We start from the raw sequence: 126,405 nt of genomic DNA, 5'->3' as shown, positions 1-126,405 counted from the left end.
GTAACACAAACAAAGATCATCAACGCTGATTGTTCTCAGTATTAACACGGTCGGTACATAGTGCTGCTGTTCCAGTGCAAACAAGAGTCTGAGTGACACACCAGCCGGTTTCTGAGGTCAGATTTTAAATGTACATCATGATCTTATTTTCTGTTCAGTCCACATAGTGAGTAAGCAGATGAGCGGCCCTGACCCAGCCTTTTAGAAATGAATGCTTCCTTTAACTAACATCCTCAGATTGAATTAACAAGCACTCGTTTTCAGCTTCAGCAGAGGGAATCCTAATCTCTCTCTGGAAGACATTTTATCCATTCGTTCACTTCATCCAGATGCTGTGTCACCTCAGCATCTGGTGGTGTGCAGAGGGGGACACACTAAAGAAATGTGCGTTAATTTCTGTCATAAAGTTTCAGGAGTTATGGCCAAAATGCAAGATGACAAGGCTGAAGTCAGCCAATAAAAAGCAAGCCTGAGCATGAATCCAAAGCAGAGACCAAAAATGCAAAGAGACATGCAGGGAGTCAAACAAGCAGAAGACAACACAATTCAAGAACACAGCCAACCTGAAGCTTAAATACACAGAGGAGCTAATGAGGGATAGTGGCAACTAGGGCTGCCACAAACGATTATTTTGATAGTCGACTAATAAGATCATCATCCATTGGACGTAAAACGTACAGCTTATTGCACCAGCAGCATCTGCTCTTATATAACTATCATTAGCTTACAGCTTTAAGTGTTTAAGGTATGTGCTAACTAAAAATAAAGACAAGATGATAGTTTATTAAATTTTAATGAAATTTGCAGATTGTTTCGGTGAAGTTTAATAAACTCCTTGCTATGTCTGTGAAGGTTCTCAGTCATCCAGGTCATCGTAGTCAAAGGAGCTTGCAAAGAAAAGCGTCTGGACTTCTTTAAGTTACTTGAAGACGTTTCACCTTCATCCGAGAGGCTTCTTCAGTTCTAAGGTCAAATGGTGGAGAGTCCCAGATATAAACCTGGTGGGAGTTTCCCCCACAGAGGGACAAAAGGACCCCTGATGTTCCTCTAATCGCCTGAGCCAAGGTTTGGAACTGGGTGTGGGTCCCAATCAGCCAGAGTTTCGGATAAGTTCATTGTGAAACCTGGCCCCACCTTATCATGCAAATTCCTGAGGTCAGATGGCCCAGGATGTGAGTGGGCGTTAAGGCGTCTGGGAAGGGATCTCAAAACTGGATTATAGATGGCAGAGAGTTGGTGTTGTAAACCACTGCCTCTGTTCAAAGATGGTCGCTCACAGTGGACATAGATGCTTCTTTCACTCCTCTTTCAAACCATCTGTCCTCTCTGTCCAAAATGTGAACATTGGCATCCTCGAAAGAGTGACCTTTGACCTTTAGATGCAGATGGACAGCTGAGTCTTGAAACTCCTTGCTATCTAAAATATAACAGGACACCGGAGTAAATTCTCGAGCATCTCACACTTCTGATAATCAGTTGTCTGCTTGACGTTTATTCAGCTGTGTAAAAACTATAACTTTAATCTCAGCCAAACAGATTTACTCAGGAACAAATAAAATACTGAAAAAAGCCAAACAATAACATTTTAAGTTATCTAAGTGACTTATATATCATGTTTAACCTGAGTAGCGAAAGACGGCGGTGGGTTTGAAAACGATTTCCCGGGAGTCCGGTGTTCTCACGGCTCTAGTTAGCCTAGCCCCCGGCTAGCTATCGAGCTAGTGGCTAACAGACGTCTCCGAAAACGTCGGAGCGCTTTTGAAAATATGTGGCGTCTTGATAAACTGAGCAGATATTTGAGGTTTACACAGCTACATTCTCGCCTGAAAATATGTTAAACGTTTATTTTGTGACCCAGAAAGAATAATAAGAGTAATATTAAAACTAACTAGCTGCCGCCATTGTTGGAAACTGAGCTGGGCTGCGCTATGAATTCTGGGACACAGCTTCTTCTTCTTCTTCGGGGTTTAACGGCAGCTGGCATCCTTGTACATGCAGTGCTGCCATCTTCTGTTTCAGTCCGTTATTACACTCTTAAATCCTACTACTTATTCCTGCGTCTTTTGGGATCTTACAAAGCTTCAAACGACGCGTCGACTATTAAATCAGTCGTCGACGATTTTGATAGTCGACGTAATCGTGACTAGTCGACTAATCGTGGCAGCCCTAGTGGCAACATAACGGTGGCAGCAAAGGGCCAAGTAGGTCTGGATATCTCTGGAAATGCTGTACTTTGATTTACTCGAGGTATCATTGTCTAATATTTTTCTTAACACCCCCTCAACCCCCCAAAACAAGACCTCCAGCAGCACCAGGCTCAGGGAGGGGCGGCCATCTGCTGCAACTGGTTGGGGAAGAGGGGAGGAAGACATGCTGTAGTGGAGAGCCAGAGATGAAATAACTACTGATTGAATGCAGAGAGGTGTACAACCTCATGATGACTGAGGAAAGGTGACTGAAGAAGAAACAACAAGTGCTGAAGCCGAAACAAAAAGCAAAAATGAAAATGCTTCACAGCCCCGCAGGGTTTAAAGAAGACATTTGCAATATTTACACAGTTGCTCATCTTGTTCTTTCAGAGCCAAACATTTGCTCACAGGATTGTCTGTTTGTTTGATGACTGCAGCTCAGAGCTCGGATAACTTAAAACAAAGAACTGGATGAACAGCACCACCCGCGGGCAGGGAGGAGCAAAAGCACTGCAAATGTAGGTCACGAGTCATACGAGCTTTGTTTTATTGTTGAGTGATCATATTTCTAAATCACACCAATTTAATTTCCTTGAAAGGCCTTTTAAAAAAAATAATATGGTGACTTTGTTGTGACTTATTCATTCTTTTCAAAATACGATTATAAGTGTTTAAAACGACTAATGAATGATTAAGGCTGAATGTACAGTCGGGCCCTCCTCTCATACATTCAGTTTAATATCTGTCCCGTGGTTGTAGTTTGGATCGGACTTTATCCCTGTGATGTTGTGCATTTGCAGTTAGACCTGATGTAACTAGTTGCCTGAAACTGTATCTCAGGCTGTTGTCTCATGGCGTGTCTTTGACGTGCTCATGTTGAAAAATGGTTCTCGTGCATGAAATGCATTAAAATGTGATTAACTTTTTGTAGATTGTGTGACGAGCTGAGATACAGAGCATCATGGCCGAGGAAGGGCAGAAAAGGAGATGAATGAGAGCTTTACAAACTGAAGAACTGATAAGCTGACCTGCTTCTTCACAGCAGGAGTGGTTTTGCATAGATGTCCATTTAACTGTAAAAGCAACTTCTGTAAATGTTATTATTCATTTAAAAATAAGGACATTCAGTGCTTGTATCTGATGTGTAACAGTTTTGTCCTTTATGTTAAATGTTGTGCACCATGTTCGTGATTTACCTGTTTGTTTTTGCCCGTCTCTCTTTTCTCTCTGGTGATACAAAGACCATAAAAGTCAGACTTCGGACTCTCATGATGATCAAATATTAACTGTTGTCAACCATAAAACTATAAAACCTCGAGCATCTCGTACAACCTGCTAACCTGCAGCCTGAAATCAGCACGTATGACTCACACACAAACCTTTCAAAGCTAACTGCATCAAGTATGTTTCTATTGCTTTCTTGTGTAGTTAGTGTTACAAAATATGTTTAATCAGGAAAATTAGCGAATTAAATGTTAAAGAAATACACAGAATAATATTTCTGGTGGTTGCGCTGCGTGGCTCACGATGGTTTCAGTGAAGATTGTGTCATTAGTAGCATGGCAGCGACTCTGGTACACTCCTCCTCTTTAGCTGACTCAGCAGTGAAACTTCTTTATTTGGACGTTTCTGTTCCTCTCCTGTTCCCATCGCCCAGAAACCAGAGAGCACAGCTGTACTGATGAAGTATGTGAAGTATGAACTTCAGTTTAGGGTTCAGTGTGGTAACGGGTTTTAAGAACAGATGAAGTGGCGCAGCTTCACTTCCCTCCACACAATAAAACAACTGGTGGAGGTGTTGTTGAGCATGTGGGGCAGTAACAGCTGCTCGATAACTGACTTCACTCAGTCTCACTTTCTTTATGTCACTTCTTTGTTGAAATTCTTTGACTGGAGTTTTAAATTGGACACAGATCTGTGATTACTGATAATATGAACACTGAATCTGTTAGTCGAGGCTGAAAAAGGGGTGAAAAAATTATTCAGCGATTATTTAAATAAATAAAAATAAATTTAAATATAAAAAATAGTTTTAAATTTATGACATGTATGTAAGGTTTGTGCATCACAGCCATAACTAACAACCATTCATCTCGTTGGATATAATTATAAATGTAATTATAATGATTATGTACTGTAGGGATGCACCGATACCGATACTGGTATCGGTATCGATACCAGTATCGATACCAGTATCGATACCAGAACCAGTATACCGATACTGGTATCGGTATCGGGGCCGATACTGTAAAATGTGTGTGTACTCATACTTGTAAAAGTTCACCGATACCATGAACCGATACCAACTTATTTCATTAATCAGAGGGTGGCTTGTCATTTCTGTTGTAGTTTTTTAGATTGGCCTCTAGGGGGCCAATTATTATTTTATTTATTATTTATTTTATAATTTTTTATATTTTATTATTTATTTTATAATAAGTATTTTGTTTGTTTGTTTACAATATGGACACTCTGCAATAATTTAAAAGTTTAATTTATTCGCAAACCTAATTTGTATTTATTTCCAAAAAGAAGTGTTTATTTATTATTCTGAAAGCTCGAGACAGTGCCAATAGTTCAGTGATATTTTGTAAAATTACAATGTGGAGACTCTGCAATAATTTGACAGAAGTGCTTATTTTTCACTTGAAATTTTTTTGTGGTCATTTTTATTAAGATTTTATTTTTTATCGGCAGAGAATAAAATAAAACCTGTCTTCCAATTCATTGCATTTGTGTGTGTGTGTGTGCGTGTTAGAAGTATCGTTTTTTTGTACTCTGTATCGGCAAGTACTCAGATCCAAGTATCGGTATCGTATCGGTTTGAAAAAATTGGTATCATTGCATCCCTAATGTATTGTATGCAGGAAACACCCTCTCCCATAGAAATGTCAGTATCAGCATCACTCGCTTGCATAATGAAAACAACACCAGCACTGGAATATTTTTGTTGACCAACCCAGAGGTGTGTTTGTGTGTTTTTCTGTTGGGTGTTTGGATTTAGTGAGAAATCTTTCTGCGCCAGAAATCTTCTGAAAGTGCTAATGTGAGACTGGCACATTTAGCCTGTGGCTCCATCACTGATCTGCGGCTGAGCTTTTCTAGCAGGATGATGCTGAATGTTTCCTGTCATTTAGCATTAGCAAACGTCTCCTCTGAGATACCTCAAATTTCACAAAAGGATATTTACTGATATATTTTATCTTGTAGAACTTGTGTTACTAATAAAGCATCAAAACAGAACTCATTAAAAAACAAAGTGACATCCAGATGAGCAAACTGAAAGCACGAGATGCTGGATCATTTCTATATTTCTGTTTCCTGTGGCACGCTCACAGCAGCAGTTTATCAATTAATTTTAAAATATGCTTGTAAAGAACCAGATTACCCTACATGCTAATAAAATAACCTCCAATATTGTAGGCTGTGCAACGTTGCAGTAACTCATCCACAACTTTTGGCATTTTAAAGAAAAAGAAAACAATCGAAAGCTCCAGTAGAAATACCCAGCGTCCTCTGCAGAACACAAACCCTCTCAAAATAATAAAAACCTGTGGATCGTTGTGACTCAGGCGTGGCTGGAGACTCGGCTACATTATCTATCATCGTCATCGATTGGTGTGTGGTCAGGGGGAAACAGAAGGAGTGGCCCTGCAGTTTATGGCCCCTGTTAGAGTAAAGTCCCTGTGCTGGAGCGCCAGCTGTCAGATTAACAGGACGTAACTGAAAGAGCGACACCAGAGCCTCCATCACCTCCAGCCTGTTTCTACCTGAAGGCTTCAGCTCAGAGGACACAGAGTTTCTCCCTTTAATACTCCTGTGAACGTTGCTGTTGTGGTAGCTCGATTTTTTGGGGAGAGTTGCTGTGTTTTTTTTTTAAGTAATTTTTGTGGAAACATCCTGTAATCATGTCGACGGCAGTGGAAGCGGTCGGGTTCATCATGTGCATAATCAGCTGGCTGGTTAACGGTGCGGCGCTGGTTAACGACTACTGGAAGGTTTCTACCGTGTCCGGCAGCGTGATCATCTCTCAGAGGCAGTTTGAAAACTTGTGGCACGCCTGTGCCGAGAACAGCGCGGGAATCGCCGAATGCCGGGACTTTGAATCGATGCTGGCCCTCCCCGGTAAGACCAGACACTCAAGTCCTCCTGTTACTTATCTCGAGCTGAGAGTTGATGTCAGACACTCTGATCAAACCTGATAACAAATTAATGTTAGCATTATATTTGCTTTAAAAAGCAGCATTAGTGTCTATGAAAAGCAGAACCCAGGAAACAGGATGTGCTCAGACCTTTTAGGCCCCACCAGACAAACAGTTTAGTTTCCATCTCATAAAGCTATAAAGGTGCCGTATCTTTGTAAAGCTCTTGTCACTGGTTGTTTAGAAAATAGGCCAGCATGTCGCGTGGCAGCATTTCAGAATTAGTCGTCCAAAGGTTGCTGACGGTTTCACAGACGGATGTTTCCCGCCTGAAGTAAAAATGAAAATAGATACTTATTAAAATGTTTGTTATAAAGTTGCCAAATCTTCAGAAAAATCTTAGCTTGATCAATAAAGGTTATTATTGGATTGTGTTAGGTTGACTTTTCCTCAGTAATTGTTATACAAGGATAGTTTTTGGACGCCATCTTGAGTTTTCTCTGTTGAAACAAAGAAACTTCTCAGAGAAGATAAAAACCCCAAACAAACAGCTCAGTATGTTTCTTCATTCTTTACTTTACTTGGACTTTAATGTAGCAGCAGGTTTATCTCTAAAAGCAGACTGGAGGCTTATTTTTGATGTTTTTTGTATTTTAAACCTCATCAAATCTCTCGACACTTTTTCCTACAGTGATAAAGACGTAACGAGATGCCAGGTTTCCTCCTGCAATTGAGGCTCTAATGAAAAACTCCAGTATAAAAGATTCAAAGTTACAATTTTTGAGAGTTTTGAACTTCTTTAGAAAGCTTAGTGTCATATATTTATATACCTGAAACCAAACTCATCATCATCATCATTACTCGGTATGACTCCTACCAGCTTACCCACCATTGCTCCTGAAACTCCCTGAAGCTCATAAAGAGGTGTGGTAGCTGTTTCTAATGATTAGCAGAGGTCATCAGGTTAATAAATGACTGCACCAGCTGTAAAACACACAGATACACACCTAACGTTACAGCCAGTTCCTCCTTTTCCTTAAACAGTTTAGCTTTTGTGTATTTTTAATAAAAGTTTAATAAAGATGTAAACATGAGTTTTACAGTAACAGGTGGTTACATATTTATATTTATATTTTTACCTTTGCACAGGTAGTTATTTCCCCGTTTGTTTTATATAACATTTAAAATAAAGAGTCATGGGAAGTTAGGACTGGTTTTACTGGGATTTTTCGTTCTTTTTGACATTTAAAGTTTGATTACAGCTCGCCTCACGCTTCTGGTTGCCAGGTCTGAGGTTTTGACTGAAAACATCAACTTTTTTGTCTGCTCTTAGGTCGACTTTGTTTTGCATGAAAACTATGTTCACATATAAAATAAAACAAACAAAAAAACAAGTTTCAGAATAAATGATTTATTGATTCCAACGAGTCTGGATCAGGTTTTGTCACACAGTACAACAGGTAATAACAGGGTGATGAACAGAAAGAACTCAAAGGACAAACCTGTCACTGAAAGAGTTCCCATCAAGCGCTCAGTTTCTTTGTGTTTACACAAAACTGATCTACTTGGTAAATTGCTGCGTGTGTTTTCATGAACAGAGCTGCAGAGGCTCTGTTTCTATGTGAAGTACAGAATTACTCACAAACCCCGAGTAAGTATGTAAATAATAATTAACGACTTCTTTCTGCGTCTGCAGTCCACGTACAGGCCTGTCGTGCCCTGATGATCATCTGTCTGCTGCTCGGCCTCGGCTCCATGATCGTCGCTCTCCTTGGACTCAAGTGCATCAAGATCGGCTCAGCCACTGAACAATCCAAGGCCAAGATCGCCACCATTGGAGGAATCCTGAGCATCCTCGCCGGTAAGTGTGACGGTTCATCTCTGTCACTCCACACGCTGCAAACACTGACACAGAAAACTTTGTCTGAAGTCAAGAAAAGGTTAATTGATTTTCTATTATTAAGACACTCAGTAAAGATTTACTACAAAATACAAAATACTGTCATAAGTTTTAGATATTTTGATATATTTGCATTCAGTGTTTTTCTTTCCAAGCTCAACAGAGTGATTGTGGATTATTATATATTGATGTATTACAGATGTTGGAAGTTGGAAGATCTGCAAGTTTTTTGTTCTTCTTTCTTTTGTTTCAGTGAAGTTTCTTCATTTGTTTACTGAATGAATTTACAGATTTATCAAAGAAATGATTACAAACTTCTGCATGAGCAAAAGTGACATGAAGTGTTTGCACAGTCTGCAAACCTGGAGCATTTCTCTCCGTGTTGTTCTCACACCTGAGCAGATATTTGCAGATTAGTGCTGAATAACACACGAGTTAGATCCTGGAGTTTTACTCAGTAAAACTGGAGCACAGACTTTTTGGATGACCTGTCAGTATAACTAAGTGCACCACGCTATTTATTAGATAATGCATTAAGATAGGGATGCACCGATACCAATACTGGTATCGGGTATCTGGGCCGATACTGTAAAATGTGTGTGTACTCATACTCGTAAAAGTTAACTGATACCATGAACCGATACTAACTTATTTCATTAATCAGAGGGTGGCTTGTCATTTCTGTTGTAGTTTTTTAGATTGGCCACTAGGGGGCCAATTATTATTTTATTTATTATTTATTTTATAATAATTATTTTGTTTGTTTGTTTACAATATGGACACTCTGCAATAATTTAAACATTTATTTTATTCTCAAACCTAATTTGTATTTATTTTATTCCAAACAGAAGTGTTTATTTATTATTCTGAAAGCTCGAGACAGTGCCAATAGTTCAGTGATATTTTGTTAAATTACAATGTGGAGACTCTGCAATAATTTAACAGAAGTGCTTATTTTTCACTTGAAATTTTTTTGTGGTCATTTTTATTAAGATTTTATTTTTTATCGGCAGGGAATATAATAAAACCTGTCTTCCAATTAATTGTATTTGTGTGTGTGTGTGTGTGTGTGGTAGAAGTATCGTTTTTTGTACTCTGTATCGGCAAGTACTCAGATCCAAGTATCGGTTTGAAAAAATTGGTATCGTTGCATCCCTACATTAAGAAAAGGCACCAAAATAAAAAGGATCCTCTTGAGTAACACAGACACGTGGAGGCCCTCATACGATCCCCGTGTAGGGTTAAACCACAAATGTTTTTGCAGCATGAGATGATGTTTTCATGCTTGGTTCTCTCCCAGGATTAAAGCCAAGCTCCTTCCTCTTTTTCCTCTCTTGTGCAGTTAAAGTTTATTGATTCACGTTTGTGTTTTTTATATAACACCAATTAAACGTAGGAACTGTCAGCTTACAGTCGTCCATATGGCAAAGTGAAGAGCCTCCAATAAACTGAGTGTTTATTGAATGTTATATTTGTAGGAAGTGTTGAGTCAGAGGTATAAAAATAATAAAAAGACATTGAAAGTACAAACTAATGCATGCTGTGAGGTGGAAACGAAACAAAGTCAAGTGAAACTTTAGTAAGAACTGGTGATGCGATGCTGTGGGTGCACTCACAGGTGGTGGAAGTGAGGCTGTAATACTTTGCTTGTGTCTGCAGGTCTTTGCTGCATGGTAGCTGCTTCCTGGTACGCAGCCCGAGTGGTTAATGACTTCAACGATCCGTTCTACGGTGGAATGAAGTACGTTCACCACACAGATGCTGAGTTTTGATCTCACGAGAGAGTTAAAAAGAAAAGATGATTGCCTTTAAGGGACAGCTGAGTCCTTTTTAATTCCTCCATTAATAAATTTGTTTTTGATGCTATAAACTAATATGACACAGCTTTAAATGTTAATTTAATCTGATTTTATTTTGTTATATTTGATCTTTTTTGCATTTTAAATGTAAGTAAAACAAATAAATCTGAGCGTTTTCTGCCTGAAACTTAAGTTTAAGCTGTTTGGTGTTTGGTGGCATGGTTCAGTCAGACCTCAGTCACAGAGAAAAACTCTAAATCAGATAGTGAGATGGTCCAGTCGTCTGATAGCTGAGCCACAGTCTTGTTTAGCCTCCCTGTACTCTAAGCAGGTACAGAGGAGCTTTATCAATCCTTAAAAATGGTTCCCGTCCTCTACGGGGTGGATTTCAGCTTCCTCCCTCAGGACGGAGGTTTCTATTTCCGAGATGCAGGACAAAGCGTTATAAAAACAGCTTTGTCCCCGTTGCTGTCACTGAATTAAATAAGAACTGTTTTTGATTCGAAATATTAAAATTACCATATATGTGCCACAGTGAGGTTTATATCTTTAGGTATGTGTGTTTTTAAAGGGAGCCAAATGCTGTCACTTTTTCTGTAAAGCAAACTTACCTTGCCTGTGGGTATAAATAAAGTTACCTTGACCTTAAGCTGAGTCTGTCTGTTAATAATCGTCATTTCATTTCCAGGTTCGAGCTCGGCACCGGCCTCTACATGGGATGGGCTGGAGCCTGTCTGGCCATGCTGGGCGGAGCTTTTCTCTGCTCGGCGTGTAAGAGAGCGTCGGTGAAGAAAGGGTAAACACGCACTCGTTACTTTTTATTGTTGAACTCTTAAATTACATTTTCAGTCTGGGGATGTTGCTGCTTTGAGAATCTGACTTTGTCTTTCTTGTTTTGCAGCGGTTACTATGGAAATGCACCACAGAAGGTGTACACGCCCACAGCCAAATCAGAACCAGACGCCAAAGCTTACGTCTAAATGCAAACGTTGTGCTTTGGATGGTCCCACAATGTCATAACAACACGATCATGCAGTACTGTCTGTATACACCTTACACTCAGACTTCTGTGTTTTTCTGTCATTTTTTCTAACTTGTGTTTGAAAGAAAACTTAAATCTTAAAGAAATCACAAAGATTTACAGATGATATTGATCGATATATCTGTTTGTGATTCTGGAAACCCTGTGTGCAGTTTGTTTTTATCGGAATAAAGTTTGTATTACATAAGAAATTGAGGTGTTGAGCTATTTTTTACAATACTCATATTGAATCCAAATCTTCTGCATGGATGTGGCTTTTCTATACAAACATTCATGTACTGCATATTTATTTGGTATTTTAAAATATTCAGATATGAATCCTGACATCTCACCTCTATAAACAGACTTCCTGAAAATCCTCTGATTTGTCAGTAAATTCACCAGTAATTATAAAAACACAGAGAAAACTGTAAAAATGCAATTAATCTAAACCAGTTGTCATTTTCACGAGATGTTTTGCTTCTGTTTGTGTTCTTTTTTTATTGCTTTCTCGTCTCTTTTGTTGCTGATTTTGCCTTTTGTGCTTCTTAAATGTGATTTTAATCATTTTGAAAGTAAACAATCCTCCAGAAAACAAAAGGAAATGCAGTTAAAGGTGCAATTTGTTTAAAATTGTATATTACTGTTTGAGTTAAATGATGCTTGCAGCAGTGTTACATGGAGCTTTTCCACCAGCTGCTTAATGAAGCCAAACGTGTTTATTAAAGCAGACCCTGTTAATGAGGTTGCCTGTAATGAAGTGTCTATGGACACTAATAAGCAGCTCTAGCAGTTTTTAACACAATAACATCCTGGAGTGCATTAAATTTGGACTTTGGATTGTGTTGTTAAAGTTTTGCAGCTTCTCGTTCTGTTAAAGATCTCCACCGTGACCATATAGTCCGAAGGAATTAAGTCATAAATAAACATTTAAATGGCAGAAAAGTTCCCGTTTTTTTTAATCATCGTCTGTGTGAGTTTGTTTGTTTTCACCGTTGGACTGAACTAAGAAACAACAAGAATTTTTTGTGGATTAATTTTGTGAAACTTTCTCCTTTCCTGTAATTTTACACATTGTTTACATTTTAAATCATGTTCACACACGTCTTTCATTTACTACATGAACATTTATTTATCACAGAGAAAAACTAAAATCCAGCCACATGTTACACTAGACCAGAGGTTCCCAAACTTTTTTTGCTGTGCCCCCCTTTGTTTTACAAGAAAAATGTTCGCTCCTGCCTTCTCGCACGTGCACGCGCGCATGCACACATCCTCTAACCACACGTACCCATATTTTGCTCCATTGCTGTTTCTTTCACACCTCAAACATTTAGTAAACAATTAAGCAAATACAAGTAATCTGCAATAAATTACAGGAAGTAATAAAATAAACTACTAACTCTTTTACGCTGCGTCCGCACCTACACGGGTATTTTTGAAAACGCAGCTGTTTCGTCCACGTAAACGGCGTTTGGAATCACCGAAAACTGAGATTTTTTAAAAACTCAGTTTTTGCGTTTACGTGTGGACGAGGAATACAGAGTTCATCACGCAACGTCAAAGGTATGTAACTTTTTTCACGTCACGCTGTGCGCCACGTTATTGTTTACATGAGATGAATTGCAGAATGGCAGATAGAGACAAAATACTGTTAATCTGACTATCTGCAGGTTTTACACACTTACATATACACATGTAGTTGTTTTTTTCCTGTGTAATAATGTTCAACATTGCTATCAATACATTTTTCAAAAAATGTCTCTCTGTGCAAAATGGGTTTAAAAACATAAACAGCTGTGGGATCCTGTTTGTCCGTGATTTAAACAGCCCAGCGCTGCTCCCGACGCAGGGAGACCAATCCTGCAGGGAGACCTACCTCGGCACTTGTGCAGGTGAAACCAAAGGGAAGATGTGCTTCACCATATTTTCTAGTCTTTGGCTTAGAATGAAGTTGGTTTGGAAACATATTCAGCGATGCTTCATCTCCTGCTTTGAGTTTCTGTGGCCGCCTGTGCTAGCAGTGTCCAAGCGTTTTGTCCCCCCCCCTTTTCATACCGCCCTCCCTGCAATGGCTCTGCACCCCCCCACCCCAGGGGGCGGGCCCCACACTTTGGGAAGGTCTGCACTTGACAATGTTACGTCTTGATGCATGTTCAATCATCCAGGGAATCCTGAGGACTCAGATTATGTGTGTTTGTACTTTTTTCTATTTCTGGTTTTATTGTGTATGTTGATTATTTTGAGTTTCTCTGTTTCAGCTCCTTGTAGCAGTTTGAGACCTGAGCCTTTGTGCCAGAGGCTTAAATCATCAATATACATGTAATTATTATGTATAACTCACTGCATGCAGAAACATTTTGTCTGGGATAACTTCTAAAGTATTTGAAATCTGCATATGAAAGCAAAGTAAGTGTGTATATGCATGTGTCTGTGTGTGTCTGTGTAGGTGTGTGTGTGTGTGTGTGTGTCTGTGTGTGTCTGTGTATGTGTGTGTGTGTGTGTGTGTGTGTGTCTGTGTGTGTCTGTGTATGTGTGTGTGTGTGTGTGTGTGTGTGTATATGTGTCTGTGTATGTGTGTGTGTGTGTGTGTGTGTGTTCACAGGTCTATATATAGGCAGAGTGATGCTGCTGAGCTTTAATCCACTGTTCTGCCTGTCAGCAGGTAAACAGACAGGTGGATTACTGCAGCACTTTCATCATCATTATTACACCGGAGATTACAGCACACACACACACACACACACACACACACACACACACACACACACACACACACACACACAGTCCCTATCAAAAGTCTGAACGTGTTTCCCTTTTTCTTTTAGTTTCACACTCAAATTAACACAAACACAAAGATTTGATTGTGTTACAAAAAGTGGAAAAACTTTGATGAATCTGAACTGAAAAGCACTTTATACACGTTAGTTTGTGATAAAGTAAATAAATGAATGGCCTGTTTTAAAAATGATTTATACCACGTGCTAAACACAGATTTTAGTTTTTGCCTCATTTCTGTCCTCCATAAATCACATGGTTAAAGGAGCATTGGCTTAGTTTAAATGTAAACGTTAACCACTGTCTGCTTATTATATGTCTGATGTCATCAGTCATTTCTGGGTCCGAACACTGAGAGTTAAAAAAGCTCCAATAAAATGTAGGTATAAAAAATAGTGAACAAAATAAGATGCTGACCACCGTGATGCTGAAACTGAGGCTCCTAAATCGAGCCACCTTGGCGGAGTCCATCTTTTAGATACAGTCTATGCTTTTATGCATGGCTTCTTTTTTACTCAGAAAAAAATCAAGCAAAAACAAATATGTACAATTAAACTCCAAAGTAATCAATTAACACTTTTAATAAAGGATGTTTAAAATAATAATAAAGATTATTTTTTATTATCAGTCATTAACTTATTTTGTTAATGCTCACCCTTGTTTTACATCACTTTCAATACCTTCCACTGCATGAACTGAACTGCATAAATACATTTGCCCTGACAGAAATAATTCAGCACCTTAAATGTGTAAAGCTGATGAAAGCTGAAGGGGTTAAGAGAGATAACGTGAGGTAAAACACAGGCTGAAAGCACGTTTTGTTCCCTGCACTCCTCACTCTGTCACGTCTAATCCAGCCTCGTTGTGCTGACTGAGGATAACCAGCTTCAATCCTCTCAGTCAGCTCATTCACGGAAGTCTGTCTCTGTCTGTCTGTCCATCTGTCTGCGCGTGGAGGTTTGTAGGTGAAGAAAGTGGGAGGGAGGTCCTGAGGGCTGGTCAAAGTTCACCGCTGGGTCACCTGATTGGCTGAGAGAAGCTGTGAAGGACAGCGGGCATTTACATATAGAGCCTCGGGGACAGACTCCTGTCTCCTCCTCTGATCCAGCCTCGGCACACCTGCGCACCACAGGTGAGTCCTCTGACACATCCAAGGTGTTCCTGCTTTATATTTACATTTGTAGATCCTGGAGGGTCTTTCAGATTAAACCTGTCAGTACAAAAGGAACTGTTATTAAACTGAGCTGCTAAAGTTTCCTCCAGGAGCTGAAAAGGAGCAAAAGCCTGTGATTCCAACAAAGACAGAGAGAGAGAGACAGAGAGAGCTCTGCTGTGAGAAACTTTAAAGACCAAACCAAAACAACAAAAAGTGACACTTTATTTAATATCCTCAAAATTTCCCCTTGTGGGACTAATAAAGGTATCTTATCTATTTTATCTTAAAACAAAAAAATTCTTCTGCTTCTGTTTTAATTTTCAGTTTCAAACTAAAATAGACACAATTATCTTCAAAGTTCAGGATCAAAGGTTTCATGTTCAAGCTTAGAAATAAATAAAATACATAATTAAAACTCACTTTATCTGATTATTTGGGGGAAGTTTGTCACTTGTTTTTTTGTCACTTAATTTAAGACAAATGTGATTTTCAGGACTCAAATTAAAAAAAGTTTGTCCCTGAGTTTAAAAAGTAAATGTTTATTCTTTATATTGTGGGATAAATAAAACTAAAAATAAATAAAACTAACTGGGCTACACATGTGACATGTTTCATTTCTAAGCAAAAAATGATTTCTGGGACTTCAGACACATTTATGACTGAGCTTAAGAAACTACAGATTTCTCAAATTGTGGATGTTTTTTTTTGTTGTTGATTAGTTTTGATGTCATGAGAAATTATTTTGCATTAAAAATCATCTTATTTCAGTCAGATTTTGGAATACAAATGAGTAACACTGACACGTGCTCTTTATTCAGTTGTTGTTATTATTGGAAGTACAAAGTTTCTTTGTGGATGCAGACTTCCTCACGTCGCCCTGGACCGATTTTGAAGATGTTAGCAGGTGTAGCTTTCACTGAGACGAGGTCACAGACTTCTGAGAAGGTTTTAACAGGATTAACTGAGTTAAGTCTGATCAAACCTCTCGGTTATCTCAGGGTAATTAAATCAGCAAGGAGAAATCGTTTATCCTTGTGAATGGACAAACAAACAAAGAAATAGATAAATAACACATCGTTAGTGAAAATGTGTCTTTTTGTACATATAATTCATCCATCCATCCGTCCATCCGTCCACCCATCCATCCGTCCATCCATCCAACCATCCAACCATCCAACCATCCGTCCATCCATCCATCCATCCGTCCATCAATCCATCCATCCGTCCATCCGTCCATCCTTCCATCCATCCGTCCATCCAACCATCCATCCATCCATCCATCCATCCATCCATCCATCCGTCCATCCATCCATCCGTCCATCCATCCGTCCATCCGTCCATCAATCCATCCATCCGTCCATCCATCCAACCATCCAACCATCCGTCCATCCATCCATCCATCCGTCCATCAATCCATCCATCCGTCCATCCGTCCATCCTTCCATCCATCCGTCCATCCAACCATCCATCCATCCATCCATCCATCCATCCATCCATCCGTCCATCCATCCGTCCATCCGTCCATCAATCCATCCGTCCATCCATCCATCCGTCCATCCATCCATCCATCCGTCCGTCTGTCCATCAATCCATCCGTCCATCCATCCGTCCATCAATCCATCCGTCCATCCGTCCATCAATCCATCCGTCCATCCATCCGAACATCCGTCCATCCATCCATCCATCCGTCCGTCCGTCCATCCATCCATCCGTCCGTCCGTCCGTCCGTCCGTCCGTCCGTCCGTCCGTCAATCCATCCATCCATCCATCCATCCATCCATCCATCAGTCCATCCGTCCGTCCATCCGTCCGTCCGTCCATCCGTCCGTCCATCCACCCGTCCGTCCGTCCATCCATCCGTCCGTCCATCCGTCCGTCCGTCCATCCGTCCGTCCATCCACCCGTCCGTCCGTCCGTCCGTCCGTCCGTCCGTCCGTCCATCCATCCATCCATCCATCCATCCATCCTCTTCTGCTTTCAGTTCAGGGTGATAGGTGGGGTACACCCTGGTGTCTATCGCAGGGCTTGTAAAAGAATAAATATGTACCTGAATGAACTTACAGTCCACATGTACATTGTGACAAACTGACTCATATTTCTCCCTGATTAACTTCCTGTTTTCTTCATCTTTGGTGTCCAAATCTCTCTCCTGGTTACTTTGAATCATCAGCAAAACACGTTTCTAACAGTGTCACAGGAACTACTTACTACTTCTATTTTCAATTAGTGAAAATGTTTCTCACTGGTGATTTTTATGGAAACTGGCTTTTTTTTAGTGAAAGATATAACTGAGGTGTGTTTGTAGACCACACGTGGAGGACAAAGACAATATTTGGTTGGCAAGAAAAGGTTTTACAGATTTTTAGTTCACCATCAACTTGACATTTTGTTATTTTGTTGAGTAAATCAAGAATTAGACAGAATTTATTTTCAAACATTTTGAGTTTTTAGACGTTGCTGTGATGTCGCACGCTTTGTCAGTCAAGTTATTCCTTTCCTTCATTCAGGCACCGCGGACCAGCCTCCTTCAGCCTGAACCAAGATGAGCCCCAAAAATGTGATTTTCAAGAAGGTTTGCAAGGACAAGTCGGTGAGCTGACAAATCCTGGTTGAGTTTTCTCAGTAAAATTAGAACCGTGAGTGTTTTCCCGAAAGGATTTTCCAGACTGACAGTCATGTTTATTCATGACTGTCAGCTGAAATGTTGTCATACAGCTAAACTGCATTCTCTGATATTTATCGATGAAAAGGCTTCTTCTTTTCTTTTTCTTTTGCTTCTTCCTCGTCCTTTTCTTTTCAACTCTGTACATCTACACTTTTGTTTTTGTTTTAGCCACATGACAAAGAGACACATTTACAGAAGCCAGGAACGTCTCATACGCTTGTTTTTGCCATTATAGAATTTCTGTTAAGAGATTTTTCATTTGGGAAACAGGTGGAGGTGAACCTGAATCATTTAAAGGTTGCCTTGTTGCCTCTCTGTGAGATCTATCATCAAAGGTTCTCTGAGCCTTAAACCTGTCTGAATGTGTCGTATTGTCAGTGTTAGGCTCGTCAGGACATTAATCCAAACCACGATGTTGCAATAACCCAACCCTAATAGCTGAGATTCTTAAATCTAACAAAGCAAACAGTTAAAACGAAACTTCAAATGTATAAACAGTAACAAGTCTCAGCTTTGAGGTGAACGATGGAAGTGGCGAGCAAAGAATTCTTTTTATTGGCTGAAGCCTGGAACCAATCATCAGCAACAAAAGACAAGTGATGTCATTTGTATGTAGTCACGGCTTCATGGTTAAATTGTGCCACAGGCCTAAATCTAACTGCCACTGTGGCATCCTACCACCAGCAGTAATATCCTGTGTAATCACACTACACTGACCAGCACAACGAGGACGTCCTGGTGAAGAAACAGGCTGTGGTTGGAGTGGAAATATAACTCTTAATGCTGCTGCTTCTGTGTATAGAAGACATCATTTCCGACGCCCTTCTCTCTCTCCAGCGCTTCAATGAAAGTAACTTTAATTCTGTGAAGCAGCTCAGCTCACTGATCCTCTGAAGGTCGACACGACAACCTGAGCTGATTTATGATGGCTTTATTGCAGCTTCGCTCTGCTGCTGAGTGCTCTGTTTATCGAGCACATGTCTGACCTCAGTACAGTCTGTGCTGAGCTATAACATGAGGCCTTCTCCCACAGGCTGGGAACACCTGGATAACAAAAACATGCCTGTCGGAAATGCTAATGCTAAATGCTAACGCTCAGGTGACACTGCTGGAGAGCGCTTTGTCTTTTATGAATTATTAGAAAAGATATGAATCTGAATAAATAATAACAAAGAATTAATTATTCATTATATGTTAATTTCATATTTTCCGAAATGCTTCCATCGCTTTAGCTTTTGCAGTTTGTCTGTTTCACATCAGTCTGAATATTATTGAGTTTTTAATGTAAACATTTTTTTCTAAATTTCTTTCATTATTTTCATTTTTTAAACAATATTATTGTTCAGTTACTCGAAATAAACAACAACAGAAACAATGAATATGTCATCAGCTGGTCAGTCTCATCACACAGCTTCTGCTGAAAGGCTGAATTCACTTCAGAATTATCAGCTGAAAGTTTCTTGACTGTTTCCTCTGAACTCACCTCTAACTTCTTTCGAGTGTGAGGGAGTCCCTCCAACCAGCCCACGTGTACTTTCTGCATTCGTTTGTTCTTCAGGAGGATCAGATATTAAAAAAAGCTATAAGAATTATAAATCAATCAAACTATATAGAACCAACTAACATTTTGTTTATTAATCTGAATACCCTGAAATTTTATGATTTAGTTGAATATAAAATGGCACAGATAATGTATAAAGCACAAAATAACTTGCTTTGCCCCAGTACTCAGAAGCTGTTTAAAGTCAGAGAGAGTCAATATGACTTAAGGGGAACAGATTTCTTTAAAAAAAACAAGATAAGGACAAATATAAAGCAGAGATGTGTTTCTGTTAGAGGAGTTAACCTGTGGAATAGTTATGACAGTGATTTAAAAAGGTGTAGTTCTTTTTCCTTGTTTAAAAACATGTTTAAAAATAGAGTATTAGAAAAATATATAAATCAAGAATGAAAAGAGCAAAAATAATAATACTGAAACTCTTCATTGTTTTGCTTTGATGTAGTTACTTATCTAAGGTGGAAAGTTTTTTTGTTTGTTTGTTTGGTTTTGCTTTGCTTTGTTTTATTCTTTGCTTCGAGCCCTGTGTACAGGAGCTGCATGCAAAAAGATGTTTTTGTTAAAAGGGTTGGCGTAATAAGCAAATGCTTCAGCCAATACCTTTTGATTAGCCTTGTCTCATGCTTTCTTGCTTTGTGGTAGATCTTTGTTCTGTATTTATTGAGATATTTGAATGCTGATCAATCAAATCAAATCAAATCAATATCAGACCTGTTGTGCTGCCGACTCAGATTTATTAGTTGAGCTATGTCCCACCTGAGCTGCAGGTGTCTGGACTCAGTAGATTGTAGACCTCGGTCATTAAGGAAATTGGAGCAGACAAACTGGACCTCCACAGCCGAAGGAACCAGCTGAGGTGCGTTTAGGTGATGCTTCCTGGATGTGGTGTTTCAAGTCTTTCTTTCCTCCTTCAGGTTGGCGTCTACATGGGGAAAAGAGACTTTGTGGACCGTGTTGATTCTGTGGAACCACTGGGTGAGTCTGTTGTTTAAATTGGGGAGAAACCTCAACATTGCCCGTGATGAAGCGCGGCAGCACTGATGGTGCAGAGCTTTTTGGCTTGTTTGGGTTTTTTGTTCAGTTGAATTTTCTGTGTAATTTACTGAACTCAAAGTTGAGAATAGAAACATGACAGCTGGACTTCTGGTAAATCAAATTAATAATCAAAGTAAATAACCAGCACAAATTACAATAAATGGCATTTATAATGTCCAGCTATATTAGCATATGGATTGAAACTTTATTGCATCTATTTATGTCTTTACGTTGCTGTTTGAATATTTTGATCATCCTTTTACATGAAAGTGTAAATTTGTTTTATTGAAAATCTCATTTTTACCACTTTACTGTTTTTATTACCACTAGATGGCGTCATCCTCGTTGACCCGGAGGCCCTGCAGGGGAGGAAAGGTCTGAACAAAATACCAGAGCTCATTTTATTGGACAGTTTCTTTTGCATATATGTCCATGGCCACAGCCACACTGGATTAAAAGAGTTACATTTAGATTCATTATGTTAGCTACAGTTTCCTGATACTCAGCCTGACGGGTCTTTGAAAAGTTGCTTCTCATTGTTTTTTGGTTAAATATGAAAATAACGAAATCGCTGACTGTTTGAACTCGGATTCAAAGAGATTCCAGTCATACAAATATATAAATATAAAGGAGATTTTTGAACTCTCTTCTGCCCTCTAGTGTTCGTCACGCTGTCGTGCACCTTCCGCTATGGCAGAGATGACATGGATGTGATGGGAATCGCCTTCCGCAGGGAGCTGTACCTGGCCACCCGGCAGGTGTACCCGCCCCTGCAGGACCGCGAGAAGGGTATCCACACCAGAGTCCAGGCCAAGCTCCTGCGCAAGCTGGGAAACAACTCATACCCGTTCTTCTTCGAGGTGACGCTTCAGCGGCACTGCAGACAGGCAGAAACTTCAAATAGAAATAAACTGAAGTCCTGAGTTTAAATCTGCTGAAGAAAGCAGGGAAAAGTCAGAGATGGATGAGATGAAGACAAAAAAATCATTTTAAGCACACAGTGCAACACGGACAGGAACTACAGCCTTAGGAGAAAATCATATAGACATTCAGGTGCATGCATGTTGGGTTAAATTCATGTTTTTGTCAAATCTCAGGTGTGTGGTGAGATTTTGTGGCAGAAAGAATAAGAATAACTGAGACGGCTCGACGTTCTGCTACCTGAGCTGAAAGTTAAGGCCCAGTGTGGTGACATCATCACTGTAACCGTTAAGGACAAGTGACTGGTTCATGGATCACAGACAGACGCTAACATGCTGGCACATAAGAGGAAATGAATGCTTCTGTCTCAGTCTCCATACAGTCCATACGTTTGTTTTTCTTCTTTGTAGTTCCCCGATAACCTGCCGTGCTCAGTGGCCCTCCAGCCAGCACCCAGTGATGTCGGAAAGGTAAGATTCAAACTCACGAGTCAGCAGCAATGACACGAACGCCTCACAGGCTGGTGAAGCATTCTCGTCTCTCCTCTTCTGCAGCAATGTGCTGTGGAGTTTGAGATTAAGGCGTTCAGCGCTGAAAGCCAGGACGCCAAAGTACGCAAACGGTGAGTGTCAGCGGGTCTGATCGGACGGTAGGAGCGGGAACACAGCTGGAAGTGAACGAAATTAGTCTAATGTGGATGCTTTTGTCCTCTTTGGTACAACAGGAGCACAGTGAAGCTGATGCTCAGGAAGGTGCAGTACGCTCCGGAGGGCGAGGGGATGGCGCCCTCTGTCGAGACCACCAGGGACTTCGTCATGTCGGACAAACCGCTGCACGTCAAGGCCAGTTTGGACAAAGAGGTGGGTCCAAAGTCTGAAGCTTCAGTTGAGCAGATACTTCATAGCTTTGGCGTGTTTTTATCATGAAGGGTTTGGCGGGTTTTCATTGTTGGTTTCTGTGATTTTTTCCCTTTTCAACTAGTTTTTGATCAGTTTCAGGGAATAATCCTGACAATGCTCACTTCCTCCGACCCTGTGTCCTGTTTCAGGTTTACTATCACGGTGAGCCCATCAAAGTTACCGTTAGCGTCACAAACAACTCCAGCAAGAACATCAAGAACATCATCCTCTCCGGTAAACGCGACACTTAAGAGCTCATTTTATTTCTCAGAGGTTCATGTTAAACACATAAGAGTTGATGTCTTAAACATCATGTCTTTTTGTGTCTCGTCTTTCCCAGTTGACCAGATTGCCAACGTGGTTTTGTACTCCAGTGACAGCTATGCCAAATGCGTGGATATCGAGGATTCTGGGTAAAAGTCAGGACACACTGAACTCATCATCTTACCTGCATCGTGCAGTTTATCTTTTTCTCCCAAAAAGAAAAACTGACTTCCACACGAGCAGGTTAATCATTAGATATTGAAATATTATTTTTATCCTTTTATCCTTTTTCAGATCTATAAATTTGAACAAAGTGGAGAGAAAATACAGACGCTTCCTTTAATTGTTTGATCTGAACCATTGCAATCCACTTTTAATCAGAATTGATTGTATAGGATCAAATTGTTTATTGTGCTTTTCATCATATTGTTAGACCCCTTTAGGTTCATCGTACCTTCTAGTTCTGATCTTTTAAAGTAAATTAACAGGACTTCTCAGAATTTTGTAACAAATGTAACATTAAAATTTGCTGATATTTTAACTTTTTGATTATTTTGTGTGTTTCCTTTAAAGCTCATCTGTTCTTTCTTGTCAGGGACTCGGTGTCTCCTGGAGCGACGCTGCAGAAAGTCTACACGATGCTGCCTCTGCTGGCAAACAACAGGGAGAGGAGGGGCATTGCTCTGGATGGCAAACTGAAGCACGAAGACACCAACCTGGCCTCCTCGAGCATGTGAGCAGTCACTCAGCTCCAAACGTTGATGCTCAGTTAGAAAAGAAGCTTTCAACCGTTTTTTCCGTTTCAGTGTCAAAGACGGCGTGCTGAAGGAGGTTCTGGGGATCATGGTCTCGTACAGAGTCATGGTGAAGCTCATCGTTGGCGGGTCAGTCTCTCCTCTTCGTGTGTTTGAAATGTGGCTTCATTTCTTTTAGTATCCTGAAATGTTTTTTGCATTTCTTTCTGAGGATGAGATAAAAAGCAGGCAGAAGATGAGCCTATTTGCTTTGATTTTCTTTGATTCGTTGTGGTGCTCACTGCTGCTTAAGAGCTCCAATTTTCTTCATGTTACTCTCATAAACCTGAGCCAACCTGTGACCCGAGTATCCTAAAAATGTGCATAGAGGAATGAAAAGCACTGAAACTGAATGTACTCGTGTTCAAACGTCCTGTCCTTGTTGCCACTGCATGTAAACGTGTTTCTACTTGTTCTGATCTTTGTCTCCAACACGCTCACAGGATGATGGGGTCGAGGTGAGTTCATGTGTCCTTGTTTTCACTCATAGTTACTACGATGTTCAGTTTCTAGGATCAGCAGTATTGCTCAACGTGAGCTGAAGACACTCAGCAAACTGCTGCAGGATGAATCAGACATTAAATGATGAGACAGAAACGTTTGTTGTGGTTTCTCTCTGCAGCGAGGTCGGTCTGGAAGTTCCCTTCAAACTGATGCACGCCAAACCAGATGCAGGTAAAACTGCAAATGTCCTCATGTTTACAGCAGCTGTGCACATCTGTACCACTGCAGGTTCTTTACTTCAAAAGTCAAACCAGATTATTAGATAGACAATATTATATCAGTGTAACACATATGCTTATATTCAGTTTTATATATGTATTAAAATAAATTAAGTTGCAAAAAAAAAACAGTTAAAGAAATGTAAAATTTTCCAGAGTGAGTAACTCAGCATGAAAGAAAAGATTTCCTGAATCCTCAGTGGTTCTCAAAGTGGGAGTTAGCGCCCTCTGCTGGGTCTTAAAAGAACTGCAGTTTATTTTCTGTATCTGTTTTAAGTGAAAACAGATCAAATAATTAGTCAAATCTTTAATGTCAACATTAAAGATTTGACTAAGGTGGCTATCAGGTAACAAAGGGTTTAAATTTAAGGTTTGGTTGGGCCTGAAATCTGAAATCTGAAGTTTAGGAGAGACGCTCAGAGAAACAAAACTGTGTTCATTTTGTTCAAACTTCTTTGTTTGTTTTTTCTTTTTGCTGCCATCAGTGAAGGAGAGGTAAATATGCCAAATAATTTCTGTTTATCTGATCTTGTGTAACTTTGAAACATATTTTCCGTCGACACAGCACTGGTGCGTAATCCACAACACGTCGATAGCTCTGCTGGAAACACTTGCATGAGTACTTACTGCAAGAATATTAACAACTGAAAAAAAATAAAGAATATAAACAATGATTTTATCCCCATGGAAGACACCCTGAATTGTTCTAGTGATTATGCGCTGAGTTGGTTGGAAGAGACTGAAGCAGTGAACATGATCGAGTCAGAGGCAGCAGATTAGTTAAACATCGTCGTGTTTATTGTGCCCGATGTTGCTTTTGTTCCTTTTATCCAGGGACAGGATCGAGTTTCTTCATCAGCATTTTTAAGGGCTTCCTCTCTGCCAGCTCCTGTCCTCATCAGCAGTATCAGCTTCCCTTTGTTTGTTCTTCAGTGTTCGGTGTCTTTGTGTCCTCTTTCCTGCACAGTGTGAGAAATTGCTGAGAGGTCAATCCAGTCTTTTTATTTCCATCTTTTCTTTCACATCAGTCGATCAGATTACCAGAGTTACAGAGCAGATTAAAACCGAAGAAAAGTCCAGCTAAGAAAAAGTTCATCAGATTAGAAACAAAAATGGAAAATAATGAGGACTCCTAGTCGAAGACAGCTAACTAAACGTCCTCTCTGAGAGAATCTTTTCAATCTCATAATGAGGCAGTCACGTCATTTAAGACAAACGGGGCCTCGTTTATCTTCGGTGACGTGATGTTCTGAAGCACGATACGGGCCTCGACACAACGACTTCATTTGGACACGCACCTTTGCTTGACAACGACTTCGGGGCTTCAGTGTCAGACGTAACATCACGCTTGAAAACAAAAAGCTAACACAGCTGGTTGGAGGCTCTGTGTGGCCTCCCTGACACGTTTTCTGGTTTATTCATAGCAGAACATGTGAAGAAACTGAAAATACACCTTAAACTCTGTCAGGATGGCAGTAATCTAATACTTTTTACAGTATGTGGTTGGAGACGGACAAAAAACGCCAAACAAACACTAAAAAGTATTTTGTTTTACTGTTAATGTAAAAAGTGATAGTGATAAAAACATGACGAAAGTTAGAAAGTTGTACCTACCGAAACTGCCAATCACGCCTACCCCCAACAGGGAACCAATCCCCATCCAGAATTACTCCAAAAATAAGAAAGGCAAAATAATAAAAGAGTGCCCGAAGGAAGAACTTAAAAAGCTCAGCTGGACACTCACCTAACTTAACTGGGAAGGTGCATTTCTACTCTTCTCAAAAAGCAACACAACCGTCACACAAAAGCCAAAAAACCCCAAACACCACTAATTTCAAACTCCCTTTTCAGATCCCGGACGAGCCCCCACTTGTTACGTTCCCTTGAGGGGTCTAGGTGGTGAGGGGGAAGTAACAAAAAGTGTCCAGGTCAGGAAAAGGAGTCAAGGAGGCAAAAAGGGTTAAATTAAATAGTTTTATTAAAGTAGCTCAACTAAAAGAGACGAACAAGCCGCTTCACCATTTAAGGAAACAAACACTCAAGCGTTGGTCAATAAAATAAAAAGTAAGTCAAAAGAGAGCAGCTTACTAGCTGCAACCACACTAATGGCACTCTGGCCCAGAGCTCACCTTTCCCTGGGCTTAAATACTTTTAATTACTGATGATGAGTCAGCTGTGTAAAAGGGAAAGGTGGCACCTCAAGCAGAAGAGGTGGTGGGACACGCCCACACAGGCACCTTCAGGAGGAGGCCCTGCTAGGGCCGTAACAACGTTCAAGTTCTCCAAGCTTTTTAACTTTTTTCCTGAAATAATTTCTAACTCTTCTGATTCCCTCAGTGCTGAAGAGATGAAGAATCAGGAAAAATACTGCTAAAAACATCTCTTTCTCCTTTTCAGGATGAATCTCAGCATGTTTCATTATTGTGGATGAATGGGTGACAGCGTAAAGTGGGAGAAAATCTCCTTCACACAGTCTAGTATATGTGACTAGATGGTAAAGACAGTAAAAGTTTACTAAGAGTCGTGCTGATGTGGTCGGAGGTCAGACACATCTGGGCTGTGTCAGTTCAGCTGCAGCACGAGCAGATGTTGTGTAGGCTGTTTGTGGGTCAGACGCCACCTCAATACATCAAAGTGTTGCTCTGTGGATGCTCAGCTGAAGTCTTAGGCTACGTTCACACTGCAGGCGCATCAAATCCGACTTTTTTGCGACCCATATCCCATCACGCTTTGACAGCGTGAACGGCACAAATCCGATATTTTCAAATCCGACCTGGGTCACTTTCGTATGTGGTACTGAATCCGATACATATCTGATGTTTTAGAAAGCGACTGTTTGATGGTCACGTCACATTAAATCCGTCTTTTACGTCACTGAGACAAGACAGACGCTAATTATCAGCGCCGGAGAAGACAAACGAGAAAGCATGGCGGCGTGTTTGCTGGTTCCGACTCCGTGTCCATATAAACCTCTGCACGGAGGCAGCAGCCACTGCTCCAAACAAGGCCATTGTTAAAGTACGGCCTCTCTGTTTTTCCTGTGTCCTTCTTTCTCTAATTAATCTGTCAAACTTCTGTCAGTTACGACTGTGCAGAAATCGACAGACTGCTGCAACAACACCTACTAACTCTGTAGCTGCTATTTTTACCTCTGTAAACAGAGCGCACTGAGTATGACGTCTTCTTTTGCGCATGCGGGCCGCTTTGAGGGCCGTGAACCGTTCACACTAGAGTGTGTTTGCTGTCACATTTTATTTGTAGTGTAATAAACCAGACAAAAATTGAGCATCAGGACCTGCAGCGTGAACGTAGTCTGCAGTTTGTGCTGTCTGGTTTCCCAGCTTTCCATCCTGCTCTGTGTCCCTGCATGTGATAACTGTGGGGCTGATTAAACACTAACTTTCTCTGCAACGCTGCTGCTGTCTGCAGTGAGCAGGAGGAGGAGCTTGTGTTCGAGGAATTCAAGCGCTCCTACCTGAAGGGGATCATCGGCGATGATGACGACGAGGAAGGCAACGTTTCGGGTGGTGACGACATGGCGCCCAAAGAGAAATAGAGGAGAGAGAGCGAAAGAGGGTGAAACAAAGAATGCTGGGAGTTTGAGTTTGTGCTAGAAAAAGATTTAAAGGAGCAGACCTGTGGTTGTGCATGTTTAACCTTCGGGTGTATTTTACATCCCTGCAGGATGTTTTCATCCATCCAGCTCTATTATGCTTCAGCTCCCGAGGAAACAAACATCTGTTATCTTTTGTTCATCAGGTAATAGCTGAAAAAGCAAAAACTGTGACCTAAAGCGAGATAAATGCTGCACAAACCTGCAGGGGTGCAGAATCACAGAGTTATTACCTTTGTAACTGCTTGTAAACACGAGGTTTCAGCCAGATTCAGAAATCAATAAACGTCTAAACCAATAGAGTTTTTCAACACCAGTGGACTCCAGATGTTAACATCAGATCTGAGGACAGAATAAAGACTTGGTGACAAATAATTTGAAGCTAGCATCCTGTTAACATGCAGAACCACAGAAATGATCCTTATATTAAAAAAAAATCCCTTTAACATTATTTAAAGGTTTGTTGTGTAGTGCTTTTTTGGCTCCACTCTTCATGTTCAGTCATTTATGTGTCTTTTGAAAAAAGACAGTTTCTGTTTTAATGAGGCAGAAACTGATTATAAAGGTGTTTCTGACTTTGATGAGTTCAGATTTACTGTAGAGACACTGATGTAGAAGGATCAATTCAATCTGGCCCTCAAATGTTTGTGCGACACTTTTAAATCTGAAAATAAAGCGAATTTATTCATTTCTTTGCTTCTTTGCTCATTTTCTGGTTTAAAGTTCTGAATGGCTGAAATGTGGGCGGGGCCAGAGCCGACAACTGGATCCAGCTGGACGCCTGTTGTGTTACTGAGTCTTTATCTTACAATATAAAGTGCCGCGAGGCAGCTGTTGTTGTGATTTGGTGCGATAAATAATAAAACTAAATTGAATAAAATGTTAAATAGATGAAGGATGTGGAAAAACCCCAACCAATCACAGCAGATGGCCCCGCCCCTCCCTGAGCCTGGTTCTGCTGGAGGTTTCTTCCTGTTAAAAGGGAGTTTTTCCTTCCCACTGTCGCCAAAGTGCTGCTCATAGGGGGTCATATGATTGTTGGGTTTTTCTCTGTATCTATGAAGCGCCTTGAGGCCACTTTTGTTGTGATTTGGCGCTATATAAATAAAATTGAATTGAATTGAATTGAAAATATGGATTCAGTCTCGGTCTTTCTCACAACTGTACAATAAATATTAAAACCTGTTTGTTTGTTAGTGTATTTAATCAATGTGTATTTACCTTCAGATTAATTTAGCTCAATTATTCAGCTTTTGGACTTTTACTTCCTGATTCTTATGTGTGACTAATGTGGCCTTCTTTAAAAAAGTGCTTTAATATTTTTATTCTGCAGTTTCATCATCATCATCGTTATATAGCGCTTAAAAACACACAAGGTTGACCAAAGTGCTGAACAATAGAAACGTAATAGATACCATAAGAATAATAAATACGATAAAATAATAAACATAGCGAAAACAATAAAATATAAGTAAATATAAGTCAGTCAACCACTGAGTCAAAAGCCAGTGAATAAAAATGTGTTTTCAATCTGGATTTAAAAACCTGCCCCTGATGTGAAGATTCAGTTTAATATGAAATTGACCCTGTGCAGCGAGAAAAATGCTAACTTCCTGGTTTGAGACCGGATGTGGGGTTGTACATTTCTTTACTTTGCGGTCAATCGCTACTGCGAAGATATACTCCAAACTCATGTCCAAAACTGGAAAACGGAAAGATGGCGTTAAGTTACAAAGAGAAGGTGGGAACACTCACCACTGTTGTGTCATAAAAAATCTAATGATCAACTTTGACGTTTAAAGAGTTTAGATCGATCAGTTGTTTACATCACTCAACACAAGCAGAACTGCAGCAGAAGACACATCGTCCACATTCAGAAGCACATCTCTGTATAGTGACTGGTCTCATGATTTAAACAGGCAAATGTTCAGCATTCAAACTACAGGTGAAGAATAGTCAAACCAGATGTTTCCCCCGTTATGTCGATATCAGCTAGTCAAGTACACACCTACACAGCATGTTAACAAACCGTGAAAAAAGCCACACAAAAAATGAACGATTGCTGGTAACGGTTTCTATACATTAGTATTTACGAAGGGTATGTTGTGACTTACCTTCAAAATTACAGCGGTCCCTCACTATGACGCGGTTCACCTTTCACCTCGCTGCTAGCAGTGTGACTCTGAAGTGCAGTGCTGTATGTCCACGATGTCCACGAAACGTTTTGCACCGTCAAAAAATAAAATTGGCTACTTGATTTCACCTATCACTGGTTATTTTTAGAACATAACACCCGTGATAAACGAGGGACAGCTGAGAAATATAACATTTGAATCCATTTTCTCTTTTCCCCTGAGGCGTGGGGAAAAAAATATTGACAAGTCGATGAACATCATTACAGATATATTGGGTAAATGCCCGAGACATCTATAGAAATGTAAATCGCCACTTGATTCATTCATTTGATTAACTTGTTTTGGACCGTAAACAGGGTGTGAATAGGACCACCGGAAACAAAGCTCCCCACAGGAGTTCCGCACCGGAAGTAGCATATGCTAACGTGCACATAGTCAATTGTTTTTAAAGCCTTAGAGAAAGAGACTCTTCGTTTATTGTGTCGTTCTCCAAGCCCCTCGATTCCTGCTGAAGACGTGTGTTTGCAGATTCATGTTCTAACAACAAATCCTGGTCATCAAATTGAACTAGTGCAGCTTTAATTATTACACAATAAAACTCAACGTGGACGTTTCACACCCCTGCTGATGCAGTTACACAGGCTCCAAATTAACATTAAAATATTAGAAATTAAAACGCTTCGTAATCTTTGCTCTCAGTGATTTCCTTCCAGCTCAGATCTACATCAGCTCACGCTGTGCACTGGACTCAACAGCATTCAAAACAAAACGTTTGTTATTGTGTGAGGTGAGTCTGAGTGTCATGAAATGCACAGCTAAACAAAATGTTGTATTCTTTTTTTAACAATCCATATTTAACAATCACCTTAAGTGAAAAATTATCATTTTTAATTAGCAGATGAATTTGCATCAAGTGCTGAATCAGAATAAACTGCAGTGTGTTAAAGTTTAGAGCAGCCGGGCTCAATGTCTGGTTTTGCTCTGCACACGAGATTCATTGGCAAGAATGAGCTTCAAATAACTCAAACACAAAGTTTAGGTGAAAGTTTTTAATTTCAAACAAAACCCACGATGCACAGATCGCAACAACCCGAAGCACAAACAGGCGACACGGTGTGGTCGCTGAAACACCTCAGAGAAGGTGAACGATGCTTCAACCTGTTACACGTGCAACACGCTCTGTTTACTGTCTGACTCCAAACACACGTCCAACATTACCTGATGGTGTCGCAGGTTTTACAGATGATACATTTTATAAAGTGGAAGTTTAATGCTGCGAGACATCAGGCAGTGATAGTTTCACAGGTAGATCATTGTACAACCTTTGTTTTAAATCATATAATAAAAAAATAAAACCTTAAAAATAGCGAGAAAAGCCTTTAATCAGTTATTCTACATTCAAAATTAGATTTTCTTCAAAATTTAGAAAACATTAAGAAAATAATGGCACTTGTTCTCACTCTTTATATCTTTTAAAATATTTATGTGTACTGTGGAGCTCTGTGGAGATTATGATTCTTTTACTCGATGAACCTGAAGAGAATTTCACTGATTTTGTGGAGAATTTGCCGGCACATGTCTCGTTGATTTGCCGGCACATGTCTCGTTGCCATGTCTTCAGCCTCAACGTCTCGTTTGCGTCACAGCTCTGTTCCCGCTCCTTCACTGTAAACTTTTAAACCTCCGTCTCAACAGACCTGTGGGTGACGTTATTCCATCACCTGCAGCTGATTCACGTATTTACATTTCTATCAACAATATTAAACCTCTGCTGCTAAATGAGCTTTCTGATAAAAGGGCGCGCTAACAGTTGATTAGTGCATGATCAGATGCTGGCATACAAGCCGAGATGCATTTTCATATGAGTGTTGAATCACAGCCACATTTAAAAGAAGGGTCAGCAGTCACTGGGTGTGACGCAGGATACTTCCTGGACAGGCCTCCAATCTGTCACAAGGAATACATCCTGTCTTTAAACTGTTGCAAGAGGACAGATAACTGAGAGGTTCGTCAAAGCCAGTAAGCACAAATTATTCAAATAGTGATTGAAGATATTTTAGTTGGAACCAGTACTTGAAGCCACATTACCAGTAAAACAGGACTTGATTTTAGGGGGAGTTTATTTTTGTGTCATCTAAGTGTGACATAAGAGACGAGAGATGTTTGCAGTCAGGAGAATGTTTGTTAGACATGTGACTTCCAGGTGAAAACGTTTTTAAATTAGTATTCTGCAACATTGTAACGCTTTTTTATTTCATTTGACTTGTTTTTATTGTCCCAGGAACAGTTGGAATTAAGGTTCATTTAGACAACGTTTGACAATAATTGCCTGAATATGCTAACATGCTAAGAGTTAAACAAATACTTCAAGAAGGATTTTGTGTGTTTATTGTTTGGGTTTGTTTGCTGGCCTTTCCTTTTATGTGATGCCAGCTTCAACAACCAAACAGAATCAGATTTAACCCAAGAAATAAAACCTGATTTCTTTTAATTGAGTAGTAACTACAGTGTGGTACAATGGTCCTACAGTAGAACTTGTATTCAGCATAACTCTGGTAGAAAAACCTATTTTAACAATTGTCATTGCTTCATTGCTAGAATACCCCTCCTTTAAAACGTGCAGTTATAAAATCACTGAGAAGTTGATTGGATGCTTGTTGTGCCTCATCTACAACTGTGCAACTGAAAAGAAACTAAATTGGTGGAGGGGTGGTAGGGTTGGGACCATCCCAGGAGTACTGTCCAGGATGTGGCGTTGGTGGTGGTGGACTCTAGGAAGTTTCTGCCATAGGAAATTCGCAGGTGTCGGGGTGCAGCAGATACCCAGAGAACGTGCTAGTGCTTTCATTATCAGTGTACATGCCATTGGTGGTGGGGTCCTTCACCTGCATCCAAACCTCGTCTCCCATGTCGAGGTGGAGGACGACCGTTTGGCTTGTGGTGGCTGGGATGGTTGCTTCTGTTACTTTAGCTACAGGGTAGTAATTGCGGAACAGGCCGACTTTAAGCGGTTTCACAGCAACTGACAGGTGAAAGGAGAAGACGTAGGTGCCATTGACGGGGGCTGTGTAGATGCCGTTTCGGTTAAAGTGGTGTTGCTGGTTGGTAAGCATGTGTGGGAAAGGAATGGGAAAATTGTGAGCTGGAAATGACTCGTTGATACAGGCGGAGAATGCTGACTGGATGGCTGGAGAGCAGGGCCCAGGTGGCCCCATGAGACCCATATCACCCTGGTTGCCTTTTAACCCCATGGTGCCCTGTATACCCTGGGAACCAGTATCACCCTTGTACCCTTTGTCTCCCTTTTGCCCTGGTTTGCCATCAGCACCATTTGTTCCATTTGTGCACTTGCACACCCCCTGCTCACCTCGATCACCCTTCTCACCATCGCTGCCAGGGTTTCCAGGCAAACCCATGTCACCCCTATCACCTTTTATGCCCTTGGGTCCATCAGAACCGTACACCCCTGGCAGGCCACGGGCTCCAGCTGGTCCAGGGGGTCCTTGGGTACCAGGTGCACCTGGCACACTCTCGCAGGTGGCAGGGCATATACCAGATTCCCCCTGAGGGCCCGATGCACCAGGGGGTCCCATTGATCCTTGGTCCCCTTTGTCCCCTGGAAACAGCCACAGCATACATCACAAATACGATCAAGTTTAACACTTTATTTTACTGAACAGTTTCCAACAGTATTTACTCAGAATCCCCACATTTCTCTCCATCTTCTGTATGTAGACTGATGAAGCTGGCCAGTTTGCCCAGAATCCATCTGGATCTTTCCAGGATGCACTTTGGAATTACAATCTTCCACTCAAATCATGCCTGAACCCAAACCTTACCCACCCTGTACTAATGTTAAATCATTAAACCATCATAAAATCACATTCACACAAAGCACTAACAGGTATTATTTCCTGCTTTAATAATATCCACGTATTACCAATCACGCTTTAAATAGGATGACCTCCATAATGCCATCTAGACCCACCTTTAAATCCTCGATCTCCCTTTGTGCCAGTGAAACCTGTTGCACCTTGCATTCCCTTTTCCCCCATTTCTCCCTTCTGGCCTGTAAACAGAGAAGACAAAGGAAACAAAATATGGTGGGGAGGTGAAAAACCAACAATTCTGAATTTAAGCTTATTAGCTTTTTTGAAAGATACATTTAAAGATGACAACAGGTTAGAGTAACAAAGTTACAGGTTAGAGTAACAAAGTTACAGGTTAGAGTAACAAAAAAGAAACAAAATGAGATTCAGTTCGTGGAGTTTTAAGGTGGATTTCATTCAGTATCGATAGAAAAGTACGTGAGGAGAAGAAGCATAAATTCAATTCACAGGAAGTCAGTGTCTCATTTTCTTCCCCCTTAGTTTCAGCGTTGCTTTGTGTTGCAACTCGGTTTGATTAGTTCAGTGTGGAAAGTAAAAAAAACACTTTTATGTTAAAGACCCTGACGATTGTAAATGTGCTTCTTCACACACCCCTCTGGTGTGTAACGCACCTTTTATCCCCTGAGAGCCTGTAAACCCTCTGGGACCTGGAAACCCCGTCAATCCTCTTCTTCCAGCGCTCCCGGGAGGACCTGATCAAAAGTTAAAGACAGGTTACTTCCAATATAATCAGATTTGAATTTGAATTAAATCACTAAAGAGGAATCATCCTCCAAACCTTGCTGTCTGCCTTGCTTCAAACTTTAAATCCTTGACATTTGTTCAGACATTAATGATTTTCAAGTTTTACATTTTAATTGTTGTTAATCAGGTTACCTGGAAGACCTCGGTCACCGCGGTCTCCTTTGGGTCCTACGGTTCCTTTGCAGTATTTACAGATGCAAAAAAATGGAATCTGGTCGGCGGGCGGGGGTACCGGTGCATTTAGCAGCATGTCACAGATTGTTGTGTCAGGCATGGGTGGAAAAGGTGGGGTACTGCCCCCCCACATCCTGGGCATGTTGGGACCTTCAGAGTTGTTGCCAAAGGGTGGAAATGGGAATCCTGTTGGAGGCATCATAAGAGGCCCTCTGCGTGCCTCGGGTGACAACGATGGGATTCCCTTCTCAGGAGGGGAATCCCATCGGTAGGTGTTGGGATCATATGTGGAGCCTTCCTCTTCACCTTTGTGTGCTCTGGTGTCGTTAGGCATCCACATGGCTGAGCAGAGGGAGGACAAGACAAGCAGTCCGAGCAACCTCGTCAACATCTGGAGAAGGAAGAAGATGAAGAAGAGCCCCGGAGGAAAGAAGTTAACTCAACTCCATCTGAATGTCTGTAACATTTGTCAAATGTCTTTTCTTTTTTGACTCCCCAGCTTGCATAAGATACTTGTTGAAATGATTATTGATGATAGTTACATGATACAGCAAAGGTGATACATGGGCAACTCTGCCCTGGAACATGCAAAAGGCCTCTGCACAAAGAAATCCACGTGTGTGTGATGTATTTGGTACTTAGAGGTCAGAAATGTAAAATGTGTTGGGAATGTAAAGATGCTAAAACAGGACTGATGTGATCACATCTGTCGAGCTCTGTTCTGTGTTCAGTGGATCTCATGTTCAGTAGTAAACAGGCCGTTAAAGTAATTCAGACCCGATGAGATAAAAGTGCACAAAATAGTCTTGTTTTCAAAAAAATATTAAATAAGATTTGCTTCTGAAACTATTTAAACTCGACTGCATTAGATTCGAGCTGCGCTGTTCAAAATGCAAGAAATAAATATTCAAGAAATGGAAAACTCTTTGCAAAAGACTTGATAATGAAGAGAACCAGCTGATGACTAACAGTTTCACAAGTGATGATTTCTGTTTTTAGATCAACTAAATAAAACGATGCTGTTGTAAAAAGGCAGCTATTAGGAGACGTTAACATTCCAGTGTTGGAGTGTTTAGGTACATGCATGTGTCATCAGCACAGAAAAGCTCAGAGACGCTGTGTCTGTGACATTTACACCCCGAGTGGAGACGAGGAGAGCATGAAATCGATCCCAGAGCTGGCCCCTGTGGCGCACCGCACAGATATAAAAGCATTTACTAAATAAGTGTCCTATGTGACAAACGCTAACAAAAAACTGTGGACACTCAACATGATGCCCTCACATCCTGGTCTGTTTCATAAAATCAATTTTAAATAATCATTCAAGTCCGACAACTAAAAACATTAAAATGTTTTAAAAACACAATTTTTACTGTCACATTGTATAAAAAGTTTTCAGTCTGGATGAAACATGCAGTTGAATTTTGAAAGTTTTAGTCTTTTTTTGAAGCATACATTTAAAAAAATAACCTAAATTTCTCTCAGACTTGAAAATAAAATCCTCTGAGATGCTTTGGAGAGACTCACCGCCACATCCGAGCTGTGCTGCATCTTCTGGAGAAGCAGATTTGGGAAGATGAGCTAGCTGGAAGAGGCTTTGATGCATTTATAAGCCTCGGGCAAAACAAAACATCTTTCAGGTTCAGTCTCACCTGCAGACAAAGGCTGGAAACACGGGGAGGAGGGCAGCGACAGCAGGGGTGTCTATTGTGAGGAAGAACTGGGCGTTCTGCCTGCGACATGATACAGAAAGAAGAGATGATTCTGTTTATTGTGCCATCTTTCTCCACCCTCCATTTTCTCTCATCCTTTAAAAAACACATTTAATCTTTCCTTTCCACGCCTCTCGCTGAAGCAATCACACCAGTAGTGACATAAAAAAACGAAACAACATGAAAGACTAAAGGAAATGAGTCCGTTTAGTTTTCTTAGAATCAAACCGTTGATGTGCAACTCATGTTTGAATGAGTGAGGAACAAGTCAGGACCAAACTTGTGTTGTCATATTGATGCAACAGCAGGTGCTTTATCGTTTTCCTGTGACCACCTGGCAGTGGTTTGATCCACTCTTTACCTTTATTAGATTATTGACTAGATTAGTCGTTCATGCTTTGATGTTGCTGGGCAGGCACGCACCTGCAGGTTCAGGTTTATGGCCACTGTTGTTCCTTTGGATTTTATATAATTTTCTATTAGATCCACAAAGGTTTTCTCATTTTTCTGATTTCTCAGAACACCCATCGTCTAGTTTTTGCCACCTCTTTAAAAAACAATCCTGTAAACTTTGCCTGTGATTGTAAACCAAAAGCTGTGTGGCATAAATGAATTATGTATCTATTATTTCTGACTAACCTCTATTTTATCACTAGGTTCAAAAGATTAAGTACAAACAAGTACCGCAGTCGCCACATAATGATGAAGCTGTAATAATTTATTCAGCATGATGTTCAACAATGCAGTAATCTAACACTGAGGAGGCAGCCAGGCTTCACAAAGGGCAGCCTACTTTTTATTAGCACATTTTACTGCACAACAATGATTTTATTCTATGAAACATCTCATGAGACTGTCTCGATACACAATATTAAAAAAACGAATTATACGCCTGGGAAGAAAAACAACCTGTAGCTGAAATTTAAAACTGGCCTAATTTCAAGATGACCCAGTGAACATAAAGTTTAAGCTGCAGGTATTTATTAAGTATTGAGTCTGAACTTTTACTCTCTGTACTTTTTACCACACTCTCATTGTCTCTTTCTTTTTTTTAGCATCAATGTGTGAAGTTCAGATTGCCATGATTTTCACAGTAAAATGCTTTTTATTCTATGCTATTAACACTCAGACACGTCCATCAGGGCAATTTGAGGTTGAGTACTTTGACCACTTAGACATGTGGAAGACAACAGGTCTAATTTAATTTCCTGTTGGTGGAGAACCCTTAAAACATGTGGCTTTTTATTTATTTTTAGTAAAACCAAACTTTTAATTGATTTGCTTTTTTTTTATGGCAGCTTCAAGAGGGCAGTATAGCTGTCAAATGGGGCGCTGCTCCCTGGAACTAGTTATTTTGAAGTAATGTATAAATAAAATACTAGAATTTTGTATATTTAGCACAGTGTTACCGCCAGGCCTGGTGTATCCACCTCAAAGCACCCAAACATTACAGCTCAGCAGAACTGGATTAGTCGAGTTCGCTAAAACTCGCCTAGTTGGGTAAAATTAGCTATAGAGACCAAACCATCTTTAGTAGCCTGTAGCCTGTAAACATGTTTATTTCTGCTCTGAACTGGAGCTTTTTATCATGCGAGTTTACTGGGACTGAGTCACTTTGGAGCCAGCCTCAAGTGGCCACTATAGGAACTGCAGCTTCTGCTTGGCAGTTCTGTACTGGTTTTACTGGGGGTAGGTAAACCTCCAGGGCAGTGGTTCTTAACCTGGGTGCGATCGAACCTATTTTTCGATCGCACCCATCGTGAGATCTCGCAAAACTAACTCGGGATCTCGCAAAACTTTTCTGAGATCTCGCGAAAGTTGAATTCCAACAATGGCGGCAGCAACTTAGTTGTAATATTCTTCTTTCTGGGTCACAAAATACACTTTTAAGATATTTTGAGGCGTGAATGTAGTTGTGTAAACGTCAGATACCTGCTCGGTTTACAAGACATCACAAATTTGCAAAAGAGCTCCGATGTTTTCGGAGATCTGACACCCACTAGCTCGAAGCTAACGGGAGGTCGAGACCTACTACAGCCGGGAGGAACACCGCTCTCCCGGCACATCGTGACTCGACCTCCCAGTCGGCTTCGAGCTGGCGGCCTCCGAAGAATGCGGCTAAAACTTTTGAGAGATCTCGTAAAAGTCCGTCTTAATTTTTTTTCTCCCATGTCCCTTGTGGGGCTCCGTAGAAGAGGGGTTCAGTGAATAAGAAACTGGTGGGGTTCAGCACCTCCAAAAAGGTTAAGAACCACTGCTCCAGGGTTAAACTGGTGTTGCTAAAATCAGAGTCTTTAGTCTTTTGCTAATCTTTCTTTGCTTCTGACAGGATATACTTAAAGTAATAATAGACTTACCATCAAAGATAAACTATGTGCAGTCTGATCATAAAGTAAAGATATACAATGCAGCAGCCAGGTCTCACCAGCGCAGGAAGGCCACACCCACATCACTTTCAAAATCACTTCATTACTAAAATCCGTGGAACCAGAGATGGCTCCTTTATGTCCCGAGGGCAGCTTTTATTCAGGAGAAATAAAATCAGCTGAGGACACTCGAGTAAACCAAGCTGAGGGAATGAGGCTGAGGCACAAAGGAGGATGTGGAGATGAATGGTTAACCTTAATAAGTGTCCTGGTTTCCACAGCAGGCGGTGCTCAGAGACACCGTGGAGGCTGGCCTGGGTTCACGCCTGTAACCGCTCGCTCTCTGGGTGTTTCCGGCAGCTGACAACGAGACCGGCTCTTTACTTCGGAAGCTTTTATGGATTTCTCCTCCGAAAAACAAACACAAAAGCTGTTTTAACTCAGACATGTCAAGTTTTTAGAGGGTCATGTGACAGCTTCTTTCATGGAGTCTCTCATCCACTTATGGTCATTTCTGGCTTTGAGAAAACAAAAATGAACAAAAACTAATGTCAAGGCTGAGGATTCAGAAAAGTGCTCACAAAGTCATCTAATACCAAAATCTTAAAGCTTCTCTTTCACGTACTCTGTCCTGATATATGTTCATTCTTGTGGTTTAATTAAAACAGTGTCAAATACTTGAGTGAATGAATTTATCTATAAATGATGTGAACTGTTTCCTGAGTGAAACATGAGCCCCTAAAACCTTCTGGCTTTGGCTCAAATCATTACAATCAGCTGATTCCTGTTAGGTACCGGCTCTGCTTGGAAACATTTAGGGATGAGACTGTTCTGACCAGAATAAAGTGCTGGACACTGGATCTCCAGGAGATAAATGTCAGTCAGTGCTCCGTCCTCTTTCAGAGACAAAAAAGCTTTTCTTCCTGATGCTTTCTTGTTAGAAACTGTTCTCCTCCTTCTATTTGGATTTTAATATCTTTCCAATCAGAGGATTATTAGTTATGTGATGCCACTCTCTTTATACTCTTTCTGTGCTTGTTCCATAATTTTAATTGACAAAGGTAAAGTCCTGCTTTTCCTGCTAACTAAGACAATATTTGTGTAAAACAGGACTCATGCCTTCTTCCTTGTCTGGGTTTTTCTTAACAATATTCTATGTTAAAAAATATTAAAGATCAATAAAATGTTTTTAAAAATTAAAAATTACATTGAAAATAAACGAATATTACACTGAAATAAAATAGCTGTATGTAAATGTGTTGAGGATGGCCACAAACGTGAGGCAAACCTCACAGTATGTGGTGCTGAATCCGATACATATCTGATGTTTTAGAAAGCGACCGCTGTTTGATGGTCAAGTCGCATTAAATCCGTCTTTTACGTCACTGACGAACGCTTCCTGGCCATCCAGTGAAACTGTTGGGAAGACAACGTTGGAGAAACGTGAACATTTTATTTGTTCTGTATAATCTGCAGATTCTGACAGAAATCTGCAACTATCCTTTGAAGCTCCTCTAAAACAGCAATAAGGATCATTATTAGGTTATCTACATTATTATGTAAATAACAAAATAACTTAAAGCAAAAATTGGGAAACGTGAAGTCCGAAGTCTTTATATTAAGGCCATCAGTCAAACAATACTGTTGGTCTGGGTCTAAACAGAGCGCGTTGTGTGCGACGTCTTCTTTTGCGCATGTGGCCGCTTTGAGCGTTCACACTAGAGTGCGTTTGCTGTCGCATTTTATTTGTAGTGTGAACGAGCAGACAAAAAAATCTGAATTGAGCATTAAGACCTGCAGTGTGAACGTAGCCAAAGTTTAAATGTCTAGCAGCCTGAAGCTGATGCTGAAGTGTAAAACTGCAGCCCAGAATGAGCTCTCCACCCTGTTTGTGCTGTTGGTGACTGTTGGAGCCTCCAGCAGGTCTCCAGCTTTTTGTGTGTGTGACTCAGTGATGTGCTGGTTAGTGCTGCCTGTCGGGACCTTCCTGTGTTCTCTCGTCTCCAAAGACTCAAATGTTGGTTAAGCAGTGATTGCAAATCGGCTGCAGGTGTGAGCGTGTCCTGCCGCTCACGCTGTGGCAGCTGGGAAAGGCTCCCGCCTGGTTACCCATGCATGGTTTCTTCCTGTTAAAGGGGGAAGTTTTACCTTCCCACGTTTTGTGATTTGGTCTTGTATAAATAAAATTGAATTGAAAACCAGATGGTGAACTTTAAAGGAAAGGATACCAGGTTGAAATCCACTTTTTGGGATTTCCTTACCTGGATGATTGAGGATGCATCCAGGAATACTTGGCTGTGGTGTCTCCAGCTGTTTGTGCCCACAACCAAGTATGATGAAGGTTATAACCAACATGTCTGTCTCTCAATGCATCTCACAGACTGAGCTTGCTAGCGTTAGATGATAACGTAGCAACTCCAAACAGCCAACATTAACTTAGCTTTTAGTCATACCAAGATCTAGTCTGGTTCACAGGCTTTGGGCTTTGTTCAGGATCTTTGCAGATATCTTGTAGGCTCATAGGTGTTCATGCTTCCAAAGACAGTGATTTAAATGATGGAGACGTGAAGACTTCATCCACGTCCGTGTTTGAGGTGGATAACCACAGATCTATTGTGTGGTGGGTACACAGTGAAAAGTCCTGCTAGTGTCTGAAGGTTTGTAGCATTTTGTGTGAGTGGGTGGAGGCTAAAGGGGAGGTTTGTGTTGACAGTGTTGGTGGACGGCGATCAGCTGCAGACTGTGGACTCTCAGTAAACACTGGGAGTTAGTTATTAACACGGCAGAAACCGCGAAGCATCGTCTCTGTCCACGGCTTCCATTCTTCACATGTAAGTACCAAAACTCTCCTGAAAGCCTCTCGTTTCTCCGTGACTCTGTTTCATGTCCTGTGAACGTTTTAGGATGTTGTCTCTGAGGCCCTGTTGTTAGCTCACAAGGTCAAAGGTCGTAGAGGTTCACACGGTGATCGTGTCCTGCTGTGCGCCTCTGACTGGAGGCCTCTGTGTTCCCTGCCGATCAATATTGTAGAAATCTTCCACTGAGGGATTTTTTTAACTCACAGTGAGGACTCGTCTGCAGCTCCTCCAGAACTCAACTATTCATACCTTAAATCTGTAAGTGTCATTGTGCTGGATGTTAATGCTAACTGGATAAACACAAGCAGTAAAGACATAACTGTCTGATTTCCTGCAGGAGTGATCGAGGTCATGTCCCGCCTCGCCCTCTGTCTGTGTGTCGGCGTTGCTCTGTGGTCGGCGTCAGTCATCAGTCTGTCAGGTGGGTGTGATCAAAGACGAACGGGATAAGTAAACATCAATACGTCTGTAAAAGAAAGAAGAGACACGGAGGTTAGGTAGCCACAGATGTTATGTTACACGCGTGTCTTGGAGTCTCACTGAATTACATAAACCTGACGGGAAATAATGTGAGAGCTTCACTGTCGGCAGGTCAGCCGTGGAATACGTTTTAGCAACAAAGCGTTCATCTGCCAGGAAAGTGAACCTATTGTGCTTTTACCTGTTCCTCAACTGGGCGCTCATATGAAACATGGACAAAGTTTCAGGTAATGAGGTCAGCGTGCACACCTACCTGATCCTGAGCCAATCAGAAGAAAGCTGGCTCCAGTGGACGGTGACCTTAAAGGGAGCCAAAACAGCTTCACGCAAAACATGAAGTGAGGGGACCCAAAATAAATAATATAGTTTAGAAAGATGAATCACGCAAACTGGTGTAGTCCAAGAATGGATTATAGTGTCAGAATAACTGAAATAATATAATATAATATAATATAATATAATATAATATAATATAATTGTCTCTCCTCTGGGAGATGCTTCAGTCTATCGAACACCTCAGACTGTCCAGATGCTCGCTGATGTCCTGGTCCAGATCTGTCCCTTTGTCGTCTCATTAGGAGCATTTTCCAGGCATGCATACAACACACGGGAATCATGTGAATTACTGAGCACTATTCTGCATTGCTGGAAAGAAATTCCAAAATATTCTACTGGTTTGCCACATCACTCCTTCACTTAGCTTTTTGACATGTCTTTACATTCTGCCATCTCTGGATTGATGATTTCATTCCTAACACATTACCCTGCACATATCAGTTATTTTTTCTATTAAGATCAGATGAGTTTTTAAAGAGTTCCTTTAAATTTCTGAGTGGTTTGAATGAGAGTAAATTCACAGAATCCCAAAGATTTAAGTCCAAATGACAACAAAGTGCTTTCCAAAAACGTGATGTTTGGGGGAAAACAGTTAAAGAAGCCGTTGTCTGAGCGTTGGTCTGCATCACTGCTTCACTCTGTGCTCAGTATTCTCGGACCCGCGACGGGCTCACATGCTGCTTCGCTCTCGTCGGGCGAACTCCTTCCTGGAGGAGCTGAAACCAGGAAACCTGGAGCGAGAATGTATTGAGGAGAAATGCAGCTTTGAAGAGGCCAGAGAGATATTCCAGACCAGAGAAGCTACGGTAAGATGTCTCTTTAACACACTGTAGTTCAAAATAAGCAAAAATATCTGGCTTTTTGATTTATGACTGATGAGAACGTGACACAGTAGTGTCGACTTGACAAATACCCACAGGAGGTGTGTGCGATTGGTGATGTTTGTTTCTGTGTCTTTACAGCTGGAGTTCTGGACAGTTTACTTAGGTAAGTTTGTTCAGTTTGACAGTTAAAAATAATACCATGTATAAATTATTAAATATTATTTTAATATTTCTGATGATTGGAACGTGAATGATGTGTAGACTGAGGAGAATTCAGGACAGCTTCTTCACTTATTTTTTGGGATGGGCTGTGATATGCTTGCCTGATTACCCAAAAGCACAAGATTACAGTACATTTACAACAATGTACTGTCAAATAAGATTTAGCTTCTGTCTTCCTCCCAAAGCGTCACTCAGGCGAGGCTTTTGACATCTTCTTTCTTTGCAGATAGTCATGGGAAAAATACTCATGTTATCTGACTGTATTTCAGATGGGAACCAGTGTGAGTCCAACATGTGCAGTCATGGAGACTGTGTGGATATGCTCCGAGCCTACGCTTGCCGCTGTCACTCTGGATATGAGGGCAAATACTGTGAATATCGTGAGTGTCTTTGGTTACCTAGGAGCATTTCTAAAGTTATATTAAAAAAAAGACTGTACAAAAGTGAAGCAAGGTGTGTTCAATGTAATGAAACTGCATCAAGCAACACATCTTTAATTAAACCTTGAGAATCAGCAAAAAGAATACAAATCACCCACTGCGCACACAAACGAACCTAAGTAACAAAGTATTTACGAGGGTTATTTTTTTGCTAAAACTTGTTACCAGTGTTGGGGAGTAACGGAATACATGTACCGCCGTTACGTATTTAAAATACAAAATATGAGTAACTGTATTTGTTACAGTTACCGTTTAAAAAGGTGGTATTTAGAATACAGTTACTTTGTTGAAATAAATGGATTACACGGCGGTACTTCCCTGTTTCATATTGTGGCGGGTCAGGGCTGTTTGGGTTTTGTTTGACAGCTACGTTCTGTTGTTCCACGCAGCGTTACGGTTGCCATGGTTACAGGGTGACGTTCTCTTTCTGCGTGTTTCCTGGGTGAGAGAGCGCCTGTTGTTGTTGTGCTAAGCTAACAGGCAGAATGCTACAGGTATAGCTCTAAAGAATGTAGCATCATGGGCAGTGTAGTCCGTGCTGCAGGGAGAATGGACTGCCATACACGTTATGTGTCTGTGAGCGAGGGAGGGAGAAAAAGGAAAAGTACGAGCTGTCATCGAGCAGAAACGGGAGCTGGAAGCATGTAAATATAATAATAACCACTGCAGCCAAGAAGAGAGCCTGACGAGCCCAGTTGTAAGTAAGCTATTAAGACTCGACTGTACACCGTGTTCGTGTTTTCCTCCAAAAACAATAAATTCTGTTGGAGCAGCCTTTCAACGCCTCTCTCTGTCTCTGCTAGCAAAGTTGACCCAGACAACAAAGTAAAGCTAGTTTTCAGCTACGAGCCGACACGAACCCGACGTATTAGCCAGAGGTCCCTTTACTACGGTTCGGAGCCGCGGACCTTCAGTAACAGTAATAAATCACAGCAATAGTACATTCATGTAGTTGTAAACAGCATGATAATATATTAAGTAATCCAAAGTATTCAGAATACGTTACTCTCATTGAGTAACGTAACGGAATACGTTACAGAATACATTTTGGGGCATGTAATCTGTAATCTGTAATGGAATACATTTTAAAAGTAACCTTCCCAACACTGCTTGTTAGTGAGACTTTGTCTGGCAGCTGGACGTAGCTGCTGTTTCTTTTACAGGCTGAGTCACATCAATGTAACATTCACTAAAACTTAATGTGAAACCTGAAAAGTTCACGTGTTCCTGTTCCCCATCTCCATCTAGCTATAACAGCCACTAACTGCTCCGTGGATAATGGCGGCTGTGACCACGATTGTACGGAGAGCGGTGACGGCCTGTCGAGGACTTGCAGCTGTGTGAATGGATACAAACCGACTAATGACTCCAGGAAATGTGTTCCCAAAAGTAAGAGCAGTTCTAGTCTGACTTCACTTGCTGGCTGTAAACAAAATGTTTATTAGCAACCAAAAATTAAATTCTCTCATCACTTTATATAGACTTGTTATTCAATAAATCTTTATGTGTTACGATTTTCTGGATAATCCTTTCGATAATGAAGAGCTGACGAGTTGGACAGCACATGCCCTGACATGACTCACACCTACTGGCTAAAGAAGCTAACTGCACTCCTTGAGTAGCTGGAAGCATAAATGAACCACCACATGATTGTTAAGGATTATCATCCAACTACCGACCAATAATATGTCTCATCACCACATGGATGCTCCTGTCAGGCATCATAGGAGCTAGCATGAACAGGCACATGGCTCAGAAACAGTAGAGCTGCAAGACACTGACCTATTAGTAGACAGAGCAGTTGCTCGAGACGATAAGATCAGACGGACCAGCCTGTTGCCTGTTTTGGCTACATGACAGTCATGTACTCAATGTCTCGCACATGGATGCTAGAACAGGACCCTACGAGCCTTCATCAACTTAATGGGGATGTGGTGACACCATCAGACGCTTCAAGCCAGTTGCACAAGTCAAGTCATCAAGTGAAACTCACTGATGCTGGTTTACTTGCTAATGGTAGCTGTGTTTCCATATGAAGCACAGTTAGTAACTGATCTCAGAACAGTGAACGCAGACTAGTGGCAGTTTGCGTCACACACTGCTCATCCACAACAGGCACAAACCACAGACACAAGCTGCTGGCAGGAAAAGAGAGAGATTATTTTATGTTTCTCTTAATATTTTGTAGCTTTAATACAGTGTTTTTACAGGTCATTCATCCTGTGGACAGCTGTTAGCCGGCACATCATACAGCCCACCACCGAAAGGCCTCCGTCCCTGGATGGTGGGGGGGCAGGTGGGCAAGAAAGGGGAGAGTCCATGGCAGGTACTACAAAAAAAACCTACAATACACACTGGGTGTGTCATGCTGGCAACTTTAGCTTGTTAGATTTGTATCCTTACAGCAGCCTGCAGTCTGAAATCAAAGTGCTGTAATGGTGATATGGTACTATAAGGTTATTAAGACCTTAAGACTCCAACATCAGATGTTGGCAACACCCTCTTTTTAGGTTATATACATTTGAATTTGGTAAGAAATCTGCTAATTTGTGTTTAAATCTGAACTAATATGTGAAACAAAGCTGTTTCACAATGTCAAGATGTTATCTTGTCAGCAGAATCCAAGTTGGAGCATTAATACCTGATAGTGTGTTTACCTGTAGGTCCTGGTAATGGATTACAGGAGTCGATTTCACTGTGGGGGTGTCCTCATCGATGAGAGCTGGGTTCTGACAGCTGCTCACTGTCTGGACAACAGCTTAACGTTCAGTGTACGACTCGGTGAGTTTCCATTGCAGATGACAGACACTAATTATAATTAAATGTAAAATAATCAGAAATGAATGACATCGAAGTGATTAGAAAGATCAACGCGGTAACTAACTGATTAACAATCTGATTATACTGAAGTACAAATGATTGGAGAGACTGCCTCTTGTTTGTTCGCCCACAGAGAGAAAACACTTCAGTTTACCTTAAATTTAGTTTGTATGACACAGAAATAAACTAGAAGCAATATATAAAGTTATAAAAATCACCACAGTGAAGGAGTTTTTTAATTGCCTGTGATATTGGGAGAACAATAAGGACAAGACTAAAAGTGATTCAAACAAACTGAATGAATTAAATGAATAAAGAGGAGCTGGTAAACCTTGCTGGGCCTTGATCTGTGAGGTATGACCAGGCACAACCTAAAGAAACTATCGGCCATTCTGTAAACCCATCACCCACAGAGATGGGCACTGGGCTTAGATACCTGGGAACCTGAGCTGGAGCAGCACAGCAGACTGGATCTCGTACCATCAGGTCTCTGGTTCTTAGCAAATAAACTCGATATAGTGGGTCACACCTCAGCCCATAGCCATGGGCTCTAAAACCCAAATCCAGGTTTGGGACTGGACTCTTTCTATTTCTGGACTTACCCAAGGAAAGAGGTGCCAGATGGGTGAAGGATACTCATGTCCCTGGCCTTTGGGGGTTTTCCAGAGTATAAGGGCGCAACTCTATGTAACTACAGGTCATGGAGGATATGGTTCTGAGTGTGCTTTTATGCTCAGTACTTCAAAATACCTGGCCTTCTTGGGTCTATATGTGAAATTATTGAAGGGGTTTCACTTGTGAGATCTCGGGAGACTTTACCTCTCATGTGGGCAGTTGTAGAGAACCCCGGACCAGCTGATAAACTGCCCAGAGTTTTGTTTTTGATGAATAGACATAAATTAGTCCAAACAAACACCATGTTCATGCTCATAAGTGTAGTTATTAAAAAAGAAACACAGGCTAAAAGGTTTACAAACTGCTAGGCATGCATAACTGGTGGAGTCACGTCAGTCTATGAACAGCATAGCTGTCGACTGATCACCGGTATTAGTATTAGATGGCAGGAAGATGCCATGGGACTGATCTGTAAACCTAAACAGGTAGTGAGAGTGAGACTCCATGGCAGAGGCAGCTGGTAGGTTGTCACTGCCCATTGTGGTGACAATCCTAAGGACTCCATACATGAACATTAATTCAACAGTGACAAATAAAGCTGGAATACTACTACTAATAATAATGGATTGCATTTATAGAGCGCTTTTCGAGACCCTCAAAGTGTTTTACAATTCTCACATTCACACACTGGTGGAGGCTACAGTTGTAGCCACAGCTGTCCTGGGACAGACTGACAGAAGCGAGGCTGCCATATCGCACCATCGGCCCCTCTGGCCATTACCAGTAGGCGGTAGGTGAAGTGTCTTGCCCAAGGACACAACGACCAAGACAGAGCTCGGGATCGAACCTGCAACTTTCCGGTTACAAGTGGTTCAGGGGGGTGGGAATTAAGTACATTGAGAGAACTCAATGTACTTAAATGTTCCAGTTTTTATTTTTTATTCAACTGTATATACAATTATTTGAAGTAATTTGCTATTTTGCCATTAAGCACTAAAACTTTACAAAACCAATAGGTCACATCGTAGTCCAGGGGTCTCGACATCCAGGCTCCGAGGGCCAGTGTCCTGCAGGTTTTAGATATCTCCCTGGGTCAACACCCCTGATTTAAATGATAAGTTAATTACCAGGCCTCTGGAGAACTTCAAGACATGTTGAGGAGGTCATTTAGCCATTTAAATGAGCTGTGTTGGATCACGGACACATCTAAAACCTGCAGGACACCGGCCTTCGAGGCCTGGAGTTCGAGATCCCTGTTGTAGTCAGAGTGAAAACACACATCAGCTTTCATTAACCATGAGTCCTCAACCTGTGTCTTTAGGTGACTATGAGCGTTTTAAACACGAAGGCACTGAGGTCATCCTGGATGTCGTCCAAGGTTTCAAACACCCGAACTACAACAGCAAGACCATGGACAATGATATTGCCCTGCTGCGCCTACAGACCCCTGCTCCCATGACTGAGCACATCATCCCCATTTGTCTGCCAGGACGCGAGATGGCCGAGCGGGTGCTCCACCTGAACGGCACTAAGACTGTTGTCTCTGGCTGGGGCAAAGAGGAGATGAACAGCACTAAGTACAGCTCAGCGCTCAACGTTATTGAAATCCCATTGGTCAGCCACAGCATCTGTTCTCAGCAGATGTTCCCCCACACGATCTCCAACAACGTCCTCTGTGCCGGTGTCCTTGGACAGAGGAAGGATGCCTGTGAGGGTGACAGCGGGGGCCCGATGGTCACTCTGTACCGGGACACCTGGTTCCTGGTTGGCCTGGTTTCCTGGGGTGAGGGCTGTGGACAGCTGGACAAACTGGGAATCTACACAAAAGTGTCCAACTACAATAATTGGATCAATAGTGTGCGTGAAGAATGGGACAGAGGCCATCGCCCGGAAGGACACCCACGCTTCTGAACCAGTTTATCCACAACAGCTGTTTCGGGCCCTGTCCTGTTGAACCCACATAAAAATGTAACACACTTTGTTAAATAAAATGATTTACCATGAAGACGCAGCTGTTTGCTTTTTTAAAACCAGTGATTTCCACTAGTTCCAGACAATTTAAATTCCCTCTGACCTGTAGTGCTACGTATCTGTTTCAAATAATGTGAAATACTCAATTAATCAATGGAAAAATGTCTGCCTATAACAAATCCAAATGGTGTTTGCCTTTAGATGCTCTAAGTGCCAAAAATATATTTGTATCAGCTGACTCTTTCCAGAAATTACTGATGAATTACTCAAAAAGAAAATCTTTGAGGAAAAATGTAGGACTTATTTTCTTTGTATCAAATTACATCCATCAAATAAAGGAAAACATGCAGCTAGAAAACATTACAGCTCAGCTGCTCTCAGTGTTTCAAGCCTCTCACCACACAGGTCACAGCCATAGTTTGGTAAGATATCATAGTCTCCTTGAACAGACAGAGATTTGATCGTGGGGAGTCCTGTATCCATGAAGTGTACCTGCTAATTAGTACAGAATATGTCTTTGATTGGCTACACCACAGAGACTCTCTGTTAGTTCTTGGGTATTGAATATAGCCCCTGGGACATGGAACGTTACATCTCTGGTGGGGAAGAAGTCAGAACTAGTTGGTTCGAATTGTTGGCACTACGTTGGACATGTTTCTAGTGAGCCTTGGATCTGTTCGTAGTTTTTTATGGACAAAATATCTAGCTGTAGTATCTCCACTTTGGCTTCAGGTTTTTATCTTTGGATTTTGTGGGATTTTCTTTGATGTGGTTCTGTGGCTTCATCGATTGGGGACCTTCAGCTTGCCCTGGAGCAGTTTGAGGCCGAGTGCGAAGGACTCGTACAAATTGCTCGTACTCATGCTGCCCCAACATCATGCCAGCGCATATTGGGAATGGTACAGGCACCGATCGGTTTTCTATCGCCCATTTGCCGGGAGTAAGGGCGCCCTCCGTTTGCGAGGTGCGCCTGCTGCTTGCGGCACAGAGAGGAGTACTGACCGGCTGGAGCAGCATCTAATAACCAACTCGCAAAATAAAACAAAACAACAAACACAAAAACACCAGACATTATGATACAGACTCATAATCTGCACCAATGTTTTATCAAAATTCTATACGCGAAAAGTGAGCGAGAGTCCTCGGTGCGCCTGCTTGCTGCTGAAGTCAAAGTAAACTTTATTGTCATCTCCGCTACATACAGTCCAGTATATAGAGAGACGAGACGACGAGGCTCCACTTACAGCAGTGCAAGTAAACAAACAATATATATAAGAAGAGTAAGAAAATAAATATACACTTTGGGACCAGGGGTTAAGGGATCAATAACATTTTAACATTTATAATTTACAGTTTGATGATTTAAAGTCTCACACATAACCGGACTAAAGGGGAGGGGGGGGGGGGGGGCGGCTGCTTCCAATAAGAGCACATTTCAATCATAATGTTGTAAATCCAACATCATTATGTATTCATGATTTGAATCCTAGGTTGTGTGAAATCCCAGAAATAAACCCTCGACAAAGTGAATCTGTGAACTAAGGTGTAGGTCTGTTAGGTTATGTTGTGGTGATCCTTGAGTTGGGGGATGGGTGTTCTGGAGTGTTTGCCCAGGGCGCCAAACAGCTAGGATCACCACTGGGGACAAGTTACTACCCAAGGTGTAGGAGTTCAAGTATTTTAGCATCTTGCTCACGAGTGAGTGCCGAGTGGGACGCGCGATTGACAGTTGGGCTGGCGGGACATTCACAGTCATGCGGCTGCTGTACCAATCTGTTGTGGTAAAGAAAGAGCCGAATGAGAAAGCCAATTTGTCATTTCACTGGTATCACTGGTATATCGCGCCATCGGCCCCTTTGGCCAACACCAGTAGGTGAAGTGTCTTGCCCAAGGACACAACAACCGAGACTGTCCGAGCCGGGGCTCGAACCGGCAATCTTCCGATTACAAGACGAACCGCCAACTCTTGAGCCACGATCACTAGACTAACAACTGTGAGCCTTAGTCGTGTCTTTGGAGTATTTTTAATCAAATAATGTGGTTTGCAGTGTTTTTGACTTCAGCTTCAGAAACAAACACATCTCAGGACAGGAATAAAACATAAAGTTAAACCTCTTAGGCAAACATATTGTAGACAATGACCACAGAGCTCATTTTGAGTGATCAACATTTAACTTTATTTTTATTTTCTCACAAATGATTGTTTACAGCAGCCTGGTCTTAAAGAGGCAGGGCAGGATTATTTCTTTAAGCGCCTGTTATGGTAACACCTTTTAGCTAACACAGACATCTGTTTGCTTTTATAATCATAGACTCATTACAATAAAAACTGAGATCACAGGTGGTTTAAATAATATCTGTGCAAACAAAATCATTGCTTTTAGATTCTAATGGCACACCTGAGATCAACAGTAAGACTTTCACAAGTTTTTTTTTTGTTTATTAAAAGATAATTATTAACCAGAAGCAGCATTAAAACTCACAGAACACATTTAACATATAAAACTGCTGAATTTCACAGACTTACATGTTTTACATGACGAGATCGTTCAGGCTTAATAAGCTGCCAAAATGTTAAAAATTCAGACCGTTTCCCACATATGTACTTGAATATGTTTGTTTCTTTTCTACTATTTTAACCTGAGTATTTAATATGTTGTATATTTACAGAGCTTTAAGACATTTGATGGAGCGTTAAAAAAACTGACAATTAATAATTCAGTGGCTCTTTAAGGCAAAACATTTTTGTTTGTGTTCTTTTGTTTTTATGCCCAGTTTCAAGATTTTGTGCTTTTTTTTTAGATTAATAATTAATCTTCTTTCTTTCTTTTTTTGTTTAATTAAACATAAAAGACCAGGAACATGTTGCTTTCCTGTTCATGTCCAGGAAAATGTTTTTCTTCTGTATCATTCAGAGGCTGATTCATAGAATATTAATATAAACTGTTACTTGATCTCGACATTATTATCAGTTTTATAAGGTGATTTAAACTAAAAAGCTTTCAAATCTCTAACTTGTAACAACCTTTGACTTTAAAACATAAAAAGTTTAAAGTTTTCTGTTCTGGAAAATTTCAGCTTTTCACTTGTTTAAATGAACAATTCCACGTTGGCATATGTTAACCTAAGTTCAAATTAAATCTCAGGTGAAGTTAAATTGGAGCCTCCTGGGAAATAATTCTTAGACAAATAATAAATGTAAAGGTTTTGTGTGAATTTAACAAGTTTTAACAGGAGAGGCTTAAGCATCTTAACTGAAACTCTCAGTGTAACATCATCCACGCTCTACAGTGAAACTGACCTAGGATCAGTGAGACAGCCTCCTAAGGTTACATCCTGTCAGAATAAAATCCAGGTGAGTTCTCATTTAATCAGGTTCACAAGAGAGACGCTGATGAAGATCAAAATCTCACGTCACGGTTTATTATCATCCCTGAGCTTCTTTGTGGATTTTTTTAATGTTTCAGATCAAATGAAAGAGGAGGAGCCTGACTCGTCGTGTGTTCACGGGTCTGCATCATTTTCTGTGTAAGTGGTTCCACCTAGAGGTAAAAGGTGGAACTGCAGCCACGTGTGCCCAGACAAGAAAAGAAAACTGAGTGTTTAGACAGAAAATAATCTTTCTTTTATGATTTTCTTATGATTAGTGAACCGCTGAGAGGACAAGCATAAAAATAATCAGTTTTTATACTATTTTGTTGCCAATTATGGTTTAAAGTATTTTATTTTAATTTAAATAGAAGTATTGGCTGCAAAGTAATCAATAGTGAAACCAACGGTGAGCTGCAACCTGATAGATCATAACTGATAATTGGATAATAAATATACTTCTTCATCTTTTATTTTCCACAAACTTGGTACAAATGTTGTCCTGTCTGTTTTTTCTTTAAGTGCTTTGTAACAAAGTAAAGGTTTATAAAAGAATAATGTTGTTGTGATTACGTAGAGTAAATGAGCCTCGTTTTCTGTAGATGAACATCATGTAGAGTGGATATTCAGTACATTTAGGAGGTAACAGTTCCACCTTCACTTCAGCTTAGTTCAAATTTTATAGTTAATTTTTCTTCTTATGTTATTTGATTGATTTTAAAACTTTCTATACTTTTTCTCATCAGCTCCACTTGTTCAGTTTTGTAATAAAAACTTTCCTTAAATATTGTTTTTATCAGGTCACATTTTAGACACTCAGTATCCTAACATTAAAATAAGTCCAATACATATTTGTTGGGACTTCTTTTTAAAAAACAAACCGTAATCTAGAGGTTAATTCGTTCATCTAAGCCTTAATTAAAGTGACGGCGTGTAAAATCCTGCAGAAGAGGAGGACGGAGGTGAAGAAGCTTCAGCACTGCTTCTGTTTTCAGCTGCGGACTCTGAGTTTTGTGAGAAGGATCAGGACTTTCCTCGTCTGCGCTTCAGCTCCTCTTCGTATCTCTGCAGCTGAGACATGAAGCCGGGGTTCGGGTCGATCACGTGACGAGCCGTCTTGACTTTCTGGGAAAAGGGAAATGAACAGTGACGAGCTGTTTCTAAGGATCTGTGGTTGCTCTGCATGATTTGTATTTCTGTACTTTACAATTTATTTTAATATTTTCTAAATATTTTTGTATTTCATAAATTTTTTCCTGTTTTCTGTTATTTGTTTTATGGACATATTTTTTTCCATTACCTGTCATAACGTTTGCAAAACTTCCGTCCTTCATTTCTGTCAAATCATAAAACCCATTTAATGTTCGACGTTATCGGAGAAACTGTGGGAAAATATTTTAGTGAACAATATAACATCTGATTTAAACTCTAAATACAAATTAATAAGAAGAAGAAATGATGATTAATAAATAGATAATGCAGAAATTCAGTTTCTTCTCAACACAACAAGATGTGGAAGATTTTTTAAAGTATTTATGCTGTTTTTCTTTTTTTTTTTGGCCTATCAGAAACTGTCACTTCAATATGCTGGTTGCAGTTATTATGATTTACAGCACATAGCTATCTAATCAAATGCATTGAAGTGATAGGAAACATTGTAACAATGTAGGGACACAACATGACTTAATTTATGTTGTTTTTCAACAATCTTTTCCAAAAAATTTTAATTTTACGGTGCAAAAAGCAAAAAAGACATTAAACAAAGATGTGTTTCTGTTGTTGGGTTAAACAGATAGTTAATGTTATGAATATAGGTCAGTAAATATAATTCATTAAAATAACACTTTTTCTTTTTCATTTGAGCCAAATCTGCAGCACAAAACAGGATCAGGGGTTTCAGCCTTCAGAGAATGATTTGTTGTATTTGTCCCTTCTGAGCATGACTATAGCAACGCTCAGTGTGCAGCTCATCTTTCAGTGTTGTGTTCAAGGGCACTTTGGATAATAAACGCTTCAGTGTCAGAAAACAAACCTCTCAGCTGCAGGTTGAGCTCAGTCCTCCACATTTTTGACCTTCATGCAGCAGGATTGGGCTGATTCAGACGACTCAAAGCACAGTGAGACTTATAAATAGGATGATTGGTATTTTAAAATCTGCAAAATAATACTTATTAAACTGTATGTGTGAATAACTCTGAAGCAACCAAAAGTCCAGCACTTTTTCTGTGACTTGTGTTCACTCTATTACTCTTTCAGTCCTCAGACCTTCATTTGAAGACTTGATCATTATTTATGGTAAATGGCCTGTATTTGTAAAGCGCTTTTTCTAGTCCCTAAGGACCCCAAAGCGCTTTACATATCCAGTCATCCACACATTCACACACTGGTGATGCAGCTACATTGTAGCCACAGCCACCCTGGGGCGCACTGACAGAGGCGAGGCTGCCAGACACTGGTGCCACAGGCCCTCTGACCACCACCAGTAGGCAACGGGTGAAGTGTCTTGCCCAAGGACACAACGACCAAGACTGTTGGAGCCGGGGCTCGAACCGGCAACCTTCCAATTACAAGGGAAACTCCCAACTCTTGAGCTACAATCGCCCCATTATTTATCAACACGTTCTCCCAAAGCGTAATGCTAGGTGACAAATCGTCAACATATTACATTTTCAAGGCACCCAACACATTCCTAAATGACGAGATTGGAAAAATGAGGAAATATGACAACCGTTTGGACTCAATCTACACATCTTCGTTCATTTCCTTCAAATCCCTTGGGAAAACACTATTTAACGTCATTAAAGTGCTGGTTAAAGTTAGGAAAAGGTTCTGGTTAGACTTAGGGAGAAGGTTAGGTTTAGGGCTGGAATACATGGCTGGAATGTCTATTACTGCGGGAGCGTCATTGCACTGGATTTCATCCATAACCCGGTGCGGACCATAAGAACGTGGAAGGTCACCTTTCGCGTTCTTATGGTCCGCTGCGTCGAGATGTTACGTCTCGGGAGTGAGAACAGCATTTATGGAGCCTAACAGCTCCTCTAAGAGTGAACAAACTCAGCAGTTTGTTTAATTTGTTTAATCAATGTCCAGTTTATTTTTCCATAATCAATGTCCAGTTTATTTTTCCATAAACAAAGTGTCACATTTCTAATCTGCCTCACAGTCAGCAGGAGGAGTTCGGGGTCTGTGGAGGGTGGACAAAGGTCATCACTGACACCAGATGCAAAAGTTGTAACCTGTACAAAAAGTAAAGTAGAGCAGGGTGGGATAGATCCTCACCTGTAAGGCGTCTGTCAGGGACAGTTTGCGGTGCTTCATCAGGTAGGCGATGCAGATCGTGGCCGAGCGGCTGCGTCCGTTCTTACAGTAGACGACGCTGCGTCCGCCGCGGTTCGCCTCCTTCTGGATGGCGTCGGCGCAGCGGTCAAAGTGGCTGTACAGGTCCTCGTTGGGGTCGTCGTAGACGGGTATCTGCAGCTTGGTGATGCTGCTGGAGGGAAACGGCTGCTGCTTCGACACGTTGATGCAGAGCGTCACCGCCTCCTGCTGGATGAGCTCGTCGCTGCAGGCTGAGCGGGCGTTACTGATGAACAGGGCGTTGGTGACTTTACACAGCTGCAACATCCTGGCCAGGCTGTGGAAGAACTGACCCTCGTGGGCTTCCTTACACTGTCAGTGAGGCTCACAGGTAACTAGTGCCTGGAGAGAGAGCGGTGTGGGGTTCAACAGTCTATTTAACACCGAGAAAATGATTAGTTAGTCTCTGACTCTGTCACAGAGTTCAAGGCTACACCCGTCCATCCACTCTGACTTTCTCCTAAAAGTAAAACTAAATAGAAACGACATTTTCATTCTTTACTTTTAGTTATTATTTAAATGAATATCTTTTCTGCTTGCTGAAGTAGAAGTGTGAAGGTAGAGCCTCGCGTAACTTCTGATGTGCGATTGTCAGCTTCTTTTTTTAACTGTACAGTGTTTCACCTGCTACATACTGAGCTGAATGTTTTACAGATATTACAGATTTTTATTATTTATTTATTTTTAAAGAAAAACAAAACCTTCTCTTTACATACCAAGTGTTGAATAATCTGGTCGTCTCATATCTTAAAACTCTATCATGTTACTCATGTTATAGGACTGTTTGATTACCTCTAATATTGTATTGTACAGCTTCTGCTGTTACCATATAAAGCGCTTTGTAGTGGTAGTGGTATCAATAATAACACATCTAATGTATTGATGAAAAATATATTTGCAAGATAAATCAGGACCTTATTAACTGGATCATATATGAGATTTTTTTGCTTTTCCTTGTCTCACATTTCTGTAAATAAAAGCTGGATAAAGTACACAGCAGGATATCAGCTCGCGCTACAGGATTTTTAATCCCTTTGTTCAAATAAAATAAATGTAATCATCAACCTATTGATGATTCACAAAGAAAATAAATCTTAGTTAAAGCATTTTACTTGGCATATGTCATCTCAATAATATAATAAAGGTACAGACATTAAATATTCTCTGTGGCCCCAGTGACAGAGATTTAAGATGTTCAGTTAACCTACAGAAACAGCAGGCAGTGAATGCCTCACGCTCGCTGAACACAAGGACGCCGTGACTCACGTGCGGCTGATCTTCAGGCTCCTTCACGCTCAGTTTGAGCTTTAAAGACGCGCCATGTTCGCTTCGTGCTGACAGGAGAGCTCAGACTGCTCCGGTCTGTTCAGGCCTCCTCATGGTGACCCGGAGCTGCTCTGACCCGCACACCGACACCACACACAGAACAGCGCACACACAGAACAGCGCACACACCACAACGCTGCTATATTTACCGCTGCTGACAGCTGCTCTGCTCTGGGTCTTAAAGCTGCTCAGATCCACGACTGTACTCTGAGACTAAAATAGATGAATATTTGATTTTCATTTTATTTTATTATTATTGTTTTTATTTGTTTTTGGAACTGGGTTTGTCTGTATAAAGATTGAAATGATAAATTCAATTGAATTCAATTATAATTACAGATAAATTACATATAAAAAATAAGCATCTGTATTGTATAAATATTGCAGGCGTTAATGCCATAAATAATTATGTAATTCTTTTTGTTTGGATTTGTACTTTTAAATTTATATTAACTTCTATCAGCCTTCATGCACTAGTACTTACTTTACTTTTTAAAAAAACTTAAAATGAATGAAACAATGACTTCACCTCATCATATTTTTATTTATTTATCATCTTAATATACTACAATGCCAACAAAATAAAATAAATAATATTCAGTCAATTTCATCTGCTTACTTTGCTTTATTTTTTCCTTATTGTTTGTTTTTGATCCCCTTTTCAGAAAATGATCCCAAAAACTAATTATGTGCATGAAAAGAGTCTGTAACCAAAATAAATAGATTAAGCGATGCGAGCAGGTAGAGTCATCGTTTCATTGTTCTTCGTTTTTTTAATTTATTTTATTTTATTTTTTTTTTGGGGGGGGGGGTGAGAATTAATTAATTTATTAAAGAAATTAATGATCAAACTGTTATTGTTGTATATGTATTACTGACATTTTAAGAAGAGAGCAGGCAGAGTGAGTGGGTAGATGATTTGTGACTGAAGGAGAAGGTTTACACGATGGTAGTAAGAGCTGCTGTGATGGCTGCTCAGGTGCAATGACACGTGACACATACATGATAAGCTGTAAAACTTATAGATGTTACAGTGATGATTTTTAGTAAGTCTTTAAAAGACAAGTGATACGACACCGTGACAGCGACATCAAACAAACAAACACGCTGTCAGATTATGGTATAAGACCATTCTAATATTATACAGTGAAAATGGAAATGATGGCGGCCTGCGATTACTTACTTTCAATAACTGTGCCAATACAAAAAAAACAAAAAACAAAACAATAATAAAATAATAAAAAACAATAATAACTATAATAATAATAATAATAATAATAATAATAATAATAATAATAATAATAATAATAATATGTAACAAATAAAGTTTGGCAGTAATTTACCGAGAGCGGAACTTTATAAAACGTCTTAGCTTCATTCAGGAACTTTAATGGTGCAGCACACAGCGGAAGCAGATTCAGGAGAATCCGGAACTGTAGAAGGACTTGTGCTGATCGTTTAATCGAAAGTAAAAATGTCCACAGTGGAGTTTCTGATAAACTTTGTCAACGAGCGGCTGTCTGCTGCCGTGGATGAAATTTTCACGGTGTTTGAAAACACGATCGTCAAGTATGAGCAGGACATCGAGCGGCAGCGCAGGCTGCTGGAGAGCTTCTGGAAGCCGGAGATCAAGCTGCACAGGATCGGTAGGCTAACCGGGATGAATGAGTGTGAGCCTGCGGGAGCTCCGAGCTCTTTATGTCAGCCTCGCAGACCAAAGTAACAACAACAACAACAACAACAATAATAATAATAATAATAATAATAATAATAATAATAATAATAATAATAATAAGAGAAAAGCGGAGTTAAAAGCAGACACCTTCAGCTTTTAGAAAGATCAGACTGAGGTCAGAGCAGCAGAGATGCCCACAGGGAGGTCACGTGGCTCCTCAGGTCTGTACACTTGTAGAAATCACCATAACTCACTGAGTCTGTCACAGCTTCTAACGCCAGACTTGTAGTTATGATGCAGCACAGCTGGGTGGTGTAACTCAGCAGCTCACCTGCTAATCAGAAGGTTGGGGGTTCCCTCTGGCTGCTCCAGAGTGTCTGTGGGCAGGATACTGAAGCTGAGCTGCTGACTGTTGTGTGTGACAGGATGGGTGAAGGAGACATGTTGTAGAGTAGAAAAGTGCCATCAGGACTTTTGTATTTTTGTGTGTGTTTGGTTTGTGAAATTGGAAACTAGTACCTGCACTTAGCTGATCTGTACTTGTACTGTATTAAATCGACTCTGCAGGTACGTTATAACCAGATCTCTCTGAAACCCAAGTCAGTTCCTCTTGTTCACTTCCAGCTACTTTTTCAACAAAGGTTTTGAATTAATCAGAAAATAATCACTATCATCTCAAAATAAAGACTCCCTGAAGCTCCTGGAGGGAGCCTGTCTGTTGGAATGGACGCAAGAGCATTTACAAAGATGTGGAAGAACATGTCAAATATGTTTACCTCTTAAAATTTCCCCAGCAGAGTAGGGAGGCAGAATAATGCCCTGGCATCTGACGCTGGCACAGCTTATATGAAACACCGAGACGCGACCACAAGGTCTCAAACACCGACACAGAAGTTTAAATCACCTGCTAGGTCAGGATTGTTCTCTGTGCTTATTTATGGACTGTTACTAACATTTATCTTGTCCCTGCAGACCACCCACAGCTCCACGTCACTGCAGCAGAGAAGCTTCTTCCTAAAAAGCGTCTCTGTAACCAGGAGAGGAACTGCAGCCTGAACCAGGAGGAACCAGGGCCTCCTCATGTTAAACAGAAACACAAGAAACTGTTGTCCAATCAGCAAGAACCAAAGCGTCCACAGATCAAACAGCACAAACTCAGGAGGGAGGGAGTGCAGTCGGCACTGAAGCGTCACGCCGAGAGCTTGGTGGTGACTCCTGTTTATGAGGAACATAGAGAACAGGAACCAAACGATGGCCAGAGTCTCTTTCACAGCTCCCCAAACTGGAGGCTGATAGGAAGCAAGCGCGTGAGGTCAGGATCAGCCGCAAACGTGCACGAGAAACAAAGAAGGAAGCGCAGAAGAAAGGCCAATGAAAGAAACTGTAGAAAACTGTCACATGTCCAAGAGTCGGCATAAAGAAGTCTGCAAAATGTGAAGTGGGTAAAATAACTTTATGAAAAAGTCCCAAATGCTGAAGCTTCCCAGGATCCGCACACGTGAAGCTGCACACGTGAAGCTGCACACATGTGACACGTAGCTGTAGGTTGTAAATTCCACACAAGAAGTTGTGTTCAAGCAAGATTTGCACTAAATATCACAGAAATACAGCAAACGTGTATTTCAGGCTGCGAGAAAGCTGCACGAATACAACAGCTGCTGGAAAACAAGGCGACCTGACAGCGTGAAACAAGCGTTTGGAAGCCCACAGAGATCACAGTGGGTGTAGCTGCATGCTGGAAAAGCCTCAGCGTCCACATTAGAACCCACAGAAGCTGAGCTTTCTCAGGCCTGCGAGAAACGATTTAAACGTGAGCTGCCTTACCCCGTCACACCTGTGGGGAAGGATTTATCATCATATAAATATCTTTGGGGGAAAATATGTTTCGAAGTCAGTCACAAGCATTTCACACGTTTCAAAGATTTTTATTTGCAAATAAACTGCTGAACGAGTCGGTGTTTGCAGAGGCAACGTGTGCTGGAGCTCAGCTTCAGCTTCAAATCCTGATTGTTGCTGATCAGTTCACAGCTCCAGGATCAGTTTGTGAGCTTCTGCTCTAACACCTGCTTTTTAAGGTTTGACCAAACTGTCAGTACGATGACCAGCTGAACGTTTTCCAGCATATCGTTATACAAGAAAGTGATACCAAGTCGCTCGGAGGAGAATCAAATGAACATTTTGAATCTGTGACCAGGAAACTCCTGGGATTTACATACATTTGATTTATTTGGCAATAAAAGTCTTTTAAAAGTGTGAAATGTTCCCGATGGTTCTCGCTTACATCATAAAATCGTGTAAAACAGCAAATTTGTGCCAGTAAAAAAAACTTTCGACCAAGTCTATAAATGCAGATTAACAGAGCGCGCTGTGAGGCCATCTTTGAGTTTCTTTGAGGTCCTGGAGGAAACGCTTACACGTTTGCACCACGTCTGTAGTGTCAGTGTTAGAAACAAATTAGAAACAAATTGTAAATATTCTGTTCTTTTTTCTTTTGTTTTAATAAATGAGGTAAATTAAAGACGAAGCTCTAAATTCTAAATAATAAGTTTGTTACTGAGTAACTGTGCATGTCCTTTCAGCTTTATTTATTTTATTAATCATGTAAAAATGCATTAGTTGTATAAAGATTGATACGTCTGATGTTTGGAAGATGTTTTGTCATCTTTTCATTGTTCAGGTTTTTTAAAGTTCACTCGAGTTCTGGACGTTTTCTTTAATAAATGATTCACAAACCAACAGTCGGCTCTCTGGGATCCTTCATCGCACTCGCGGGCGCTTAAGTCAAACATGGTGTCTCCTGCTGTTTCATCACTAAGCCCACACGTTTACAGATGTTTTGCTGTGGCCTCCATGTGAGAAACAGCTCATCGTTCGTTTGCCACTCAGCAGCTTCATTCTTGTGAAGCTCAGATTGAAATGTTGTTTTGACTAATAGACAGCAGGGGGCGCCTCCTCACATGCAAAAGGAAGCAAGAAAATGAACCTGCTCTTCTCTTGACCTCTGACCTCAGTAAATAATTTCCTGATGAGTTTGTCACAGAAACTGCTCCTGTGAATTCTGTGGGAAGGGTTTCGGTCAGAACAGCGATTTAACGGCTCGCCTGAGGATCCACACCGGCGTGAAGCTGTATACTTGCAAAACATGCAGGAAGTCTCCAAAATCACTCGAGCTTAGCGAGCCACGTGAGAATCCACATGTGGGAGAAACTGCATCTGAAAAAATAATCTGAAGAGGTTCAGCTTCATGACGCCATTCGAGAGGATCATGAGAGTCCACGCAGAGGAGAAGCTGTATTCCTGTTAACTGTGCAGGAAACGGTTCACTCAGAGCGGCAGCTTGAAGGTCCACATGAGGGGGGAAGTTTCAGAAGCAGCAGCAACCTGCCGGTCGACATGAGAACCACAGAGTGGAGAATGGGGAAGCTTCCAGGCAGGACGCCACAGAGCTGAAACATCAAATCACAGATGATGGAGAAATCCTCTGTGATTGAAATGTCCATCACCCAGAGTCAGAGCGCTGTGAGAGGAGTTATGAATGCACCAACCCAGGATTTGGACTGGATATTAGTCTGATGACAGAAACCGGGTCAAGTGTCCCGACAACAGCTGATCTAGTTTTTTCAGCCCTGAGCTGTTCTGTGTTTCACAAGACGACTGAAAGAAATAAAGTCCTGTTTTCATTTGTTTTACTTACTTTGAACATAAAAGAACGATTCAGTTTCTTCCTCATAGTGATGAATAAATCATTTCATAGGTGCTGATGTCAATACTGGAAAAGCTCAGTCAGTGTATCCCTGTGAAAATACTGTCTTCAGTTGTTAGAAAATATCTAAAATACATTTAAACATCATGCTGTTGACTTCTAGAACATTTAAAATGTCAGCAGCTCAAATTCTTGGTATAGAAATGAGACGTGACAACAAAATGAAGCAGGAACTGAGACCGTCGCTTATTGAAAAAGAAACCAGCGCCTTTTGTTAGATTCACGCACCGTTTGACACGTGAAGAACTGGTGATGTTCTTCCTGCCTTACAATGTGTAAGATTCATGAAACAAGGTTTGTGTGTGATTCAACCCACAACCCGCTGTTTTCATTATATTTATGCTCATTATAAAAATGTCTTTTTCGTCACAGAGACCTTTGGTATTTCAGAACGGTCTCATGCACAGAGACCAAGCTGAACTTGAGCTTACACGGCCGGCCTGAGGGCGCCTTGGTGTTCCCCGAGATGAGCTGGTGGTGGAGAGCGTGGTCTGAGCTTCTCTGCTGAGGCTGAGCCGGCCCCGGATAAGCAGAAGCGAACGGATGGATGGATGGAGATTTGACATGTTTTCTATGTTCTATTGTAATGTGACCTGTTTTTACATTTTACAGCCGATCCAGACTTTTAGGAATTGGTTTTTAGTTTTATGACTCGCGTGATTTTCACTTACATTTAATCTTTTTGATCCGATTCTTCTGGCAGCAGAAAACCTTCGCAGCGGTCAGACTTCATGTTTCTGTCATTGAAAACATTTACAGTCACGTCAGGGTAATAAAAAGATTTCATATTTGTTTAATGCTGGTTTAAAATGCAGGCTGATGCTAATAATGCACAGCATCTTTCATTCTTTTTATTACTTTTAAGTGTAATTTTGGGCTTTGACCAGCAGGGGGAACTCAACCCTGATAAAACAGAAACAGGCTGACTACAATGTGCAAATTTTAATCAGGTGCCTCAGATGGAAACATAACGTAAAACCAAACAACATAATTTATATTTCATATAAAATCTGGAAAATTTCACACTTGACTCATAATCAGACGGTTTTTCTGTACAATAGCTCAGTACGTTTAAATAAACCATGCAACACTCGTACTTTAAATATTTTCAGTTACAGGCCCTCTGAGTACACAGAGGTGGGGTAAACCGTGGTCCTTATCAGTTCACCATGTTCTTCCAGTAGGTTCAGGAGAGAGAAACATTAGTTTTCAAGTCCTTAATTTCAGATGAAACATTAACACACATTTAACAAGATCTTCTTCATTTTGACCTCCTTCACTCCTGTTGTGTAGCTTCAGTTACCCTTGCAATACAACAAAGTTATACAATTACTGCTATTATGACACCAGGTGATACTTGGAGTATAAATTACTGGTAGGTGAATGAACCTGAGTAACTGGTGCTAAAGAATGATTGTTATCCAACGTCTACATCTAATATTGCCTCAGCTGCATGTCCCAATCACAAACACTGCACACAGGAACAAGCTGAGACAACGTGCTCTGTACAGACATGAAACTATTTGAAACAGGAGCGATGCAACACAGAATGCAGTCGTCTGAAAATCATTTGAACGTTATATCTGCCTGCAGAAAGCACACTGACAGCATTTCAAATGTTGTACAGGCCTCAGAGTACAACCCACTGAATCCATGACATCATCATACTTCCATACAAACATCCACGTTTCAATAAGACCCATTCAATAAAAACTGAAATGCACTTATTACAGATTCACCACATCTACTGGACAATTTGACAAAGATTGATTGTGCAGTCTGACACGCTGATCCAGGCCTGGGCAGCTTCATCGAACACAGCCTGCTATACATTTCTGAAAAATCGCTTAAAAGCTGAAAGCTTTACTTAACGACTTCTGTCCCCAGACGTATTTTCCACTCAGACATTACAGGCCTGACTTTCCTCCTGAGAGTCTGTGGGCTGTTAAACTAACACTGAGTGAAACTCTTCCCACATGTCTGGCAGGACTTCTTCTCCTGCACGTTTATATTCTTATGTGTGCAAACACGTTACGACGATTGATGAAGCTTTTCCCACACTTTGCAAGAGTACGGTCTCTATCTATTGTGAATCCTCATGTGGACGTTCAAACCGCCGCTTTGAGTGAAACTTTTCCCACATATTGTACAAGAGTAGTCCTTCTGGCCTGTGTGGATCTTCATGTGTCGCAGCAAATGGCCACTCTGCCTGAAGCTGTTTCCACACAGTTTACAGGAATACGGTTTCTCGCCCGTGTGGATCGCCGTGTGCCGTTTGAACGCTGAAGCGTCAGAGAACTTTCTCCCACAGCTCTTACAGATGTGCGGTTTGTCCCCCGTGTGGATTCTGCTGTGGACGGTCAAATCACTACTCTGACAGAAGGTTTTCCCACATATTTTGCAGGAATACGGCTTCTCTCCCGAGTGAATTAACGCATGCCGTTTCAACGCTGATGACTGAGAAAAGCTTTTCCCACAGGCATTACAAAGGTAGGGCTTCTCGCCCGTGTGGATTCTCATGTGAATCAACATTTTATCTCGAGCTCGGAAACCTCTCCCGCATGTTTCACAAGAAAACGGCTTCTCCTCTGCGATGCCACTTTGGTGATACTTCATTATATAAAGCTGATAGAACTCTTTCTCGCAGGTGCTGCAAGCGTACGGCTTCTCTGAGGTTCTGTGTTGGTTCCCGTCATCCTGAAAGTCCTTCCCACAAACGTCACATTTACTGACAGAGTCGCTGTTTCTGTGACGGCTCTGCTTTGGTTTCAGCTCTGCATTTCTAGTTGATCCTGAGGCGACATCAAAGCTTCCTTCGTTCACGCTCTCAGTTTCAGGAGAGCTGGGAGAGAGGAGCTGATCACAGTTTGATTCTGACTCGCTGAGGTCACTGTCCTCATAAGCAGGAGTCACCATAAAAGTATCGATCTCCTCCTTTAGTAGGAGCTGCTTTCCCTCCTGACTGATGAAGAGTTCCTCCTCTTCCTCTTTGATTTGTGGAGGTTCTGGATCCTCCTGGTCCAGACGGGAGTTTCTCTCCTGGTTACAGAGCTCCTCTTCCTCATTCTGACTGACACACAGAAGATCTGAGGGGACAAACGGACACATGAAAAGTTCCTAGTGTGACGATTACGTTCTGGGGAATGTAACCACATTTTTTTAAACCAGCAGGGACCGTGTTTTTACCTTAGAGAGTTTTGAAATGTGTTCTGCTTCTCTTAATTTGAATATTTCTTTTTAGTTCTATTCACTTCCTCACAAGGATTTGCCCTTTGCTCAGCCCGCAGTGTAAGATTGTTGTTAACAACTTACCTGGTTAAATAAGGGTTACCCTTAGTATAAATTGGCATTACATGAAAGTACTGCATGTCCCCACTTTAAGTTCAGTTGGTCTCTCTTCCATACAAAACACAGATGTTTAGGATGTGAAGTCATAGCTTTTTTTATATAGATATCTATCTCTAGATATCTATCTATCTCCATATATCTCTATCTATATATATACATCTATCTATCTATATATATCTATATATATACACACACACACACATCCTGCCTCATTTTGGTTTTTAACAACTTTTAAACACAGAACTTTACAAGAAAAAAAAAAAAAATCACGACGTGCTTTTAGTTTAAACAAATGATTTGTGTCGACAGACTTCAGGCCAAACATGCACCAAATGGGCAATACTACAGGACCACACCTGCTAATCTTTAAACTCAGGTGTTTACAGTCCCGCTGCCACAGCTGTAGAAATATCAAGCATCTAGCCAAGCAGCCCTCAAAGCAAACATTTATTACAGAATGTTTGGTTTGAAAGAGCTCACTGAATTTGAGCGTGGTGTTGTAAGAAGATGCCATCATTGCAACATGTCAGTTTGTGAAGTTTCTTCCTTCCTGGTTATTCAACAATCAATTGTTGATCAGATTACATAACACATAAGTCACCGATACTGTTGCCTCAGTAAATGCAGAGCTCCAAACCAATTTCTTTATATTCAGATAGGAAATAGAAGCTGGATCAGTAGAAACATGTGCAAACATATGAGGAATTAAAGTAAATAAGGCAGAAACAGAGTTTGCAAAACACACGACTAAAGCAAAGATTCTGCACCGTATTAAATCAGAGTGTAATAAAAAATAAATTAATGCAGCATCTAATGATAATAGTAAAGTACGTAAGTATAAAGCAGCTCTTTGGAGGGGCTCCTTTTTTGCAACGCTACCTAAACCTTGTGCTAAAGTAATGTAATAATAAAATAATATCAATCAATGAGAATATAAACTTAAAATTTAAACTAAAGTTAACTTAATAAATGTGCTCTGCTTAAATCACTCAAGTAGAAAATGAGCAGAAAAAAAGAAGGAAAATTTCCTTTGCCTACATAGTGAGGGGTGACAGGAAAATGAGTACAGTCGGAGGTTAAAGTGGATTTAAGAGGCTGTGAAAGCCTAAAAGTCACCACTGCTGTTGAGAGCTCCAGTAGAATTTCTTTGTGAACAGGCTGTGATCAGCTGATCCAAGGTTTACTGCTTTTTGTGGATTTACACAACTGAATTTAACAAGCAGATGTTTCATGACTTGTCCTGCTCCATCTTTTGCTCGTCATGGTTGTTGGAACGACTGCAGCACGGTTTAGAATCAGCTTCCCAAAAACAGAAAAAAAACATCTGGACGAGAGCAAATTCCCTCATCCAGTCTCTGCTGCTCATCTGTATATACCTTTCAGCAGTGATGGATTCTTTCCAGATGTGGATGCTGCCACTTTCATAAGCACTGATTCACCTCCCTCCATACATCAGAGAGGCAAGCTTTTGAACTGAACACTGATGGTTATTCTCATCTTTAGTCTTGAGGACGATTGTGTTCAAATTAAATTACCATTCGACCAAAATGGTTTTCATTCTCCCTCGGTCCATTTTAAATGAGCTTTGGCAGCATTCCTGGATCACGGTACAGCAAACTGTTCACAGACATGATTTCTGGACGCTTTCCTGAGACCATGCTGTGATTTCCATGACAGCATCATTTCTGACCTGCTGCCAATTAAGCTAATTAGATACAAATGTTCCTCCATCTGTTTCCTCTTAGTGCCACCTCCATTTTCCAGCCTTTTCTTTCTCCCTTCCCAACTTTTCTTTGAGCTGTCAAAAATGATTTTGTCTTAAAATTGTCCATTTCTCAGTTTAAAGACTTGATGTGTTCTTTGTGAATAAAATATGGGTTTATGGGATTTGTAGACATTCTGGTTTTATTTACATTTTTCACAGCAGCGAGCTATTTGGGATTTGGGTTGTATGTAATTTGGCGTTTCTCTCTCTCTCTTTGGGAAATACCTGCAGCTCTCTGCTACCCCTAAAACCCTGCAACATGTCATCGTTTCTTACCGATTCTGTGTAACTTTATCTCAGGCTTCCAGCTGATGTCCAGCAGCTCCTCCTGACAGCGGACGAAGGTTCGCTCCACATCCGCCTGACAGAGTTCATGAGCCGGAGGAAAACACTGAGCTGAAGACATCCTGCCTCCAGCAGCTAACGCTGCTAGCGCCTGCGCAGCTGCTGTTTACGACCCGAGTGTCACACTGTCGAGTTCCGGCAGAAGAGAAGGGAGTGAACTGTAGTTCCGCCCGTGCCCGTGTTTTATTGGAGCTCCACGCTGAGCTCCCACTTTTTAAAGGAATTCGTCCGTGAAAGTACATTTTATATTTCAGAAAATAAAGAAGTTTAAGGTTTAGAAAGAGCCAGCCAGCCATAAGAAAATATTTAATTAAAAATAATAAATAAGTAACTAAATAAATAAACAAAAATAAAGGAGAAACATTTGCGATCGTTTAACAGTGAGCTACTCATCCCATAATGCACTGCACATTAGTGTGTGCAGGTCTAAAAAGACTCCCGAGTGATATTATACAAAGTTTGTTTCAGTATTGATGCACTGACTGTGCAGTATTATTTCTACAATGTTCCTAGAAAACCTAAATGTGTTACTTTATCTCATCTTTAATCTTCTTTTTAAATTTACAGTATCACCTTTTGTGCCAGTGACAGAGTTGCACTATATTTTGTTGTATAGAATAACATAATAGGCATAATAGCACATTGGGGTGGTGGTTAGCTCTGGTGGCTCACAAACCAACCACCACACTCCTGCACTTGGCCAGGTTCTTCCTGTTTGTGTGGATTGTCTCCGGCTTCCTCCCACACTCCAAAGACATGGGGTTAGGTTCATTTAGGTTGGTAATTTTAAATTACCCATAGGTGTGAATGTGCGTGCTCCCCACAACCCTGAAAAGGATAAATGATAACACTAATAGAACGACAACAATGCCATTCTGTTGTAATGATTTCAGCCTCATGTCAACACTAATGATGGTGAGTCGTCTCCTGGAACTCCCAGATTAATCACCTGGGTAGACGTTCCCATCTAGCAAGAAACAGTCCACCAGCAGCCAAATCAAAGTTTCGACATGTTTATTTTTTAAATATAAAAGATTGCTGTTATATCAAATATGATACAATATATGAATTTAGTTGTTTATGATGCTTTGGAAAAACAAAGAAACACCTGAAACACAGCTCGTTAGTCGGCTCAGATATGATGTTACTGTACAATAAACCTTTGTTTTAAACTCAGATTAAATAAATCACCACAATGCATAATGGGTTTTTACAAGATGGATTATACAGAACTTCAAATGAATGACATTTTTCAAAATACTTCTGAGAAAAAAAAGGATTACATTGATATTAAAGGTTATTTGTCAGATTAACCCAAGCAAAACTCAAGCACAGAAGTTAAACCTCATAATTATCAGACGTCTTCATTCGTTTGTGATTCTGTAACAGTCGTTAAGGATCAAGTTCACTATTTGACACCTTAAAATTCACACTTTGTTCTGCCTGACACAGATTTACACTTCATTCAACCCGTCTCGCACAGTGTGACACAACAAACTCTGAAACATCATCACTGTTAAAGTCAGAAGGCACTTGGAGTCTGACAGCTCTGCTGTGAATCGTGCACACTCAGAAATATTTGATGAAAGGCATTTTTTTTGAAAATGTAACTAAAGAGACGGAAAATGTAGCTAAAGAGACGGAAAATGTAGCTAAAGAGATGCTCCTCTGACCCGACAGAATTACTCACAAGTTATTCCAGAAGATTATCCGCCTCTGCTGAACTCGGCCCGGGGTTTAGTGTTGGCTAACCCACCACACTAACAGGATGCTCGTGATTTTTTAAGATCCCAAAGTCATTAAATGTTAAAGAACTGAAGTGTTTATGTGGCTATTTTTGGTCTTAAACTACGCACCTGATAGGATGTACTGTTACAAGCAGACGGCTGTTTGCTGATCAACAGCAGACGTGTTTCTAAGTCCCAGGTGTCAGACCGGTAAATGTGTGTGGAGCTGTGAGATGAGACGCTGCTGTAAAACCAGGAGAGCCACAGACGACTAACTCAGACACCTCTGTGTGACGTTAATTCAAATAAATAAAAATGAGGTGCAGTGCAAACCGCTGGGGAACAGCCAGAACATCACAGGTCTGTCATTAACTGTTAAAGTCTGTGTGGGAACGGCTTCTGCTTGAAAAACAAATACTGACCGACTGAGTACAAAGTGTAGCTGCATTAGTCAGATAAACAGAGTAGATAGCCTGGTCACAGCACAGACAGAAGGTTTTGGGTTCAAACCATCATAAACAGTCTCATCTCTTCTTGTCTCAAAGGCTGAGTGTAACAAAAAGCCTTCATGGGGGTAAAAACAGCAAAATTATAAATGTTATTAACTGTTTATATTGTTACTGGGACATACACAAGATCTAATTTCATAACTGGATGTGAATGTTTCAAATACTGCCGAGCAGCTTTAATCTCTGATACTACTGTCCACCAGGGCTGCCACAAACAATTATTTTGATAGTCGACTAATCAGATCATCATCCATTGGACGAAAAACGTACAGCTTATTGCACCAGCAGCATCTGCTCTTATATAACTATCATTAGCTTACAGCTTTAAGTGTTTAAGGTATGTGCTAACTAAAAATAAAGACAAGATGATAGTTTATTAAATTTTAATGAAATTTGCAGATTGTTTTGGTGAAGTTTAATAAACTCCTTGCTATCTAAAATATAACAGGACACCGGAGTATATTCTCGAGCATCTCACACTTCTGATAATCAGCTGTCTGCTTGACGTTTATTCAGCTGTGTAAAAACTATAACTTTAATCTCAGCCAAACCGATTTACTCAGGAACAAATAAAATACTAAAAAAGCCAAACAATAACATTTTTAAGTTATCTAAGTGACTTATATATCATGTTTAACCTGAGTAGCGAAAGACGGCGGTGGGTTTGAAAACGATTAGCCGGGAGTCCGGTGTTCTCACGGCTCTAGTGAGCCTAGCCCCCGGCTAGCTATCGAGCTAGTGGCTAACAGACGTCTCCGAAAACGTCGGAGTGCTTTTGAAAATATGTGGTGTCTTGATAAACTGAGCAGATATTTGAGGTTTACACAGCTACATTCTCGCCTGAAAATATGTTAAACGTTTATTTTGTGACCCAGAAAGAATAATAAGAGTAATATTAAAACTAACTAGCTGCCGCCATTGTTGGAAACTGAGCTGGGCTGCGCTATGAATTCTGGGACACAGCTTCTTCTTCTTCGGGGTTTAACGGCAGCTGGCATCCTTGTACATGCAGTGCTGCCATCTTCTGTTTCAGTCCGTTATTACACTCTTAAATCCTACTACTTATTCCTGCGTCTTTTGGGATCTTACAAAGCTTCAAACGACGCGTCAACTATTAAATAAGTCGACGATTTTGATAGTCGACGTAATCGTGACTAGTCGACTAATCGTGGCAGCCCTACTGTCCACTACAAAACACTGAACAGTGTGCTGAGGAGGGGCTGATATTAACCATTCAGTCAGCATGATGCCGACAGGATACAATCAATAAGCCACAACGGACTGACTTCAACACCGCAAATGTGACATAAAGTCACATCACATGTGGCATAACGTGCTTCCTTCAGGAGCAGCAAACGCAGAAGAAGGAAGATAATGAAGAAAGTGCAGATGTGCACCTAGAGAGCAGCTGTTGGACCTTCACTGAGGGCCATTTGAAGCTCCGCCCACACACGATGACATTGATTATTCAAGGCTAACGGGTGTTTTTACCTGGAGACACAAAACATTGTACCACAGAGTTTGAAAGTAGAAGTCTGAGAGGAGTTTGTCTCACAGCTGCACTTCATTAACACAAATGAGCCAGATGTTGACTGACTCAGAACAGCAGCATGAAAACATGACATCACAGCTAACCACAACATAACAAGCATGTTTAGGACTGATTTGCATCCCTGTGCCGAACACATGATAGCAGAGCATAAGAACAACTTATTCCAAGTGTTTTGTCTTTGTGTTTTCTCTTCTATGAGGATATTGAAATACTTTATATTTTACATCAATCAGATTAATTATCTGGTGTTAAAATGTTAAAAACATGCTCTGGCATTTTAAAGTTGTTAATTCAACTTCCTGAAAGTCAAAAATATAGAAACTGAGCTAGTCTTTGACATCCTGCAGTAAAATAGACGGAGCTGATGCCATGACTTAAATAAAGTATTTATAAGGAGTCACTCCTACCTCCTTAAATAAAGGTTACGCTGACTTGTTGCACCATCTTGTGGTACAAAGTGGTATTGCATGAAAGCACAGCCCAGCCTTATTGCGCTCTAGTTGATATCTCGTCAGCACAACACACAGATGTTGTGAACATAAAGTCACAGCAGTTTTTGTGACTTTAAATTACCACAAGCATATTCATAATATTTTTCCCGACAGGTGTTTCAGGACCCTGACATCTCACCTGTATGGGTTTCCGTAGCGACCAGATTGTTATCACTCCACCTTGGTGCCTTTGCCACATTTTTTGCAAGCGTGCGACGTCTCCGCTGCGTGCGTTCCCATGTGGTTCTTTAGCGTCGCGGCGTATTTAAATCGTTCCCCACAGGTGTTGCAGTGGTAAGGCTTCTCACCTGTGTGCGTTCTCATGTGAACAGTTAAATTGCTACTTCGACTGAAACTTTTGCCACACGTTTCACAGGAGTACCATTTCTCACCTGTGTGCGTTCTCATGTGAACTGTCAGATTCCCGCTCTGAGTGAAACTTTTCCCACAGATTTTACAGGAATACGGTTTCTCACCTGTGTGGATTGCGGCGTGTTTTTTAAATGCGGATAAGTTGGTGAATCTTTTCCCACAGGTGTTGCAAGCGTACGGTTTCTCACCTGTGTGGGTTCTCATGTGAACCAACAGAGTCGCGCTGTGCCTGAAACATTTCCCGCACGTTTCGCAGGAATACGGCTTCTCGCCTGTGTGGATCGATGTATGCCTTTTAAGTGCCGATAGGTCAGTGAATCTTTTCCCACAGGTGATGCACAGGTGCGACTTCTCACCTGTGTGATTTCTTTCGTGATATTTCATGAAATAAATCTGATAGAATCTTTTTCCACAAGTGCCGCAGGCGTACGGCTTCTCGCCTGTGTGGATTCTGTAATGTTTCTTCATTTGGAAATTATACTTGAAGGTTTTTCCACAAACGTCACATTTTACAGACTTTTTCCCCACGTCAGGTTTACGCCGACTCTGTGATGTGACAGCTTTCGTGGTGCTTCTGGTACGCTGATGTAGCTCCTCTGGCTGTGGCTCTGCATTTGTCGTAGATCCAGAGTCCACATACTTGTGCTGAGGTTCACTGAGGTCACTTTCATCATAAGTAAGAGTCACCATAATTGTCTCGCTCTCCTCCTTCAGGATAAGCTGCTCGCCCTCCTGACCGGTGTAGAACTCCTCCTCTTCCTCTTTAATCTGTGCTGGTTCTGGTTTCTCCTGGTCCACAGCAGAGGCCTCTTTCTGCTTACAGAGCTCGATGGAAACCTTCTCCTCCTCTTTGCAGTCATCTTCCTGTGGAAGGTCTGCAGAGATAAAAGGGAGAAAGAATTCGTTCATACTATGATACGACAATTTGTTCTGATGGACGATGACGTCTCGGATTGATGAGGGTCAAAGTGACGGATGATACCTCAACAATTAGCACGAAATTAGCATGAAAATATCATGTTTATTCTGACATTCATTATAAATGAAATCCTGGCTTCATGTCGCTCCTCCACATGTAACCAACACCTGCAACACAAATGTTTCTGAGTTCACGCCCAGACCTCGGCTCAAGTTAAGTTGTGTGTGGAGTTGCAGGTGACGATCCATCATCATCAATTGAGAGATAACAGGAAGATATTTTTGACAGCTGGACCTTTTTTTATTGTTTTTTTTCCAGAGCATCTTGTGACCACATTTACTCTTTAACTCTGAAAAACCTAAAAAAAAATCTACCTGTCTGATTGTGACCGCTCACATCGTCTTTGATCCCACTGAGTTCTAAAGTTGCAGAAACAGAGAGAGGCATCTGCAGAGTCAACGGCCAAGTGCTCATTTCCTGTTACACGTCTTTGAAGCACTTCCTCTGGATGTCCCTGCCTGCAGCACATGTGCAGCTGATGCACCGTAAGGTTAATCCTCCACAGATGACTTTGCACAGTGATGAAAAACAGGCATATAAAACCAACCGAGTGTTCATTTATTTTATCCCAGATGTTTCCACAGACTAAAGTTTTCTTTTGTTTCAAGAACAAATGAGGTTTGTGTTATTGTAGTTTAGTGACTGGGAGTCAGTCTCTGCGCTGATCTTCCTTCATCCTCGGGTGCTTTTAAAGACGCAGCTGCCACCTCAGTGAAGGTTAAAGAGTTTAGTATCCTCACAGAGTGTGACCATCAACGATTGCTGGCTCCTTAAACTGGTACTCACACATCAGCACTTTCAGGTCCTCTGCTCCAAGCAGTACTTTCATTCTTTTAGTTAAGTCAAAAGCCTAAATATCACCTCAAGAATATTTCAAGGATAAACGATCTGATGTCTCAACAGGACCTGGAAAAACTAGTCCATGCATTCATCTTTAGTAGGCTTGATTACTGTAACAGCATCTTTACAGGTCTACCTAAAAATCAGTCAGACAACTACAGCTCATTCAGAGCTCTGCTGCTCGAGTCCTCACTAAGACCAAAAAAGTGGACCACATCAGTCCAGCTCTGAGGTCTTTACACTGGCTGCCTGTCCGTCAGAGGATAGACTTTAAAGTTCTGATGCTGGTCTATAAAGCTCTGAATGGTTTAGGACCAAACTACATCAGTGACCTCCTGACCCAGTATGAACCTTCCAGACCCCTCAGGTCATCTGGATCCGGTCTTTTATCAGTTCCCAGAGTCAGAACCAGACACGGAGAAGCTGCATTCAGCTTTTATGCTCCTTATATCTGGAACAAACTCCCAGAAAGCCTCCGATCAGCTGAAACACTCAGTTTATTTAAATCCAGGTTGAAGACTCACCTGTTCTCAGCTGCATTTGAATAAAGCACCAAATCCACACTTAGGCTTAAATTTCAAAACTTACATTTTAACTACTGATTTTATGTTTTGATTTTATATACTGTTTTGTTTGTTTGTTTGTTAATTAGTTAGTTAGTTTGTTTGCTTGTTTTAATCAATTTTAAATCATGCTTTTTATTTGTTTTTGTTTCTAATGTCTCTGTAAAGCACTTGTGCTATACAAATAAACTTGCCTTGCCTAAATGCTTCTTTCACCACCATGTAAAACTATTTGTTTGAAACACTAAACTCTTAAACTTGCAGCCACTATTCATGCAACCCAAGAGTGTACAAGAGTGTCAGCCTGAAAATCATCAGCGTTGGTTCCTAGTCCAGTTTTATCCACAGCATCAAGGTCATGGGCAGATCTTCTATGGCGGTTCAGACCATCCAGAAAGGTCTCTGTGCCCCCTCTGCTGAATTCTACTGAAATACTTCTACAACTAGAAGTAAACTGAAGTGATAGTGTTTGGTAATGACAGAGTTAAACATCGTCAGAGTAAGATCAAGCTAAACCTCATTCATCTGTAAATGTCTTTAAAGCCCGAACAAAAGGAAATGAGCAGAGATGAGACGCTTACACAGTCTCAGCGTCTCTGTCACCATCCAGGGGAAGAAACCTTTTGCACTTTTGCAGTTTCTGGCTGTATTTCTCTCTCAGCGCACTGAGACAGAGCGCAGGGTCACGACATGTCCAGTGTTAATGAATTACCCAGGATCACCCGAGTGCAGTGACAGCATCAGCCGTTTGCCTCTCTGCCAGAAAGGGCTCAGTTTCTATTAGAACAGATACTGTTACTCAGCAGTGCTTTTATTGTTTTGGTTCTTAACTTCGTCTAAAATAATAAAATGAAAGTTGTGTTATTTGTAACATAAAATGAAGGAATCATCAATAACTGCACATAAACAAATGTTAGGGCAATATTTCTGTTTCATGTGTTTGAAAGAAAAAAAAATTAAAATAAATCCAATAATATCAGTAATCATCTTGTAGTACTGACTGAGTGTCACATTAGGTGACAGTGATCTCTGCAGCAAAAGCTGTTAAAGTTTGTCCAGATCTTTGAAACTGTCTGGTTAGTTACACATGAGCAGTTACTGGTTTCTGGTGTTTTCCAATAAAACCAGAGTGAATTCATACTGGACGGTCTCTGGCATCTTCCTGCGGCTGCTGGCTTTTACGTGTGCACCGAACCACAAATGTCAGATTTAAAATATATTTTCATTTTAAATTGGAGAAACTAGTCAAAGTCACCACATTCTCCTTTGTCAGCGGCTCCTTTGTCAGCGGCTCCTCCGCGCTCTCCGCCCCGGGCTGGACTCGCTCTGCGACGGCTAAGCTAGCAGCGTCCGCCCGGCCTGAGAGCGCAGCGCTGGTCCTTCTCCTCCCGGGCCTGCTGCCCCACGTACCTGCGGAGTCTGCAGTCCAGCTCAGGGCCCCGTGCTGCTGCTGGAGCTGCTCCTCGTACCGCAGGACGGTTTTCTCAAACTCCCTGAAGATTTCCTCCGCTGCGGCGCTCAGACGCTCCTTCACGAACAGCCTCAGGTGCTGAAGAGCGGACATGGTTCCTCCAGCAGCTCCGCCGAGCCTCAGCGATACAAAACAACCTCCGGCTCCCAGCTTCCGACGTCCACACTAGTGATGGGTCGTTCGCGAACGAAATGGCTCTTAGAGCCGACTCTTTGAAGTGAACGACGCGAGCCGGCTCCTTATTGGGAGCCGTGAGGTTTTTTTTTTTTTTTCTTTCTCTCACCCTCTCTCTCGCCCTTTTTTCCGCTAAACTCCGCACGGCCTGTACTTTGCGCTGGGCAGAGGGGGGAGGGGCGTTAGTTACACTCACAGTAGCACAGGAACAGAGCCAGAGAGAAAGAGAGCGAGGGACAACAACGTCACATTAGAAAGGTATAGTAATCCTCCACTATTTTCAGTTGCAGATGATAAAGGATTCAGAAATCATGCAGGCTCATATGACAGAGAATGTGCATCTTCTTTTTGTTTTAATATTTTAATTTATATTTAATTGTGTTGTGGTTTGCAGTGTTTTGTGTCGTTTCACGTTAAATTTGTTTAAAAGGAAAATGCTGAAAATTTAAATAGTTAAAAGTTTAAAATGTAAATAGTTGTTTTTTGTATTATATGATTTATTTATTACATTTTATGTGGAGTGAATAAATAAAGTATATTTATAGTGGACCTTAGAGACAAAGCACGTACAAACTCCAAAACACGTAAAAACTCAGAAGCACATACAAAAGACAACAGAAGTGCTCCAGGTTTCTAGGGCGCAGTGTTGAGCTTTTGTTACCTAGTGGCTACACAAGCCAGGAAGTATCAACAACCGGATTTGGTGTGTGGTAGTAACAGGTAAATGAACTTTTTTTTTTAAATTATTTGAATAAATATGAGTGCTTGTCTATAAATACACAAACAATACACACATGCTTTCAATTGTGTAATTTAAGTGATCTGGGTAGCTCTGCTTTGGAAGTTCAGTAAACGCTAGAAATGTGTTTTGGAGTTTGTATGTGCTTTTTGGAGTTTGTATATGCTTTAGAGTTTGTACGTGCTTTGTCTCTAGGGGCCATATATAAACATATATAAATAAAACCACTTTTTTTTACATTAGTAATTCCTTTTCTGCATAATTTTATATTATTGTTAATGATTAAATAATTAAAGCAACAAAACAACCTGAAGAGCCGGTTCGGAGCCGAAAGAGCCGGCTCTTTTTAGTGAGCCGAGCCGAAAGAGCCGGATCTCTAAAAAGAGCCGGAAATCCCATCACTAGTCCACACAGCCGTGAAGCTTCAGTCCACTTCCGCCGGAAGCTGCTTTTCCTCTAAAAAATAAAACGCGCTCTACGGAAGCTTAATGCATTCACTGGCCAAGAAATACAAATTAAAATTATAAACATTTATAACAGAGTTTTTATGAAAGTGCTTTTGTCTTCTTATCCTATCCTTGGCATCCTCCTCTGAGCTCCTCCTCTGAGCTCCTCGTCTGAGCTCCTCCTTTCCTCCTCTCCTCTTCCATCCATCTCCGGGATGCTTTGGTCCTTCCAAACCAGCTCAGCCTCGCCTCTAACTTCATCTTCAAACTGCTCCCACTGAGCTCCCCCTCTGATATACTCATTTCTGACCACAGGTATTTAAACTCATCCACCTTCAATGCCTCTGCTCCTCGGATCTTTAAAATAACACAATGTTTCTCAAGGATCAGGATATAAACCAATCACTGAAGAGACAAGGACACCAACATCTGCCAAAATAAAGTTGTATTCACCTTAGTGAGCGCTCATTATTGCTTACTAAAATCCCCAGATGCTCTTTGGGATTTTAAGATATGTTATTAATTTGGAAAAAAGGGACACGATTCTTTTTTTAAATCAAGTGAACGGATCACTTCTGTCTGGTGAAATCAGGAAACTTTCTAAAAAATAAAATAAAACAACAAAAAAGTGCTTGAAAATGTTTCCTCTATAGTGACTTTAATAAGCGCAGGCCTACAGTATGTGGTGGAGGCACTGACACTTAAAAGTAGAAGAAAGCAGCGGTCACGCATCCTGTGGATGGTTTGTGAAGCTGATTCTATCATCTGGACGTTTTCAGTGGGAGAAACGTTTCGTCATCATCCAGGTGACGTCTTCAGTCTCTGACTGCAGGTTTCCCCAAATCTTATAAACAGACATTTGCATAATGACTGAAACCAGCTCACTGTGGGAACAATGGAGGTCAGTTCATCATGATTATGCATCATGACCATTGATCAGTGGTTGTTGATCATGAGTCCCATTCACAGAGAGTTGGGGAATGGCTGCAATCACAGGATTGTATGATGGAGAAAGATGTACCCTTAGGCCCCCTCCTCGATTCAGAGATGGTCTTTCCTTTTTCACATAAACGGCCTCCTTGACTCTCACTGAAAACGCTACGTCCAGATGAGCAGAATCAACTTTTGCAGATTTACTTACCTGGATGTTTGATCATGCATCGAGACGTTTGTGAAGTTGTGTTTGTCCTGTGGACCAGCGGTCTCCAACCTTTTTTGCATCACGGACCGGTTTATGCCCGACAAAATTTTCACGGACCGGCCTTTAAGGTGTCGCGGATAAATACAACAAAATAAAACTAGTACCGGTACCGAAAAAAAAGAAGATTTATTCATAACACACGTGAAAAGACCCAGGAAAACCGAGTAAACGATAAAAACGATAACAAAATAACGCTGAAAACCGATAAAAACCCTGAAAACTAAACATTTCACACCTGAACCTCAACTCTCGCACCAAACGACTCACGGACCGGTATCGGTCCGAGGCCCGGGGGTTGGGGACCGCTGCTGTGGACCAAACCACTGAGAACTACATGAGGGGAGTTTATGTTTCCCCTCTATAATTAAATCAACAGCTTTCACTGCATGTACACTGATGCACTGAGGAGGACGCCTTCCTTATCCCTCTTTAATTTCCACCATGCACAGTTGCATTATTAAATGCACATTATAGGTTACAGATGTTCTATAAAAGCCTTCAAATGTGGAGCTTTTGGAACGAAACAACTTTAATTTATTCAGATCTAGAAATACTTTCACTCTTCGTGTTCCCTCCTGTTAGTGTCTCCTCAGCTGGAGATATTAATGACGTCAGTGTGATTTTTCAACACTTTCCAAATGTATCCAGAGGTGTGATTGGACCGTTTCATTGGCTGAGTCTGGTCATGTGTCTGACACCTCAGACAGTGAGCTTTGAGTGACTGAAAGAAAAGTTAAAGGTGTTCTCATCAAAATCACAAAAGTTTAATTAAAAAAGACATAAAAGAGATAACATGATCTTTAGCATCTTTGAGGCTCTTGCTAGCTCTACAAACTGTTTTATGTTGACTGGACAACAGAGAAAAATGATTTCTGCACCATAAACAAACCTTTATTTAAACAGACAAACAGAAAAGTGTGTGAGTGACGACAAAATACGGAAACATGTGAAGGAAGTGATTTTATTGTCGGGGTTGGAAATTTATCACACATGCAAACAGCGATGTCGAAGCCGTGTATCATCAATATTTTATTAGCAAACCAGAGAGAAGTTAACAAAAGAAATCATTACTGCAGGAACTGAACATGTGTTTCTGTACAGATCCAAATATACTACAATATATACTATTATACAGGTGGATTACAATTCATGTCATTAGTACAGCAGTCGCAAAGAAAAACTTCAAGTCTGTTACAGCAGTGTCGTCTGATCTGAGCAAACTCGCCTCCTGATTCGTGCTGCCGACCTGCTTCCTCTCTGACTGATGATGATGATGATGATGATGATGATTCGGCTAATATGGGCATGCTATGCTAACATTCCCTGTTTTCCTCAAAGTGCTAAAGATTCCTCTGAACGGCAAAAACAGAAGGACCGTCATTCTGAAACAGACTGTTTTTGCTAAACCAGAAAACAAAAAGGCCAAAAAAGTGAAAATACAAAGACTCCAGTTCAAATTAAAAACAGTGGAGATAAAAGACGCAGGCTGAAGCAGAAGTGTAAAACATTTTACGCACAGTTTAAGGCCTGATGATTCAGTAACATGGAGAGGTGGAGCAACATCTGTGTTGGCGGAAACTGCCATGTTTGTGATGGAGCAGCGATCGGTGCCACTCGCAGGTGTCCTGTTTTACATTTCACACAGATCTAACAAACGCGACACAGCGTCAGTGAGATTTAGAGTTCAGAGTCATTTCCTTTGTTAATGCTAAACTAACCAGCTGCTCCAGAACACAATGAAAAACATCTGCACATTTCTACAAAAGCATCGAATCAGAGGACTGTGAGCAGAAACCCAGATGGATGTTTGAGACTCTGGTTTGATGAATCATGAAAAGAAACTGCTGTTTTTCTCAAGAAGTCCCTGAAAACCAACATGCAAAATAAAAGTACACAAACACACCAGTGTACATCTCCTGTTAGAAAACACAGGAAACTCTGCAACAGTTTAGAGTTCACACTGAACGTCTCGTCAAACAGTGAAGACGAACCTGCTGAAAACTGTGACATCAGAGAGGATTTCAGGCAGCGCCTCTGAATAAAAGTCCTAATTTTTAAACAAATCTTCAGCCAATCACATCATGTTTTTACAAATAATTCAGTACTACTACTAACCAAGAAAAGACTGAACCTCTGATGAAGGTCAAAGCTGTACAAAGGTTATGAAAACACCTCGAGTGTGTGGCCCAGAAATGATCTTGAACTTCTTGTTTTGGTGCCGAGCTGCACAGCTAACCTTGTTAGTTAGCTTTGTTAGCTAGCTGCATGACTAGCTTTGTTACTATAACGACGCCAGAAAAAAACAACAACAACAAAGCAAAACCCGCCTCTGAAGAAACACACACACGTGAAGCCTCTCTTATAGAGCCTGTCCACATGTGACAGTGGCAGCGTTTGCATTAACGTGCTCCTCTGGGGCCTGCCAGATGCTGAAGAGTGAGCTCTAACATCTGGATCTGTTTCACTGTTTCATGCTGAAAGAGGGAAAAGTTTCCTCTGCAGCAGGAAGAGCAGAAACCAGAAGCCTGGAGGCCAACTTAGAGTTGTAAAACGCTTTCTGCAGTGTGTGGTGAACAGCTCTGAACGAGCTCATGAACTAAGACTAAGATCTGCATGTATAGTTGACTAAGACTAAGACTAAGACGTCCATCTTCAGTGAAACCAAACACTCTGTGTGAACCATGAAAACATTTAAAAATGTCCAAAATCATCTTCATCAGAAACCTGTGACTCTGCTCCTGTGAGCTCATTCAACAGCTGCATAAAGAGCTTCATGTAATGATGCTTTCATTCAGTGGTTTTCAAACTGTGACGAGCGCTGGGCCTCAGTAATGGCGTCACTGCAGGTGGAGCGTGGAGGATGAAAATAGGCCCAATGAGATTATGCTTTAATAGAATAGACGTGGCCAGAAAACAAGGAACAGGTGAGCGATGATGATACTTTTGGACATCTCGTGATGGGTTGAACGTCTCTGATTTGTCTTCAAACACATTTACTTTCAGGTAATTGTGACAAAAACAGCAGCTTCTTTATGATTCATATAGAACGAGCAGACACGTGGACAACAGTGTGAAGGACACGTGCTGCGACTCTAACCTGCCTGATGATCCAGACGTAGAAAACACCACAAAAGCTGATTTGACGCATCTAAAGATGCTTTTTCTTCCTGCAGCGTTACAGGAATAAAGGAGCGCTTAAAGCCTCGGGGAAATAAAAATAATAAACTCTTGTTCTCTAATCTGGTGTCGCAACACTGAGGGAAGATTTAATTAAATCTCTCAGTTCCTGTTTGTGGAACGAGAGATGCTCTGATTTCCTGCATGAACATAAAAACCAGCTGACGATCGATCGATGGTCTCTTTGTGTCCCATCGATCCTCAATTTGTACAAGTGAATTCTTTCTCATTCAGAGAGTGAAAAACTGTAATATATGTTATGTTTTAAAAACAATATTTGACTTTTTAAACGATTTCCAGAATCAGTGCATCTCTATGAGACGCCTTCACTGACAGCAGGGCCACCTGGTGGTGAGTCTGGGAGGTTCAGCTGAAATGTGTAGGTGGTGTTTAGACCTGGAAGTTCAGTTCTGATGTTTGCATAGGACAGAAGCACAGAGGCCCAGCGAGGACTTCCTCCGACCAAAACTTAGATCAATCACGAGAATTTAAACTCTTTGGCTGTGTTCTGCTTTTGAAAAGAGAAAAAATGAAGCGAGAACCAAACTTTAAATGTTAGGAAGGAGCAGAAGGTTCATCTCCAGAGCGAAGAAGAAGAAGAAAGCCTCCTGAGGCCACACCAAAGCACCACTGAGACATGAATCCCACCTGAATGGAGCTTTAGGCTTTTTACTTTGATATTTGGGCCTTTTATGAAGTAACCTGATCAGCTGACGAGCACATGTTGAACTTTTGGGATGTGAACTTGTTCACAAAGTATTTTCAGAGTATCTCCACAAGGAGGAGCCGTTCGCTTTAACCTGCACAAACCTTCGCAGCTCATTAAGCTCATTTTGGATTTTCTATAAATTCTACAAGCTGAACGCTTTTTGATTTCGCCGACATCGACTCCCACAAAACTTTAACTGTGCTCCTGTGGCTAAGACTCATGGGAAAGGTAGTTGTTGAGCATAAGATAACAGTCCAGTGCAGTTATTTTACAGTGTTTTCAGGTAAACCGAGAAGCTTCGACCTCCAGGAAGTTCATAACTGCTGCACATTCAACACGGCGCCACCTGCAGGCAATAAATACAATTTCTCTTCGTTGCACTGCACTCAAGTTCATATTCATGCTCACATCTCAAGGCATGTCATCTCTTGCTTCCTGTTTATGTCCCTCTAAACCTCACACAAGTCTTTTCAGCTACTGATTTTAAGAGTTTTAATAACAAACACAAAATAGTGGATTGTAACATTTATGTTCGAACGCGTCGTGTCGAGGTCGTCTTGGGAATTTTATAGTAAAAAAAAATCATGAGTGACTCTTGTTGACTAAATGTGCATCTCTAACACATCTTTGGCATTTTATTGCTACATTTACACAGATTCATGAATCTGCAGTGTTTGGAGATCAGACGAAACTTAAATTTAGGTGTTAAAAATTTAAAATATTTAACCTGGGATACATAAGGGGAATAAAAATATGTGATAAATAAATTAGTTCTTGTTTTTAACACGTAGCACTTTTTGTCAAACCCACATTTCCACACGAGGTGTCCACTGGCAGTGAAGTGGGATACACAGGAAGCCAAACGAAGCCCAACCAACCAGAAACATCCATTAATGAAGCTAATGGCCACTCGAGCTTAGCCTTTACAGACCCGCATGGAAAAATATTAAAAATCTGATGAACTGTAAACAATCTTAATCGTATTTAACTTATTCATTTGGACACTGATAAGGCTTAAAGTTTGCATTGATGGGGGCGTGGCCCTGACAGGTGGGTGGTGGGTAATCAGAGTCACTGAACTGGACCTCTCGACTGTGTTTGTGCTGTTGGAGCATTTTTAATGACGTTTAAAATTGTGACGAGCGACCCATCAGCTAAGAGACCGTTCCAGCATTTTATTCGTCTGTTGATTAACATTAATTATCAGACATCTGTGCCTGTGTGCAGCTTATGGATGCAGCTCAAACCAGCTACTGTTAGGTGGTAACCGAGCAATAAAACTTCTCATTTAAATATGGTTACAGTCACCTGATGCTCAAAAAGCCATAAAAAGAGCACAAATACAACAAGGCCGTCTTTTCCATACAATCAACCTAAAAAGAAAATCAAATGTCGAGTAAACAACAAACAAAACAGAAGAAAAAATTAAAAGTGCAAAACACAACGGTCCAAATGGGACGCGGACCACCAACAAACCAGCTTATGTGGACTTTGTAGGTCTCGCACAGTACACGTTCAATACCGCTACAGGCACAGATATCAACAGACGCCTTATTACTGATGTTGCGGCGCAGGTGGCGTCACACAAAACTGCAATAGGTCACACGTGGAGATGAGAGCGTGCGGTTAAATTTTAGACACAACAAATAGAAACTGCAGTTAGTTCTCTGCCTGGAGGTTGTGAGGGGCTCTGATCTTTCTAGAATATAAACCATTGAACTGGTGATGGTTAGAGGGGCGAAAAGGTCAAGTAAAAATATAATCAAGGAGGATTCAGACAATCAATCAAACACAGATCAGAGTCGTCCCTGCAGAGCTCAGACAAACGGATGGTGGAAAGCAGAATCTGAAGGCGTTGATGCGCACGGAGGCCGGTGCACGTCTCAGAGCGTGCACTTTGACGGAAGCGTGTTTGCAGGACGCGACGCTGGCCAGCAACTCTCCTTCCTGGTGGCAGATTAAGACTTCTTCTATCTACAGGAATGCGTCTCACCGGATTTTCCTCCTCGGAGATCCGTAAGTGTTCACAGCGAGAGGATTAGACGTGTGCAGGCGGGAACCGCAGGCCTAACGACAGCATCCCGCCACCTTATGGACGCCTCTGCGATATACTGTGAGACGGCTGCTCACGATACATCATCAACTTAAGAGAGAAACTTATTTTGAATCAATGTGGGGATCACATTGTATTTATTCATTACTGTGTTAAATTTTCAGAGCGGTGCTGACAGACGAGCTACAGTGGATACAGTGTAAACACGCATGGCGACGGCTTCTGCAGCAGACCTGTGAGATGGTGAATCGATGACATATCGCAGACGGCGCGTCACAATATATCGCTTCATCGACGGCTGTCCCACCCGGAGTTCGCGGCGGCGAGGACAGTCGGCCCGCTCTTAGTCATGCAGTAAAGACAACGCAACACGATGAAGACCAAAGCTTGAGGATCCGACCTGAGGTGTTATGACCCACAGATGCCGGTCAGGCGGGTGCGGGGGTGGGGCGGTGCTGGGGCTCAGGCGTGATCAGGAGTGATCCATGGGTTCGGTGGCGTTACTCTGCCCGGCGTCCTGGCTGTCCATCTCCTCCGGTTCCTCCACCTTCTGCTCAGGTTTGATGGCTGCCGCTGTCGACGCTGCAGCTGGCGGTTTGTGGTTGGCCGCGGACACCGACTGGTCCTCGCCCGCCTGGCTTCCGGCCGTCGGCTCCTGGGCGGCCCTTCCCCCGGAGGCGGTGCTCTGCTGCTCTTTCAGGTGCCGCTCCATGGAGGCCTGGATGGAGGACACCATTTCCTGCAGCTTCCTTCGCTGCTGCTCCATCAGGCTGGGGTCGAGTCCACGGCCGTCCTTCATGGTGACGAAGCCCGGAGCCATGCGGACCAGCTCCCTGGTGGTGTCCTCGGGGATGTCCGACAGGTCCGGGGGTCCTCGGGACACGCTGGCACTCAGGTCCACGCCACTGCTGTGCTGTCGTGTGATAGGGCGGTGTTCCGGTGGTGAGGAGCCTCCGGCGCTGCCCAGAGAGTGGCCTTTTCCCTGAAAGGCCGTGACACTCTGCAGCTGCTCCTTTTTACGAACAACGCCACCGCTGCCCAGCCGCAGCACGCCGTGAGAGGGACTACCCTCTCTGCTGCCCCTCCCGGATGCCTCAGAGCGTAGCTGCACCAGGGCCTCCTTCACCAGTTCCTCTACATCAGGCCCAACGGGGAAGTGACCGGCAGCGTCCACGCAGAGCTCTAAACGCTCCTCTGCTGCATTATAAACAAAGGTTTTCCCCGTGAGGTGAGGCAGCGTACAGTGCTTCCCGTCCATCAGGCCTGAACGAGAGACAGAGAGAGAGAGAGAGAGAGAGAGAGATCATTCCCAGCTTGACATGATTCAGCCTAAAATAATCCTTATTAATCTCATCCTGGTCTGAAACAAGCCTTCAGCTCTGATTGGCTGCCCCTCACAAGAAAAGGTTAAAATCAGGAGGCAAGAAACTTTTATTCTCACATTCAGACACAATTTATATAGAAAAATAATCTGAACAGCAATTTATGGGAGACTTCTCAAACACTACAGATGGCCAGTGTCCTCTGCCTTTCCCCAAAGAGCCGATCAAGTTGAAACAGGAAACATATTAGTGTTACTGCATTGATGCCTGTGTATAAGCTCAAACATTTCAGCAGCTGTAACGTTGTGAAACTGTGTGCAGTGCAGTGTAGGGCTGTGCGATATGACCACAACCTCATATCCCGATATAAAACATTTATCGTCCCGATAACGATATAAATCACAAAAATGTTACATTTTCTGTAAATTCTGTGAATCTCAGGCAGCTGAAGTGTTTCCAGCTGCGCGTCGTGTGTTTTACCAATGCATGAAACTACACATTTTTAGACACAAGTTGTAACGGCCACCGTTTTCTTTGCGGCGTGCTGCGGGGAAAAGCCTGTTCTAACGTTTGAGTCTAAGGTTTATTTTTTAAGCACCTGCCGGCTCTTTCTCTTCTCATCGGTAAACACTCTGCACACTCTTTCACGTGATTCAGTTTATTTTGAAAAGTCTCAACAGGATCTTGAGCTTTATTGTGAAAGGTTTATGTGGAACATAAACAAGCGGACACATGATGGTTTTACCATCGTTGTTGCTAATGACAACGCATAAAAACAGGCGCTTGTCCGTCAGTAGTGTGGTTATATTAAATATAAGAGAAAGAGAGAACTTTAATAAATTAATATAACCACTACAGTGACCATCAGAACCATGAATGTTGCCGTAAATAGTTTATTTTGCGACACCACGAAACAAACGATAGCGTAAAATGAAACATAGATAGCTGTTCGATATATCGTTATATCAAACAGCCCTAGTGACAGTTTAATAAAATACAAAAACATTATTTTGATATTTTCGAACTTGTACCTATAACCAGGCAGAGCTCCGCTATCGCTGTCGGTCACATGACCCTCATCTTTCACTTTGTGAAATTTGAAAAAATGGTATAAAATGTGCAGGACGTGTGTTTGGCTACAGAAGCTTCACAGGAAATCAGAGAGCCCGAGGCAGTCAGAGTCTCTTTAATTAAAGAAATCCATTTACACTGAGTTTAAAGATGATTTCAGGCAAGAAATTAATATAGCCACTACAGTGACCATCAAAACGGTGAAAAAATATTGCCGTAAACAGTTTATTTTGCGACACCACGAAACAAACGATAGACGTTTTTATATCGTCATCCGATATATAAGTTATATCGAACAGCCCTAGTGCAGTGGGAGCAGACCATGTGAGGGTTGTCAAACTTTATTGTTTTAGATTTAACTTGTCATTTTGTTTCTCTTTAAGCTCTCTTATGATCAAACTCAGCTCATGCTTTGAGTTACGTGCTCTGAAACACCTGCAAAGATTCAAATGACCATATTAGCGATATCCCCTCTTAGCGCCGTCACACAGATCCAAGAGTAGAAAAACAGTGTTTGGCTCACAGCGAGTTCGCGGCTGACCATCCACCATTGTAACACTATATCTATGACAGGTAAACAAATAAACGCACCACAGGTCAACTTTAATAACACAGCTGTTCTCCCTCCCTCAGGTGGGATGCACCATTTGCTTTCATTTATGCTCCGGTTAGCTCAGAGCATCAGATAGAAACACAGCAACAGTCTGACAATCTGATAACAGGAAATAAGAAGTCGCCATAAAGGATCCTGTGTTATTAGTTTTTGGGTTTGCAATAACTTACAATAAAGAATATGATAGATGAAAACAAACTGATCCTTTAATCGCACCGATCTGCTTTCAGACATGTCTGAAGAGTCACGTGCATGTGACAAGAATCAATATATTTCAATCAAACTTCATCTGACTGTGGAATCTGACATATATTCCTCTGTGCTGCAGAGGACCAGAGCTCAGCACGCATCAGTGAGCCACTCCACGTTCCTTTATTTACCAGAAATCTGGGCACTATCATCTAATCCACATGTTTACAACAGACCCCGATTTCTTCTGTGGGAAGGAGTTCCTGTAAGGTGCCACTGGGAGAGCGCAGTGATCATCAGGTCTGGGAGAAACATTTCATTTCCTGCAGCCTCGTGGATTTTATTCACTGAACTTTTCTGCTCTCGGGCGTCACCTGATCAGTCGCACGTGTTTCTGCACATGTTTAAAATCTGTCTAATAATTAATTAGCAAAGAAGCCTTTAAAAAAAGTAGCTCAACACAGAGCCTGCTTACCCATGTCTTTCTTAACGATGTTGTAGAAGACGCCGCCCTGCTGGAACAAGTGTGGCAGCTTCTTTGCGTACGACCAAACATCCTCACCTGAAACAAAGACAAACATTTTAAAAGGATCCAACGAACGAGACGAGGTTAAAACGTGTCTGTGTGAGCAGGACGCTACACAGGACAGCACAATGTAGGACCACAGACGTCCTCGGTGTCAGAGGCCACAGCGTTGGCAGGAACGTGAGCGGTCAGAGCAGCACGAAAATAAACAGAGACACCGAAACATTTGAATGTAAGACACAAGAGTGGAAATACAGTTGATACTCTGACCTCTCCACTGTTTGGCTTACAGTGAAGCCGCTGATATTTAAAACTGAAAGCAGTGGTGGACAAACCTACCACTGCTACAAGCAGCAGCTATCGTCAGTCATTCATAGAAGCCTCTGTGGTTCCAGTATGTTTGCTTTTACAGTGAAGCTACACCTGATACAACTTTACAACATCTACAGCTTTGATGCTGATGGTAAAGCCAGGCTAGCGATTCCCCCTCGTTTTAACCTCGCACTGCTACTCGTGCTGCTGCTCTGTAGGAACATTCACATTTTTATATTCTACATTTTATCTCCTGTCGAGATTAAAATGATCCATCTCATCTGAGATATAAACCCTTTTTTATTGCAATAACAGTCATCTAAGCCAATAAATAAATGTCCAGTCTGTCACTGATCATTGTCTGCATTAATTCCCACATCTAAAACTTAAAGTGGAATGTGTCTGTGGGTTTTTCTGCTGAGAAAACCTAAAATGGTTCATTAAAGATTCAGTTATTATAGTGAACCAAGAATAAATTGGCTACAGTAAAAATAAAAACTAGACTTTGCAATAAAGCTGCTGTAAACAATATTTTTACTTGATTTTTCAACACAACCAGCCTGAGGAACATCTGGTGCATCTGTTTAATGAGTCTGGGACTTGAATGTGTATGAAGTGTGTTAACTTTTACAATTTTGCACCTGACAAAACCTCCAAATATATAAGAACAAAACTAAAACGACCATCAAAACTCATGAAAACTAAACTGAAACTCATCATTTCCAGACAATGAAAACTGAAAGTGAAATGAGCAAACTCAACAACTTAAGCCTAAAATGAAATAAAATCTGGTTTAAGGTTAAATTTCATTTGGTCTACAAAACGCACCACTGTCAATAAACAAAGGCGATAAAACCATATTCAGGTGTTTATTTAGCTTCAAATATCCTGTCAGTAAAACTCCCTGATGTCCATTTTAAAGTGCGTGACGGTGCACTTCCTTTTGTTTGTGTGTTTACATGTAATGCAGTCGCACATGTTCAGCTACAGGTCTGCTACACTCAGCTGTGTGAACTCTGAGCTCTGGCTTGGAGACACTGTCTGGTGAGCGGATGCTTTGTTTCATCCTGGCCGGGCGGATTATCGAACACGAGCTCGGAGCTGACAGGAAGTGCAGCGTCAGGCCTGCGGAGCGCTCGGAGCGCAGCCGAAACCTTCCTGAATATCGACAGACGCTCTGTGTGTGTCACACGGCCCGATCTGTTTATCCTAACGCAGTTGTGACCTTTGACCTGATTGGCAGGTGAGACGGGGAGGCAGCGAGTTGCCCGAGTCAGCAGATTCTCACGCACACAAAACAAGTCTCTTGTTTGCTCGCGGCAGCTGATCAGAAACCTGGGAGCTCAATCAGCTGCTGAGAGCAAACGCAGTTTTTTGATCACCTGCCTGCACCAGCCAATCAGAAACCAGCAGGCATGTGCGCTGCACACCTGGAGCTGTTCTCTTTATTCTCACACAGACACACACAAACACAGCTTACTGTGCAAGCAGCAGCATCACTGCAAGAAGACAATAAATTAAACACGACGATGATCCATCATCATCATCATCATCACATCACATTCAATAATATGAGTGAACGCAGAAAACAAAGACATCCCCATGCTGGAGAAACTGGAGATGTTTACTGTACAAACATCATTCTGACTGATTATTAATCAATAAAATAAAGTGCTGTATGATATGAACCTGACAGTGCTCTCTATAAACACACCGTCAGCCCCAGCACAGTAGTTCTGTATCGTCAGGAGCTCAACCTGTGAACAAACACTGAATATAGAGATGCTAATTATAATGAAGAGGTCAAATTAATGAAAGGACAGACAGCAGAACGAGTTCAATCGTTATCTTTGAACGATTCATGATCAAAAGTTGAACTTTAAAGCAAACTGAAGCACCAGCACATCTGAAATGTTATTTTTTCCACACCAGGGTTTTCTCTGCATGTACTAAAAACACATTTGACACCAACCAAAGGAAAATCACTGCGACAGAAGATATTAAAACATACGTCGGGTTTAATTTTACTCAAGGTTGGAGACATCTTTGCTAATAAAATGGCCAAAAAGACTTAAAGTCAGTCGACACATTCTTTGCCTCAACTACAGTCGTGGATATTTGCATTTTCACCTCCAGAAGCCAGGACCTGCTTTTATTAAGTCTAATTGAACCTTTGTGCTTCTTTGTGTATTTACCTGTAAATAACTCACAGGTAAGTCACAGATTAACTCTGTACAGTAACAAGCTGACCCAAGAGCTGGACTGAATGACTGATTCAAGTTATTATAACTGAAATACATGTTTCCTTATGCATGCATAGGAAAAAGAGGACTGTTTAGCTTTATTGTAGATAGGGATGTTTCTAAAATCAAACTAAGTTAATTATTAAAATAAGAAAGTAGCAGCAGTCACTTGGCTCTGTTAAACCTGACGAGCGGGTTTTAGCTCCTCAAGTGCAGAACAATAATAGTACAAAAATAGTTTTCTCCTGGCAGCCTTCAATCAGACCAACAAGCTTTTATATCTTAGATCAAATGTGACAAAATCAAAGCCTGCGGATCAAATCTGGCCCTTTGCAAAATTTAATCCAGCATGGATTTCATTTAATAAGGCAGACGATTTCAAGACAGGCCCGCTATCTGCTGAAAACGGAGACGATCACGGATTTCAAAGAACGTAATCAGCGTCTCGGCTGTGATATTCGAATCCACACATCAGCAAAGAATTCAGGGTTCACAGCATCTTTAAAGTGAAAAGAAGCTGCAGCTACAGCACAATAACTTTCCTCTAGTGACATCTCAAAGTGACACAGCTTGTTTTTATGTGGCTTCAGAAGGCCGTACGGTACGGGTAAGCTGTGCGACCAAAGATCTTTTGCTCTGCTTTATATCAGGATGGATCTTATTCTCTGAAACATCCTAAACGTCCACTTCCTGTCACATTCAGGTTGCTGTGATAATACTTTGCTTCACTCACTAACTTACTTGGTACCCTACATGTAACCTTACCCATCAACGTTGCTAGGAGACAGAGGGAGGACATCTCAAGGTCGATGCTGTCCTGGAGTTCCCGGCTGCTCATTCTTCCGGGCGTCACGGCGTCCTCGCTCTTCACTGAATGCAGGGCGGAGTGCGAGCTGGAGGCTCGGGGAATGGAGGCCGCAGGGCGCTTGTCCTCTGGGCCTTTAAGGATCTCCACAGTCACCCTGTCACCGTGCTGCAGCGCCACTGGCTCGTTTTCCTCGCCGTCTTTTGGTGGGACCAACTCCTTAGGTGGGAAACCGTAGCGGATGCATTGCTGCGCCGGCGGCACGCTGAACTGGTTGTTGATGCTCCTCTGCAGCTCAGAGAAGGTCGTGTGGGCCTGCAGAGTCAGCATGGCCTGTCTGCCGTCGCTCGTAGTCACACGAATCTTTTTCTCCTTACTGGACGAAGACGGGGAGGAGGACTTGGTGGGTGTGGCTGGAGCTGAAGAGGAGGAGGTTTCTGGAGAGCCTCCGGGTGAAGAAGTCCGGCCCTGGCCTTTCTGCTCCTGCTTCAGTTTGTCAGTCCGGCGCTTCTGGGTGACGAAGGCCTGCTCGCTGATGCTCTGTTGGATGCTGCGCTCTGCTCGGCTCATCGTTAGCTCCTCCTTGTGCAACGTCTTCGCTTTCTGTCCCGTCAGGATGATCTTTGTGGGCGGCTGGGGGTCCGCCGGCGGCTGAGACTCGGGGGCATCGGTGAGGCGCTGGACATGAGCCCCGTCGATGGACACGGGGTTGTATTCGTCCGGGTTCTTCTTGGCCGTGTGATGGAGGATAGTGTTGACCACTTTCTGCACCAGGATCTCGCTGCCAAACTCGCCCGGGAAGTGCTTGGTGACGAGCTTCATGGCCACGTCGTACACGTTGCTGTTCAACGAAGGGTCAGTCTCATACTGGAACCAGTACACTGTCTCTCGCACCACCCGACCCCCCCACTCCAACGTGATGGGGAAGGCCTCGGGGAGGTTGTCATACTCCTTCCCCTCCCAGTAGTGTTTGAAGCCACACCCACACTTCCCTCCCTGGGAGCGGGTGTTGGTTCTGTCCCCATCCAGATAAACCACCGAGCCGTTTCCACGGATATGGCGGACTGACGTGCCGTGACACCAGTTGCAGGTGTTGAGGGAGCTCAGTTTGTAGTCTGGGAGGAGAACATCCCTTTGGGGGTCGTAAGAGCAGACCACATTGTTGAGGGGGAAACTGTAGTTCTTATCCGGCCGCAGCTGGCCGTGTGTGGATTTGGCTAAGTTGTAGAGCTTACCGCCGGGAATCAGCCACTCCGGTGGGATGTGCAGCTCAGAAAGGGCGCCGCAGATCAGGCAGCGATGCAGCCGATTTTCCATCACCGACTTCTTTGCCGCCTCTGTGACCTCCTCTGGATGGATGCCAATCACACCAGTCCTCCTGTAGACGTACTGGTGCACGTCAGCCACCAGCGACGGGTGGATGCTGTGCTTCTCCATAAATACCTCCTCCATGGCGTTAACTAGCCTCATCAGATATTTATCCTGCAGGCTGCGATCTCCGCCAATCACACAGCTCCCATCCGCTTCTAACTTGATGTACTTCTTGATGAGCTCCTGAGGGACGCCCCAGGCCTTTGGCAGCAGACGGGGTGGCAGCTTTGGCAGCACCGTGTTCTTGATTCCCACCAGAGGGATGTAGTGGTTCCTGCTGGAGCTGCTCCAGGCGATACAGATGGGTTTGTTCAGCTTCCCATCTTTCCCCTTGCACTGCTCCTCCGGCACCAGTCCAGGCAGGAAGGTGGCAGAATAGTCCCCGGAGCTCCTCATCCCACTCAGGGAGTCCAGGAGAATTATGGGTCGGTGGAGGACGTTGGCTAAGCCAAATATGTGGATGTTGCGTAGTCCAAGGGGTACGCCTTCTGGTGGGATGAAAAGAGGGTCGCACTCGTTGATGATGTCCTCCCACTCTGCTGCATCTATAAAGTCCTGAAAAAGTGCCTTGTAGCGTTCTAGATTCTGCTTGAAGTTCTGTTTGAGGTTTTCACGGAGGGCATGCCAGAACAGTTCTCTCCCCACCAGAGCTCTGGACACAGCGTGGACCAGGCAGTGCCCGTCTCCGTCCACATGCACCGGGATGAGACACTCTCTGTTGCCGTTGGCTTTCTTCACCTCCTCCAGAGTGTCGTGGAGGTATATAAGGCTGCCTGACCTATCTTTGCCATAGCCTATGGTGGAAACATGGTCCGGCTCAATGAGAAAAGCTCTGTCTCCCAGGATGGAACAGTCAAACATCTCCCCCTGGTTCATCTCCCTCAGAAGCTTGGCTTTGCCGGTTTGTTTGTCCATGCCATACCTGGTGAGCACGGGCGACAACAGCTTGCAGTGGTAGTTAGAGAGCCCCATCACTTTCACCAGCTCGGTCCCCTTCTTCGGGGCCCCGGTGACGCCGAGCAGGGCGTTTCTGAGCAGATTGTGAAGCACGACATCGGGGTCGGTGACTTCCTCAACGTTCTGCAGGTTCTTCTGTTCGTGGCGCTGACCACACTCGGTACACTCGATGCTAACGGAGCCGTAAGCAGGAAAGAAAAGCCTCGCCTGACATTTCGGGTCTGGGCAGGTACCAGACAAAATACGCTTGTCTTTTTTCTTTGAGCTCTGCAGCAGCGACATTTTGGCTGAAAAAAGGCTGACGCTGTGTGTCAGCTTCACAAAACCATGATATTCACACTCCGGCGAGGCTGTCAGGCGAGCTTTGACTCCGCTAACGACAGTTATTTCACAAAATAACACAAGAACAACACGGAAGCGGCTGTTTTTTCCTTTAGCTGTTCGCCGTTGCTAGACGTACATACGTAATGACGTCAGTTACTGGGATTTGTAGTTTTTTTCTCTTTAACTATGTTTAAACAATTACGCACCAGCATCAAAATGACTGCGTTTTTATCTTTTCCCTGTTCGAACATTAGCTGGAAACGCGAGAAACTCAAACAGTAAAACGCGTATGTCTGGTTAAGTCATGTACATTCACAACCTTAAACATAGGTTAACTGCATTTACCAGAATGCAACGCGTCACGGTGACGTGTGTTGTGTAAGGAAGTCAATTCGGCAGAATCATGTCAATTTGGACTGACTGGGTTTGCTTTTCTTCTTCTAACGTATAGTTTTGGTCCCCCAAAATTCAGTGAAATACAGTTTTCACTTACGTTGTTTATAGACTTTTATTGTGCCCTGTGGTTTGCACGATCTGGGGTACAAAACCAACAGAGTTTGGATTAAAGACACTGACAACACGAGTTTACCGGTTAGCTTAGCCGTTAGCCATCTGGGGTAATTAGCAGGGTGCCGAGCAGGGCTCGCATTGAATATTTATCATTCCATTTAAATGTCGTTGCTGTAACCAGCGGTAACTGGATCTGGGACGTTTAGAGAAACCAACCGTCGCCGAACTCCATTTAGAAATAAGTGGATTTAAGTTTCCTTGTGCGCCGGTCAATACACTGAATTCACAGAGCTATATTAAAAGCTTTGTACACATTTTAAGCTAGTTGTGATCAATGCGTCTTAAATGCGATGCATCAAAATGCACTTTATTTTAGGGCGAACCAACACAGGCTTGATGCTGCCGCCTGGTGCGACTCCCTGGCAGGTGACTCGGGGAACAATGACATAATGGTTTTGGAGCAGTGACCAAGCAAAACAGGACCCTCTGAACACTGAAAGGACACAAACACAGTTCATCTTCTGAATGCTAACTGTAATGTTTAATAAGACTTAAATAAGATTGTCTCAGTGTCACGTTAAGCACAAATGATTAAAATGATCGTATATGTTTACAAAATCACCAGTAGAGATGATGCATTACGGTGTAGCCCTGCAAGGTAAGGAGCTTTGCATTGTAAATGAGTTGTAAAGTATTTTTAACTCAATATCACTCTATATCAGAGTCTAGCTCAACCCCCTAAATAAAAAACGATGTTGAGCTTTGGAGCTCTGAGATGCCTGTTTTCTAAATAAGGTTGCATGAACTCCTGCACTCCTCTAAACGAATCTATTAAACCAAAGAGTGACTGTGAGATTGGACCCAGGGACAGAAGGGACTGGGAACGGCTTTGCAGGTGAACCACAGTTGGACAAATTGCTGTCACTGAAGGGAAGCAAATACTAATATAGCGTACTAATAAAGAAAACTCTATATGTCCAATTTGAAGGCACATCTCAAGGTGGCTTATGAAAAACAGACCTGTGATCCCGTTTAAGCCAGTGTGACATATTTTTATTTGTCTTTCCTGTGTGCATTTTGTTGGTCTTTTCCTTACAACACAAAGCACCTTCAAATTCAAACTTTATTTGTCACATACACAGTCATACACAGTACGATATGCAGTGAAATGCTTACACAACTGCTCGTGACCTAAAGAAAAAAGAAAGGGCTATGAATAAGATAGGAAATAAATATGAAAATTAAAAAGGGTAAATTTAACTAGGAAGGAATAAAATAAAATATAACAATTAAAGTTAAAAATGAAATAACTGTACAACACAAATTAGAATGAATGACCTTCATGACCTTGAGGCGACTGTTGGTGTCAGTTGGTGCTATATCAATAAAACTGAATTGAATTGTGCTGTATCTATCAATGTGAGGGGCGTCTAATGTAAATAGCAGTTTACTTCATTTTTTATATTGAGGTCCAGTAGGTACTGTTCTTGTTAAATAAACAACCAGAACCAGTGTAAACACTCGTCCACCCTTTGCAAAGCAAATAAAACAGAAGCTTTGCAATTTGTTGTAGTACCTACGATACTATTTGTAGTATTACTATATTCGTATCCTCTCTCCCACAATCTTGCACAGTCTAATTTTTTCACTCTTCTTTAGCACAGAGTATGATGAAAGATCTCTGAGTGGGCGCCGTGTACACATTCAGAGAAGTCTGAATGCTTTTGTGTGACATCAGGAGAAAATATCTAGTGTGAAACTTGGCTCGAACGGGTTCATCTGTTTTCAGCTCACAGTAGATTGTGGGCCATGTAAGAGCTCGAGTAGCTTCTGCAACAAAAAGTGAGAGAAAGGTCATTTTGACTTATACTAATTAAAGTGTGATTTTGGTGCTAAAGAGAAAGCGTCTCTTTGTGATCATCTGCACACCAAAAACCTCTAAAATACAATTTTCACACCATCTTTTGGCAGTAAATTATTCTTTGCTTTAAAAATGCTGCAGAAACAGTTTTATTTTTGTGAATTTGCAGAGGCACTGCCCCTGGGACTGCATCAGGATGAGCGCCCAATTCTGTGGTGACCCCTTGTGGCAAGAGCTGAGAGTAGCTTCTTTTTTATTGCATGGTTGAATACGGTTTTGTTTTTCTGCTTTTACTGTCAACGTAACAGAAACCTGACACCATTTTCTGTGCTGCTGCTGTCCGGCCTGCTTTGGATCTGGATTTAAGACTGCTAAATGCATTTTTCTGAGGAACAGAATACTGACAAGTATTTATTTATTTATCTCATTCAGTAACAAACAAACACAGATATGTTTGAAATTCTGTGAGATCCTCTACATGCCAAATAACTTTGTCAAATGAGAAGTGTTGATAATAAATGTTATATATGAGTAAAGATAAATAAGTTCTCTACGTACAAAGAAACAGAACCAAATCTTTTTTCTTTGGTTTCAACAGTTCTGACCACAGACGACTGAATCTTTTTAAAATGCTATAAATCCAGCTTTGACAAAGAAATGTCACCTTACTAATTACTGTAAACTACTCCCCCCCATAAAGACCAACACAGAGCACCATTACATGATTATATAATTCACTTTTGTTCTTCATAGGAATGCCCTTTGATTTTGAACTACTTAGTTCTTTTGAGTAACCACATGATGGCGGTCTTTCCTTTTCGTTTTTAATCTCAGCACGAGCAGCAAACTCAAATCCACAAAACTTGTCATCATATGTTTGTTTCAAACGAACCTCAGAGACCTTATTGAAACTTTTATTTACTGTGGTAAGAAAGAAGGGAAACAAACTGCCAGACGAATGTGGAAATCCAGCATCACCTTCAGAGACGTTAAGTTTAAAGCAAAAAAGGAGACACTGAGGTTTTAAATCTTTAGTTGTTAATATTTTCACAAGATAAAGAGTCACGAAGACAATTTTACAAATGTAACATAATTGTGAAATTGACCAAACTATTAATTAAAACATTAAAATATAAACAAAGTTATCAGTAAGCTTTAAATGAGCCCATAACCTGCTGTGTTTATGTTTTGAATTAACAAAACTAAAAGGGACCAATAAAAATATTGTTTTAGATGATGAAAGCTTTTACTAAAGGAAATGAATAAACTTCAGCCCAAACATTCAGACTGCACAACAAGATTTTTTTTATTAAAAATAAAATAGTCTGATCTGTTTAAGAGTAAGTTTACGTATAAACATAAGATACACTGAATTATAATGAAAAACTGATTATTAAAGGCCTTTATAAAAACATTATACACTGTTTTCACTGTTTACTTGAACACACAGAATAGAGCCTTTGTTAATTTTATTAGTACCAACAGTCAGGATTAATACAAGATGCATACACAGCATTTCCACTCACAGGTAAATATTTGTATGCAGACTGACTGACCAGAAGTACCCACTGTGTGAGTGTTACGAGTTTAACAACATCCTGTCTACTCACCTGTGGTCTCACAGAAGCCTCTTCTGCTAAAGCCCATTTGAAATGGTGCTTATAATTAGCAAATACACTAAAGTGTGCTCAAGTGCACAATTACCTCTCTGGCTTTGCAACAACATCACTGATCTCTTTATAACTTTTGTTTTATTTTGGAAGCACAGTGTGGATGTGCAAAAGATCGGCTGCTTTGGCTTCAAAATAAAAGTAATAAATCAAATTGTACGTGGACTGTAAGGGCTGTTGGGAACTTTAAGGATATGTTAGAAATCACGTGGCCCTCAAAATATACAACACTGTCCAGTCATTTTTAGGATTTTCATGGGTTTACAGCTTAGCACCTTTAAACATGTTAACAGAAGAACTTTCAGGTCAAACATTCAACAGAAAGACTGAAGTGTTTCAAAATCTTCATCCTCTAGCTGGGTTTGAAAAAACAAAAAACAGCCAACTGATCAAAATATTGCAGCAAAAATAATAAAACAACATAATAAATGAAATTGTACGAAAGGCTTTTTAAATGTGTCTAATGTGGCCACTGCAGGGGCTGATGGGAGCTTTGAGGACCTGTTAGAAACCACGTGGCCCTCGTCTGATCTCGCAGCTCGTCCTTGTTTGGCCTCAGCTGCATCAGAGCGCCACTTCTCCCCAGGTTCACCAGAGGAAACACCACTGCACAAAATGCTTTTCCTCCCAGCTGCTGCTCTGTGCTGTCTGTGTTCAGGTGAGTGTTTCCAGCCAATCAGGAGCCAACAAAGTCAACCTGTAACAAACACTGTCACACTAACCTTCATCTATCTGTCTGTGTCTCTACAGCACTGGTTACCATGGCAGCAGAACAGCTGATTCAGGAGCAGTTATCACAGACTGGGAGAGCTGGTGAAACAGTTGCCATAAGCTGTAAAAGAACTGACCAGTGTGAGAAAAACCAGATTTACTGGTATCAGAACACAAAAAAAGATCCTCTTAAAGTGATTCTGCGCATTGATCTGGCTGATGGGGCAGTTAATTCTCGCTACAATCATCCCCAGAAACAAGATTTCAGTGCTTTAAGAAAACCAGGTGGCTGTGAATTGGTCATCAAAGATATTAAACCCCAACACACAGCCACGTACTACTGTGTTTGTTGGAAAGGTTCCCACAGTGAGAAATGATCCCTGCAGCCTGAACAAAAACCAACAGATGAACAGATGTCAGACAGTGTGACAGGAAGAGAGCAGTAAACCACAGCCAGCCTCTATTTGATCAATAAGAAAGAAGAAATTTTTAAAAAGTTTCAAAGAAAATCGTTTTCAGGTACTCTGTTCTCCTCTTACAAACAGCACAAAGTTGTGGTTAAATTGATTTTCTTTCCCTCCTAATGTGATATTATTATTATTTTTTCTTCGAAAATCAAGTTAAATGAAGAGCAAAACACAAACCAACATACTATATATACAAAGACAATAAGATAGTTTGGTCTCAGTATCTGTATTTGTAAATAAATCTAAAGATGGACTAGAAAGGACGCTGAGTTGTTGCTACATTTTAAACTAAAGAGTTTATATGTTCATGTGAGGACGTCCTGTTTTGTTGAAAATGTAACATAAACTTCTTTTTTTTATTGATGGAGGACGTTAAAGTGATCTTATCTAAAAGTTTATAATACTAAAAATATTCTGCAGCATTGCTCCTGAATCCATGTGCTGATCTCTGCTGATGACTGTTTCATATATACATGGAAAGACAGGACGGCGTACTTGAAAACCTAAAACTAAGTGCTGATGAGAGAGTTTGAAGTGAGTCGGGAGGAGATCAAATTAACAGACAAAGAAATGCAAATTAATTTTCTACATGTTACATTTACAAATATTACCTTTATTATTTCATTTTATTTAAATTACAGAGAAAATGATGGATATCACAGTGTTGGCTGAAAAATGACCATTAGTTGACTCAACCACTCGAATAGCTGATGTAGCTGTGGCAAAGCTTTAGTTTCCATTTTATAGCAGATTTACAGCTGAGCACTGTGCAAGTCTTAGTTGACGACGTTGTTTTCATGCAATGACATATAAAACATAGAGGATATGGATGTTAAAGCCATAAATCAATAAAAACAGAAAGAACAGGTCAAAAGACCAAAAAGAAAGAAACATAAAAAAATTAAAAGCAACTCTCGTACTGTATAAAAAGTGTCAGTGTTGGGGCAGACTGTATGAAGTTCAGCTGTAGAAGCAGGCAAAGACACAAAGGCGCAGTAGCTTCCTTTAAATGTGTCTAATGTGGCCACTGCAGGGGCTGATGGGAGCTTTGAGGACCTGTTAGAAACCACGTGGCCCTCGTCTGATCTCGCAGCTCGTCCTTGTTTGGCCTCAGCTGCATCAGAGCGCCACTTCTCCCCAGGTTCACCAGAGGAAACACCACTGCACAAAATGCTTTTCCTCCCAGCTGCTGCTCTGTGCTGTCTGTGTTCAGGTGAGTGTTTCCAGCCAATCAGGAGCCAACAAAGTCAACCTGTAACAAACACTGTCACACTAACCTTCATCTATCTGTCTGTGTCTCTACAGCACTGGTTACCATGGCAGCAGAACAGCTGATTCAGGAGCAGAAATCAAAGACCAGGAGAGCTGATGAAACAGTGTCCTTAGCGTGTACAGGCATTAACCAGTGTGACACCAATTTTGTGTACTGGTACATGAGAAAAGATGAGGGAACATTAGTAGCGATTCTACGTTTTGATCGTAGTGGTGAAAAAAAGCCCACAGCTTTCAGTCATCCTCTAAAAAACACGTTTTCAGCTTTGAGGAAAGAAAATGGCGGTGAGCTGGTGATCAGCAGATGTACGTTTGATCATTCAGCCACTTACTACTGTGCCTGTTATAAAGGAGGTGCCCACAGTGAGAAATGATCCCTGCAGCCTGAACAAAAACCATCAGAAGAGCAGATGTCAGGCAGTAAACCACAGCCCAGCCTCACCTCCATCACAGGCGGAGTAATAAAGATGAAGAAATAAGAAAGTCGAGGTTTACTCACAGAGCAAGTCAGACTAATATTATCACATAACTTATAATATTAATCATTTGTAATAATAATGGATTACATTGATAGAGCGCTTTTCTAGACACTCGAAGCGCTTTACAACTCCACTATTCATTCACACACTGGTGGAGGCAGCTATGGTTGTAGCCACAGCTGCTCTGGGGCAGACTGACAGGGGCGAGGCTGCCATATCACGCCATCGGCCCCTCTGGCCGACAACAGCAGGCGGTAGGTGAAGAGTCTTGCCCAAGGACACAAAGACCAAGAGTCAGAGTCTAAACCGGCAACCTTCTGGTTACAAGACGAGCTTCCTAAACCCCTGAACCACGGTGTAAGACTGCTGCTGCATAAATGTGATGTTCTACGCTGGCTACCATTTATTATATACATATAAAAATCAGCAGGGCATGTCACTCAAAAACCTGAAGCAAATTACAGAAAAAACGCAGTTTGAAATCCTGTTTACAGACGAGATGCTGCGATAAGGTTTCATTTTTGTATTCACATTATTTCATTTTATTGTACTGAAAAACAGAATATTGGCTGCATACTTACATTTATTCACTTGGCTATGTGGCAAATTGAATCACATGGAAGCTCAGCTGTTATTTGGAATCCAACCTAAAAATGATCATGAATGACTGAAGATTGTTGTAAAATTTGAATGATATGTGTGAGTTTTGTTTGGCTGGAGCAAACATCAAACGATGCCATTACAAGTTCGATAAACTAAACGTGACTGTTACACTGAGCATTAAAACATTGGGAACCGTGTAAGTACACACGCCAATGGATATATGACAATAAATAAGATGTTTTTAGATTTGTTAACTGGACATGTCGTATATTATACTTTTAAAAGTATCTCCTGCGTTGGCAGGTGAAGGTTTGGAACAAAACGGGCTCAGGGCTGATAATAATTTTGCATTTTCCAGTTATCAGCCACAGACTCAGTTTCTGTACATCCACAGAAACGGCAAAATAAGGTCATTTAAGAATAAAAATGAAAATAACTGCTCAAAGGACAAGAAGGAAATACAATAATAAAAACAACAAATCTATAGCTTTTAAAAAAGTGACTCTTTTACTGAGTTTAAAACCACGTTATAACAAAAAGTGTCCATATTAGTGCAGACTGTATGAAGTTCAACTGTAGAAGCAGGCAAAGACACAAAGGCGTTATAGTTTCCTTTAAATGTGTCTAATGTGGCCACTGCAGGGGCTGATGGGAGCTTTGAGGACCTGTTAGAAACCACGTGGCCCTCGTCTGATCTCGCAGCTCGTCCTTGTTTGGCCTCAGCTGCATCAGAGCGCCACTTCTCCCCAGGTTCACCAGAGGAAACACCACTGCACAAAATGCTTTTCCTCCCAGCTGCTGCTCTGTGCTGTCTGTGTTCAGGTGAGTGTTTCCAGCCAATCAGGAGCCAACAAAGTCAACCTGTAACAAACACTGTCACACTAACCTTCATCTATCTGTCTGTGTCTCTACAGCACTGGTTACCATGGCAGCACAGCTGATTCAGGAGGATTTGACATCTACAAAGAAAGCTGGTGAAGCAGCGTCCCTAAAGTGCACAGGGTTCGACCTGTGTGACAGTAATTATATGTACTGGTACATGAAAAAAGATCCAGGAGCATTCACGGTGATTGTGCGTTTTGACCGCATTGAAAAAAAAATCTCAAAGTTCACTCATCATCTAAAAGAGTCATTTTCAGCTATGAGTGACAAGGAGGATATTGTACTGTTGATCAACAAATGCAGTCTGGAACATTCAGCCACCTACTACTGTGTCTGTCACAAAGAAGTCCCCACAGTGAGAAACGATCCCTGCAGCCTGAACAAAAACCAACAGATGAGTCTGTGACAGGAAGAGAGCAGCAAACCACAGAAACATCCTAACCCATTCAAACGTGCTGCAAATGTTATCTCTGTTATACGTTTATTTCTTCATTGTCTTCTACATTATTGCAAAATACAGTCTGTAACAAACACTTGTTTTTCTAATCAAAGATATTTAAGGTATTATCTTTCATCATCTTTTGCAATCATTCCCTGATGAGCCTGATATCAGTGCAAAATTACAAATAAAATGTAAGCCAGACATTTTTGCCTGTCATCTCAAAAAACCTGATTGGATTTTTACTACTTGTTTGAGATCTCAGAGAAACTATACTTATTTATATATTAATTTATACAACACTAAAAATCTTCTCCCAATCATGTCAAGTTTCTCTTTTGAAATATGACTCTTGCAGAAAGCTTTTAACCTTTGAAAAGTCAAAAGAAGGAAAAGAGAAGATTCTCAATATATATATATATATATATATATATATATATGTATATATATATATATATATACATATATTTTAGCAATTTATAACCAGACATTACAAGTTTTTGTAAAATCAGATTTAAAATGTTTTTCTTATACATTCAAAAACTATTTTTCTGCACCTTTAAATGGGTCTGGAGGCTGTTTGGGCTTTATTAGAGAAATGTTCACTGTCATGCAATTATTTTCTGTAAGCAACAAACAACACATGATGGATATCAGCACAAAACATGTCTTCAAGCATAGAGCTGTAATATTTAACACAATGAAAAAGTTAAATATATATATATTTTATAAAATGTTAAAATGACCTCAGTGGAATGAATATTTCTAGATCTGCAGTAACAACACAAATTCAAATTTTACTTCTCGTTGAAAACAAACTCCAACTGATGCTTTGTGTAGATCACTGACACTGATTCTTGCACAGTTGTTTTTATGCTGCATTCACTTGAGATAGGAACTTCTGCAACTAGCTCTTTAGATGTTGGCTCACAAAATGCATGTTTTCAGATCGTGTTCATTGATGCTACAGCAGTTGTTGTAGCAGCAGTTGTTGTCATTCTGTGTACCCTGAATGGTGACCTGGATGATTCTCCATCCTGTGATTCAACAGAAGTAGAGCTGCTTTAGCTGAACGATGTAGAAACTTTTTCCTGCTGTGCTGACACGTCTTCATATTCAACAGAAATTCATTTGTGTTAATACATAAAAAACTGTTGCTGGGCTGAATTTAATTTTAAAGCTGTCCCACTGTGAAGAAATATTTCTTTTTTGATCACATCTGTTTTTTAAGATATTCAACAATGTCCACACACCCCATTTAAAATTGAATATTACTAATCTACGCATTGCAGGGGCTGATGGGAGCTTTGAGGACCTGTTAGAAACCACGTGGCCCTCGTCTGATCTCGCAGCTCGTCCTTGTTTGGCCTCAGCTGCATCAGAGCGCCACTTCTCCCCAGGTTCACCAGAGGAAACACCACTGCACAAAATGCTTTTCCTCCCAGCTGCTGCTCTGTGCTGTCTGTGTTCAGGTGAGTGTTTCCAGCCAATCAGGAGCCAACAAACTCAACCTGTAACAAACACTGTCACACTAACCTTCATCTATCTGTCTGTGTCTCTACAGCACTGGTTACCATGGCAGCAGAACAGCTGATTCAGGAGCAGTTATCACAGACTGGGAGAGCTGGTGAATCAGTCTCCATCAGCTGTGCAGGAACTGAGTTGTGTAGCAAAAATACTGTGTACTGGTACCAGAAGAAAGAGGGAGAAAAGCTCACAGTGATTCTGACTGTTAACAGGAATAATGGTTATGTTTATTCAGATTTCAACCATCCACAGAAAAATGATTTCTCAGCTGTAAGAAAACAGAATGGCTGTGAGTTGGTGGTTGCCAGAATTCACTCTGCTCATTCAGCCACGTACTATTGCTCCTGTTTGAAGTCGGGTACCACAGTGAATAATGATCTCTGCAGTCTGAACAAAAACCAACAGACTAGCAGAAATCAGACAATGAGCACTTTCCTCATTTCTTTTTCCTTTAAGGTTTAAGAAATTCATCTTTTCACTGTAAACAAATACAAGGCTTAATCCTTATTTTCCTTAATTATCCTTAATTTTTTATTTAAACACATCTTTTTTTATTATGTCATTAATAAATATTGTATACATGTATATTTGCTGTATATACATTTTGCTCTTTATTACCGTGTGCTCTTTCTCTTACCGCATGAAGTGCCTTGAGGTGAAAGTTGTAGTGATTCAGAAGTGTACAGATATAATTTAACTGAATAATATAAATATTTTTGCATTTTTGTTGATATTGCAAAATAAAACTAAACTTTATATAATCACCCATTTCCAACAAAAACATTTATTAGTAATCCTATTTTATTATTAAAAACTTTGTTTAAATGTATTTAAGTGTAAATGCAAATGTCAGAGGACTGTTGAGCCAACCATTCCTTTAACATTAAGTAGTCTAAGGAGCTTGAAAAGAAAAGCATCTGGACTTTTTTAAGTTGCTTGAAGACGTTTCACCTCTCATCCGAGAAGCTGAGAAGTCTGAGAAGTCCAGATTTAAACCCTGTGGGAGTTTCCCCCCAAAGAGGGTCATGGACCCCCTGATGATCCTCTACCTAATCAGACAAGTCAAGGTGTGAAACTGGGTGTGGGTCCCAATCAGCCAGGGTTTCAGGTGAGTTCATTGTGAAACCTGGCCCCACCTTATCATGTGATTTCCTGAGGTCAGATGGCCCAGGATGTGAGTGGGCGTTAAGGCGTCTGGGAAGGGATCTCAAAACTGGATTATAGATGGCAGAGAGTTGGTGTCGTAAACCACCGCCTCTGTTCAAAGATGGTCGCTCACAGTGGACATAAATGCTTCTTTCACTCCTCTTTCAAACCACCTGTCCTCTCTGTCCAAAATGTCAACATTGGCATCCTCAAAGAGTGACCTTTGACCTTTAGATGCAGATGGACTGCTGAGTCTTGTCCTGTGGAGGTGGCTCTTCTGTGTTGTGCCATGCGCTTGTGAAGTGGCTGTTTGGTCTCTCCAATGTAGAGGTCTGGGCATTCCTCGCTGCACTGTACAGCAAACACCACATTGTTAAGTCTGTGTTTTGAAGGTTGCTTTGGGGTGAACCAGTTTCTGTCTGAGTGTGTTGCTGGGTCTGAAGTAAACTGGGATGTCATGCTTGGAGAAAACTCTCCTGAGTTTTTCCGATACACCGGCTACATAGGGGATGACAATGTTGTTGCGTCTGTTCTTCTTATCCTCCCTCGCTGGTGTCTGATCTTCTTTTCTCCTCCTCCAGTCTATCAATGTGTCTTTTAGATCCCGTTGCTAAAAGGCTGCTCAAGGTCGCACCATTACTTACTGCTTCAATCTTAAATATGATCAACTATCTCTAATAATCAGCTATGTACCACAGGCCTTCAAGCTGGCTGTAGTTAAACCTTTACTCAAAAAGCATCTCTAGACTCAGAAGTCTTAGCTAATTATAGGCCAATCTCCAACCTTCCTTTCATATCAAAAATCCTTGAAAGAGTAGTTGTCAAACAGCTAACAGATCATCTGCAGAGGAATGGTTTATTTGAAGAGTTTCAGTCAGGTTTCAGAGCTCATCACAGCACAGAAACAGCTTTAGTGAAGGTTACAAATGATCTTCTTATGGCCTCTGACAGTGGACTCATCTCTGTGCTTGTCCTGCTAGACCTCAGTGCAGCATTCGATACTGTCGACCATCATGTTCTATTTGTCACAGCTGGCGTGGCGAGCCATGTATAAATTATTGAAGGACCCAAGATGCAGGCACTACTGATGTGAGTGGGCTTTTATTGAGGAGGATGATGTACAACAAAAGGCAAAGGATGGCAAGAACAGAACTGACAAAACCTAACTGGACGAACTAAGAATAAAACAAACCTGAAACCTAGAGACACAAACGGAGACAGGTGCAGGGGACCCACACAGGATGACAGAGGGCGATAACGCAGACAAACCAGCAACAGGCAGGAGAACACACAGGGCTTAAATACTCACAGCAGTAATCAGGGGATGGGAGACAGGAGCAACACACCTGAGAGAAATCAGGTCTGACGAGACACGGGAAACGTAAACTAAACACACTCAAATGAGACAGAGACTTTCAGAATAAAACAGGAAACTCACAGACACAGAGAACCAGACAAGACACTGAACTTCACAGACAGATTCATGAGCAGACACCATGGACAGACAGAGGGAACTCAGAGAAGTGGCACCAGGCAGATGACAAACAGCTTGTTCACACCTGCATTTGTCACAAGTTAGACAGTCTGTTTGTGTTGGTCACTCACAGCATGCTGATGACAAGGTGTTTAAAATCAGAACTGCAGACACTCCACCGCCTACTGGTGATGGCCAGAGGGGCCGATGGCGCGATATGGCAGCCTCGCTTCTGTCAGTCTGCCCCAGGGCAGCTGTGGCTACAACTGTAGCTGCCTCCACCAGTGTGTGGATGTGAGAGTGAATGAATAGTGGAATTGTAAAGCGCTTTGAGGGTCTCGAAAAGCGCTATATAAATGAAATCCATTATTATTATTATTATTATTATTATTATTATTATTAGTGCTTCCACTTAAAGCTGCTAAGCTATCGGTGCAATCAGAACAGTGTTCCCCTCACCATCTCCACACTTTAACCTTTAACCATAGGTAAAATCTGGACTCATCACTGAACTGAACATAACATTCGTCCAGATGTTCAGGTTCCAGTGAACATGCTTACACTCTTTCCTGTTCTGATGCTCAAATTCATCTTGTCTTGACCAAACCAAGTGATTGATTGACTGATTACAAATTGTGTCACGGTCTGGCAGGCAGACCGTGGGGATATGGGGAATGAGGACCCAAAACACAGACTCTGCGATGCAAACAGTGCTCTTTATTTACAGTGAAAAGCTGTAAACACAATAACTCCCCATTGTTCCCTTGAATCCCGTGTGTGTGCTTCCCTCCGACGTCTGTGCTCGTGCTCCCCGCTGTTGTGTTTCCGCACACCCCGTGCGTGCTGCCTTTCTGGACCACTCTTCCTCCTGCAGAAAAACCATAGAAGCAGCCGTCAACACTAACTCTGGCGGGCATACACGAACAACACTGACATATGCTGAGACACACTAACTTGGTAGGATACTCAATGAACCCGCGCCGGTGGGAGCTCCAACACTCTCCTAAGTAGCTCCCCCGACAAGCCCTGATCGTGTGGCAGGAACTTCAGGTGTGGCCAGTCCTTCTGCCGGGCCACACCCATTAGGCCCGCATGTGGCTGTTCTCCATCCTCCAGCCACACATGTACACACCCACACCCTGCCTCTACATATAATGAGTGAAACACAGAACACAGCACAGTGCAGAAAGACACACATCCCTAAATAACAACAACGACAATACTAATAATACCAATAATACTAATAATGGTCCATCCTGCTCACGGACCCCCGAGTCCACCAGAGCCGGGTCCGTGACAAATTGTTGTTAACGAGCAGCTGACCAGTTATATGTAATAACATGGCAGATAAACACACACACACACACACACACACACACACACACACATGAAGGACATATCTAAAACCTGCAGGATACAGGCCCTCGAGACCTGGAGTTCGACACCTGTGCCCCTTAAAAATGAATGCCTAACCCTAAACCTAAACCTACCAATAACTTATTTGCAACCCTGACAATGAAACCACATTCTGAGCCTCAAAAATGCCTTCAAATGTGTGAGGACCGGTATGTGTCCTCACAAGTGACTGCGACCTCACAAAGATAGGTAGACAGGAACACACACACACACACACACACACACACATATTTAGTGATTTTTCCAAAAAATGAAACCCCAGAGATCATCCATATTGTTATTTTTCAGGGTTTGAGGAAATTGCTGATGATAAATAATAATAAGCCACTAATCTGTAATTTGAAAAAAAAACGTTTATGGTTCAGAAAAAGGTAAAGAAACAAAATATAAAAAGTTACTTGTAGTTTATCCAAGAGAAGCACAGTTTCAAGGCAGTTAGCAGCCAAAACGATCAACTCCATGTGACCTTTCCTGGAAGTGAAATATGATACTTTCCGCTCGTTCACCTCAGCTGACAAACTCAACGGCAGAAAGGTTTTTGTATCAGTGTGTTTCAGTGTGGGAGGATCCGCTGATGAGTCCAACAGCTATCTCATCTTTGGCTCTGGAACAAAGCTCTATGTAACAGGTAAGGCTTAAAATGTACTTCACCTACTTGATTTTACTGTTTTTGTTTTTACTTAAAAGTTTATTATCTGTGCCTTTAAATGTTTTAAATGTTTGTAAAATAGTTTTAAGAAAGCAGTGCACTTAGTCTAACTTTAAAACTACAATCTAAAAGGTGTCAGAAATGTATTTAAGCTTTTTTATGTAGTGTGCATCTTAAAACCCTGCAGACATTTAAAGAAGTGTAAGAAATAATTGACTAACTTGTTCTCTGGTCTCAGCTCCGCTCTAATGAGACGTAAGACTCTGCTTTCTCTGTCTTTCTCTTGGCAAAAGAAAATTCGATTCATAAGGACTGTGGGAGATTTTCTTTAAATTAAATTAAATTAAATTAAATTATGACAGATTAGAAGCATATCTGATCACAAATCTGTGTTTCTTAATTGTTATTTGTCTCTGTGTTGTGTATCTATCTATATATTTATCTATATATTATTGAGTAGTTGAATTGTTACATCTAAACTTGAAAGTTATGCACCGCAAAATACAAATGGGCTTTTAAAAATGTTTCTATTTTTTATCATTTTGCATTTAAAGGTTTTGCTGATGGAACGATGATGAGCCACATTTAAGCAGCTTGTTAAAAATAATCAAACAGTGAAGAATCATGTGATTAGAAGGTGGTGTGGTAAAATCTGTAAAATGATGTGGCACAAACATATAATTACATTTTGGTTCATGGTGTTAATATATTTCTTCAATTTTATAGTTTAACATGACCAAATAAAACAACTGTATGAAGGATGTGACAATTAGGAAGAGCCTGCTGCGGTACCGTACCTCAGCCTTCATTAGAGAAGGTTTAAATGATTTATTACTAAATATTAGACTTAACAGTTAAAGTGAGTTAAGTGCTAGAAAAGATCTCTTGGTAGTTGTTGTGTATTGTTTCAATGATTTTTCATCAAAACAGCACAAATGTGAAATTTGCTATTTAGAATGAGAGGAAGTTATCTTTGAATATATTTGATAAGTGATTGTGAAACCATGACAAACATGAAGCGAATATATCCAAAGATAGCAGAGACAGCTGGTTTGCTGAACAGTTGTTTTAAAAAAGTAGATAAAGAAATAAAAAGAATTAATAGTGAGCCGGTGAGCAGTGAAAGATACACATGAGCAGAAATTACTTTGCACTTCTAAAGGTGCAGCAGAGCAAGTCAAACATCGTCTTGTGGATTTAAGAGACGTTTATCTTTAACGACAAGACTTCATGACCTCACCTGTAGGGGATTCAGATAAAACCACAAACTAGTCTAATCTGGAAAAAACAGGCCTGTGATTTCCCAGGATACACATATAAACTAATATGTATCTTTATGTCACTAGTAATGCATTTATCATATACTTAGTATTGTGGGTTCTTTAGCCATAATTCATAGTAATATTTCACTGTAGCTATTATAGCAACATAATCTGTATATTTCCATTTATTCACAGGGAAGTTTGGATAATAATGATTATGAATGACATAGTTTAAATTTTCTGTATACATAGATAAAAAATAAATTCTGTTATTAAGATGCACATATAAAACTGCAGAAGATTTGTGTTCCAGCCGTGCTGGAAGCTGCTGCTGACGGTGTGAATGTGTGTCTGTGCTGCTTGCTGTTAAACTTTAGATAAGCCAACAGTGAAGCCCGAGGTGACCGCTTACAACGCAGCAAACAGCACCAGCCTCGGGGGGAGGAGCGCCCTGGTGTGTCAGGCCTCAGGAATGATTCCTCCTCTGGTCCAGTTCTCCTGGAAAAGAGAGAAGAACGGCCGACTGGAGGATCTGCCCCCTGCTGAGGTGGAGCAGCTGGAAATCAAAGAGCTGGGACGCATCACTTCCATCACGGTGCTCGATCAGGGTGATATCTACTCATATAAATACCTCTGTGAAGTCAACCATGAGAAAGGCAAAGTGACCGGCCAAAACAAAATAGGTAACTAACACTTCATGACTGAGTGATTCAACAGTCAGAGACTATTCAGAGAGCAGAGGAGAAGGTCACTGACATGACTTTGTTAATTCTTTCCTTTTCTTTTACAGAGATTAGAGGACCTTCTCCTCCCCCACCGCCTCCCCCACGCTGGTTTAAAGAGAGGCTGCTGTGTCTGATGTACACAGTGCTGATAGCGAAGAGTCTGGCGTACTTCTGTGGACTCTCTCTGCTCGCGATCACGAGAAAGAAGGGACGTTCAACCAACAGCACACCTGCTAACTGACTGTCTTTAAACAGCTTTTATGTCTCAATTACATCTGTTAAAACTATATATACATGATGAATTTATGCTACTGACAGACTTGAAATGTTCACTGTCAGCAATACTTTGCATTTGAGTGACATATTCCTTCAAAATGAATGTGACTTATTGTAGATAATTAGAGTTTTGTACACAGTTGTCCTCATGAGAAACTCCCTGTCATGTATCGCACACATGAAACAGAAGCTGTTGTTAATTTGTAAAAACAAAAACACTTTGCTTGTGTTTGCAGTTCAACAGCTTGTTGTGTTTTATAGACGGCAACAAACTGTGCCAAGGAAAACACATCGGTACAAAATGATTATTCGATACATACATGAAGCTTTTGGAAAAGAACACAAAATCATAATGTCAAAATAAAAGAGAACCCCGTCTCACGCAGAGATAACACCTGTTATATCACCATTTTTTAAGAAACGTTTTTTTAAAGCCTAAAATGTATATAATTTATCAAAAACATGATTTGGGAGAACAGTTCTCACAAAAGAAGCTTTTGGTAATTTTATGTCATTCATATTTTAAATATTGTTTTATTAATAATACTTTTTTGTTACTGTAGGAAAAAACATCTGCTTTTTTATTCTTTTCAGCTTTTAGCTGTTACAGATTCACTTTTATGAGTGTCTGTTTGACTTTTATAGTGTCAAATTTTAATAAATCTATTTCTGCACCAGACTTTCTTCAAGAAGAAATTATTTGAAATATCATTTTTCATTTTTTATGTCTTCTGTAGCAAAGTAAGCTTACAAAAATAATTATTGTGGAGTAATTCCCTATGAAAAATATATGAAAAGCTTTATAGTTTGTTGTAAACACCAGTAAAATATTTCTTTAGAATCAGATTTTGATACTTTTGACTTAACCGAATATAATAACTGATTCATAGAGAAATAAAATGGCCAGAAATAAACAGGAAGCTCAAATTTTTTTTATTTGTTTTATTTTTTGCCTGTCCCGTTTGGTTCTTTTTCATCAGAATTATTGTCTAAAGGCGAAGAAAGATGCCCAATGGATTTACTTTACCAAATAGACCATCCCAGCCTTGCCGTAATGGTCTATTTGATTCACCTTTTATCATTTATTTTATTTATTATTTTTTATTTTCACTTGCTAGATACGGGACAGACTTGAATGAGGAAAAGAAAAGGGAGAAAGGAAGAGGGGAAAAAATTTGAGTCTGTAATACTTGTTAATAAAGTTTTTCATATACAGTTTATTTATGATTCCTATGCAGTTTGTCTGAGTTTGCTTTAATGTGGCAGAAACATTACAACATTTAAAACATCAGTAACAGTGAACAGAAAATTATTAACCCACATCTAACAAAAACAGTTCTTTAAGTACAAAAATATTTTATTTACTGTAAAAAGCAAATTGAGAACTCACTTAAGTTTTTTCAATTAGATTAACCTTTAGACCAAGGGGGTCAAACATGAGGCCCGGGGGCCAGAATTGGACTTATTTAGACTAACCAGAAAAACATTTTTTATTTTTCCTCTAAAATTTAAATTTACAATTTTAAGTTAAGAAATAACACTTTCAAGTAGTGAAAATATTATACAGAAAATAAACCGTCCAAATCTGTAATCTGGTTCAAATAATAAATAATAAATCTTCAAGCATCAATTCATGAACAGATTTTACAGACTTAATCTGAACTGTTCAAATAACTCGAGTTTATTAATGCAACGCCGTTTCACAGCAGTGATCTCGAGACAAAAGGCTGCTGGAGGGAGAAGTCATGACTGAGCACAACACATCCTGAGTCAACACACCATAAATATGACAGATATCTTAATTTATTTCATGATAATTTAACTTCTAGGTAATTCATATTCTCAGTATTCGACTATATTCAGATCATAGCCCTCTAGTATGTACGGCGGGCTTGTTGGTTTCGTATCACTTGGTCAAAAACAACTGAAAGTGGGTCATTAATATTGTTTGTTTGAGTGTAACTCTGAGTGGGTGGAGGGGGCTCAGTGGAAAAAGGAGCTCTTACATGTGAATCTGTTGTCAGTGCATCAGCACTTCCTTCCTCGTGCAGCAGATGGGCTGTGTGGGTTTTGACGCTGCAGCCGCCACACCGTTAGCTGCGGTTTTTCACTTTAATGACATGTTGACAGTTACACGCACTGGTTAAAGAACGATTCCAGGAAGTCGGTCTGATTTCAGCTGCGCCTGCAATGATCAGTGTTTTTAATCTGTGAGAGAAACAACTCACAGATGAGTTCAAAACAACTGTGATGAAATAAAAGAAGAGGTGAAAAACCCACTCACGAGTTCGTTGGTGACCATTTACAATGAAAAAAAGTGACACATTAAAAAAACCTTGCACAATAATAACCATTGCGCACATATACAGCTACGTATAACAATCAACACATGTCACAATTTATGCAAAATATCACATTTGTCCAACCTTTGTTTTTTAAACTAGTGCAGTCGTTTGTGTTCTTGTTCATTTAATTTAATTAATTAATAGATTTTTGTGTTATTATCTTCATATGGGAGGGTTTACAAAAATGCCTCCTGTACATCTGTTCCTGTTATCAGATCAACAGAACATGAAACCCCCGATACAGAAGCACAAAAGTCCCGTTGTTGCCTCATTCTTAGAAAAACAAAGACTTCTTCAAACTGAAGAAAACCTGTTGGTGTGCTTATTCACCAACAGTCTCTTGGTTTCCGCTCATAAATATTTAAAAACATCTTTTGCACCTTATTTACTGAAACATATTTATTTCTTCTAACATGAAGTGTTGTTAATATGACACATGCAGACAGATACAGGAAATCTTTTATATTATTATTATTATTATTATTATTATTATTATTATTATTATTATTATTAGTGTTAAGGACATTGTGTTTTTGGTAGATCTAGTGTGTGTGTCTGTGTGTGTGTGTGTGTGTGTGTGTGTGTCATTCTGTCCCTAAAAGAAAAAGCTTAACAATTTTTGATTAAAATCTGATAAAACTTATTTTTCAGCTTTGTAGAGTAAAGTCATGTTCAAGGTCGGCTTAATGATTTATAAAATACATAAATAAATAAATAAAAATATTTACATAAAACCTCATAACCTACAAGAAACACAAGTGCCGTGTCAGCTTAGAGAAAGGAAAGTGTAAAGGTTTAAAATATCATATTTGACCTCTGACCTTCAAAGTCAATAGATTGATCTGAAGGTCAAAGTTATGATAATGGTATGTAAAGTTATTTAAAACTATGCCTCTTAATGTCATTTTTTGCACTGACAGCATATAGAGAATATATATATATATATATATATATATATATATATATTAGGGATGCACCGATACCGATACTGGTATCGGGGCCGATACTGTAAAATGTGTGTGTACTCATACTCGTAAAAGTTAACCGATACCATGAACCGATACTAACTTATTTCATTAATTAGAGGGTGGCTTGTCAGTTTTTTAGATTGGCCACTAGGGGGACATCCCGCGCTAAACAGGCACAGGGTTAGGCGAGTGAGACTGGCAGCTCCAGATAAAAAAGAGAAACTGGAGGCTGCTGTAGCTAGGCTAAACAAAATGTCAGCAGTGTGGAACAGCCAACTTTAACTCAGGTTTTGGAAAAGCGAAGAAAAATGACAAGAGAAAATCCACGGGCAGTTAAAATAACAGAGGCTCGACTCATTTTATCGCTCTGGATGACCAGCCAATGCCGGTCGTGGAAAACATAGGATTCTTCTCAGCATACTCGAGCTGTGATATGAAATATAATAAATAAACAGAAGTGTTTATTTATTATTCTGAAAGCTCGAGACAGTGCCAATAGTTCAGTGATATTTTGTTAAATTACAATGTGGAGACTCTGCAATAATTTAACAGAAGTGCTTATTTTTCACTTGAAATTTTTTTGTGGTCATTTTTATTAAGATTTTATTTTTTATCGGCAGAGAATAAAATAAAACCTGTCTTCCAATTCATTGCATTTGTGTGTGTGTGTGTGTGCGTGTGTGTGTGGTAGAAGTATCGGTTTTTGTACTCTGTATCGGCAAGTACTCAGATCCAAGTATTGGTATCGTATTGGTTTGAAAAAATTGGTATCATTGCTTCCCTAATATATATATATATATATATATATATATATATGGAGATGCTGAATTTGACATTACTTTATTCCTCTGAGCTCTTCTTCAAGGTCAAATAATGTCAAACTTTCATAAAATGTCTTTCAGCTCTAGGATTAAAGCTGAAAATGCTGCTGCCTTTGTGCGTATTGGCAACATTTAGGAAGTAATACGAGGATTCTGCACCTCACATGTGGCCTGCATCCAAATGTCATGTCACATTTGACCTCTGACCTCACATTTACACATCACATCTGCCAGTTATGTCAACCATTTTAATATATACCAACAGTACTTTTAAAAAGAGCAAATAAAACCAAATGAATATCTGCTGAATACCATACTTTTACCTCAAAAGTAAATGTTGAGTGTGAGGTGTTGTGATCATAATTATTTTATCATTGTTTTAAAATATTTTCAAAATTGTATTTTGAAAAAGTATCCCTAAGTATTAATGAAGCACAGGTCTGATGTTCTCTGACATACAAAACAACTCCAGGTGTCGCTGTTGACGAACTTTTCATCCACAGAATGTAAAAACTTATTCAGTCACAGTTCAGATGATTTAGGTTAAAAGTTGTGTTGAAATATTTTACATGTTTGGATCATTCATTTGACTTTTGTCTTCTTCAGATGCAGGAGTTCTGTTTGGAAATGGATATAATTTAAAACTAAAGATGTAAATGTGACAAACAAGTGTTAACATGGTTTCATAAATTACTGATTTTTTGAATGCATGAAAAAAATCACTCTGGACAATAATGTAACTATAACAATGATAAAATATGAAGCTTTATTTTTTTGTTTTAGAATACATGACCAAATTAAAAATCAAAATAAACTAGACAAAAAAAATCACATTTATTTTGATCAGTGATCAGTTTATTATAGGAATTTCCATTTGATCCATAACTGTCCATATATATGCTACTTTAGAATAGAGTGTGCATAAAAATGCAATAAAAAAAACAGAATAGAAGAAGAATGAACTACATCATGAACACAACACTGATCAAAGTGATGAATGAGATGAATTGATGAGATCTGATGGTGAGAAAAGGCGAGCAGGAAACAGTCAGTCAGCATGTGTGCAGTTGGTGGACGCTCCCTTGTTTGTGAGCATCATCAGCAGAGAGAGTCCACAGCAGTACACCAGACTCTTCACTATCAGCACTGTGTACAGCAGGCAGAGCAGCTTCACCCTGCACTGAGACTGGAAGGACACTGAAGGACAGACAGACACAAAGAGACAGACAGACAGTCGGGTTATTCCTCTCAGATCAAGGAGAAAAAGTCCAAATAGAAACAGTCACAGCTTCTTCTTCAAGTGGATGAATTGATGTAGTGTTTGTGTCCACTTGGGGGCAGAAGAACTCCACAAGCAGCTAACAAACTGATCTCTGACATATTATGGTCTGTCTGCTGTTTGGTGCTGAGCAGCTAGTGTACAGTGGCTTTATCAGAGCTTGTTGGATGAAGATTTGATCAATTAGTGCAACTTTAAGACCCTAAACTTGTTCCAGCTCCCTCATTGGACATTGGAGCTGTCCATGCAGAGAGGCAGCAGGTGATCTTACAGTCAGCTGGCTGCAGAGCTGGCAGGTCTGCTGGCTCTCTCTCTGGAGGACAGGAGGCTGCTGGAGCTGGAAGCTCTGAAACAGAAAAGGAGTCAAATGTTTGGAGCTGCAGTGAGAAATGTCAGTCCTCTGCTGCTCTGCTCTCTTTGACAGCATCTCCACATGAAGCTGAATCACTGCTCAACACAGTCACCAAGCCTTCATTACCTTGTTGTGTTTGGGCCTCCACTGTGCCCCCCTCGTGCTTCACCCAGCAGCTGTATTTATATGTGTCAGAATCGCTCCCATCAACCATCCTGATGGCAATGGTGCGTCCCGACTCTCTGAGCTCCAGCTGCTCTCCGGGGGGCAGCTCCTCCGGTTCTCCGCCGTTCTTCTTCTGTCTTTTCCAGGAGAACTGGACCAGAGGAGGAAACATGGCTGAGGCCACACACAGCAGGGAGCTGTTCCCCTCCAGGTGGGCTCTGGATGCTGCTGGGTACACGATCACCACGGGCTTCACTACCTGCTCATCTGAAGTTTGACAGCAGCAACAAGCAGCACAGACACACATTCACACAGTCAGCAGCAGCTTCCAGCACTGCACTGCATTCAGTCTGATCCTGGAAACTACATGGACTCTGATCACTAAACTACTCATCAATACAGCACAAAGTTCACTACATACACTGGATTCAGCTTCATATCAAACACAGTCATCACCTCATGTCGTCATGGCTCACATGAGGAACACTCAGCATGATTTTAAACTCAAATTAAATTCAGTTTAATTCGTCATGTGATTGTTTTTTATTGTTTTATAGAAATTTAGTTCAGTCCAATTTTAAAATATTTATATTTGTTTTTATACAAGTGAAAATGTATTTTTCTTATTAGTCCTTAGACATGAGTTCTAACAGAGATCCTCTTCCGCCCAAAAATAAATTCATCTTTTTTCATATTGTTTTGTACTATTAATAAAATTAAATATCATTTCACAAAATTCAATTCAGCAGATAAAATTCACATTCTTCTTGTCTTTGATATATTTTACCATAAAGACCATATTTGTCTTTCAGACTAATTTATTCTTAAATATTTTTGTGTAAAAATTGGAAAAGTAACGCAGTGATTATTTTAATTTATGTTTTTATTCAAATAAAAAACTGTAGCAACTATTTTAAAACACTAAAACTGAAATGTTGAATAAAACGTTTTCAATAATATGAGATATACTTCATGATATTTTTAGTCATAAAATACAAATTATTTGACAAAGTATATTTAATAAAAATTTGTATTGAAAAGTATTTTGGAAAATTAAAGTATTATTAACTTTTTATTGTCACGTACAAATCCACACACACGACTTCATCTCAGAAATAAATATCAGAGTTTAACGATGTCATATTCATATCATGACATATCTGTCATATCATTTCTGAGATTTCTAACCAGTATCTGTTTTTATACTTTTATTTACCTTTTTGAAGCAGCTACATGAATGTTTGACTATTAAAAATATTTGTTCCTCAACATAAAGCAAATATTTCCTGAAAACATATTTGTTGTTAATCTATATTAATTTAATTTTAACATCAAATATGATCTTGTGTTAAAAACCAGCAGAATCACTGAGAGGATCAAATCCTAAATATTTGTAACATCACTAATATTTGCAGAAATAAAGAAGAACTTTAGTTGTTCAGTGAGATTTCAACATGTTTTCAGAGATTATTGAGCTTTTCTTCTGTAACAATGGCTGCAGATGAATTCTCTACTAATGATGAAAAACTAACATGTAAAGCCTGAAGCAGCAGAAACTGACTTTAAACACATTTTCAGCTTCTACAATAAAACAACTGAAGGAAAATAAATGTTTGTTCTTACCTGTTACAGACAGTTTAGTTCCAGAGCCAAAGATGAAGTAGTCATATCTTCCTCTCACAGTGAGAAAGACTGCTACAAAAACCTGTCTGCTGTTGAACGTGTCAGCTGAGGTGAATGAGTCCAAATGAGGAAGCAGGATCATATTTCAGCTCCATGATGTGTTTCTCTAATGTTCATATCAACATGACTGTCTCTTCTTCTCTTTTCTTTTAGCCACACTAGCAGCACGGCTCTGATGTTAATGTCAGTCTGTTGGTCAGTCCACTACTTTAGTCCACATGAAAATAGAAAATCACTATATAAGCACCAGTCCATTTATCCCATCAATGATGCCACCACTACAATGAAACATCTGCTGATAGTATCATGGTTTGGCCCATCTGGCTCACCATCATTAATCACACAATCAATTTTGAATTATAGCAGCAAATTGTAAAGAAAACTATCAGAACATGTGTCTGTGAACTGAATCTCAGGAGAAAGTGGGCCATGCAGCACCACAATGACACAAACCAGTCAAGTTTGTTTTCTTTGTTCCAAATAATGTTGAAAGAAAAATAATCCAGTGAATCCAGTGAGTGATGTGATGAGTCTCTGATATATTGTTATGTCCTGCACATTTTCCTCTGTTTTGTGCAGCTTGATGGAGCTTCTTGAAAAAGTAAAAGCTGCTCTGTGTCAAAAATGGAGTCAAATTCTTCCAAACTGATGTGCTGGACTGATTATCAGTTACTGCAGGTGCTCCAGCCGAGGAGGAGCAGGAACCAGCAGAACTGCCAAACATCACACACACCACAAATGCCACACTCACAGAGAGACAAAGATAGAAAGCAGAGGGAGGAAAGATAGATGGTGGGTAGGCAGCAGAGGATCAGGGGACCATAACACCATCTTACACAGTTATTAACTAATGAGCTCATTGACTAATCTGAAACATCACTTTGATTTTTCTTCATTGGAATTTCAGCTCACAGTGGACCTTCAACATGAGCAGCTGAAGACCTTCAAGAGACGAACTTGACATTTAAACACACTTTGGTTAAACACACAGTTGTACTTGAGATTTATTTTCCCAAGTGGATCACTACAGCTTTGCCATACTGCTACACTTGATTGTTCTTTAATATTTATTAATTTATTAATTTATTAATTATTTTTAAGGTGGAGGTTTGTAACAAAGAGCTGGTGGCAGTAATCATACAGACTGCAGAAGAAATATTTCCAATGGTTTCAGGGCCAGGGAAGATTGTATCTCGGTGGATTGAGAATAGTATTGAAGCTAATTCATTAGAAGTGAGCGCAAACAGTATTTCCAAAAACTTTATTGCAAAAGTTGAGGCAGAGACACAGTTAGCTAACATTCGGGGAATGATGAGTAGAATGAATGGACTAGTAAGGAATTGGGAAATTTTAATGTTGCGCCAAAAGGATAAAACTGCTGTTAATAACAGTGACAGGTGTGAGTACAAGAAAACAATTATTAGAATACAATGTGTTAAATTTGCTTAGATAAGAGGGTCCAGCAGTAGATGAGAGGAACAGGGAAGGATTTGTCTGTGTTTTAGTTTGGCTTAGCTGTAGCCTGAGAGTGTGTAATTGTTTAGAGGGAAAGGAATTTATGGACACTGGGGTTCTGCTGTCATAAAAGGAGACAGGAAGCTACAGTTGGGGGTTGCTGATGCTGATGCTTGTACCTTTAATAAAAACTCATAATTGTTATAACTTAGAAGTAGGTTTGCAGGAGACTCTCCGCCTTATCTGTAAATGTAAGACAACAAGAGGGCAATGGCCCAGTGGATGCAGAGTGGGGGTCTCAGTGTTTGTAATATGTTAACTCTGTTTTCTATGTTGTGTAGAAGAATGTGTTGTAGCTGGGGAGAGAGGAGATTACTTTTATGACCGGCAGGAAGTCACGGACACAGAGACACACACACTGCTTTGACTGTTACGACGCACCCACACCTACATGCACACTCACTCACGTTGTTGCGGGTTCAGATATTGAGGGTGAGCACAAAAACAATAATGGTCCAGAAGAGCTTCGGTCAAACAATGATTTTAATGAACACACGCGTGGGGAGATGAACACTGCCCACCGACAACATCGATCTCCGCCCAATAATACACAAACGGTTGTTTTATACCATCAGGGTTTGGTTTATGACACCCCCTCATGCGTCAGAACACATACAAAGCACATACAATAATATTGACGACTTTTGACATATATGGAAAGAGCCTTCTCTCCGTCTTGAGGCCAGGTGCCGACTCTCACTTATCTCCTGGAGCAGACTGTCCCTTTCACAGACATAATTTTGCAGCTACAGGCATTTGCAAACTGTTATTCGAACTGCTAGCCTAAACATGAGCCTAACTGTTGTTTGTGTGTGTGTGTGTGTGTGTGTGTCAACCTCCAACGCACTCAGCCTGACGCCGCCCGTTGGCGCTTCTGGCCTTTTACCAGACAGAAGCTCTCTGTGATAGGTGTAATAATCTTAACTAAGAACGTGTGTAATGTCATGGTCCTGAGTCTGAGGACTCGGTGTTTTGTGTTTCTTTATCTTCTTCTATATTCTTGTTTATTCTGCCTTGTCTTTTGTTTAGGTTTGCTATGTGTTAGTGTGTTTGTTTCATGCCTGCCTGTGTTCCCTCTGTCTGTCCATGCTTCTCTGTGTCTGTTTCCTGTTTTATTCTGAAAGTTCATGTCTCATGTCAATGTGTTCAGTTTTACCTTTCTCCTGTCTCGTTAGCCTAATTTCTCCCAGCTGTGTCTCCCTCCTGTTGTCCATTTCCTAATTACTCCCCTGTGTATTTAAGCCCTGTGTTTTCCTGTGCTCCCTGTCACGTCGTACCCTCAACTTGCTGTGTGTTCATAATTTCCAGTCCTCCTGCACCTCAGTTTAGAGTTTTCTTTGCTTTTCATCAGCTCCTGCTGGAGGCTCTGATGAGTCTATACAGCACTCCGCGGCTCCCACACCGCCACCTGCCTCATCCGCTGGGGGTTCTGGAGAGCCCGTCCAGCCTCCTGTCTCGTCAGCTGGAGGGCCCGAGGAGCCGCTTCAGCCTCCTGTCTTGTCAGCTGGGGGGCCCGAGGAGCCGCTTCAGCCTCCTGTCTTGTCAGCTGGAGGGCCCGAGGAGCCGCTTCAGCCTCCTGTCTTGTCAGCTGGGGGGCCCGAGGAGCCGCTTCAGCCTCCTGTCTTGTCAGCTGGGGGGCCCGAGGAGCCGCTTCAGCCTCCTGTCTTGTCAGCTGGGGGGCCCGAGGAGCCACTTCAGCCTCCTGTCTTGTCAGCTGGGGGGCCCGAGGAGCCGCTTCAGCCTCCTGTCTTGTCAGCTGGGAGGCCCGAGGAGCCGCTTCAGCCTCCTGTCTTGTCAGCTGGTGGGCCCGAGGAGCCGCTTCAGCCTCCTGTCTTGTCAGCTGGTGGGCCCGAGGAGCCGCTTCAGCCTCCTGTCTCGTCCGCTGGAGGGCCCGAGGTGCCCGTCCAGCCTCTTGCCTTGTCAGCTGGGGGTCCGGGAGGACCCAGCAAGCACGTCCTCATGTCTGCTGACGGTTCTGGCGAGACCGTTCAGCCACCACCATCTCCACCACCTGCAACCTCCACACCGCTGCCTGCAGCAGCAGCTTCACTCCCACCTGCAGCGCCACCATCTCCGGCTTCCACGCCGCCGCCGCCGCCTGCAGCACCACAGTCTCCGTCTTCCACGCCGCCGCCTGCAGCTCCATTCTCGTCTGGTCCAGCCTCCGAGCCTTCAGCTTTGCCTGGTCCAGCCTCCAAGCCTTCAGCTTCGCCTGGTCCAGCTTCAGCTTCGCCCACACCGTCGCCTGGTCCAGCTTCAGCTTCGCCTGGTCCAGCCTCTGCATCAACTTCGCCGTCGTCTGGTCCAGATTCAGCTTCACCCTCGCCCTCGCCTGGTCCAGCTTCAGCTTCATCCACACCGTCGCGTGGTCCAGCTTCAGCTTCGCCTGGTCCAGCCTCTGCATCAGCTTCGCCGTCGTCTGGTCCCGATTCAGCTTCAGCTTCGCCGTCGCCGCCACAGCCTTTGGCCGGCCCCCGGACCAGAGCTGTCGCCATTGCCGTCCACACGGCTGGCCCCCTGAACTCTTTCTACATCGTCGCCGCCGTTGCTTTCCGCACCAGCTCTGTCACCTGGGTCACCCACCTGGTCGGCCCCCCGACCGTTTGACTTATGAACTTTTGTGCCGGCAACTTTCGGGTCGGCCTCTCGAACTGTTTGATCTGCTTCCCATGCTCCAGTGTTTTGGTTATGGTTTTGTCTTCAGTTTCGGTTTTGCACGTCTTCCCTTCAAGAAGATGCATGCTTAAATGAAGATGAATAAAGGTTTTTGCGAAAATGACTACTGAGTCCGGTGCCGTCTCTGGATGCCCGAGGAATAAAAAGAACCGGGGTGAAACTGATTTCGTAACACAGGCCAGTGTTTCTGGCTCACACATTAGTAAATATACATAACTCAGAAAATTTGACAAATGTTTCTTAGAGTAATCCTAGACTAACTTTGAAGAGAAGTGATTAATGATGACCGTTTTAATTTACCTTCCAGTATATTTAAGTTAAAAAGAGATACAAATGTACATCAAACCTCCCCAGGGAAAGATGGTATATGGCACAGTATCTCAGAACATATGGATAACAGCTCACAGCTGAGATTGAGATTGTTTAATAACAGAAACAACAAATTTTGACCAAGGTGCTGAATAATTAAGGTAATCAAAAGAAATAAAAACATAGGGAGACATGATAAAAGTTAAGAAAAAGAATAATAAAATGAGAAGATTTGAGTAAGAAATAATCTAAATAACAGTAATACAAACTCATTCTGATTTAAAAGTCATGGAGTAAAAGTGTGTTTTCAGACGGGTTTTAAAAGTGTCCAGTGTTGGGGAGGTCCTGATGTGAAGGGGCAGTTTGTTCCACAGTTTAGGAGCAGTTACAGCAAAGGCCCGATCTCCTCTGTGCTTTAATCTGGACCTCGGGACAGCCTGGAGCATTTGATCCACAGACCTCAGTGAACCACTTTAAAAGATCAGAAAGGTATGAGGGTGCTAACCCGTGCAAAGCCTTAAAAACAAATAATTAAATCTTAATCTAAACTAAACTGGCAGCCAGTGTAATGATGCCAGTATGGGAGATATGTGTTCTTGCTTGCATGTGCCAGTTAGTAACCATGCTGCAGCATTTTGGACCAGCTGCAGACGACTATAACAATATTTGAGGCGAGATGACATGAAGATGTGGATAGCTCTCTCAAAGTCTCTAAAACAGGGACATGGCTTCACTTTAGCAAGTAGCTGAAGATGGAAGAAACTCAACTTGATCACTGCATTAATCTGTTTATCAAATGTTAGATTAGAGTCAAACATTAGGGTCAGATTAGATACATAAGCTAAATAAGTTAGGTATAGGGGGTGAACTGTGCAACTATTAGAGTTCCTGTTCAGAAGAACATTAGAAGTCAGAGCTGGAAATATCTATTCTAATAAACATAAAGTAGAAAATGGAACAACTCAGAGCAGTGTATGTAGTTCATCATTATCCAACATAGTGATTATTGAAGGTGAGCTGTAGTCATAAAAAGGGAGATGAACATGTAGATACTGAAGAGCCAGTTCCACTGACTGTTTTCAGTTTTATCATCATGAATAAACTACAGATCTTTGTCCAGCTGATGAAAAATGAAAAGTCCACTCTGATCGGGATGCAAAGGTGCTGCATCCTAAAAGTTGATTCTATCGATCTGGAAGTAGTATTGACTGATAGTAGCAGCACTGACTTACTCTGGGATTTGAGTTCAGTTTCTTGACACAATCTGTTGACTGAGGATACATTTGTTTACATTTGGAAGTTTGATGTCATCTGTTCCTTTTGTTTCTGTCTTAAAACAGGATGAAAAATCTGTTCAAAACAGAAATAAATAGAATTGCATTTCTGACAGCAGTAAATCCAAATACAACTTTATTTATAAAGCACTTTAAAATAGCACACGACCAAAGTGCTGCACAGTTAATAAGTTAAGAACAATAGATAAAATGAAACCGCAAAGAATAAATAAATAAATAAATAAATAAATAAATAAATAAATAAATAAATAAATAAAACATACAATCAAATAAAACAACAACAGAAATAAACATAAAATAAAACCAACATCTCACAAGGTGTCAAAGGCCAGGGTGAAGAGGGGGGCTTTCAGGAGTGATTTAAAAACAGGCAGAGAAGAGGCCTGCCTAATCTTTAAAGGCAGATCACTCCACAGTTTTGGAGCTGCTACAGCAAAAGCATAATCTCCTCTAAGTTATCGCTCAGTCCTGGGTATCTTCAGGAGCACTGATCAGCTGACCTGAGAGAGCGGGTGGGTGTATGAGGCTGTAGCAGCTCAGAGAGATAAGATGGGGCGAGGCCATGGAGAGCTTTAAAAGCAAATAAAAGAATTTTAAAATGAGTCCTAGAAGAAATGGGCAGCCAGTGAAGTGAAGCTAAAACAGGGAAATGTGCTCAAACTTTCGAGTGCCAGTTAAAAGATGAGCTGTGGCATTTTTCACCCTCTGTAGATGACTAATATACGATGCACTGACCCCAATATAAAGTGCATTACAGTAATCCAGCCGAGTGCTAACAAAGGCGAGGATCACTGTCTCAAAGTGCTGTTGTTAAAGAATTGGCTTTAATTTTGCAGCTGCCTGAGCTGAGAGAAGCAAGATTTTACTTAATCTGACTGTCAAGCTTCAGTTCAGAGTC

General features: G+C 41.1%; 11 protein-coding genes, 1 long non-coding RNA gene and 1 pseudogene across 19 annotated transcripts; 7 read left to right on the top strand and 6 right to left on the bottom strand.

The window, feature by feature from the left end:
- The first annotated feature begins 5,851 nt into the window (after positions 1–5,851).
- cldn15la (claudin 15-like a) lies at positions 5,852–12,006 on the top strand. Its single transcript, XM_085140975.1, has 5 exons — positions 5,852–6,314; positions 8,028–8,192; positions 9,891–9,972; positions 10,719–10,826; positions 10,932–12,006. Exons 1-5 carry the CDS (start codon positions 6,098–6,100, stop codon positions 11,008–11,010), a joined length of 651 nt encoding a protein of 216 aa, XP_084997101.1. The 5' UTR covers positions 5,852–6,097; the 3' UTR covers positions 11,011–12,006.
- Positions 12,007–14,781: 2,775 nt separating this feature from the next.
- On the top strand, positions 14,782–28,144 carry saga (S-antigen; retina and pineal gland (arrestin) a). 2 transcript variants are annotated; one of them, XM_085140876.1, is made up of 16 exons: positions 14,782–14,961; positions 17,493–17,575; positions 20,123–20,183; positions 20,574–20,618; positions 20,904–21,103; positions 21,575–21,634; positions 21,719–21,786; positions 21,889–22,024; positions 22,213–22,297; positions 22,404–22,476; positions 22,923–23,060; positions 23,134–23,211; positions 23,565–23,579; positions 23,744–23,796; positions 24,329–24,338; positions 27,273–28,144. In XM_085140876.1, the coding sequence occupies exons 2-16, from the start codon at positions 17,528–17,530 to the stop codon at positions 27,397–27,399; spliced, it is 1,197 nt and encodes a 398-aa protein (XP_084997002.1). In that variant the 5' UTR covers positions 14,782–14,961; positions 17,493–17,527; the 3' UTR covers positions 27,400–28,144. The 2 variants fall into 2 exon arrangements, with proteins under 2 accessions (XP_084997002.1, XP_084997003.1); XM_085140877.1 differs by lacking the exon at positions 24,329–24,338 and having other exon boundaries at positions 23,744–23,810; positions 27,277–28,144.
- A 2,342-nt stretch (positions 28,145–30,486) lies between these two features.
- On the bottom strand, positions 30,487–41,106 carry LOC146496970 (uncharacterized). The gene is made up of 6 exons (XM_085140829.1): positions 38,733–41,106; positions 35,927–36,132; positions 34,358–34,790; positions 34,093–34,173; positions 33,580–33,660; positions 30,487–33,207 (listed from the first exon to the last, which is right to left on the bottom strand). The coding sequence occupies exons 2-6, from the start codon at positions 35,948–35,950 to the stop codon at positions 32,363–32,365; spliced, it is 1,464 nt and encodes a 487-aa protein (XP_084996955.1). The 5' UTR covers positions 35,951–36,132; positions 38,733–41,106; the 3' UTR covers positions 30,487–32,362.
- An 83-nt stretch (positions 41,107–41,189) lies between these two features.
- On the top strand, positions 41,190–49,102 carry proca (protein C (inactivator of coagulation factors Va and VIIIa), a). Of its 4 annotated transcripts, none has more exons than XM_085140860.1 (10): positions 41,190–41,308; positions 41,542–41,593; positions 41,673–41,756; positions 42,800–42,957; positions 43,114–43,138; positions 43,467–43,577; positions 44,886–45,026; positions 45,848–45,963; positions 46,301–46,418; positions 48,394–49,102. In XM_085140860.1, the coding sequence occupies exons 3-10, from the start codon at positions 41,687–41,689 to the stop codon at positions 48,981–48,983; spliced, it is 1,329 nt and encodes a 442-aa protein (XP_084996986.1). In that variant the 5' UTR covers positions 41,190–41,308; positions 41,542–41,593; positions 41,673–41,686; the 3' UTR covers positions 48,984–49,102. The 4 variants fall into 4 exon arrangements, with proteins under 4 accessions (XP_084996986.1, XP_084996987.1, XP_084996988.1 ...); XM_085140861.1 differs by having other exon boundaries at positions 41,196–41,308; positions 41,409–41,593; XM_085140862.1 differs by having other exon boundaries at positions 41,198–41,308; positions 41,381–41,593.
- Positions 49,103–51,196: 2,094 nt separating this feature from the next.
- dusp28 (dual specificity phosphatase 28) lies at positions 51,197–63,274 on the bottom strand. Of its 3 annotated transcripts, none has more exons than XM_085141040.1 (3): positions 63,208–63,274; positions 55,695–56,114; positions 51,197–53,537 (listed from the first exon to the last, which is right to left on the bottom strand). In XM_085141040.1, exons 2-3 carry the CDS (start codon positions 56,037–56,039, stop codon positions 53,436–53,438), a joined length of 447 nt encoding a protein of 148 aa, XP_084997166.1. In that variant the 5' UTR covers positions 56,040–56,114; positions 63,208–63,274; the 3' UTR covers positions 51,197–53,435. The 3 variants fall into 3 exon arrangements, with proteins under 3 accessions (XP_084997166.1, XP_084997165.1, XP_084997167.1); XM_085141039.1 differs by lacking the exon at positions 63,208–63,274 and adding an exon at positions 57,039–57,346; XM_085141041.1 differs by lacking the exons at positions 51,197–53,537; positions 63,208–63,274 and adding exons at positions 55,509–55,599; positions 57,039–57,849.
- On the top strand, positions 58,484–61,101 carry LOC146496968 (uncharacterized). The gene is made up of 2 exons (XM_085141003.1): positions 58,484–58,744; positions 59,746–61,101. The coding sequence occupies exons 1-2, from the start codon at positions 58,573–58,575 to the stop codon at positions 60,189–60,191; spliced, it is 618 nt and encodes a 205-aa protein (XP_084997129.1). The 5' UTR covers positions 58,484–58,572; the 3' UTR covers positions 60,192–61,101.
- Positions 63,275–63,324: 50 nt separating the features above from the next.
- On the bottom strand, positions 63,325–68,384 carry LOC146496966 (uncharacterized). The gene is made up of 2 exons (XM_085140895.1): positions 67,926–68,384; positions 63,325–65,622 (listed from the first exon to the last, which is right to left on the bottom strand). Exons 1-2 carry the CDS (start codon positions 68,053–68,055, stop codon positions 64,616–64,618), a joined length of 1,137 nt encoding a protein of 378 aa, XP_084997021.1. The 5' UTR covers positions 68,056–68,384; the 3' UTR covers positions 63,325–64,615.
- A 1,231-nt stretch (positions 68,385–69,615) lies between these two features.
- LOC146496965 (uncharacterized) lies at positions 69,616–77,823 on the bottom strand (annotated as a pseudogene). Its single transcript, XR_014870637.1, has 2 exons — positions 76,438–77,823; positions 69,616–73,520 (listed from the first exon to the last, which is right to left on the bottom strand). The product of XR_014870637.1 is annotated as an uncharacterized LOC146496965 (transcript).
- Positions 77,824–80,005: 2,182 nt separating this feature from the next.
- On the bottom strand, positions 80,006–95,443 carry vcpip1 (valosin containing protein (p97)/p47 complex interacting protein 1). Its single transcript, XM_085140612.1, has 3 exons — positions 92,039–95,443; positions 88,668–88,754; positions 80,006–86,260 (listed from the first exon to the last, which is right to left on the bottom strand). The coding sequence occupies exons 1-3, from the start codon at positions 94,686–94,688 to the stop codon at positions 85,470–85,472; spliced, it is 3,528 nt and encodes a 1,175-aa protein (XP_084996738.1). The 5' UTR covers positions 94,689–95,443; the 3' UTR covers positions 80,006–85,469.
- A 4,424-nt stretch (positions 95,444–99,867) lies between these two features.
- On the top strand, positions 99,868–103,954 carry LOC146496963 (uncharacterized). Its single transcript, XR_014870784.1, has 3 exons — positions 99,868–101,162; positions 101,255–103,125; positions 103,218–103,954. It is a non-coding gene; the product is annotated as an uncharacterized LOC146496963 (long non-coding RNA).
- Positions 103,955–104,592: 638 nt separating this feature from the next.
- Positions 104,593–112,805, top strand: LOC146496962 (immunoglobulin lambda-1 light chain-like). Its single transcript, XM_085141058.1, has 5 exons — positions 104,593–105,096; positions 105,189–105,509; positions 109,753–109,815; positions 111,476–111,781; positions 111,889–112,805. The coding sequence occupies exons 1-5, from the start codon at positions 105,054–105,056 to the stop codon at positions 112,062–112,064; spliced, it is 909 nt and encodes a 302-aa protein (XP_084997184.1). The 5' UTR covers positions 104,593–105,053; the 3' UTR covers positions 112,065–112,805.
- A 4,164-nt stretch (positions 112,806–116,969) lies between these two features.
- LOC146496961 (uncharacterized) lies at positions 116,970–120,596 on the bottom strand. The gene is made up of 4 exons (XM_085140971.1): positions 119,653–120,596; positions 117,991–118,296; positions 117,784–117,858; positions 116,970–117,430 (listed from the first exon to the last, which is right to left on the bottom strand). The coding sequence occupies exons 1-4, from the start codon at positions 119,792–119,794 to the stop codon at positions 117,282–117,284; spliced, it is 672 nt and encodes a 223-aa protein (XP_084997097.1). The 5' UTR covers positions 119,795–120,596; the 3' UTR covers positions 116,970–117,281.
- Positions 120,597–122,596: 2,000 nt separating this feature from the next.
- Positions 122,597–123,834, top strand: LOC146496960 (uncharacterized). The gene is made up of 2 exons (XM_085140350.1): positions 122,597–123,338; positions 123,536–123,834. The coding sequence occupies exons 1-2, from the start codon at positions 122,597–122,599 to the stop codon at positions 123,832–123,834; spliced, it is 1,041 nt and encodes a 346-aa protein (XP_084996476.1).
- Positions 123,835–126,405: the final 2,571 nt, after the last annotated feature.

This window comes from Neolamprologus multifasciatus, chromosome 18 (assembly GCF_963576455.1).
Source record: "Neolamprologus multifasciatus chromosome 18, fNeoMul1.2, whole genome shotgun sequence".
In the NCBI taxonomy this organism is placed as follows: Eukaryota; Metazoa; Chordata; class Actinopteri; order Cichliformes; family Cichlidae; genus Neolamprologus; species Neolamprologus multifasciatus.
Note: the sequence above shows the minus strand (reverse complement) of the source record. Positions and strands in the feature narration are given on the sequence as shown.

What these genes read in the sequence shown, in the direction of transcription:
- cldn15la (XM_085140975.1), top strand. Translation starts at nt 6,098, where the DNA reads ATGTCGACGGCAGTGGAAGCGGTCGGGTTCATCATGTGCATAATCAGC. An exon ending in AATCCTGAGCATCCTCGCCG is followed by an intron (nt 8,193 to 9,890) that starts GTAAGTGTGACG and finishes TTGTGTCTGCAG; the next exon opens with GTCTTTGCTGCATGGTAGCT. An exon ending in AGAGCGTCGGTGAAGAAAGG is followed by an intron (nt 10,827 to 10,931) that starts GTAAACACGCAC and finishes CTTGTTTTGCAG; the next exon opens with CGGTTACTATGGAAATGCAC.
- saga (XM_085140876.1), top strand. Translation starts at nt 17,528, where the DNA reads ATGAGCCCCAAAAATGTGATTTTCAAGAAGGTTTGCAAGGACAAGTCG. An exon ending in AGGTTTGCAAGGACAAGTCG is followed by an intron (nt 17,576 to 20,122) that starts GTGAGCTGACAA and finishes TTCCTCCTTCAG; the next exon opens with GTTGGCGTCTACATGGGGAA. An exon ending in AGGCCAGTTTGGACAAAGAG is followed by an intron (nt 22,025 to 22,212) that starts GTGGGTCCAAAG and finishes GTCCTGTTTCAG; the next exon opens with GTTTACTATCACGGTGAGCC.
- LOC146496970 (XM_085140829.1), bottom strand. Translation starts at nt 35,950, where the DNA reads ATGCAGCACAGCTCGGATGTGGCG. An exon ending in CGGTGACCGAGGTCTTCCAG is followed by an intron (nt 34,174 to 34,357) that starts GTAACCTGATTA and finishes ACTTTTGATCAG; the next exon opens with GTCCTCCCGGGAGCGCTGGA. An exon ending in AGGCTCTCAGGGGATAAAAG is followed by an intron (nt 33,661 to 34,092) that starts GTGCGTTACACA and finishes CTCTGTTTACAG; the next exon opens with GCCAGAAGGGAGAAATGGGG.
- proca (XM_085140860.1), top strand. Translation starts at nt 41,687, where the DNA reads ATGTCCCGCCTCGCCCTCTGTCTGTGTGTCGGCGTTGCTCTGTGGTCG. An exon ending in AAGGGGAGAGTCCATGGCAG is followed by an intron (nt 45,964 to 46,300) that starts GTACTACAAAAA and finishes GTTTACCTGTAG; the next exon opens with GTCCTGGTAATGGATTACAG. An exon ending in AACGTTCAGTGTACGACTCG is followed by an intron (nt 46,419 to 48,393) that starts GTGAGTTTCCAT and finishes CTGTGTCTTTAG; the next exon opens with GTGACTATGAGCGTTTTAAA.
- dusp28 (XM_085141040.1), bottom strand. Translation starts at nt 56,039, where the DNA reads ATGTTGCAGCTGTGTAAAGTCACCAACGCCCTGTTCATCAGTAACGCC. An exon ending in CCCTGACAGACGCCTTACAG is followed by an intron (nt 53,538 to 55,694) that starts GTGAGGATCTAT and finishes CCCTTTTCCCAG; the next exon opens with AAAGTCAAGACGGCTCGTCA.
- LOC146496968 (XM_085141003.1), top strand. Translation starts at nt 58,573, where the DNA reads ATGTCCACAGTGGAGTTTCTGATAAACTTTGTCAACGAGCGGCTGTCT. An exon ending in GATCAAGCTGCACAGGATCG is followed by an intron (nt 58,745 to 59,745) that starts GTAGGCTAACCG and finishes TTGTCCCTGCAG; the next exon opens with ACCACCCACAGCTCCACGTC.
- LOC146496966 (XM_085140895.1), bottom strand. Translation starts at nt 68,055, where the DNA reads ATGTCTTCAGCTCAGTGTTTTCCTCCGGCTCATGAACTCTGTCAGGCG. An exon ending in GATAAAGTTACACAGAATCG is followed by an intron (nt 65,623 to 67,925) that starts GTAAGAAACGAT and finishes TTGTCCCCTCAG; the next exon opens with ATCTTCTGTGTGTCAGTCAG.
- vcpip1 (XM_085140612.1), bottom strand. Translation starts at nt 94,688, where the DNA reads ATGTCGCTGCTGCAGAGCTCAAAGAAAAAAGACAAGCGTATTTTGTCT. An exon ending in TCTCCTAGCAACGTTGATGG is followed by an intron (nt 88,755 to 92,038) that starts GTAAGGTTACAT and finishes TCTTTGTTTCAG; the next exon opens with GTGAGGATGTTTGGTCGTAC. An exon ending in CATCGTTAAGAAAGACATGG is followed by an intron (nt 86,261 to 88,667) that starts GTAAGCAGGCTC and finishes TCTCTCGTTCAG; the next exon opens with GCCTGATGGACGGGAAGCAC.
- LOC146496962 (XM_085141058.1), top strand. Translation starts at nt 105,054, where the DNA reads ATGCTTTTCCTCCCAGCTGCTGCTCTGTGCTGTCTGTGTTCAG. An exon ending in TTGCTCCTGTTTGAAGTCGG is followed by an intron (nt 105,510 to 109,752) that starts GTACCACAGTGA and finishes TCAGTGTGGGAG; the next exon opens with GATCCGCTGATGAGTCCAAC. An exon ending in GACCGGCCAAAACAAAATAG is followed by an intron (nt 111,782 to 111,888) that starts GTAACTAACACT and finishes TTTCTTTTACAG; the next exon opens with AGATTAGAGGACCTTCTCCT.
- LOC146496961 (XM_085140971.1), bottom strand. Translation starts at nt 119,794, where the DNA reads ATGATCCTGCTTCCTCATTTGGACTCATTCACCTCAGCTGACACGTTC. An exon ending in GGAGGCCCAAACACAACAAG is followed by an intron (nt 117,859 to 117,990) that starts GTAATGAAGGCT and finishes TTTCTGTTTCAG; the next exon opens with AGCTTCCAGCTCCAGCAGCC. An exon ending in AGCTCTGCAGCCAGCTGACT is followed by an intron (nt 117,431 to 117,783) that starts GTAAGATCACCT and finishes TCTGTCCTTCAG; the next exon opens with TGTCCTTCCAGTCTCAGTGC.
- LOC146496960 (XM_085140350.1), top strand. Translation starts at nt 122,597, where the DNA reads ATGAGTCTATACAGCACTCCGCGGCTCCCACACCGCCACCTGCCTCAT. An exon ending in CCGCCGCCTGCAGCACCACA is followed by an intron (nt 123,339 to 123,535) that starts GTCTCCGTCTTC and finishes CGTCTGGTCCAG; the next exon opens with ATTCAGCTTCACCCTCGCCC.